The sequence below is a fragment of the Eumetopias jubatus genome, unplaced genomic scaffold (genome assembly GCF_037043125.1).
Source record: "Eumetopias jubatus isolate StellerSeaLion01/CBP00866 unplaced genomic scaffold, mEumJub1_p1.0 scaffold_3, whole genome shotgun sequence".
NCBI lineage: Eukaryota > Metazoa > Chordata > Mammalia > Carnivora > Otariidae > Eumetopias > Eumetopias jubatus.
This window is the reverse complement of record NW_028274809.1, coordinates 21,481,223-21,624,570: the sequence shown is the minus strand read 5'-3', so window position 1 is coordinate 21,624,570 and position 143,348 is coordinate 21,481,223. Positions and strand designations below refer to the sequence as shown.

Sequence of the window (143,348 nt, the reverse complement as noted above, 5' to 3'; positions counted from 1 at the left end):
ATGTCTCTGGTTTCCCTCTCACCACATGCCATGGTCACTTGATACCAGCTCAGCACTTCCTTTTCCTCTCTAAGCCTCCTGACTGGTGCCTGAAACCACCTGCACAACCTCCTTTCCCTGCCACATTCTTAGCTCAGAGCCATCTGTTGGGGTTTTCAATTTGAGGATACTCCTGGAGGGGAGTGATTGGCCAGCCTGCTCCATGTCATCACAGCCCTCCTGCTCACCTACTATACCAATGTCTGCATGGAGAGGACAAAAGCTCCTCCAAACTCTGTTTCTGGGAAGGCAAATTGTATTATTAAATATTCAAAAAGCCTGCAGTGAGGCAGTAGATATGAAAGACAGAATCAGCCTCTCAGTTGTGCTGAGAGGGCAGTTGCCTGCTCAGAGTCATCCTTGGACAAAGAAAGAAGTAGTCTCAGCTGAAGATTCCCCAAGCTCCACTGGATGTGCCTTTGATGTGTCCACCCAACACCTGGTCCCAGAACATGAGGGTTTTTGTCCTTTGTGGGGACAAAGCCCTTCACCAACCGACCCTCTTTGGGAACATATTGTCTTATTCCAGTGACATGTGACTATGCATGGAATTATAGGCACTTGAGATCTACACGTACATATGTAATCCTAAACAGAAATATAATCTGTATTTATACGATGAATTCCCCCTGCCCAGTTCACACATGTACAATAATACCCATACCCTGCAAACTTTAGCCATGTGCTATATATAACCCATTTTAACAGAGAACTCACTTAATGCAACATGGCTTTAAAAAGAGCCTGTTTTAAATGGCTGTCTGATGTGCACATGTAGATCGATAGCCAGACAGATAGAAATATTGATTTTTAGATACATACATGCAATAATAAAATCTTGAATTTATATACCCTCTTTGTCCTGGGGAATTCACAGGATATGTCGTCTCCCCTATGTGGAGAGCACAAAAGTTTATCTGTGCATGAGATGGGAAAAGGAGTTAATAAAAGCCAAAGAAAGCCCCTTAGTATCCAGATTTATGCTAACTCGCACCTCGTACATCCTGAGTGTCTGGATTCATATATCCTCCAAAATAGGAAAAACCTGAGCTCTATAAACTATACCAAGAAGATGTATGTAATGCCATTTATGTGCATGCTATATCGCTATATTCTAAACAATATTAACTGGAAATTTTAAAATTGTACCTTCACTTCCTGCAGTATTTATCATCTCTACCTTTTTAGATTAAATATAACTATGAATAAAGAGAGCTGTTACATGAGTATTTAATTGTGTAAAAATCCATTAAGCTATCCACTTAAGATCTGTGCACTTTACTGTGTATAAGTAAATACCTCAATATAAGAAAGTAAGAAAACACAAATTTGTCTCTTGAAGTCCAGGATGCATTCTCATACACTGGAGTCAGGTTAATAATGAGTATAGTGTATAGGTATGTCTCAGAATTCTGTTAGTGCAGATAAGGTGGGACACTGTGTCTTGAATCTGATAGTTCCTGGTTGTGTGACCTTGGCCACCTTACTCAACCCTTCTGTGCCCGTTTCCTCATCTTCACACAAAATAGAAACAACCTTGCAACATGATACAAAGATTAAATGAGAAAATTAATGTAAAACACTTACCATGGTGTCTGGCACATAGTGAACTCTCAGTAACAGTTGGCTATTCTCCTTATGGTTGTAGTGACCCCTAACTCCTTGTGCTGACACAGCCAGAGGCCACTCAATGCATGGCACCCTCTATATGCTGCAACTTCTGCCCCTCCCACCACCAAAAGCATCTGCAAAAACAAAAAGGTTTAAATATAATCAGAAACCTAACTAATGACTTTTAATGTCCTGATTGTCCCACCCCATCCATAACAGCCAAATGAATAAATTTTGGTCTTCCAATTTTCCAGCTGGGCATCATGTTTTCTAACATCCTCAGCAAAACAACGCAACCTCCTCCCATCACCAGCTCCCCTACACTAACACGCTGTAACACCTCAGCTCTGCTTTTCTAATCTTGAGACTCTATCTCACGGGCCTGTCACCCAGCAACTCCCCTTTATATACACCCCTGCAGTTATGTGCCCCAGAAAAACTACCTTGGCTAACATTCTCTTCCAGTTCACTTATATGGGGAACATGCGTGTGAGCAGCACGTGTGTATAGAACGAACAAGACATGGGCTTTGTAGTAAGAAAGGCCTGGATACCGCTCCTAGGCATGTCTTTCAGGGCAAGTCATGTCACCTCTCTGAGCCTTAGTTTCCTTATCTAGAAAATGGAACCACAGATCCCTCCCTTGGAGGGTGTGATGAGAATGGATAATAACACACATATCAAGTAAGTGCCAAGCACAGTGCCTAGCATTAACACAACTGACCAGAAATATAGATTACTGCTAAGTAGGAGGGAGCTTGCTGCAAATTCCTTGCTTAGGAGACAATTTGCAGTTCTGTTGGACAGGATAACTTTTTATTAGCTGAAATAAAATTGGGTGCCTCCTTGAGAATTACCTTCTCTGAGCATTTTCATTGAGAGTTGGTCCTAGCTAGGACTGGCAAGATTTGTGCAATTCATACATACTTGTGAAATTCAAGCACATTATCTCTTACTGACAAACCATAATAACTGTAATAAACAGGGAAGCCTCTGCTCTAATAAACAAGTAATTATAGTTGACAATAAATGTGTAAACATGATGCTAATTAGCAAATCCTCTCATAGCTGTTCCCAGTTTGGGGACCCATATACACATGCTTGGGAATATGGGTAAGACTAGGTGGTGCATGTTCTCATCCATAGGTATATGAATATGTGGGCAATTGGTGCCACCTTCCTTGTCAGTCCTTTTCCCCCACAATAGAATTATCTTCTTCAGTGGAGAAAACAAGGTCATTTTAACATCTTGGTTTCCAAAGTAATCCCTTTAAACTCAGGTTTTCTAGTAACCTTGGGGGACTGTTATTTTTTTACACAAAGCGCCTTTAGATATGGGGACACTGGCCTCATTACCTGGATTCTTTCCAAAACAAAGACATGGCTTGTCAATCTTGGGATTCGGGGATGGCAGGTAAAAGAAGGCTGAAAGGAGAAGGTGGTTGACATTAATAAATAGTCTTAAACCAACAAACTGTCTTTATTGAACTAAGAAGGAGAAAAGCCACACAGGGAGACAGTGACCAGAATGGAGGTTCTATCTCACTTGCAGGCAGAAGGGCTACAGCTTGGAGCTTCTCTTCCAAAGCAGAGAGCATTCCCATTTATGCTTCCCTAGAGACGGGCTGCAAAATTATTTCCAATAAGAAGGAGCTACAGTTAATTCCCTGACCATAATGCAAAAATGCCAGAGGCCCTACTTATAAAAATTTTTCCAAAGAATCTTTTTTTTTTACTGTTTTTTTTTTAATATATAATGACCAAAGGAAAGACAAGCATGATTTTCTCCTTATCTCTTTCCTAACTCTTTTATTCTTCTAGTAAGAGGTTTCATGAGTATCACATTCCTTTCTCATGTCCCCTTTCTCTCATCTTTCCAGGGTGACAACTTCTAAGAAGTCTTCTGGGATAAAGAGGCAGAGAGAAGCAATTTGCTCAGTGGTTAAGGACACTGCCTTTTGGCTCAGAAAGACTTGTATTTGAACCCAGCTCCTCCACTGTTTCAGTCAGCACAGGTTAGGTTATGCTGCAGTAACAAACAGCACCACATTTCCAGTTTCTTAACACAGTAAAAGTTTATTTTGCCTTTCCACCAAGTCAGTGCAGGTCTGAGTGCCTCTGCAGGGCAGCTCCCTTCATGTAGTGCTCAGCAGTGCAGGCTGATTTAATCTTATGGCATCCCTTCTCAACACATGCTACCATGACTGCAGAGGCAGAGGAATGATGATTGAAGATCACATGCCAGCTCTGAAATATGTCAGCCCAGAAGTACCTTGTCACTTGCAGTCACAACCCATTGAGAACACTAGTCACAAGACCTTCCCCACTTGCAAAGAGAGGTGGGAAATAAAGTTTTCCATGTATCCAGGGAAGGGAAGAGAATCAGAAATATTGATGACTATTGGTATTAATGACCATAGTTATCAGCTGTTTCATCTTGTTACTTAACTGTCTGAGCCTCAGTTCTCTCAGCTATAAAACAGGAAAAATAATAGTATCTAACCCATAAGTTTGTTGTGCAAATTAAATGAGGTAAAACATATAAGGTGCTTGGCACAGCATCTGGCATCTTATAAGTGTTCAAGAAATGGTAGGTAACATTATCAAATATAGCATTGTCAGCACACTTTCTACTTAGACAATAGGGTACAAATGTTGGCAGAGACTAAAAGCAGAGAGGGATAATAACCCTCAAATCCATAATTTTAACTATTAGGTTTCCCAAGAAGTCTAGGTCCTAAAGAACAAATGTGAGTGACTATCCTTTAGACTTATAGAACACTGGGTGTGATCAAGTCATGTGATACCTGATATGACAGTGTGGCTCAGTGGATCCTGGACCTGCCACCTGCCTATATTTTTTATTAGTTTCACAGGTAGAATTTAGTGATTCATCAGTTGCATATAACACCCAGTGCTCATTACATCAAGTGCCCTCCTTAATGCCACACCCCCAGTTATCCCATCCCCCCTGCCACCTCCCCTCCACTGACCCTCAGTTTGTTTCCTAGAGTTCAGCATCTCTTATGGTTTGCCTCCCTCTCAATTTTTATCTTATTTGATTTTTCCCTCCCTTCCCCTATGTTCATCTGTTTTGTTTCTTAAATTCCACATGAGTGAAATCATATGGTATCTGTCTTCCTCTGACTGACTTATTTCACTTAGCATAATACCCTCTAGTTACATCCACGTCATTGCAAGTGGCAAGATTTCATTCTTTTTGATGGCTGAGTAATATTCCAGTGTGTGTGTGTGTGTGTGTGTGTGTGTGTGTGTGTGTGTGTGTGTGTACCATATCTTCTTTATCCATTCTTCTGTTGATAGACATCTGGGCTCTTTCTATATTTTCTGCCATCTGCCTATTGTCTGAGTCAGGATTCTTAGAGGAACCAGACAACACACTCAGAGACTTTCTATCGAAGGTACTATATACAGACGTGTAGTTAAGAATAAGGGAACCAGTAGGGAGTGTTGAGTCACTCAAGAAGGTAACCTCCAGGAGTTAATGCCACCTTTAGGCCTGAAGGAGCAAAGGGAGGAAATGGTATGATGGAGTCTAGATGAACGAAGCATCATGAAAGAAGAATGACTCAACAGAAGCACTGGTCATAATGGAATGTAGCCACTGACCATGACAGCAAGGAAGAATCAGGAGGAATAAATGAATCTCTCCTCCCTCCCTTTCATCTCCTGGTGATGCCAACTATTGACCAAACCCAACTATAAACCAGAGGACAAAGTGGCCTGGGTGATGCAGTCCATAGAGCTCAGTTCCAGGGCAGAGAAATCATCTGAGGTTGGGGACACACAGCACACCTGTGCCCCAACTCTCCCTCTCTATGAACACTTCTTAGCTACCACCTCCTCCACTCCCTCCCCCTTCTCTGCCTCTCCTGCTTACACTTTGCCAGGCTGACTGAGCAACTCCTTAGGTGAAAAGTGCTGCCTGGACGGAGGTGATTAAAGCCATAGGACGTCTACCTACCGTGTGCAATGAAGGATTCACTGGCGCCAGTCCAGAGTCTTCCTAGACAGTCCCACTGACCTCCCACTGCTGCTGCTGCTATTTTGAGTCCAAGTACAAACATAGTTCTTGCCTCTGTAGTCTCTTGATGGGAGGAGGTGGGTGGTGGGCATCTGTTGTTTTTGCTGCCCAGCATCTATTCACCTCATCTTGATTACCATCCCCAGCTCTGTCTGCAGTATCACCCTTTCTTCCCCCACTCTCAGCTTCAGGTAGGGTTGACTCATCCTGGCTCAGAGGTGGAAAACCTGACCTAGGCTTAAACCAATCATTGCACCTCATCCTCCTGTACACAGTAATTGGTTCAGGGATGGACATGATAGTGAGATTTTCTTAGAAATGTTGGGACAAAAACTGTTGTTTTCCAGATAGAACACTGTAGAAGACATTGCAGTTGACTCTTCACTGACCATTCCACTCTAGGTAATTGTCTAAGCAAGGTTTTTCAATCTCAGCAATACTGACATGTTGAACCAGATAGTTCTTTGTTATGAGGGCTGTGTCCTGTGCACTGTAGGGATGTAGCATCATCCCTATCCTCTACCTACTAGACGCCCACTACATGCCCAAAAGTGTCTTTGGATATTGTCTCTGTGAGACAACATCTTCCCTGGTTGAAAACCATTGGTCTAAACTAACATGATAATTATATCCCACTTGTCAGTGGTTGGTTGAAAAACGGGCAAGTAGAATAATTCTGTCCCATAAGATATGAGAAGTCTTCTAGGAGATTCTGGGAACATTTCCTTTTTCTGAAGAAAAAGCTGGAGGAAGAGGTAGTTTTACTTCTTTTGCTGTGCATTGCAATGTCTGGATATGACACTTGGAATTCCAACAGCCATTGTGTGACCATGTGGGGGGCCATTCTGAGAGAAAAATTGATACTGCAAATAAAGGAGTAGACAAACTTGGCTCCTCAATGACATTATCAAGGCACTTAATTAAACAATCTGGATCTCGCCACATCTTTGGATTTCTTGTTGTGTAAGGGGAAGATTTTCCTCATTGATTAAGCTAACTTGAATCATATTTTCTGTTGTTTGCAGCTCAAATTATCCCAGCCAACAAAGCCAACATTCATATGGATGTATGTGACCCTGAGAGTTTCTAGATGTTCTCTTGTGATCACAAAGGGAGATCCTACCTAAGACATGAGAAAATACAGACGATGCAGAGCTGAGAGGAGAGAAGAAATGTATTTTAGTGACAATGGGGTTCAGACATGTGAGACAACACATTTTCCTTGCTTGGTTTAGTCCATTTGAGTTGGGTTTTCTGTCCCTTACAATAAAAAAATGATCTAACTGATACAGATGGAAGAAGAATAGAGCCTCTAACATCAGAAAGTCACCTCAGAGTAAACAAGAGACATGGGTACTTAAGATATCAGTCCACCCAAATTAATCTGAACCTTTCGGCTATGTATATACCAGGAAGTAAAGTGGAATAAGGTACTTCCCAACCTCCCTAGCCCACCTTCCCAAGTCTAAAAAATACTCCTGCCCAAAATATTAATAAAATTAAGCAAAGTATGGCCCTCAAATATGGACAACTTCTCCCAATTTCAAATTCCACTGACTCATTCTAGATTTTGCCTAGATGCTCCGTGTAGCTATTTGATCAAATTGAGTGATGCTGGATCCATAAAAGGAAAGAGTTAAAAGTAAACTTAGATACATCCTGACTTTTTCACTTTTGCACAGGAGGAAACTGAGGGTCAGGGAGGGGAAATGATGACCAAGGTCACACAGTTCCCGAGTGGCAGAGCCAGGACCAGAAGCCACATGTCCTGACTCTTCCTACCCCTATTCATTCTCCCTCACTTCACCTACCAGATATTGGGTCTCATTTTCTGGAACAGTCCCTGCAGAGACTGGGGACCTGGCTGGGCTTTCCTGAAGTGCTAGAAGCCACTCTCCCAGCATCCAAATATTCTCAGTCAGCGGCACCTGTGAGAACACGTGCTCTAGTATCTGGAGCAGCTGTGTCAGCAGCCCTGGGAAGCCCTAGGACGGCCGGGATGCTCATCCTCAGCTGGGATAGAAGGCCCGTCTGGTGAAGCTGGTCCAACTGCCTGCCCTCCTTCAGGCTGAGCCAGAGCCAGATGGATGCTGGAGGGGGGGGAATAACTAGAGAGAGCAGAGTGGGAGAATGGGCCCTCCCAGTGGCAGGAGGCACAGCATCTTTTGTGCCACCAAAAATTCAATCCAAGTTTAAAGCTGACACAGGTGGAGTGGGCGGGCCTCTGTGATTTGATGGGTTCTCCGAGGTTCTGGCTGCCTAAAAATATCTCCTCTACCCACCTGCCTATGACACCCTCCCTTCTTATCGGGCCCGCAATTCCTGCCATTAGAGTCTCGAAGGTTGTAGATGACAAAGGATGGAGCATGTTTCCCAGCAGGTCGCCGTTAAAGCAGGTTTCCTGGGAGTGGAAGGGAGGTCCTTGTGTCTGCTCCTTTTAGCACAAAGAGCTAATACTGCCAGGAGCTCAGAGAAGACGAGACTGGCCTACTTTACAATTTTGGCTCTTACTGAGACACCAGTCACTCAATTCATTCATGCCATATGACCGGGGCTTTGAAGAAATTAGGCAGCAGGCTTTAACAAAAATAAGGTAAAGATGCTGACAAGCAAAGTATCATATTCTGCCTCTCCTTTGCATTCCTATTTAGGTTTCTTCCCCCATGGGAACCTGGGTCCAAGTTGGAGAACTTTCCCATGGGCCTGCGGCAGCCGGCTATCAGAATCCTTCCAGAGCTCGGCAGGGTGCTCCAGTTATTGCTGTTCTTGTTTTCCCCTAAATCCTTTCCCATTTTCTCTTGTCATCACATCCCTTGGGCCAATCCCAGAAGGAAATTTAAAATCCTGGCATGCTCCTGAGACACAGAGGGATGAAATGATGGAGGGCAGGGAGGGGCAGTGGGAGAGATTCATAACCCTGTTGATTGATTTTGTCCACTCCATTCCGACAGGTGTGAGCCTCTACTCTGCTCTATCAGAGGCTGGGGTGAGGGAAGAGAGATGGACATGGAGGGTCAGAGGGAACGGTTGCTGACAGAAAGGGCCTGGCAGGCAGCAGAGTGATTAATTGTCTTGGGCTTGGGGAACAGACAATGGCCAGAGGAGCGGAGGGTAGTGTTGACAGGGTTGGGAGTTGTGCAAAGAATTTATAAGCTCTGGTGTGAAGGGGAAGCTCTCTGAATACTTACAAAGATGCTTGGTGTAGGGCTAATGGGCTGGAATCAGGGTGGATACCTTGGGTTTGGTCAGATAATTCATGCATTCATTTGCAAGGTGCACATGGATAAGACTAGAGAACCCAGTTGAAGGAATGGATCAATGTCAGACCGTCTGTGATTGTCTTATCTGGGCCAGACACACCCTGGTAGCAGGGGGTGGGGGAGATGGGGGTGGGTGGGGGATGGCTTGCCCTTGAGGTGGGGGATCCTCCCCGTTGTCAGTCATCCTGGCAAGACTTTAATCAGTTGTTTGCTCTAAGAATATAAGGAGGAGGGACTTCCATTGGGAAGAAAAAAAGCGTATCTGTTCTCCTCAGGGTACCCCTTCAGCTGGTGCCTCAAGGCCAAGAACGGCCCCAGGATATTCCTGGTGTGAGTACATGTTCAGGCATGTTCAGGCCCCACAAGGGGCCAAGCAAGGAAACAGATTTAAAGGATGAGCCTGATACGGGGCAAGGGTTTTTGACCATTCTCAGTTTTTACAATTTCCTTTCCTTAATCCTGGACTTAGAGAAAGTTCTTAAGATACATAATGTGGTTTCAGTGATGCTGTTGAAGCTGAGGGAAGCAGCTAGCACCTGTCTGGGACCCAGCAGCGGAGCAGTGGCTGGAGAAGTAGAAACAGTGGCAGCCACAGGGCCCCTGTACCCAGTAGGAATGTCATGGAAGTCAGTGGCTGAAGCAGTGGCTCATGGACTTGTTCCTGAGCAATGGGTAAGGCAGGATTCTGGGAAGCCCTCAGAATGGTCTGAGAAGGCTAGGGTCTCAGCTCAGGCCACTGTAATTTGAGGCACTTTCTTTTGTAGTCTCAAACACATCCTGAGGGACCCGGCATTTTGTTAGGCTCTAGGGATATAGGGATGAATTGGACATGATCCCTCCCCTGAGGGCCCGTCCTGCCTAAGTGACTTTACCACATCCCTCCAGGTGTCTGGAAACAGAGGTCCCTGGGTAGGAAAAGGCACTCTGAATCCTGGGCACAGAGGGAGCGCACCACTCGATTCCCTTTGCATTGTCCACGTTGCCAGGCCCGTGGCTTGATTTTAGGAACCACCGGTTTGTAAGATCTGGAAAAAAGGTTGGGGAATATCTGATTCAACCCTCTGATTTTGCAGACTTAGGAACATCTATATGGTAGGATCCGGTGGGGAGGAGGATCTGATAGGATCTGGTGTCCAGATCTGTCCCTTAGCAAAGGGGCATTTTCTGTAAGTTGATATCAGAGCCTCACCCTGGAAATGAGGTTAGCCCTGTGGCCAAGTGTGCAGGTTCACACAGAAGGATTCAAATCCTAGTTGCAGCTCTGTGACCATAGGCACATTACTGAAACTATCGAAGGCTCATTTCCTCGTCTATAAAATGGGGACAATAACGGCAGCTACTCACAGGGTGAGTCCACCGGGGAGTAAATGAAAAAAAATCTGTGTCAAGAACTTAGCACTGTGTATGATACATTAAAAATGCTCCATGGATTTTAATTATTTAAGAAAAACTTTTTTCTCAAAATATGCTCGAGTTGGGATTGATTTGCCTTTTTTTTTGTGCCTCAAAGTACGTGTCAGCTATAAACCTTGCTACTTTTGATATCATCAGTCATTACCAATGGATGAAAATACCCTTGCTGAAGCTCTTGATTCTCATTTCCCTGCAACTCTAGTGCTTTTTCCTGCATCTCACAGCCTCTGTAACACTACTGCTGGTTAAGAGGTAATGTTCCAGTTACCTACTCTTGCGTAACAAACTACCCTACAATGCAGTGGCTTAAAACAGAAACTGTCTGTGTTCTATCTCATGGGTTTATGGGTCCAGAACTTGGGCAGGGCTTGGCTGGGTGGTTCTTTTGCTCCATTTAGTGTTGACAGAGGTTATGCGGTGATAATGAGTTTGTCCTGGTGCAAATGGCTAGAATTCTGGGCTCAGCTGGGATGGTCAAGTGCTTACACATAACCTCTCCAGCAAGGTGGCTTTTAAGGTAGTCAGACTTCTTACATGGAGACTGGGGATTTTATAAGCCAGTGCAACAAGGGTATAACCTTGCTTCAGAATTTCCAGGACATTAGTTCTACCATATTCTGTTGGTCAGTCAAGTCACTAAAGCCAGATTCAAGAGAAGAAGAGTTAGACTCCACTTCTCAGCGATAAGAGTAATGAAGGATTTGCAGCCATATTCAATCTACCAGAGGTAATGAGAGCATACAGATCAACACTGTTAATGTAAAAATAGAAACCACTGGGGGGGAAAAAATAAAAGGAAATATACATGATTGTCGGTTCCCCACCCCCACGACCATGGATAGGGAAATTCTAAGCATGAGGATTGAAAGAAACCAGTGACACAAATTTTGATAGAGTTCAACCTTTTGTATTTCAAAAGCATTATAAACAAGACCAAAAATAAAACGCAAGCCATTAAAAAAAAAATTGCTACAACATAGAATAGGCTAATGTTTCTAAGGTAGAAAATTAATACAAATAAATAAGAATAAATAAAGTCAATAGAAAAGTAGGGAAAGTAAATGAACAGACAATTTCCCCAAACAAGAAATGCACATGATCAATAAATACATGGAAACACTTCAATCTCAGTCCAAAAAATAGAAATTAAAACCATTATAAGATATTTTATAATCTCGACTTTGGCTGACCAAAAATACTCATCTGGATACTGGCTAAGATGATGGGGAGACAGACATTCTCAACAAACTTCCTGGAAACCAACTTGATAAAAATATATCAAAAGCTTTTAAAATGTCATATTCTTTGAACCACTAATTCTGTTTCCAGCAATTTATCCAAAGGAAATAATTGTCGGTGTGCACAAAGACTTAGAGACAAAGATATTCACTGCAGTATTGTACAGACTAAGAAAAATGGGAAGAAATCTAACAATAAGAGTTTGCTTAAATAAATTATGATATGTTTGTATGGTGTAATCCAATGCCACCACCGAAAACAAGGTAAAATATGCTACTGACACGAGGACATTTTCAAAATCCATTGTTAAAGGAAAAACATGCAGTATCATTCCATTTTTGCAAGATATATTTACATAGAAAACAACTTTGGTACCAGACAAATGTCATTGCTTCCGCTACAGCCACTTGAAGGTACAAATCTACTCTTTCAATATGACGGTCATGGGTTGAGCTGTGTTTCCTCAAAAGATATTGAAATCCTAGCCTCCAGTATCTGTGAATGTGACCTTATTTGGAAATAGAAACTTTGTAGATGACCAAGTTAAGTTGAGGTCATTAAGGTAGATCCTAATCCAATATGACTGTGTCCTTACGGAAAGGGGAAAGTTGGGTACAAACATATACCCACAAGGGGAGCACCATGAGAGAAGGAAGTGGAGATTGTGGTGATACAGCAGAAGCCAAGGAATGCCAAAGATCCCAGCAAACCATGAGACGTTAGGGAAGAGGCATGGTACACATCCTCCATCCAAGCCCCCAGAAGGAACCAACCCTACTGTCATCTTGATCTTGGACTTCGGACCTGCAGAACTATGAGACTAGGAATTTCTGTTGATTACGCCCCTAGTGTAGTGGTACTTTGTTATGACTGCCTTCACAAACGAATACAGATTTATGACCTGGTTTACTGGATGAAGCTTCCTGGCCTAAGCTGGCGGTCTTCCTGGACTTGGAATTAGGACAATGAAAGATGGAGCCAGTGAGACTGAAAAATCATAGAAGCCCCAGAGCAGGCATGAGGACCACATGTGAACTAATGAGTGAGCAAAGAAGAGTGATCTTCGGAGACAGAAGACTGAAGCAGGTGGACCAATGAAGCAGAGATGCCCTGGGAGGGAGGTCGTCAGGCCCCTCGGAGACAGAGAGGGCAACTTTGGTGTCTGTTGGAGTTTAGTTCCCTTGAGGCCCAGGGACACTTTGTGCCCTGTAGATTTCTCTGGAGTCCATGGCCGCCTTTGATCAATAGTCCTATGTTGGGGCCAGCTGAAGTGGATTTCCACTGCTTACAACTCAAAGAGCATGGAAGACAACAGTCAGCATGGATCCATAATGTCAGAAATGTCAGCACTGGGTTATTTCCAGATGATGGTTCTTATTTCATTCTGAAGGCTTATCATAGTTTCTGATTTTTCTATGAGGAACCCATATAATGTGTTTCGTTTTTAAATTAACTAGATTAATTCATTTATTCATTCACTTAATATAGTTACTGAAAAGCTTCTAGACCCTAAGGATGCAATGAACAAACCCACAAAAATCCTTATCCTTATGGAGCTAAAGATAAGGAAGATGGAGAAGTAAAATATAAATGGTGATAAGGGTTATGGAAAAAATAACGCAGGGGAGAAGGAGGGCATTGCCAGATGAGGGAAAAACTTTTAATTTTAAATAGAGTGATCAGGGAAGGTTTCACTGAGAAGGTGAGTTTTTTTTTGAACCAAACCTTGAAAGAGGTGAGAGAAGAGGTCACGGCGTGTCTGCGAAGTGCCTGAGGCAGCCACCTGCCAGGAGGCTGCTCAGCACAGAGACCTCTTCAGACTGGCCTCCCACCTCCGCAACCCCAGGGAATGACCCAAGACAGACAAGGTGACAGCCTCAGTGTCTTCTGTGACCTGGCCTAAGAAGTCCCATTCCACACCCAGTATTTGCAATACAGTACTGGTGACACAGATCGGCCCTGTTTAATAAGGGAGGAGACTCAAACAAGAATGTGAATACCAAGCAGCCCTTTTGGAGGCTGGCTACCACAGCTATTCTCTTTAAATGATCATTTCAAACATATGCAAAGATAGACGATTTGCCAAGTTCAACCCAATACCCTTTACAGGGGTTATCTAAACATAACTAAATTGAAGACGCTAGTAATTCTCCAAGTTGTAACTTCCAAGGGACCTAATCTACGGTAGTTGATCTTCAATCTGCTGATCTCCTCCTGATGGTCATTGTCCCCAGAATGAAAGAATCTTCAACAGACATCAACATTAGCTGACTTGAGCACAAAGAAGTGGAATTTGGGGGAAGGATATGGCTTTTCACGAGGAGTCGCTTTTAATGTAATTCATCTCCCACAGCCAAGACTCCCCATCTCTCAGTTCAAAATGCCAAGTTCCTGGGAAAGGGGATCTGATGGGCTTGAACTGGGTCAGGTGGGCCCCACCCTCACCTAGACCAATCACCTGTTGGGGTGGAGGGGTGGAGGCAAATGATACAAGGTCCACAACTGAGGGCTTAGCTTTGTGTTGTATGGAGGAAGTTCCCAGAGAAACGTGACACCCCAAGAAATTTCTATAAGGCTCATAGACATACTGTACACCAGTGGTCACTATTGAGATTTTAACCTGGGAATGGTTTGCTTTTTTGTATTATTGCAGGCACATTTGTCTGTATTCTGACATGAAATTATTTCATTTTTCAATATTTCAATATTCAATTTCATATTTCATTATTCAATAATGAGTAATTATTTCATTATTATACTGAGCAAAATGAACAGCAATTCTTTCATATCATCCTAGTATCCAGTTCAAAATTTCTTGATTGTCTCAAGGTGTTCTTTTTACATTTAAAACGTCTCTGTCTTCGTTCCATTTTTTTTTACCTTTTATTTACCTTGATTCACATTTTGCATTTAATTAATTTGACTCACACTCTAATTTTTAGTCTAGCTCACTTGGAAGAGTGTGGCATGTTTGGGGCTGGCCCAGTGCTGGGTAGGGGTCTCACTCCTGGCACGGAGGGGACGGGTGTAGATAGGTGGGTGCAGCCTGAACTTTTGCAATCTGTGAGACAATCCTGCACATGCCGGACCCCATGCTCCACACCACTTCCCCATGTCCCACCAACACATTTTTAGAGCTGGAAATTTATAATCATCTGATCTTCATTTTTTAAAAAGATTTTATTTATCTATTTGACAGAAAAAGAGTCAGCGAGAGAGGGAACACAAGCAGGGGGAGTGGGAGAAGGAGAAGCAGGCTTCCCGCGGAGCAGGGAGCCCGATGTGGGGCTCGATCCCAGGACCCTGGGACCATGACCTGAGCCGATTAACCCACTGAGCCACCCAGGTGCCCCTCATCTGAGCTTTTCAAATGTGATGTTTTACATGTGAACGGAAGGACTTTTTAAAATGGTTTTTCATATATGCTCGGTATACAGTAAGAATGGGGCTGCTAGGCAAATTACAGAAGGATTGGACTTCCCTGTGCTCAGTGCTTTCCCAGGAGTTGTCCAGCGTTTTGCAAAGTCATATCACTGACGGCCATGCTGCTTGTGGCAACTGAGTCTCCAAACATGCCCACCTGCGTCAGCCTCCCTTCATAGCTGTCCCGCTGCGGTGATTTTACCTTTCGTGTCTGTTTCATCGTCTTCCGGGGCTGGCCTCTCTGTCAGTGTCTGTCAGCTCCTCGTTACGCCCAAACCAGACACAGAAGCGTCCAGCTTCATTCCCCTTAGGGTGACGTCCTGACATCCGGGTTTGGAAGGGGTCAGGACAAGAGGTGAGCATGCATTTCCCGAGCTCCCTGACGTCCCCTGAGGGGGGCAAGGAATGCCCCTGTGGGTCACACCAGAAGGGGCTTACGTGGGAAGAAACACTCTGTTGTCGCCCTCTTGCCCCCCCTGCCACCACCACAGCTGCCCCCCCATCATCACTGCCCACCTTCAGAACAAAACTCCTACCGCACTCGCTCTACAGTCAACTTACGCCTCCCTAGGCGCCTCCACCCTGCCGGTCATTGGGCCAGGCATCTCACGAGCATCGACACAGGCATTACTGTCCCCATTTTACGGGTGAGGAAACTGACCCGGTTTCCACAGTGCGGGAGAAGACCTCGAGAAATCCTCCAAGAACCCTCACCTGCTTTCAGGAAGGGCTGGGTGGTCCTTTCCAAATTCAGGCAGAGATGGGCCTTCTCTCTGTTCATTCCCGCTGTCTCTTCTTATGCCTGTGCAGGCTTGGAGGAAAAGAGGGGCTGGGAGGAGTTCTGGCCAGATGGCAGGGTAAAAAATGTCTGATTTAATAATCTGCTGCTCTCCTCTTAATTAAAAGGCTTTCCCCTAAATGACTTGCTGATCACCCGAGAGCATACAGAGCTTGGGTGAGGTCTGGGGGCCAGAGGAAATTTAGACCGAGGAGGACCTGGAGAAAGAGGTGCCAAATGGGCCGAAGAAACCCACCCTACACATGCGGGGGGGCCAGCTTCGGGGCCTCCCCGCCTCGTCAGGTCTCAAACATATTCCATCTAATCACAGAGCCGTGAGGAATGGATTCTTCTTTGGGGTCTGGACTGTCCTGGAAGCTGACTTAGCCATAGGGTTTTTGAATTTCTAGGGTCAAGAATTCTATCTAACACACACCTCGGCACTCAGGTTCCCCAAAGCCCTATCTGGCCTTGGGGGGTGGTGGGATGACCCACGGACCATATTGCGTACGTAGTGTTACTTACGCCCTTGCTATCCAGGGGCAGCAGCAGGAGGAGTGTTGGGGGTGCCCATCGTTCCAGGCACTGTCAAGATCTGCAGTTGCAATCAGATGACACTGTTTAATAAGCCCCCTATTTCATCTGTGCAATTATTCTGTACAAGTCCCAGTGACTAAAATCTGCTTTACAGCAATTATCATTCAGCAGCATGCTTTCAAAGCCTCATATGGAATTAGAACATGGTATTGATAAAGTGTTAGCTAAAGATTTAGACTTTGAGTTTGTTCATGAGGGATCGGATTAGTTAATATTGATACTAACTTCCCCGAACTTAAATTGTAGTGGAGAGACTGATATGTCAAATTAAATCAAAGCCCACTGGGCGCCTGGGTGGCTCAGTTGGTTAAGCGACTGCCTTCGGCTCAGGTCATGATCCTGGAGTCCTGGGATCAAGTCCCACATCGGGCTCCCTGCTCAGCGGGGAGTCTGCTTCTCCGACCCTCCCCCCTCTGACGCTCTCTCTCTCTCTCTCTCATTCTCTCTCTCAAATAAATAAATAAATAAAATCTTAAAAAAAAAAAAAAAGCCCACATAACACCCCCAACCAAGGGACTCCTGGCCCTCCCTTACTGCTTCAGATTTGTTCAAAGGACCCCCAAAGATTATGTCTGTCATTTCAGAAACTAGCCTGTCACACTGGGGCTCTTTTAAACATATTTCATTTAATTAACCACATTTTCCTCAGCATTTGTGATTTTGTCAGATTGGATCATCCTTGTAGCTAGCATCTTTTCCCCTTTATCTTTGGAGGTCAAACCCCTACTTATTCTTCGAAGGCCAGTTCAGATAGCACTGCACCTGCTTCACCTTGTTGGTCCTGCCCTGGCTCTGTGGCCCCCAGATGCTCTGTATTTTAATTAGTAACAGTGGAATAATAACTTAGCTCCATTGATCATTTACTATGTTCCAGGCGATGGGCTATGGGCTTTACATTATCTCATTTAACAGGGACAGGAAGTCTCCGGGATAAGTACAGTGATTTCACAGAGGAGGAAATGGAACTACAAAGAAATTAACTCACTTCAAAGCAATGCAACAAGCAAATGCACACCCAGGTGTAGAGCCTGTTACCACTTAGATAAAAGGAAGGAGGGATAAATATGTTTTTACTTAAATGTGCACAAAATATACTAGAAAAATATGAAAGAAACTGCTGACATTGGTTGCTGGTTGGGAAGGGAATGGGGTGGTTAAGAGACAGGGATGGGGGCAGAGGCAGAGTCAAGTTTTGGAGGCACCGAAGTGCATACAATTTGGGGGGCAAGGGAAGATTTTAAAGAAAAAATAATGCAAGATCATGAATACAGAATTAGGTGCAGCCCTCAGAAGGGGCCTATGCTAACAAGGGTCCCTGAAGCCAAAGCTTCTATAGCTTCACGTTAAATCTGCCTCCAGCCAGAAGAAAACATTCCCTGTATGGCCTTTTGCATGTGTCTGGAGTTTGAATCCTGTGACTGTATTGCCTATCCAAAAAGTATATAGTTATTTTAATTAATATTTAAAAATGCCATCTCTCCAACTGACAGCGTGAAACGGGCCTTTTAAAAATTTTTCAAAAAGCAAATAACTGCTTTGTTTATTTCCAAGCAGAGAAGGATGTACTTGCAGCAAGCTGGAGGGGGCGCTGAGAAGGAGTTCTGGAGCTGTCTGTGGACTGCAAGCCAGGTAGCAGAAGACAGGGATTTACTTTAAGGGTTAGAAGTAGAAGCTTGTGCCGGAAGTCTAAAAGCCTTGAGTGTGTAACACACTTGCTGTACAAGTCGGGTTAAGGAGAGAGTCCCTGATCTTTCAGAAGCTGACAAGGGAAAAATAAAATAAAAACTAGAATAATATTGAACTGATGGCTAAGAGAGAACTGATTTCCCGAAAACCAGTGCTGGAGGACCAGCGTGAGTGGACTAGATGCTAATGCTCTTTCCCAAATGGATCTGATGGCCCCGTGGTTTTCTATTACTGCATCCAGGAGTAGGAGGTCCTTACCGTAAACTACCTAGAAAGCACTCATCTTCTTGACCACTCAATTAGGATAATTCACCTTCATGATGAATGGCACTGCTCCTTCTCTCTGATTTAGTCTGTGCGGGTCCCCATCGAGAGCAAATATAGATGGTTCTGTCTGCAGCAGAGAGCCAACCCTGCGTCCTCACCACCCTGATGCCCAAACTTGCAGCACTGCACTTTCCATCCATGTGGAAGGAAAAGGGTAGCAAGCCCCTCAGGTCAACAGAACATAACATAGCTAGCAGTTCCTTCCATTTATCTTTCTCCTGTAGGCAGAACAAATCTGAACTCGCAGAGAATTTGGAGTGGATACACAGGAGAGTCTTCTGACTGTAAGAACTGAAATACTGGGATAAAGGAAGGCTTTCCCCCCAGTCCACAGGAACTCCATACTTTGGGTGGTTATTTAGATGCCTTCTTGTTTACTGTGGAGACAGGTTGCAGCCACCAAGGCCTCTCAAATTTTCCCCTGCTCTTGAACTTCCTCAACGGTCACATGACCTTTTATTTTGTGATGTTTTATTTGGGTCAGGAGTGGGTCTCCTTTCTTTTTCTATCGAAACAGAGGAGAATAGATATGACCATATAAGTAAAACAAACAAATGAGAGCGGGGGAAAGCTAGGGGAAAGGAGTATAAAGTGTTTTACTTATACTCTCTGAGAACTGAAAACCGGGAAGCAATTCAACACATACACCAAACTACTGAAAATAAGCTTTTCCTCCACGCTGTGGGCAGACTGGATACGCAGTGAGAGGAGCAGAAATAAAAAGAGAAGAATAAGAAGTAAATAAATATAACATAAAATGAAAAAGAAAGACATAGGAAGAGACAAACATACACCAGGAGAAGCAAGATATAAAAAGGGACCCAGACAGAGGGACTGGTGCCCAGAGGGACAGGTAACCATGACCGGGCTGACCAGCTTTCATGGACTCTTACTCGCCCCCTTGTGGCCATCAGGGATATTGCACCAAGCCAATGACAATCCAACCTTAAATTTCCACCTCCGTAGAAACAAATGGGGTGTCATCACAGGAACATTTTCCCATGGGAATGGGAAATTGAGTAGAAACTGAGCAAAGTCTGGTGGCTATCCCCTCCTTGTAGGACCCATGGAGGAGCATAGTGAATGAGGAGTAGGAAGGAGCACATTTCAGAGGGTGCTTGCCTCAGTGTTACTTGTATCCTTGAAGAAGCCACTTAGCTTCTCTTTGCCCCCATTTTCCATGAATAATAATGAAAAAATGTAACTGTTCCAATTCCCGCAAGGAAGCTGCAGAAAAAAACAACAGTCCCTAAGAGAGTTCCATGTATCACCCTGATTTTCTAAGCCAATTTCACGTCTGCCAGTGGGAGGTGAGCCATGGAGCCCTGAGTGTGGGTGAGTGTGTGCTAGCCTCAGACATTCAGGCTCCTCAAGGAGAGATGGTGCTGGAGTCTCCCTCCAGGCAGCTTTCCAAAATGAGCATCCAGCCAGGCCAGCCTCATCTCTCCCCTGGACCCCTGCCATGCCTTCCTCCAGGGCACGCTCCGCTTAGAGGCAGCAGCAATCTTCTCAAGACACACATCGGATCACACCATTGCAGCGTGAATCCTTCAGTGGCTTCCTACTGTTATCAGAACAAAATCAAAACTTCTCAGCCTGGCCTGCAGGACCCTGAAGTTATCTGTCCTGCTTGCTTCTCCAGCCGTCTACACTCACACTGTCCTGCAGCCACACTGGCCTTCATTCTGCTCTGCAAACATACCCAGCTCTCTCTTGTCTGGGTGCAGTGGCACTGCCTTTGCCTCTGGTTCAGAGCCCTCCTTGCTCCAATGTCTGCAGAGCTGTTCCTCTCCTCCTTCAGGTCTCAAGGTTAATGCCTGCCCCCCAACCCCCAGGAGGCCTTTTCGAACCACTCTGAAATGGTTCCCTCTTTAGTCTCTACTTACACCCTCTGTTTAGGTCCTTCAGGCCCTTATCATTTTATCTCTTTTCTTTTTCTTTTCTTTCTTTCTTTCTCTTTCTTTTATTTTCTTTTCTCTTTCTCTCTCTCTCTTCTTTCTTCCTTCTTCTTTCTCTTTCTTTCTTTCTTTCTCTCTCTCTCTCTTCCTTCCTTCCTTCCTTCCTTCCTTCCTTTCTTCCTTCCTTCCTTCCTTCCTCCCTCCCTCCCTCCCTCCTTCCCTCCCTCCCTCCCTCCCCAAATAGACTGTAAGCTTTATGGAGAAAGAGTGACATATTCTGGTTCTTATTTACTGTTGGCAACGCCAGTGCCTTTGCACTGTATGTGGCCCCTAGTATGTCCTTGAATTGTTGTTAAATTAATATATGAATGGATGGATAAAGTGGAATTTGGGATTTTGAAGGAACGGAAAAAGTGAAATTTTACAGGTCTAAGAAAACTGGATGAGGGTTTTGAGGGGGATGCTTTTGGCAAAGGATATACAAAGCCATCCTGGGCAGAAAATGTGCCAGATTTGAGAGAGAAGCTGGTGAAGTAATCACAGACACCAAGACCAGTTAGAGAAATTAAGATGCTTGGAGAATACTCACACCAAAATACGGAATGCACAGCCTAGAAATCATCCCGGAGTTTCTGTCTTTATCATAATTTAAAGTTTTGGGGGAGAGGAGAGCTAGGGAAAGGCAGACCCACGAGGGAGAAAAACTGAACTGTCAGACTCAGAGCAATTAAGTCCATCAGAACGTAACAACCGCTAAGGAAGGTGAATTTCTTGGCTTATAAACCTTCACATTGCTCCTCTGTGCTTTGGATATGTAAATGTCTTTGCCGACTGGCAGCACAGGAGGAGGGAACAGCCTCCTTATCCACCCAAAGTCTTGCATCTGCTCCAGAATCTTATCACAGCACTCTAGGTGTAATTAACTTGAGCGATGACATGCCCTTGAGGAGGTTGTCAAAAGCTCTCTCCCCCAAGAGCTGTCAAGCCCTCTCTGGGGGATCAGAAACAGAGGGAAGTGGGAAGCCCATCACCTATATCACTAGCATGTAAGCTCCAGGGAAAGGGACTTTAATCTGTTGTAGGTTCCCACACATACTATCAGGTAAGGGCAAGCATGCAACAGCTATGTAATTAGTGTCTAGAAAGAGCTCCACACTGGTACTGAGGTTCCCCTTTCTATCCTGGTCTCTGCCTGGTCTGTGACATCATGCAAGCTAACTTCTCTGGGTGCATTTTTACAACACACAAAGGCTGACCTGACCTCTATTTCCTCCCCTAGGAAACTCTATAGGCTCTGAAGTCCCTTCTAGCTTTAAAATTTGACATATCAATATATCTGTAAGTCATCTATGCATCAATGTATATTTGCAGCTCAGCGAAGCCTAACTGATAACACGAGTGGACTATTTTTATGGTTGTCAGATAAAATATAAGACACCCAGTTAAATCTGAATTTCAGATAAACAATAAATACTTTTTTAGTATAAGGAGTCCCATGCAATATTTGAGACAAACATTTAGGACCTTGGCTAAATCTGACAATTTTAACTATTTGTCTTCTATCCTCCAGACTTTGTAAACTTTTGGAGACAGTAATAGATCTTACTCATCTTTGGAATCCCTTACAATTGTGTTTGCCAGATTTTTGGATTTCACAGATGAAACATGATTGGATTTTCTTTCAGGGGTAAACAGTTTTTTTATTTTGGTAAATAAAAGTATTTATAACCATCATCGCTTTACTAAAGAAAACCAGGTAAACATGAAAAACTCTGACACGAACTCTCAAATCATTTTATATAATTATGTACAATCATGTAATTATATTAATCATTAAAAAAAATTTTACCTTTACAAAATACTCATTACATTGTCCTTGTGTGTGCGTGTGCGCGTGTGTGCGTTTCTAAGGCAACCAGGCAACGCTTCCAAGCAGTGTGGCACTGCCCAGCTGCCCCGTGTTTGGGAGCTTCAGCGGTGTGGTGTTTGCTCGAAGGCCTGGCACAGCTTTTTGACTTTTTTGTTTTAGTTGCCCGGCAGGGTGAATTCAATTAGAGCTCAACTGCCTCATCTATCCTCTCTTCTCCCTCCATCCCTTGGCTCATGTGCTCTCCTCCAGGCTTTTAAAACCTTCTAAGGGGTGAATTTTCACTCTAAGTTGCCTCAAGAACCTCAGAAGTATAGGGAAAAACAAAAACAAAAACAAAAGCCTTGCCTATCTCAAGGCCTCAACAGATGATGCTGTTGGCAAAGCAGATGTGAATATTAAGTGGGACCTGATTATATTTCTTTCTGAAGACAATTTTTCTTTTTCTTTCTTTTTCTTTTTACTGAATTCTTATTTTAAGTTCCCCTTCCTAGAATTTTAGAAAGTTAGAGCTAGAAAGGTAATCGCAACTTCTAGTGCCAATGCCAGACCTACCGAATTGGGACTTTGAGGGGTAAGATCCATAAACTCTAGGATCCGAGTTCCATTGGTCCACATGCCCTCTTAGTAGGTATCAAAGGGCAATCTGTCGTTTTCCAGGAGAGGTGATGGAGCACCACAGAGTGAAGTCACTATTATATAAATAGGTGGCAGACACAGGTGAAGAGCACAGCACTCAACTTTCTTAGCAAATTAATGGACTCTGTTGGGGAACAGGAAGGGCAGGGAAAGGTGTTCATTAATTTCTGTTCATCTGTATAGTAGAAAGTTCATGCTGGGTGTAGAGAAATGAAAGACCAAGATTTACCTCGAGCAATAGCAACATCCATCTGGCATCTGTTCTGGGATTTCACGGTTCACTAAACAGTTCTCTTGTCTTGCTTTGATCCCCAGCACAACAAGATTTAGCAAGGTGGTGGTGTTTTCTACCTTAACTTTGCAGAGGAGAAAATGGAGACACGTCACCGTGCTTACTTGGCCATAAAAGAGGTGGAGTGAGATTGGCCCACTTTCTAGTACTTAATGTCACTCAGATGTGCTAAGACAGGCCAAAGTCTTTGTAGTTAAAAATTTACATGTTTCAGGGCACCTGGGTGGCTCAGTTGGTTGGGCATCTGTCTTTGGCTTGGGTCCTGATCTCAGGGTCCTGGGATCGAGCCCCACATCGGGCTCCCTGTTCGGAGGGGAGCCTGCTTCTCCCTCTCCCTCTGCAGCTCCCCCTGCTTGTGCTCTCTCTCTCTGTGAAATAAACAATTAAAATCTTAAAAAAAATTTACATGCTTCAAAAATGATTTTGTGTTTCAAAAGTCACACAAGTTCTATATAAGTATTATAAGAAAATCCAAATCATTCAGAAAAATATAGATTAAAAAGAAGAGTGAGTTTTGATGTTTCCTTTCCAGACCTTTTTCTATGAGGTTACATGCATTTATAGTTAAGCCTGCCTTCTTTCCTTCCCTCGTTCCTTCCTTTCCTTCCTTCCTTCCTTCCTTCCTTCCTTCCTTCCTTCCTTCCTTCCTTCCTTCCATCCATCCATCCTTTTTAATGGCTCAATCTATACACATTGCTGTGCTTTGTTTTTCTCAACATTATGTCTTGGCCATTTTTCCAAATTCTTAAACAGAGATCTACCTTTGTTTTTAAGTGAACCATGTTTGAAAACTGAATAGCAACATTTGTGTACACTGATGATAAAGAAATATTATATCTAACACCAATATGTAATAACTGACTTGATGGTGTGAGGAAAGGGGTACTGATGCTCAGAAATGGGGTAAGCTGACTCTGATAATGTCAGTTTAGTAATTTTCCCTAAAGAGCAGGGACTTCAGAATCAGAATCACAAATAGCCTAACAAAGCCTTGAAAAAAGTTAGCAAAGAGCTGTCTTAGTTTTCCCATCTATAAAATGGGGATACGAATAACACATGTCCATAAAGTTATCGTGAGGATTAAAAAAGAAAATTTACATGAAATGGTCAGCACAACAACCGAGGAAGACAATGATGATGGGGCCAAACCTCCTGGTCCGGAAAGGTCAGGTCGGAGTTGGGACAGCGGGTGGGGCTTAAATTGCGAGGTAATCAATACCTAGAACTGATGCTCCAGGAGATATTTTTTATTAAGAGCTACGAAATCAATGTCTGGGGTGTCCCCTGGAGACCGTTGAGACCATGAGACTCCAGCTTTGGAAACCTCAACGTTCCGGGCTTTCGAGCTGTGGTGTTTGGCTAAACCTGTGTGGGAACAAAGACTACAATTCCCAGGCTGCATCACTCCAGCCCCGCCCCGCCCCGCCCCGCTCACGTTGTTGCGTATCGCCTAATTCTCGCCAGGCTCCCGGCCGGAACTACGAATCCCGGAAGACCTTGCAGCACTGGTCCGTCTCCCGGCTCATCACTCCCACTTTGTCAAGCGTATCTGTGGCCGCGTTGCCCTTTGGGAGGCGTAGTTCTGCGGTGACCAGGCCCCTCCCCTTCCAGGCCCAGGCGCGGCAGTAAGGCGGGCGAACTGACGGCGGTGGAATACTCGTTCCTGATCGCCCACCCGGAAGGGTAACTTGGCTGGGCAGGACTTTGGAGACGCTCTTGGGGTCGGGGTGGCCGCGAACGTGGCTCGAGTTCCACGCCTGTACGGGTGAGAAGGCGGACGAGACCAAATGCCAGCTTGAAAGAGGGAGTGGGCCAAGGGGACGGGTGAATCCAAGTGGAGATAATAGGGGTGGGAGTGGGGCGTGGCGTTTAGTGCCTGGACGGCTGGAGGCGCCGGCGCGAATCCGGTGGAGCAGGGCTCCCGGCAAAGAGAGGCAGCGGGGAGTCTGGGTGGTGGGATGTCTTTAGGGTTTGGGGCTGATCAGTGAGACTTCTTCATTCCCTGGCCTCTCCTCCGCTGGCTCGTGGAGGCGGCGGACCCGGCCGTGGGCCTGGAGAGTTTGGGGGCGTAGGGGAGCCCTGGTTGGAAAGTTAGGAGTGTGTTACCCAGGGAGCCTGAGGGCTTCAGCTCTGCTCCGGGAACAAAGCCTTTCCCAAATCCTTCCTAACTGGTGGTTGGAGGAGGTGAGAAGTCTCTGGGGATTACCATGGAAACCCTTATGTTTTGGAGCTCTGCCCAAAGGGAGTCTTCAGCAGCAAGGAAAGCTTTGAACCCTTTCCGTGTCAGCAGTGCTGCTGTAGTCATCCCCATTGTCATTGTTGTAAACATTACATGTCAGTGGGTTGGATGGAGGCTTAGTCTGAACCAAGCCAGAGAAATTGGGGTCCAGCTCCTTGGTTCTAGAATATTGTAAAAGATTGTATTGTTCATAGAGAAATGTCCTGAGTAAATTAATTGAAAAAAATCAGGATACAAAACAATGTATATAAAGATCCTTTTTTGTAATAAATACACGTATCTCCTAAATATGTGGCATGTAACTATGGATATGAGTAGAAAAAAAAAAACTAAACTACATTAAACCACCAACAGTGCTTATTGATGGGTGGTGAGATTACAGATTAATTTTACTCTTTTATGTACATCTTTTTGTAGCATCTGAGTTTGTACAATGAGCATGCATTACTTTTTTTTTTTTTTTGCTTATTTTTCCAAAAAGTCACAGTTGCTCCACGGTGGTGCATTTTGGAAGGCAGGCATTAGGGTTCACCGCTTTGTGGCTTGCACCTGGCCACCTGCAGCTTGGTTTGCCAGGAATGATAACAGGATTGAATTAAAGGGGTGAATTTAGCATGCAGTCTATGTGAAGCTAATGTTTCTTCCCTTCTTCCAGTTTGGCAGGAGTCTGTTAGCAAGTGTCACACCATGGTATGTGGCTGTTTTGATCTATGTCAGTTTAATCCGTTATTCTGGTTTGAAATGTCATCTTATTATCTGATAGATTGGGATGCACTGCATAACTTCCTTGGGATCTGCTAACTCACATTGGCTGGGGATGAGAGGGAGAATAATACTGCTGCTAACATGCCTTTTTAGTTTTGGATTCCATCTCACCTTGCTCTTTGCTTTTTTGTCAGGGTCTTTGTTTTCGTATATGCTACCTACTATCCCTGTGTGTGTGTTTAATAATAAAAGAAACCTTTAACATATCCCTTGATTGTGCAAATTGTGCATTTCCTGGAGGAAAGCTTGTTACAATCAAGGTAGGAGTATGAAAAATAAATATATTTAATGTTTATTTCAATATTTTTTCTTCCTCAGCTTCTGCCAAGTTTCTGATTAAAGATTGACATCCCTGCATAAGCATTTCCCTGTTAAAATGCCCTTGCGTCTTACAGAGGAGCAGAGGAAAAAAATTGAAGAGAACCGGCAAAAGGCTCTGGCCCGTAGAGCTGAGAAATTATTAGCAGAACAGCATCAGAGCACAGGCTCTAGCTCCTCCATTATTGCCACCAACTCTTCCCAGTCCAAGCAGGGCCCTCCCCCAAACCTCCCCAGGGATCCTTCTAAGCCAGTGAACCATGGTGTTGTTTTTATGCAACAGAATCTCAACAGTTCATCTAGTGATGACCAAAGACCTCATTCCCACAGTTTTCATCTAAGCACTCCAGAGCAGGCAAAGGGGATCTGGAAGAGGCAAGGAGATGTGCCCACAGCCTGCTGGGACCAGAGCCCATTAAGTCAAATGACTCTCACTGGCATCTCTCCTCTCTTGGCACAAAGTCCTCCAGAGGTCCCCAGCCAACAGCTGTTGGGTGGTACGTTAGGTCAGGGTCATCCTCAGGCTTCACACGAAATCAGATCCACATCCTTCGCTAACAGAACTCATGAGCCTTTGGCCAAAGCCAAGAGTCTCCAGAAGGCACCAGCTTCTTTCTTTGGACAGCCACCCAGGGATCCTGGAGTAGGGGCCAAGGCAGTGAGGCCCTCCACCTTGGGGCAGGACATTTCTGACACAAACTGTGGCTCAGGGAGCGTGGCACCTGGGACAGAAGGAAGATGCCCACAGAAATTGGGGGCCTCACTCCACAAAGCAGGAAGCTCCCAGAAGGGAACGTGCATAAGGAGTGGGGATCGTTTCCAGGTGAAGATCGGGTACAATGCAGAGCTCATTGCGGTTTTTAAGCATCTACCCAGCAGAAGTTACGGTAATGAGGCTTCGGTCTTGTTCTTCACGTGTTTTGTTTTGTTTTGTTTTTCTATTGTTAAAGTCTCTTTTAATCTAACAGTTTCTCATAAATATGGAGAGAGTGCATTGGCACATTCTGTCCGTCCAGTTGTTGAAATTTTCTGTTTTAGCTCATGTTTCCTTTTGTAATAGACGTTCCTTCCAACAGCGGCCAAACTTGGGGGCTGCCACGGGGCCAAATGGAGAATGGATGAATATTTACTGAGAGGCCAGTTCCCCTGCAGGGTGCTTTGTTTGTGTTGTAACACTAAAGCGTAACAACAGTTTTTTGAGCTAAGTAAATGTTATTTCCATTTTAAAGGCAATAGGACTGGCTCAGTAAGGTGAAGTAAGACGCTCTTGTTGGTTCCTCTTGAAGGGCAGAGCCAGGATGTGCTAGCTCAGCGTCAGCCCAGAGGGCCTGCTCCTTATTCTGTTTGCCTCACTAGTCCCATCTCTGTCCTCAGCCCTCTTAGGCGAGGCCATAACGTTCCAGGGCCTGATGAGTTCCACCATATGGAGTAAAAGCACTCTCCTCATTTGTATTTGCTGTTTGTCCCCCACAGGGATTTTGTACATCCATAGGGGCTCTCAGTCAGCTGTTTTTCGAACTGAGCACTCATTCATTCATTAAACAAGCTTTTACTGAATGACTCAGTACGACTCAGAACGATAGTCATCACTCTCGTTATGGCAAAGCAAGTACTTCTGTTTCATTTCAGATCCTGCCACCAAGACGTGGAACTTCAGCATGACCGACTACAGTGCCCTAAGTAAGTAGGCATGGCATTGCCCTGCATGCAGGGAAGTCCTGGTATTGAGAAGCTCCTAGAGCAGCAGATGGGGTCTAGCTTATGGTTTAGATGGCATTTAGGGCGCTACCCCAGTGTCCTTCTTCCTTCTCACTCATGGCCAGCCTATTGAGGCAACTCCTTGGATGAAGGTCACTATATTAACAAAAGCTAGCACTTACTGGATCTGCTCTGCCGGGTTGTTCTAAGCCCCTTTGTACAGGCATACCTCGGAAATATTGCGGGTTTAGTTCCAGACCCCGGCAACAAAGCAGATAGCACAATAAAGTGACTCAGATGACTTTTTTGGTTACCCAGTGCATATAAAAGTTATGTTTACACTATGTTGGAGTCTTTTAAGTGTGCAATAGCATTATGCCTGAAAAAAGAATGTACAGGCCTTAATTTAGAAATACTTGATTGCTGAAACATTACAACCATCACCTGAGCTTTTGGCAAGTTGTAATCACTGATCACAGATCACCAAAACAAACGTAATAATAATGAAAGAGTTTGAAATATCGCAAGAATTAACAAAATGTGACACAGAGACAAGAAGTGAGCAAGTGCTTTTAGGCAAATGGCACCAATAGACTTGGTCCATGCAGGGTTGCCACAGACCTTCACCTTGTAAAAACAACTCCATATCTGCGAAGTGCAGTACAGTGAAGAGCAGTAAAATGAGGTATGCCTGCAGACGCTAACTCTTCTACTTCTCACAACAACCGTTTTTACAGATGGGAAAACTGAGGCCCAGGGAGGATAAGTAACTAAAATTGGGTCGCACAGCCAATGAGTTGTACGCCTGGGATTCAGACTCAGACAGCCTGACTTCAGAGCCCATGTTCCCACGGGGCAGCTGGCTCCAGCCATGACAGGCAGCCGGGCTGCCCTGACAGGAACGGCTCAGCCGACAGTCCTGTCCTTACAGCTCTCCATGTGTTCAGTTCCCTTGAGGGTGCAGGGAAAAGGCGTTGCCCCATCAGGCTCCAGTGGACCCCATTAACCCAGTGTGGTCTGTTGTCAGAGCCCTCGAGGGCACCCCTCTGTCTTCTCAGATTTTGTTGACTCTTATATGAAGGTTTTCGTCACCTCTTGGTGCCCGGAGCCTCTACCTCTGCCAGCACATCAACCCTGGATGTTCTGGCCTCCCATTTTCCTCCTCTCTTCCCGAGGCCATTTCGAATGCTCTCTCTTTCCCCACCCAGTTCAAAAAGGGGAAAGGCGGCGGGCACTTGGGTGGCTCAGTTGGTTGAGCGACTGCCTTCGGCTCAGGTCATGATCCTGGAGTCCCGGGATCGAGTCCCGTATCGGGCTCCCTGCTCAGCGGGGAGTCTGCTTCTCCCTCTGACCCTCCTCCCTCTCATGCTCTCTGTCTCTCATTATCTCTCTCTCAAATAAATAAATAAAAAATCTTTAAAACAAAGGGGGAAAGGCAAAGATGCATGACGAGGAGGTCACTTTGCAGGTGTGGGGCCTGGGGTAGAATTCTCTGGAGTCACCAGCACAGTTTTGGGGGAGGGGGATGGGACAGCCCGCTGCACAATCTTCCGTGTCTTTCCTTGGCGTCCACCTCTTTAAATGTGTGGCATTGGGTGGTTCTTTGGTAGTTGCTGGTGACCTTTTGTGGGGGCTGGCGGGAGGGGGGGCGGCGCTCACTTTTACTATTATTTTAATCTCTGTGTTAGGTGTTGGGAGGGGGAGAGCCCATACTCTGGATTAAGACTGCAGGTTTCAACACCTGGGTTTCTCATATTTGCTCATTTTAAACTAGTGATTTCCACGACCATAGTTTTGTTTGTATTACCGTTTTCTTCCTCCCGCGCTCATAATGCATGGTGACTTGGGTAACTTCTGCTTTTGCAGAATGATTTTGATTTTCTGTGTGGTATGGTTGCTTTTGGTAATGCCTCACATCTTTTTTAAAAACTGGTTATTGGGCACAAAATTCTCTATATAACTTTTGGATGAATTTTACTGATTATGAATTTTTTAAAGATTTTTTTTTTTTAATTTATTTGACAGAGAGAGTGAGAGACACAGCGAGAGAGGGAACACAAGCGGGGGGAGTGGGAGAGGGAGAAGCAGGCTTCCCTCCGGGCAGGGAGCCCGATGCGGGGCTCGATCCCAGGACCCTGGGATCGTGACCTGAGCCGACGGCAGCCGCTTAACCGACTGAGCCACCCAGGTGCCCCCTGATTATGAATTATTTAGCTCATCTTTGGCCTTACCAGCATTTCATACACGTGACTTGCTGTTTACTGCGATGTCCCTTGAACACTTGTTCTTTTCCCCTCTGTGGCAGTACAGTTGACACACAGTGTTACATTTGTTGCAGGTGTACCACGTGGGGATGGGACGACACAATGTTAGGTTGTGCTCTTAGTTTTCAGATAGTTTTTATGATGTGCCTTCCTAGTAGGTTACCCTTTTCATCAATGTAACGTGTAAAGACTGTCAGTCTCATTTTGCTTTAGGCAGACCTGTGGATTTTGCCATTTTAACCCTCCCACGCATACATTGTAGAACATTAGTTAACCACTGTTGGCATTTGGTTTTGCTCCTTCCAGCCTTTTTTCTGTGCTTTAAAATACACACATTTTATCTACATAATATAATTTTTATCTTGCTTTTTTTACTTAGTGTTCCAGCAGAAGTATTTTTATTTTAATGGTGAATGTTAGCCACTAATTCTGAGCAATGACAATACAGGTATCCCTTATTGTACACTTTGAGCCCTAAGAAAATGACTTCATACTGTCGAACTTAATATTGGTTTTTGTATTTTTGTCTTTTCCAAAACTTCTCCCTAAAAAAAAAATTAATGGCTGTATAACATTCCATGGTATAATTGTGTCATAAATGGCTTAAATCATCTCCTTTTTGTTTCACTTGTCTGCTCCCAGTTTGCCCAGGATTAAAGCTGTAGGAATACCTTTCTCCATAACTCTGTATTTTCGATTGTTAGTTTGGGCAGATTTCCTGGAAGTGGTATCATGATCACTGTTTAGGACTCTTGTTCTAGATTGCCAAATTGTTCTTCAAAAGGTTTATTCCCAGCTAGCAATGCAGACACCTGGTTGGTTTTTTTTTTTTTTTTTTTTAATCTTACAAATTTGATGAGTAAAAATGGCTTTTAATTTCTCTGATTACTTGTGAAGTTGAACATTTTTCCAGAAGTTTGTTACATTCTGCCCCGCCCCCCAAGTTCATGATATCTCTGTCTTCTTACATTTTGTGGTCTTAGTATTTTCTCAAGTGCCAGCTCTACTCCGATTTCTTGCAAAAATCTTTATTTGGTAGTTTTGCCTTTCAATTCCGTTTGGTTTTTTTTTTTTTTTGACAGTTTATAGTTTTATGTAGTCAAATCTGCTAATCTCTACAGTGCATCCATAACAGATAAAATCAGGCTCAAAACTGCATTTGTGGGCTGACGGTTCTGTCTCTTTCCCTGGCTCTCCAAGTAGGAGCAGCGGGGGCCTGGGGATCGGGTTAGGGGGGCGATTCCTGGGCTGTTGGCTTCAGTGGCTGACACAGCAGCAGCAGTTATCCATTAAGTTCGCACATCTTGGTGAGATCCCTCCTTCCCCTGTTCATTTCTGAGTTGCAGGTTTTGTAGCTTGAATGCTTAAGGAGCAGAAGTTACATTCAGTGAAGACCGGACTTCCCCATGCCCCAGTGAAAGCACACTTGCGAGCCGTCCTGATCGAACCATGCTTCTTTCCTCCCTGTGTGGAAGTCAGCCACCTTACCACATCTCTCCTTTTCTTCCATAGTGAAAGCAGCCCAGAGCCTCCCCACGGTAACCCTGCAGCCTTTGGAAGGGGCGGAGGACAGCAGGGAGTCACCCTCCACTGCTGGCGTGGCCCAGACCTGCCTGCCTGCAGCTCCCTCCCTGGCCTTTGTCAAAGGGCAATGTGTGCTCATCTCCCGGGTCCGCTTCGAGGCAGACATTGGCTACTCCGAAGACCTGATTGCACTGTTCAAGCAGATGGAGTCCAGAAATTATGGCAAGTAATTGGCTCTTGCCTGATTCCTGGGATGCAGAGTGGTCTGTGATCTCCGAGCAGGGTTATTTTCCTCTCCGTTTGAATGTTCAGAAATGACTTGTGTCCTTAGGAGAGCTTGAAACACAGACATACGCCGTAAAAGTAAATGCCCTTGGGTAGACTGAGTCCGTGGTTGTCAGACAGGAGCACACATCCAAACTGCCTGGAGGACTTGTTAAAGCAGATTGCCAAGCCCCACTTCCAGAGCTATCCCTGATGCCTAGTGCCCACCCAGAGATGCTGATTTAATTCGTTGTAGGTGGCCAGAATTGGAAACCACTGGCCCGAGCAGAGCAGTTCTGCTTTACTTTTTGTGAGGCTCTTCAGAATCAGGCGCAGAAGTTGTATTAGAATTTGGAACTGCTGGGTTTCATTCTCAGCCTGGGCCATGTTGCTTTACAAAACCACGTGGCTTTTATGGATCCCTTTTCTTCTACCCTTGAAATGGTTTTAGTCTTTTCCTTAGGTAAGTAGGAAGCAGACCCGTAGCACCTCATGTTTCTGAAACCTCGTGCTCGGGCGATGTCATGGAGGTAGCCTCTCCAGAAATACTTGCTCCATGAGCTTTCCTCGGGGTTTGGGGCTCCTTCAGGAGGAGGGTGATGCCGGCTATTACATTTGTATTCCTTGGATAGAGTTTTAACTCACAAGGGCAGCCTGCTGATAGGACTTAAGGGAGACTGGCCGGGCCTGGCCTGAGTCATGAGATGGGCCAGATGCATGAGAGCCAGCGTTCTTGGCCTCCTCTGCTCCCTTGGATTTTCAGCTTCAGTTGTGGGGTCACCCTTACAGGCCAGTGCACATGGCCTGTGTGCATTCCGCCAAGTGGGAGAATACCCCACCCCTGACGTGATCTGTCAGGTTATACCTGGGCTCCTTTGCTTTTCCCCGGACACCGACTCACTGTGTTTATGCTGCTCATTCCCTCAACACCTGGCTTTCTCAGTGATGATGCAGAGAAGACTTAACGTCTGCTGTCCAGAAGGCATTTATCTAGCAGAAGCTGTCGTGATTTTCTCAGAAGTAGATCGATAGGGAAACTCTAAGAACTTAGCTGGTGTTGGGTACTGAGATGCTCGCCCTTCTTCGTTGGTATTGTATGTGGTGTGGGCTGCACCGTACTAATCAGCAGATGGTGTCATACTACTAACAACAATAATAATTTATAATTGCCAGCTTGCTTTTGAGCGCTCATTGTTTGCCAGACGCATGTTCATAAGCATTTTATTTTTTATTTATTTATTTGGGGGAGGACGAGGTGAGGGAGAGAGAGAATCTTAACTGACTGAGCCACCCAGGTGCCCCACTGTAAACATTTTGCGGCAGGGGCTGCAGTGTCCTAATTTTTCAGGTGTGGGCACTGAGGCACAGAGAAGTTACATAATTTGCCCAAGGTCACATAGGAAGTGCCAGAACCGGGATTTGAACGTAGGCTGTTTGACCACTGACCACATGCAGCTTGTTTCCCGTGTATGAAAGAGAGCTAATAACAGTGCCCGGCTCTTAGGAGTCGTGAGGAGCAGAGGAATGGCGCATGTGAGTCTCTTGGCACCATGCCTGGCTTCAAGTAAGTACTGATTAAATGTGAGCTACTATTGTTACCACTGTCTTGGAAATGGAGGGCATTTCTGACCTTGCGGGGCATCCCTGGTCACGGATGCCCGTAGGTCCCCGTAGGACCCTTCGTCACCCCCTTAACGGCGTAGTATCATTGCTGTGTCTGCTTGTCGTTTCTCCCTGAATTCTGGGACAGCCTCGAGGGCAGGTACCCTCCGTTTCTGTATCCCCAGTGCCAGGCCCAGGCCTAGCCACAGTGTCCTAGCTTACTGGAGATTTCTGGAACCAGGGAATGAATGAGTAATGTAGTGACCCAGCAGGAGGGCGCAGGGTGTCACGCTTGCTTGTTTGTTTCTTGTCATTGCAGATGTCAAGACCAGGAAGTGGAACTTTCTCTTGGAAGAACACAGTAAACTAAGTGAGATGCCTACCTTGCTTGTTTTATATCATGCTAGTGTTAAGCTTTCATTGTTTGTCTTAAATTTAACATATTTTAAAGGAAGACGACTTCCCCACCGCCCCCGACTCCCCGCGTGTGGTAATTTTACGTGCTCGTGCACAGGACAAGTGAGGGCGAAGATGTTCCCAGGCAGCTGAGATGGTGGCTTTCCAGCCACCCAGCAGACGCAGGGCGTCTTCCATCAGAGTATGGCGGTGCTTGTCAAATTCCTAAGGCCTGTGAGAGAAGTGTTAGATGGGGACTTTGGGCATCGGACGTGAACTAGGTCAGCTTAGCATAGATGGGAGCCACTGTAGATTCCCTCTAGGAACAGGCTCTCGGTTTACTTCTAGAACCAGATGATCAGTGAGAGTCAGAGGGTCTGAGTGGTTATGGGCTTCGTAATAGGCCTGGATGCACACTCATTTAATAAGCACTTTGGAGACTGACCAAGGGAAGGGATGTGTGTACGGGTGTAAGAATAGGAAGGAGAAGCCTGTTTGGGCTCACCATTCGTCTCTGTGCTCTGCATGGACAGGGCAGTAAATTCTAGTGTGCCTGAGAAAGGGGGACGTGGGCATGGCTCAGCCTGCCCTGGTACACCCGTCTGTCACCCATCTACCGAGCTGTCACACACCCGCAGTGGGTCTGCAGCTGGTACAACTTAGGTTCCTCCAGCTTGGCCCTCTGAGGATGCATTGGGCCTCGAAGCCAGTCTGGTCCCAGTCAGGCCAGGAGAGACAAGCTCCAGCCGAGGAGCTCCGAGTCGTTGCCCATCTTGCCGAGCAGGCCAGGGCTGTCAGCAAGAGGGAAGAGCTGGGTTTCTTCCCTCAGTCTCCTCCTTGTGTGACTTAGGAGGTGACATCGGGCAGGGGCTATCTAACATTTGGGTCCCCCGGTCCTTTCAGTGAAAGAAGGGGTCTTCAATCCGTATCTGCCCTACTGCCAGAAATTCAGTATAAGGGAAGTGCCTTTGATTCCTTGCAGAGAGACTTGCTGCAAACTCAACGTTAGGTTTGAATGTGATGAGGTCCTTATTTAGTATCAGCAAATGCCTGACGAGCCGAGACCCCGTGGTCACTGCTGTTGGGAACTTGTGATTCACAGCGAACTATTTGGCGAGAGCTGAATTATTGATGAGCAGTGGGAGTGTTTCCTTCTCGCCCCCTTGTTTTTCAACCACAGAAAGATACATAAAAATGTTAGCCATAAAGACTGACTTTTGTGGACCAACGTGTGAAAGCAGGATCCGGACAGAGTTAGCAGAGGAATGTAACAAAAAACCATGACTTGCGACTCATGTGACATTATATAATGGGTTCAAATCTTGTGTAGGCCATAGACTTTGAGATGTCTGAGGAAAACGACGGATTCTTCACCCAGAAAAAATGCACAGAAATGGCCACATGTAAAATTTTGCATTTGATATTAAGAACTCCATGGATCTGGAGTTAAGAATTCTAGAGTTAGGGATCAGATTGCTGTTTTAAGTGCTGGCTTGTCAATACGTTGTCTTTATGGAGGAGAAGACGGATTCTCCCCACTTCGTAGATAGTGAAAAGCTTGAACCCAGAGAAAGGAACCCGTTGTTTTCCCTTCCTGGAGCATTACAGGGTCACAATAAAGACCGTGATGGAGATCAGGCCACACAGGTGATCTTGACTTTGTAACGTGACCCATTTGGAAACGTAGAAGCCAGACTCATGAACAAGAAGCTGAGGAGACGAGGCTCTGCCCAGTGACCCAGCTTAGTCCTGATTCCACTGTTGACCGACTGTAAGCCCAGCGACCCTGCACCTCTCCCCACACCCCAGGTCTTGTTCCTCATGGGCGAAGCTAGCTTACTGACCCTGAGCTAGTGAACGTGTGCATACGAGACTCATTAAGAAATGACAATAAGACCACCCGAGTATATGAATGCTCACTGATGACGTGGTGACGATTATTTGCTCCAAAGAAGAGGGATCTGAGAGCTTCCCTCTCCCTCTTTTCTCAGTGACTTGAGGCCTTTTGCCCACAGTGAAATTGGCAAAAGGCCTTTTGTTTTCCCCGGGATGTCACAGTCCAGAAGGGTTCTGCATCCCCCTCACTGATCTTGTCTTGTCAGCTGCTATTTGAAAACATTAACATCTCTCTGCTGTGTGGCTCGCTAGCATTCTGCCAAAGAGCTATTTTACAGAAATGATTTCTAGATGACTCATGAAGCCAGACAGCACACTCCTGTCATCTTCCAGCCCCTGGAAAAGACATCTGCAAACTGGGGGGCTTTCTCAGAAACACAGCCACTTGGCTGAACTAGCAGCACAGGATTATGGAGGCAGTAGTTTGGTGGGGGACAGGGTGGAGGTTGCTTTTTCTTCTTGAACGGCTGGAGGAACATAATGCTTAGAAAGCACCACATTTCACACCAGCCGGATCATCGGGCCTTTTCTTAGCTTCCATCAGGTATTCGAGTGCTAGCGATCACCAGGATTAAAATGAAAATGGTTTCTGAAAGCACATGGGGTGCTCAGTCTCCTGAAGTGTGCAGAAATCATGTTCAGATTTAATTTGGAGGCATAAAATGTATTTCTCCATCAATATGGGAAGTCTCTTTTATATTATAGCTGCCAACCTTACCTAATTTCTTACTGTGGTGATTCTGTTCACACAAGGCATTTCCAGAAATAACTGGTATATACATTTAGCGAAAAATGGAAATGGATTTAAATATATTGAGAACACAAAGCGACTTAAGGTAGCAGTAGATGGCTCAGCCCTCCATATTCAGATCAGTATTTGCAATGGTAGCCAATTGATGGTGTGGCAATGAACTTGGAATGCCTTGTGAGGATATTAGGAAAACATACAACTGTATGGAATACAGATCCAACAACCTTAGAATTTCAAATAATATTGGGGAGAAATGAAATATACCCAGTTTTTTATTTGGGTCCTTCTACCAGGTTCCTGTAAACAGCCCCTTGGAAGGTTACAGTGACACCTGGGGTGTCCATGCAAGGTAAGGGATAAAGAGCAGTCGAAGATCTGCAAACAGTAGTACTCTTCAGTTAGGTTTTTCAAAGGACATCTCAAAAGCTACAACGCATAGGACAGTGGGCTGTGATTAATAGGTAGATGATCATTCTCCCACCAGGGATGTCTAGGCCTATCATCTTTAATTTTTAACTTGTCTTTCTCCTACCCCCAGAATTATCTGTTTTATTTGTATCTCTGGTTTATTCTTTTTCTGTTTCTCTACTAAATAAAGGGGCTTTTTTAACCCCCTTCTTAATTTTAAAGTCAGGTGAGGCTAAATTCCTTCAAAAAGCAAAAATCATTGAAATTAATTTGCTTTCATTTCATGTAGATCCCAAGTAATTTTTCCCACTTGAGGTAATGGGTCTGACTGGAAGGGGAGATTTCCCCATCCATTATATAAGGGGATCTGGAACCTGGAAGGCAAGTAAAGACCCCTAAAGACAAGCTTTAATTGAAGGAGTCAGAGCAGTGGTCATTCTTGGTAATAGTTTAGACTCTGAGCATAGCAGAAGTGGGTAAATTATTTTTGTAAAGGGCCAGATAATAGAGACTTTAGGCTTTGTGGGTTGTGTGGTCTCCCGTCTGCTCCATTCTGCTGTTGTGGCAAGCCCACAGCCATGGGTAGTCCATAAGCAAGTGGTCATGGCTGTGTTCCATCACATTTTCTTTACAAAAGCAGGCAGCAGGCCGGTTTAGCTTGCCAACACCTGCTTTCGAGGCTAGGTGGGGTGCTGTCCAGTCGCTTACAGACCAAGGGACTTGCCACCCACTTCACCGCTGACGTCACGCTCGGACTCCCCTCTTGCACGGGGAGATCAGTGTTCTCTTAGCGGAAGGCAACAAGGGTGCAGGACCGCTTGTATCTTTATCACTTGGTGGCCTTAGCATGGACCCTGCCCTTTGTCATTGCTGTTGTAGTTTGTAAATAGCCCTCCTGTCCTCCTGATCTTCCTTGGAAACACCTAACCGCTGCTCTGAACAGAGCACAGCGCTTCCTTGCCTATCGGCAGCAGATAATGTCAAGTTCTCGACTTCTCGAACATCAAAACCCAAAGAAAAAGAGAATGAAAGCACAACAAGATTTATTCATTCTGCATCTTGCTTTTTTTATGAGTCTTTCGGGACTGGTTTTTAAGAATATGGGTCCTTATTTGAATGGGAATAGTAAGATAATTTCTTTTAAGTTACTTTGGGGTAAAAAAGAATCACAGAAACATCTGCAATTCTTCCCAGGGTCCGTGTAGTGTAGAAAATAAATTTGGCATTCGTGATTGCCCTCTTATTTGCAGAAACCAGGAGTAGAGGGGGAGCGTTAGCTCTCTAGGTTTATGTACTTGCTCAAGATACGATTGTCAGCCCTTGTTTTCTCTCCAGTTACGTTTTTGAGAAGGTGGCACACAGCAGAATTCCAGTCACTGAGCTCTGTATTTCAAAGCCCCTTCACTGTCCTTAGCTCTCATGGGCATTTCCCTCCAAGTCATACACCTCTGTCCTTTCTAGTCCAGAGCGTGCGCTGCCTTCCGCAAGTTCAGCTGGATCCTCTGCCCAAGACACTCACCCTGGCATTCGCGTCACAGCTAGAGAAGACGTCTCCCTGTCTCACAGAACCCATCCCCGAGGCAGATCTTTCTGGAGTGGACCCCAAGCTTGTGTCCAATCTGCTGCCCTTCCAGAGAGCCGGAGTCAAGTAGGTTCTTGGGTCTTCCTCTCACCTGGGCTTCATGACTCATACAAACTGGGTTCAGATGCTCTCTTTTAAGAAAACTCATCTTTCATGGACGTCTACAAGCATCTAGGCATTACACAGCCAGGTGTGCTGTAAGCAAAGCCTGATTATAACCATTGCTTTCAAATTCCATGAGTTAATCAGGGCTCTGGATCGCAGGTGTGCAGAAACCCAGCTCAGACTGGTTCAAGAAAAGAGATTTCTCAGTGTAGGTAGTAGAAAACCAAGGTCTCCAAAGATCTCATCAGAACTCTCTGTCCCACCCTCAGTTTGCTTTGTTCTCAGCCAGGTGCTCCTCAGGTGTGGTGGCTAGAGCTCAGCAACCCAGCTTAAGCACCTCTTTCCTGGTGGGCCCGACACTGACGGGCATGAAATCAGGCCTGGTGGGCCTGAAATCTGGTGCCGATGCCAGGACCAGTCGCTGTGGCCTGGGGGCTGGGGAGTCTTACTGGTGAGACTGGATGACAGGCCCATCCCTGGAGCCAGCTGGTAGCTCCCCCTGTCCCCGAGTTACTGGGACTGAGAGTGGAAGGTGGTGGTTTTCCAAAAGAAAGTCAGGGTATTCTTATTACAGACAGAGAAGAAGATAAGCCCACATCATGACCTGTCCTGTTTTCCAGAGCTTCTTGGGAGAAGCGAAATGACAGGTTTGAACTTGCCTTCTAGTGAGAATACTAGGGGTCAGGGAGAGGAAAGAGATGGTAGGAGCTTCATCTGTCATTCAGTGGTGTGGCTGGGGATATAGCCCTGGATAAGGGAAGAAAGTAAATCACCATGGACCTGGTGAATGAAGACAGCCTGCCCACAGGCAGCCTGCTCGTGAGGTTTTGGTAAAAGCTTGGCCACTGTCTTGGACAGGATTTTGTTCTTCGATTTGGGCACAGTCACCCTCCCTGCATTGCCGTGGTCCCAGCTCTGCTCACACCCTTCCCCTTGTTTTCTCTCCCAGCTCCATCTGTCTCAGATAACACTCTTTGCACAACTTCATCTTGCTTGAGAGGTTACCCACCCCCGCCCCCGGACAGCCTCTGTCTTCGGTGCCCAAGCTCCCCTGGGCTCCATTAGAGATCCTGGGCCCGTGTGATACGTGCTGCCTTGCCAGTCAGGCCGTCCTGTCGAATGGCTCTGTGTGGAGGCCCCCCAGGCCTGATGCGAGCCAGAACCAGAGCCTGGCCAGCAGCTTCCATCTTTTTCCCTGTGGTTCTGAAACCACTAATGGTACTTACAGCCTTTTTTCAAAACTGTATAGTTAAATCCAGGTTTTAACTTTCATTCTCTGAAGAGGATTTTGGTGTTGAGGCAAAAGGGCTGGCAGTTCCATGTTGGTTTTGTAAGACCTACAAGGAAAACACCCTTAAATTTATGGAGCAAAGTCTCTTAGATATATATCAGGTTTTCCAACATCTAAAAGGTTCCTTTTAACGGATGAGTGAGGTGAGACCCAGCATGACAGTCATCTGCCCAAAGTCACTCAGCTTCCAAGAGTGGAAATTGGAGCTGAAATCCACGTTTTGTGTTGATGAGCGCAGTACTTGTGTTCTATCAACTGCCCTGTCGAAAATGGCGTTCAGCTGTGTGCTTGTTTCTCTGTTAGGCAGGCATTTCCTTTGTTCTCATTTTTGGCCACTTTGTTCCTTAGTTGGGCTACTTCAAGGCAGGGGAAAAAGGAAAGACCACCACTTTCAAGGGTCTCTTCTGCTTTGAGAATGACCAGATGGACAAACCATAGGGACGTTGCAAATGGCCGAAGCAGAGGGTCCTTCATGGTGTGTTGCTTAGGTGCCCCCATCCGCCCTGGCCGTCAGTTTTGTAAACTAAAAAGTGAGGTAGAAAATGAATCTTTTTCACACCTGCCTCCCCCATCCATCTGTGTGGAGGGTTGATCCTGGAAATAGTCTAGAAGATTTAACTGGGGCAGATGTGCCGAGAAGAGGCTGGGCCTGTCGGAGAGGTGAGGTGGCACCGTGCCGGGCTCCCTTCCTTGCCATGGAAGGCATATGGTGGTCACGGCCCCGGGGTTGCAGAGGGGGTGCTGCCTCCCCTGGTGGGCCGCCGTGGCCGCTGAGGGGACAGAGCAGTGCTGTGACGTGATGTGTGTCGTCCACCGAGCCCGGGCGAGCCGGCTCCTACCACCCACAGACGCACTGCTCACTTTGCCGCCTTTGCTGAGTGCTAGCTTTCGAAGGGCAGGCAATTCAGAGCGGCCCCCCGCAGCCTGCAACTCCTGTCAGCCGTACCCCCTGCTGATCAGAAAGGGCTACACTCGCTGCGTTGGCTGTGTGAGAAGGGAAGAAAAAGAGCTCGTCAACAGGCTTATTCTCAGGCTTCCGAGCGAATGATCAGTTTTTCAGGAATTGAGATGAAAGAGGGCCAGTGTTTGGAGCAGGAGACCAGACATCTGGCACTTGGGATCCTTTTTGCTTTTCACTGATTCATTTGTGAGTCAAGCAAGTCCTTCTTAGCGTTCATCTTGATTATTTTTCTCTTTTTTGTGGAATAGTGGTTAGAAGAGAAACACTTGGCCAGCACGTATGTGGTGCCAGGCACTGCAGTCAGTACCCTAGACATTAGCTCTGTTAAACCCTGATGAGGGTCTCTGGGGCTGAGGCACGAGGAGGTGAGTTACTTGTGGGAAGGTACCCCGCTGCGAAGCGGTGGAACTGGGATGGCCTGTAGGCCAGTCGGGCTCCCGGAGAGTGGAAGAGCATGCCCTTCTTCACAAAATGTCAGCAGGAGTTGTAGCGCTGGAGGGCTGCGGGGTCCCAGCGGCTACTGGTGGAGGAGACGCTGCTGAGGCTGGTGCTCCCGGTAGACAGACACCCTGGCGCTGTCCTCCCTCGGCCTGTGCTCTTCTGCAGCGTCCTCTGTCTTTGCCGCTCCTTCCCTTTGCCCCTGTGCGTAAATGTCCTCCCTGACCTTGAGAAAGCCTGATGTTGATGCCACCATCTCTTCCTTCTTCCCTTCCCTTCTAGGCAGACTTCTCACGTGAGCAAGGCCGCCCCTCCTGGCCCCTATTTAGGGGCTGTTTCCCAGTCTCCCCCCCTCACTCCCCCAGGTCTCTCCTGCACTGGGCTGAGGGGGCTGCCTCTCTTGGAAGCTTCCTCCCTTGGCTTCCGTGACCCAGTTGTCTTCTAGAGCCTCTCTCTACCTTTTGACCACCATTCCACGTTGTCCCTATTTTGACTCTTTAGTATTATTATTGCTATCATGCTGTCCCATATTGGCTCCTGTCTTCCCTCTCTGGGGGAGCAGGGCCCATGCTGCGTACTGCGGTGGCCCACACTGAGTGGCCCATACTGAGTATTGCTTTACCTGGTGGCATGATGGTGGATTAACCCCTGACAGACCTGCCACGCCCCTGTCCTTCCCTCGTCTGCTTTCAGTTTTGCCATAGCGAAGAGAGGCCGCCTGCTGCTGGCTGATGACATGGGCCTGGGGAAGACCATCCAAGCCATCTGTATCGCGGCCTTTTACCGGAAGGAGTGGCCGCTCCTGGTGGTGGTCCCGTCATCTGTGCGCTTCACCTGGGAGCAGGTCAGTTCTCCCTGTGTTGTGATTTTTACCAGGAAGTGTCCTCATTGTTGAAGCAATCAAATAACAATTTGGGGACAGGGCCTGGGGAGCTTTAGAAGATCCTGTGTCAGCTGAAGGAGGAAGGGAGAGGAGGTGGTGGCCTTCGGAGGCCAGGCTCATGGTTTTCTGAACTAGAATCAGGTTATACCTTTAGGGAAGAAAGCCGAGGGGTTACGGGCTCAGACTTGCCGCTCTCTGGCAGCAGACACTTCCTGAGCACCTCCTGTGCCCCTGCTGCTCACCCCGCCCGCCTGTACCACACGGAAGTTTCAAAATGGCTACCTCCTCTATTTCCCTGAATCCCATAGCAGCTGTGTGTGAGTGGACGCAGTTGGTATTAACCCCGTTTACAGATGACAAAACTGAATCTCAGCGAGGTGAAGCAGCAGGCTCACTGGTAGTTGGAAGCATTGTTGGACCTCGAAGGGGCATCTCCTGAGTTGTAGGATCAGGGTTTGTGCACCCTGCAGAAGGTGGTGTGGGCAGGATGTTCACTGTCAGCCGGGTGCCATTATAGCTGAAGAACCTGACCTGGACATTGCCTTAGCGCTCGGCTGTGAGCTTTGTCTGCCATATATCCAGGGATCAGAGTGCTTCCGTGAAATGAATAAACACCCATAGGAGCAAACTTGCTGGAGAAAGGAGACCTAATTCATCATCTGTAGCTTTTCCCAGCTCTCTGCTACTCATGGCAGCTGCTTCCTCACACGTTGGCTTCTTACTAAGCACCCCCCCCCCCCCCCCCGCCGTGAGCCACTTGTGGAGAAGAGGCAGCTCTGCCTGTCACTGGTCAGCCTGAGGCCCAGACATGCCGTTCCAACTGAACGTGCATCACAACAATACTTCATGTTTCCCCCCGTCCTTGTGACCTGAATTCCACCACTGCCTCTAGAAACGAATAATTCAACATATATTTATTTGCTGTGGTTAGGTTCCCACAGCACCCTCAAAAATTCCCCAAAGAAAAAGAATCAGGCGGTCACTTAGTTATGAGCAGGGCCAAAATTGGAGAAAGAACCAGCCATCGACATCACTGTAGTGTCAGCTCAGGGACCCAGCCCCTGACCTAGAGGTACCTGGTGGCCTTCCGTTGGCTCCAGGCACTGGCTTGGGCTAGGGATGGCAAGATTTCTGGAGAGAGCAGGTGGTATTTTTGTCATTATCAGTGTCTTTGGTATATACTAGTATCTGCTAAAAATTCCTTTATAAAATTCCTCCTAAAAAGAGTCACATTCTTGCCCTGCAGAAACTTGCCATCTAGTTAGAGATTCGAGGCCTGAAATCTGCAGACACCGCAGTGCTTGCTAACAAGCGCTTGCTTACGAAGGTGGGCAGTGTTGTGTCAGTGGAAAGAGAAGGAGCAGATGGGTAGGAAGGAGGGCAGTGAAGGCAATTGCTGTTCATGGGCCCAAGGGCACCAGCAAATACAGGGGGGTATGGAGAGAAAGGCGCTGAGGCCGTTTTTCGGGGAGCATTAACATTGTCCACTGAGAGAGTGCCATTGATGGGTGGGCTGGGGTCTCAGTGGGCGGCTGCCGGCTGGATCCCCAGGTGTCCTTCTCTGCTGTCATCCCCAGGCCTTCCTTCGGTGGCTGCCGTCTCTGAGCCCGGACCGCATCAATGTCGTGGTGACCAGCAGGGACCGCCTGATGGCTGGCTTGGTCAACATTGTCAGTTTTGACCTCCTGAGCAAGTTAGAAAAACAGCTAAAAACACCCTTTAAAGTTGTTATCATCGTAAGTGCCTCGGCAGAGTCTTCAAGTACTTCACCTCTGGGGAAACTTTCTTCTTGAAAGCTCCGAGAACTTTCATGTCTCTGCTCTCCTGGAGCCTCCCTCTGTTTCTGGGAGAATAGAAATTACTGTCTTTAGTTTGTGGGAAACTGACATTTTACTCATCTCAAATTGCAGTTCTCAGCCCTGGCTACATGTTAGAATCTCCTGGGGAGTGCTTTGAAAAGTGTCATTTACTAGGCCTGAGCTGAGGGTTTGCAGCCCATCTCCCCAACGTGAGGTCATGGATGGAGGCTGGCTTGCGGGCCCTGGGCCCCCGGGGGGACAGCAAGGGCGTATGCCTTCATCTGATGGCCTCTCTTGTCCAAATGGCTCAGATCAAACAGTAAGGTTTTCCCAGCCAATGTAAAGGCCCCCCCCCCCCCCCGACCACGCAAGAAGAAGTATAGCTGACCCTGGAACAAGATGGGTTTGAACTGCATGGGTCCACTCATAGGCAAATGTTTTTCAACAGATACAGCAAAGTACGGTAAATGTGTTTTTTCTTCTTTTTGGTTTTCTTAATATTTTTTTCTCTAGCTTACTTTATGGGAAGAATACAGTAAATAACCATATACCATACAAAATACGTACTGAATGTACGTGTTATCAGTAAGCCTTCTGGATGAGTAGTTAAATTTTGGGAGAGTCAAAAGTACATGCTGACTTTTGACTGCAGGAGGCCGGGGGGGTAGCACCCCTAACCTCTGCGCTATTCAAGGGCTAGCTGTACCTTTCACCGGTTTTTGGTTTGTTTTTTTCTTAAGTAGGCTTTACTCAAGTTCTGCTCCTAGATGGGACCATGCATCTTTCAATTAACTGGCTTTTCTTCTTTTCGTTCCTCAAGTCCTCCATAAGGAAAGTCTAGAGAGGCCCTGTGCCAACCATCTGGCAGAACTCAGTGTATTCATGTGGCTCACAAATAAAGATTAGGAAAAGGCATGCAGCTCCCACCCCCCAGTGCAGGTACCCACTAACAGGCATTCAGGGCCACAGAGCACAGTGGATGATTTTCAGCAGAAGTTTACCCTTGTTTCTCCTCTTGGCAAAGAAGGGGAAGCCAGTGCCTCCGGACTGATATGAAAGGTTCTTCTTTATTCAAACGTGTGAATTTTAAAAGCCCGTGGTGTTTTCCTTCTCTTAAAAATAGAATTCTCTGCTGACGGTGGCTTCCCAAATCCTGATGCTCAGAATGTATACTGCATATCTTATCTAGGGGGAAGGAAAGGAATGAGTTTTTAGGGGGCCCAGAAAAGTCAACAAGATTGCAGTAGAGCCTGTGGGTTTCTCAGCACGGGTCTGGCTGTCAGGGGAGACTCGTTCATCCGTGTGTTCAGCCAACATTGAGCACCAGCACCACACCCTGCACAGTGCTACGCACTGAAGGTGTGGAGGGAGGAAGGTCAGCCCCATTCTCCAAAATACCACAGTCCAGTAGGACAGACACACACACACACACAGATCATTAGAATACATTTTAGTGCCCAAGTATCGTACACACACACAGATCATTAGAATACATTTTAGTGCCCAAGTGTCGTGGGAGCTCAGAGAAGGGAAGAAGGCATAGTTCCTGGTCTCAGGGATCTATTATGATTTGGACGTGAGAACCATACTATATTCCTAGCTTAAGCAAACTTAAATGTTTATATGTTTTCACAGCTGTAAGGGTAATGAGTCTTTGGGGAAGTCATTTCTGGTTTGGCACAAATTCAGGTGTGGCTTTGAAAAAATGTTAGCATACACGTGAAATGCAAACATTAAAAGAAGTATCCCAGGATGATGGTGATGGTTCTTTAGTAAGTAGGAAGAATAATGCCTCCATTTCTTGGGTGTTCTCCTGTGTCAGGTACTTTACACATAATTGCCAATCTTCCCCGTGGCCCCTGACGCAGACATTATGTCCATTTCACCACTGATGGAACTGACAGTGAGAGCAATTTGCCCACAGGCATGAAGCCAGAAAGATGGGACATCATTGATCAAAGCTGGACTGCATCATGTGTCTCTGTTTCTGACTCAACACTTCAACCTGCCATATGATTTTTGACAAGCCACTTACCACCTGCTTCAGTTATTTAAGAGCCCTGTCTTCTGATTTCAGAGAATTGTTACAGGAAGGAATAAAGTGTCAGCTCTAAGATGTCACGCTTCTTAGAAGAGAATTCAGGTGTAAGCCATTCCTTGTGGTTAGTTATAATAGTGGAACATTTTAGCCCATTGGTTAAAAGGGTCCATTCCCTTCCCCATCCTCTGTACTTCCTGCTGTTTCTCACTATAGACCCCTTCCTTCTTGGCTGTCATATGGGCTCATCATCAGACAGGAGTACGAATGTCTCTACGACAGGTTTCTAGGAACAGATGCTCGGACATTTGCGGTTCATCTTGCACTCCTCTCTGTTGCGCTTTTGAGGACCACTTTGGTTCATCATAGCTGAAACGGAACAGGATTTTTCTTACAGCTCACCTCTTGAGATAGAGTCGGGATCCCCTTGGTGTCCCTATCACAGGGTGGCTGATACCACTGAGTGCTTACTGAGTTCAGTGGCAGGACTGTTCTAAGGGCTTTATGTGTGTTAGTCCATTAATTAAAGTAACTTGGTAAGTTAGGTAGCGGTGTCTTACCCATCTTACCCATGGAGAAACTGGCACCATAGAGAGGTACATATGTACCTGTATGTATGCTGTGTATGCCCAGGTCCAAGGCACGTAATTTGTGTACCAAAATAGAAATTTCTTCTCCAAATGGTAAGAATATGTTAGTTACTCATTTGGCTTTAGAAAAATATGACAAGGGTGCCTGATTGGCTCAGTCGGTAGAGCATGTGACTCTTACCTCAGGATTGTGAGTTCGTGCCCCAGGTTGGGTGTAGAGATGACTTAAAAGTAAAATCTTTGGGGAATCTGGGTGACGCAGTTGGTTAAAGCACCTGACTCTTGGTTTTGGCTCAGGTCTGCTCCAAGGCTTGCAAGATTGCGCCCCATATCGGGCTCCACACTCAGCGTGGAGTCTGCTTGAGATTCTCTGTCTCTCTCCCTCTCCCTCTGCCCCCCTCCACTTGTGCACTCTCTCTTTCCCAAATAAATAAATTAATTAAAAAAATAAAATCTTTAAAAAAGAAAGAAAAGAGAATATGCCATATTCTAGTTTGCTCATGCATAGAATGTAGAGCTATATGATCAGACTCCATGTTGTAAACCTGACAGTGTCTTGAGGACGGGAATTGGGTCTTCTTCCCCTCCTCGAGTTCCCACGGTACTCTGTCACACTTCGTCAGTGACAGCACTTATAACGTTGTCTGCCCAGTTGTGGTGTGGCTGACATCCTTCCTGTCTGGTGAGCTCCAGGGGGCAGGAGCTGGGCACCATGCTGCACACCAGGGCAAGGCACACAGTGGACCCGCGCTGGCGTCATGCTGTGCAGACGTGAGGCACGTCGTACTAAGCAGCAAACCACCTCGCAGCAGGTTGTTCAGCGCCGCCTGGGAGGTGGGATGGCCAGAGAGTCACTAACCCCACTTCACAGTTGGCAAACTGTCCCGGAGAATTGAAGCGACTTGCCCAGAATAAAGTGGGAAAGCGGCAGCAGAACCTGGGTCCTTCCCTAGGCGCACAACTGTTTCCTTGAACAGAAACTAAGGGAGGTGTCCCCAATGTGACGCCGTGCCAGGGTCAAGCTTAACGTGGGCTCTGGCTCCATCCACTCAGGATTTGGCCTTGTTCACCTATGTGACCCTTTCTTTTCAGGATGAATCTCACTTCCTCAAGAACATTAAGACTGCCCGCTGTCGTGCAGCTATGCCCCTCCTCAAGGTGAGTCCTTCTGTGTCTTGCTCAGGCTGGCAGGGGGGCCAGGGAGAACAAGGGCTTCTGTCCAGGGCAAGGGGCTGCGGGCCATGGACGTGACTTAGCCTTGACTCCGGCCATCAGCGCCAGACTCATTTTTCTTCCTAACTTCCTGCTAAGGAACTGGCAGTCGGTGCAGTCGTTTCTTTCTCTCAAAGATGAAGGCCTCGAAGGTCGCAGGCTCGATGGGGACTGCACTGTAGGTCCTCCTTGGGCTCCCAGACAAGGCAGAGGGGGGCCACCAGCAGCATGCCCTCTGAACAGCTCAGGAGAAACTTCTAAGTCACTTTGGGGACAGAGCTGTCGTGGTGCTGAGAACCAAGGGAAGAGGAGTCATGCAGACTCGGAACCGGGCCATCGGGTATCAGCAAGAAGCCCTGCAAAGCTGAGGTGTGCCTCATAAGCCGACTCCCTTTCCCGAGGCCCCCCTAAGCCTGTGTGGTTATCGAGAGGATCAGCCATCCACAGCCCTCACTGTGGTGGTCTAAACTGAGCCCTGAGTGCTTCGGTGGGACGAGTCTGCAGGGCAGGCGTCGGTGTGGATCTAGCACAGCTTTACATCTGTATCTAAAAGTGTGCTATTCTGACATCCCACCCCAGACGGTGGGAAGGCCCCCAAACTTCCTTCCATCTTTTTGTGGTGAGCTTTTTCTTAATATTGGGGAACAGTAGTACAATTAGGAAAGTTGCTTTTTCTCTTAGAACCAGATAGAAACCTCTCGCAGATGACTTTGGGAGACTCTACTTTGGTTTATGTACACTGAGCAAACTAAAGTCTGTGTTTATCTTGTGCTTCCTTAAAGCAGCCTTTGTGTTGTGCCAGCAGTCTCAACTGCAGTTTTCATTGCTTAAGTGAAGCTCGACGTTGTACATAAACTAGGGAAGACAAATACGCTAAATGTTGGTGAAGCTTATTAACATTGGGAAATTAACTTAATTTTTCCAACTCCCCGTAAAGCACAACTGTCTACTCGTTTCAAGTTTTGTTTTGTTTTCTTTTGTTTTAGGAATAACTAGTAACATGATACGTCTTCCAAAGCAGCATTACATCCTGTGCTCTAGACTCCTTTACTTAAAAACCCTGATTCTCTGCTCGCATTACCTATAAATATTTACGGACACACTTAAATGAAATGTTTTTCCCAAAGTGGTGACCCTTCTTTTGGGGGGAGGCTTCAGTAGGTTTTCTTTTGAGAAATGTTACCAGATCTTCACACCGTGGTTCCAGTATTGCAGCCGCTCCTGGAATTAAATCTGTGCCCTGATTGCTTAGAAGCTGTGCAGTAGGTAGGTATCACTGCAGGTGCAGAAGGAAGCTCCTTTTTCTTTTTTAGATGATGTCATCTATTTGAGAGAGAGAGCAAGCAAGAGAGAGCATGAGCAGGGGGCAGAGGGAGAAGCAGAATCCCCGCTGAGCAGGGAGCCTGATACGGGGCTCGCTCCCAGGACCCTGGGATCATGGCCTGAGCCGAAGGCAGACGCTTAACCGACTGAGCCACCCAGGCGCCCCAGTAGGAAAGCTGAGCAACCATCTTGTTCATGCGGTCATCGCCTGGCCAGGCAAACTGGACTACATACTTGTTTCTGAAACATATGCTTCTGGGTCAGACCTTTTAAAGCAGCATTTACATCTTTAATGTTGTGGGTATATTTCAGATTGATGCATTTAGGACAAATCTTTTAGCTGTTAACTAGTATAGATTACTCTGCATTTGCTATAGAACTTGGATGAGTTAAACTTTAAGATAGGACCCATGAACGCAGCCTGCTGTTTATGGAGGTGTCTTGAAGCCCCTCTTGTTTGTAAGGTTGACTTCACAGGAATCCAGGCTGCTGATGGGATTGAATGGAAGTGCAGCTGAGGCATTATGTGCTGTTCTGCTAACCAGACCTTTCATCTCTCTGCTGTATTTTCATCTAGGTCAGAGTTTCTCAGTCTTGGCACTGTGGACACTTTGGGTTGGATCGTTCTTTCCTGTGCAGAGCTGTCCTGCGCACCGTAGGATGTTTATTGGCATCACTGGCCTCTGTGCACTAATTGTCAGTAGTTCCCCCACCCCCCCACACACACACCAGTGGTGACAACCAAAATTGTCTCCAGATATTGCCAAACATGCCCTGGGAGAGACAGATCACTCCTCTCCATCTCTGTTGAGAATTACTGATCTAAATACTCTAAGAAAATGGATCTAAATATTTTGGGAACAAGAGGAGAATTCGGAGAAGTAAAATATGCCTTTATAGAGGCACAAAAGGGCCTAATTTAGTACCACTTGATTGTTCCTCTAACTTGTGCATCTCCTAGAACTGTATTCTCATAATTAATATTTCAAGACATGTTCAGCAAATGTGCACAATGAGGTAATTAGGTGATATCCTGCAGTCTGTGAGATAGCCAGGCCGGATCATGTCCTGGAAATGTGGGTCTTGTAAATGGTGACAGCAGGTGCACGCAGGGCACACGTGGCTTAGGTTGTAGAAAATTGGAGTTGTAGTCCCCTGGGAAATGTGACATCTTTCTTCCCCCACAGCACTATTTGCTTGGGTTACCAAGCAAGGTAGTTCTATTTTTTTTTCTTTAAATTTTTTTATTGTTATGTTAATCACCATACATTACATCATTAGTTTTTGATGTAGTGTTCCATGATTCATTGTTTGTGCATAACACCCAGTGGTCCATGCAGAACATGCCCTCTAATACCCATCACCAGGCTAACCCATCCCCCCACCCCCCCGAACCCTCAGTTTGTTTTTCAGAGTCCATCGTCTCTCGTGGTTCATCTCCCCCTCCAGTTTCCCCCTTCATTCTTCCCCTCCTGGTATCTTCTTCTTTTTTTTTTTTCTTAACATATATTGCATTATTTGTTTCAGAGGTACAGATCTGTGATTCAACAGTCTTGCACAATTCACAGCATTCGCCATAGCACATACCCTCCCCAGTAGTTCTATTTTTTATGTACATGTGTGTAAAAGTAGGCAAGACAGAAAGCTATGAAGAACAAAATTCCAATTACCTTAATTCCCTCCAACAGAGAAAAACCACCATTAACACGTCCGTTGTAGGGCAAGGTTATCATTTTTAATGGCTCTAGAGCCTTCTGTTGGATGGATGCATCCCATAATTTAGCCCTTAGTTGGACATTGTTTTGCTGTTATCAATAATTCTGCAAGTGAACGTCATCGATGTACTGGTAGCTTGCAAACTTTGACCTATTAGGACAAATTCCTATGCACAGAATTGCTGGGTCAAAATTTCACTTTTTGATAGATGCCTCTGAAGTCTAGTGCGGCCAGGCATAACCATCTTTACTCCCACTCAACCCAGATCACACAGTCTTCTCCATATGACTCCAACCTGAAAGTTGTCAGTCGCTTGCTTTTGTGCAGTGAGGTATGTGTTTGAGTTTTTCTTTGATTTATAGCCCTTTTTATTGTCAGACTAGTGTTCGATTATTTCTCTAGAGGTAAAAAGCCCTCAAAATCCCACCATCCTTTCCTACTAAATAGCTATTTCTCTTTTTGTGAGTGAAGTCCTTTTTACATCTCTAGTGACTGGTTAGATGAAACAAGAGTAGAGACCTAAAATGTATGAGGTTTTTCTTTTTTCCTTTCTCATTAAAGGAGTTTAAGTAGATGATATATTCAGAAGGGTGTACAGTGAAAAATAACTCTTTCTTCCTCTTCTGGGGCCCTCATCCCTTGATTTCTGTCTCCAAAGGCAGCCAGAGTTACCAGATTCTCACATTTACTTCTAAAACTTAGTCTGTTCCCAGCTAAGTGTGTGTGTGTGTTCCCTTCCTCCTTAGAGTGTTCCTCAACCGCTGTTTTGCTCCTGCCTTTTTTCTCTGAGTAGTGTATCTTGGGAATCATCCTACCCCATTTCAGATGACTGGGCCTCATTCTTACAGATAGTATTGTATTGTATAAATCTATCGTAATACATATCATCTGCTCCCTTTTGATGGATTTATAGCCAGGCTTTGGCCATTACATACAGTATTACGGTGACTGTCTTTTCATATGCTATACAAGAAGCAGGTGGTAGAAAACCCAGTCCCTCCTTGTCCGGAAGAGATGGCTCTTTGCCCCTCTCAGCCCAAAGGGAGAGTGGTATCATTTGGAAGGTCTGTTCTCCCAGTGTGATTCCTGCGGGAGGAGTCCCTTGTGGTCCTGCTGTTCTGGCAAATTTCCTCCACTTTATCACAGAATCAGGAAATTGTTGGAGTCTAACACTTAAGGTAAAATAGACTATTTTTTTCTAGAGGAAAATAACATACTTATTGTTTAATTTGAGCCTGTGTGTTATATTAATAACATCTATGCCCATGCATGCCTTGAAGGTCAAAACAGTGTAACTTTAATTAGCTGTTATTATGCCATTCGATGTATTCTCATACATTTTGGTGTTTGTGAACCAGAACACGTGTAGACCCATCCTTCCTTCTTTCTTTCTTTTTTTTTTTTAAAGATTTATTTATTTATTTATTTATTTGACAGAGAGAGACACAGCGAGAGAGGGAACACAAGCAGGGGGAATGGGAGAGGGAGAAGCAGTCTTCCTGCGGAGCAGGGAGCCCGATGTGGGGCTCGGTCCCAGGACCCTGGGATCATGACCTGAGCTGAAAGCGGACGCGTAACGACTGAGCCACCAGGCGCCCCCTTCCTTCTTCTGTTCTTCCCACAGAACTAGTAGTCACCTTTTACATGGCATCAGTATTTTATTAATACCAGGGCAGTGATGCTTGCTTAGCTCTGGTTCTCATGCAAATCAGTTTGGTGTTGGCAGGAGCTCTCAGACTTGTGACTGGAACTTTCTCTCTTTTGGGAAAAGGCTAGATCCTAGAAGGAACTGTTTTGTATGAGATATGCTGACCCAGCCAGAGACTCAGAAAGGCCATCTGACGTATCACTGGGTGGTAGGTGGCCCTCTGCTGATCCCTGGGGTGGCCTCTGGTCAACAGGGGTCATAATGATGCCGTTTGTCTTGGTTTGGTCTTGCATATCATGGAGAGCAGAGGGAAGAACAGAGCCTCGATCTTTTTCCCGATTCCGGTCACTGGGTTTCTCCTGAAGAGTGGATTTCCCCTCTTGTTCTCAGGGTTTAGACTTAACCACAGGTGTTGACTCTTCTGTTGCTTCTTGGCTCATGACGGTGATCCTGCCTTTGTTCTTGATCTCTGTACTTTTGGTCACATGCCCCCAGACTGTGTTTGCCACTCTCCTTGTTTTTGAAGATTCTGTAATGACTTCTGAACTCATGACAGTGTAGCTCCGGTGTCCCTGCCTCGTGGGGCCAGTGTGTATCAGGACACTTGGGTGGCATGGGCGTGACCTTCTCTTTGATGTCACCAACTTTCTCAAGTAGTACTTCTAAATCACAGGGGACTCAGCCTATAGACTGAACTTTATTTAGAATACCGTTAGGAATAACATGGGACAAGAATGGGGCTCAGCTTTGGGGAGCATGACTTTTTCCCCAGTCCAGAGTCTTGGTGAAGTGTGTTATAACCAGTCAGAATTATTCGGTAAAGCAAGTTATTGGCTCAGTTGGAAAAAAGGAGGTAACAACAGAAAGTGATGAAGAATTCCCAGGCTGCTGCTTGTATGAACTTACAACAGTTTCGGCTCTTCCCTGCAACAGAGCCTTCTCTTGGCTCATATTTAAAAATCTATGTGTAGTTTATTTACTCTGAGTTGGATTCGATTCTCCTTGGCAAATTATATATACTAACTTGTCCTGCTAGCATCCTGTTCCCCAGGGCTGAACTGATGACCTTAATCCCTTAGGAAACTGAACCTGTCTTTGAAGGTCACCTGCCCCCAACAGTGTCTGCTCCTGTGAATCACGTCATTTCTCTCGGACATCACACAGAAATGATTTTTTTCCATTGCTCCATAATGGATTTCCTGGGGGCCGCTCTCTTTTGTTAGCCAGAGGAGCTGACTATAAACCGTTCTGTTTAGTGTTGATTTACGTAGTTTTATGCATTTCTATTTTCCGAAATTGGAGGTTCTCCGAGGTGGAGGGTGACCCATAAATCATGGGCAGCTGGGCAGGTGGGCAGGATTAAAGGCCGTTTGGGTGACAGTGATGACAGTACCAGCATGTTGGGGCTGAGCAGGGAGCAGGCTAAATCATTCCAGAACAGAAAAGACGCTGTTCTGGTTTCTTTTCAAAGCTGGCCTTTTTCTTTTTCCATAATGCTGCCTCTGCTTTTTAAACACCCACAAACACCCATTTTCAATGGTCTCATCACCCCTGGTCCAGGCAGTGTATGGGAGAACGGGCTCAGAATTGACTCTGACCCTTATCCTGAGAATCAGGGAGACACTCCTCACTGTATTAGAGGACATGGAATGGCCAAAAATTCCTGGAGGTAAAATCCATTTCAGCCCTAGAAGGAAGCCTACCACGGAGCTCATTGTCTAGAAACACCTTATTAACCACTGTAACCTTGAGTTAACGAGGGAAGTATAATACCCACCTGAGAACCTGGGAGTTATTTTCCATCACCTGATCTGTGAGCTGTCTCCGCCCAGGCTCCATCCCCAGGCAGCAGCAGAACAGCGACGTGGGGAATCGGTTTGGGATGACACGCCGATTTTCTCTCATTGATAAGACTTCTCATTGTCCCCGTTTCATTGAAGTGGTCTTGAGCCAAGGCAAGCGATGCTACAGACGTCATTCAAGAAGCTCATTGTTATTTTAATGAGTCTGCATTAAACTGTGCAGGAAATTAGAAGCCTGGGTAATTGAACTGTAGAAAATTATAGCTGGAGAAATTCATACCTCTCCTGTCATAATGGAATTGGGTATTGGCAGTCTCGGAGAGGGCAAAAGTGCCTCTTGAGAGTTATATATATTGTATATGTATAAAGAGTCCTTTTTCTTCCCTCTGTTGCACCTTTATTTATTTATTTTTATGAGGCAGCATATCCATTTGAAAACCTAATTTCCTCCCCTAGGTGATTTACTGCATGCCATTGCCTTACACTTCCCTCGTTAACTCAAGGTTACAGTGGTTAACAAGGTGTTTCTAGACAATGAGCTCCCTGGTAAGGCTTCCTTCTAGGGCCGAAATGGATTTTACCTCCAGGAATTTTTGGCCATTCCATGTCCTCTAATACAGTGAAGAGTGTCTCCCTTATTCTTATCCTCTTTCCCATCTTAGTAAGAGGTGGGATATTTCTGTCTGATCTCCTCAGGTTCAGGTTGGGGTCAGGCTAGTGAGCAACCTGGAGTTCATCACTGGAATCGACCATTTATTTCTGTTCTACCTACTGCTGAGCAGGCTGCTGCAGACCTGGGCTGAGTTTAGGGTAAATGGATCTGGGTCCCACTTTTTAAAGTCCTTATTAACTGCAAAATGAGCTAAGTCAGGGAGCTCCTGGGGCTCAAAGCGTTGTGCAGCTGAGTTAGCGACAGCCTCTTTGTCCTCAGAAGAAAATCAGGTAGAGGCTTGTGCACAGGCCACCCCTGACTTTTCCTCCTGGCAGTGAGAAAGGGCTGGTCCTCAGTGTCATTTTCTGACCAGAAGTTCAGCTCAGATGTCAGAGATCCCCTCTGGAAGCAGGTCAGACCTGTTGCTCTCTGTCCCCCACTTCCACTTCCTCTTCCAATGCTGGATTCGTTGAGTTTTTCCCATCTTCCCGGGGACACTGGTTAGCTGAATATTTCTCAGCATACAGCGAACATTTGTTGGTTGCTTACTTTGTGCCAGGCTCTGTGCTACAGAAGATAAAGGTGAACACAGCCCTGATCTCAAGACGCTCACAGTCTAGTGAGGGAGACAGAGAAGGTGGAATTCAGTATCATGTGCTGAGTCCTGATGTAGGGACTTATGACAAAGGCAGCCTAGGAGGTGGCATCCCGCTGCTTACGTGGGTCACACCATGAGGCTCTCGGAACGTGTGTGCTCCTCTACCTTTGCTTAGAGTTCCCAGGTATGGGCCACACCAGGATCTGGAGTGAGGCCAGCCTCTGGTGTCATTGGGATCTAGATCTCCCTGGGTCAAGAGGAGTAAACTGGCGAACTGCCAGCAGTCAGGGCGCCCAGGAAGGGAGAGGTGCTCTGGCTGCCTTTCAAGGCATTTTGCTCTTCCTGGGGCATCCAGCTCCAATCCCATTGGGGCATTTGGGATAGTCCCTAGGTCCTCCTCTGTGCGCTCTCAGCACCTTTGGCTGTTTGTCTTCTAGGTTGCAAAGAGGGTGATCCTGTTGTCCGGCACGCCAGCCATGTCCCGGCCCGCAGAGCTCTACACCCAGATCATCGGGGTCAGGCCAACTTTCTTCCCTCAGTTTCATGCTTTTGGACTTCGCTACTGTGATGCCAAGCGGGTATTTATTCTTTCCTCCCCTCCCCCTCCCCCCAACCCACCGCCCGATCCCTCTCCCCGATTTTGATACTTACCTTTTGTTCCTTCTCTTTGGCCATGGTATGATCAGAAGCACACTGGCCAGGGAACCAGACCCAGATTTTCATCCTGCTTTGCCCCTAACTCTGACCTTCAAGTGTCCTCAAGAAGAAGAACAGTCCCTCCTAGTTTTAATGCTTGTGATTCTAGGGTGGGGTTTCCCAATAAGGCGACCAGTGGCTGATGTGTAGGTGCCCGGAGCTCTGAGAAGGGCACGGAGGCAAGCTGGGGTGCGGCTGGGGCCTGTATCCTCTGCATGGAAGAAACAGCAGAGGCCTCGAAGCAGGAAGAGGGGGAGTGTGATCTGGAGCTGCCTCGGTGCGCTCTCATCAGCCAAAACGTCGACTCATTACAGTGAAGTGTGCCTGCTCAATAGGCCAGAAGCCTCTGACCTACAGATTATCTGTAGGTGCCAGCAGGGCAGGTGCCTCTGGGACTCGAGTCTGTGCAGCTTCAGTCTCCAAGGATGGCAGAGGGAGCTTGTAACTGCAAATGCCATTGCAATCAAAATCTTGATTTCTAAAACCTTGATTTCTTTTAACTGAAAAAAGTATTTATTTAATGACTTGGGGAAATAAAAGAGTAGGAAAAAAGTAGGATGCGAAATTTTCCCCATCATTCAGTCATTCATTCCTTCTCTCTTCCTCTCCCTTCCCCATCCCCTCCCCTTCTCCCCCCCCACCTCTCTTCCATTTATGATTGGAAGATAATGTACACCAAAATGGATTACTTTGGTAAGCCAGAAAATCAACATTTTTTTAAGTGTTTAAATGACATTATTCACCGATCCTCCATTCCTCCTGATGGGCCATTGAATCCATCAGTGTTCATCAATCGGATCCAGCCCGCTGAGCGTGGGACACTGTCCTCCTCAGTAGAGGAGGCTCCTCACCAGAGCCTCCAGGATTTCCTCTCTCTCCTTGTCTACGGCCATGCCTCCCTCCACGTCAGCAGCATGTTTGTGGCGGACTCAGCATGTTTCCTGAGCTAGGGGTGCCTCTCAGTGTCAGGCAGCCATAACCAGCTTGGCCAAAGCCTGTGCACGTTTCCAGTATTCTTCCCCAAAAATAACTCGAGAAAGGATGACATGGAGAATCAGCTCCTTGTTTGCTGAGGTGTTCGTTTTTTTCCTTACTCAGCTGAGCTGTCTTCTTCTGGGATTGAGCTGCTTTCTCTTCGGAAAGGGACTCCTCCTTCTTGGCCTCTAGTGCCTTCTGCACTCTCTCCAGACCCGCCAGTGGGATACAACTCATCTGTTTGCTGGGGTGCCAGGCTCTGGATTGGCCATGGGGGATGGAAGCATAGGTCCTGGTTGGCGACCTTGCAGATGCTCACGGGATATGGACGGGGCTGGCTGGCATCTTCTTCCTGTGTCCCTGGTAGCTCTCTCTGACCCAGGCTCTGGAACTTCCACAATCAGAAAACCAGAGGGAAGATTCGCTAATTTTTCTTTCTCACTTCCATTTTTGAAAGTGGCCAGGGCAGTGAATTGATCCTTCAGCGACAGATCTTCGTCTTGCAAGGTCAGACTTCTCAAACTCCCAAACGCTGTTCCCATGGGGGTCCACATGGCCCTGAATTAGAGAACGGCAGACTCTGGTCCCTCTCAAGTGTAGATCACTTCTCCTTTTCCCCAGTTGTTCTGCTGTAACTTCGTAAACCTCGATGCCACAACCCGCACTATGCCTGACTTCTTTCTTGTGGATGGCGCCCTGGCTGCAGAGGCTCCAACCCAACTCTAAGACCCCATTAGTTCAGACCTTCAGGGTTCCTGTTTTGTGATCAAATGACAAATATACTGCGCTGCTATTTGCATCGAAGATGCTGACACTTTGGAGAAATGGCTGTTTGCTTACCCATGACACATGCCATCTTGAGGAAAAAGCCTTGCTATGCAAGTTTGTGATGTAAATAAGATTGTCTGCCTTATTTTTTAAATACTTTTTTCGAAAAACTTTTCAAGTACTTTAAAAATATCCACTTAACATTCAAACAAAGTACTTATAATGTAAATTGTAGTGCTTTGCAAAGTTAATTGCAAACCATTTTTAGCTGCTTATTGAGGCAGGAAATTTCTGTTATTAAATGTATTTAAAGCTATACACTTCTTTAACAAAATCTGTAATGACTTTCCCCGTGGATCAATCCAGATTAGATTCTACCTGGTTGTCATGGTCCCTCAAAACTCTTCATGAGTGATTTGTACCTCTGTCCTATTTGTAAATGACTCACTTTCTGAAAAGGATCGTCTTTTCCTCGACTATCTGGGCTCACAGTATGGTGCTTAGCTAGTGATGGTAGGGGCTGAAGACAGAATTCGTTGCCTTTACCCCCAGACTGCCCCTTCCCATGTCCCCAGTCTCTGTCCACCATCTCCCCAGTCTTCATGCCATCCTTATTAAATTCATCCTTCCTCTCCTCACTGTGTCCCCTCCCCCCCGAACAACCAAGAAAACGAACATAGACAGTGCCTTACCCCTTCCCCTCCTTCCACCTAGCCCAGTGCCTGCTACATGGTAAATTTTCAATAAAAGCTTGTTGGATTGTGAATATTCCAAATTTTAAATCTTTGGTATTACTGGGTTTTAACCTACAAGATTAAAAGCTGACATAGGAGCATGCTACCAAATTAATTATGGTATCCACTCGTTCCCAGCATGATTTTTATTTAATACAGCCCGTAGGGCAGGGCTGCCTTTTTTTTTTTTTTTTTTTTTTTTTACTGTGGCCAACTTCTTGCATTGAGAAAAGCCACTGAAGAGACTGCCCCTTGCTGAGCTCATTTTTGACCCCATTGCATGAAGGCATTTGCTGAGAACTTCCAGGTGATTTCAGAGCATTTTTTTAAAGAAGAAGCAGTTTTTGATCATTTTACTTCTCCACCTTTGACCATCTCTTTCTATCCTCTATTTAGCAAAGGATACCCGCCATGTCTTCACAATTAGAGGCTAGGTTCACTGGCCCTCGGAAATGAACAAGCCTAGCTTCTGCCTACGGTGGTTTATGGTCCAGGGGAGGTTAAGACAGAAAGAGAAACAAGCAGCTGGAAACATAAGGCAGCAGACACCTTGGTTCCCTCATTTCTACGGGACTGGAGATGTCAGTTCTATTTCGAGTAAGATTGGCAGTGAAAGATACTGGTTTTCATTTTAACATCTTCTCTAGCTATGTCACCGGGAATAGATATTCTTGCTCATTGCCTCCCATGAGCTACTAAGTGAAGAAACCATTTTTATGAAGGACTGCCTGCGTACCCTAAAACCCACCTCTGGTCTCAGCCAGACTGGCAAAAGCCTGTGTTCTTGGTTCCTCCCTCCAATCCCCGCCAACAGCAGCAACACACTGTGTGCATGTCATTGCACTTGGTTGTGCTGGGATAGCCTGTACTAAGGAACAACAGCATCTTAAATCTCAATACATCTCATTAAATAAAGATATTACTGAAGAAACGTGATTTGTTTCATCGTGCAGTGGACTTTAGGATAAGCCCTGGGGAAGATGATTCTTTATTGAGAATACAGGAATAGTCTGACAAGCCAAACGTCTTATTTGTTTTCAATGTAATGGACACCAGACCTCTCAGCGTCTTGCATTTCCTGCTAGGAAGTTCAGTGTGTAGAACACCAAGGTAGATGTTTTTAGTTCGCTTTATTCCTGACTTTCTTTTTCTCTTTTCCTTCCTTGCTCCCACCTGTATTATATGAGGTTACATTCATCCTTTAGAGCCCCTTGAAGTTGTCTGAACAAAGCCACAGGAAGAGAAGGTCGTGAGCCAGTTGAGGTCGCAGCCCGGTTAACTTGGCCCTAGGAGAAGCTAACTGGCTGCGTGTCTTGGTTCTTCCTCCACAGCAGCCCTGGGGATGGGATTATTCGGGCTCCTCCAACCTCGGCGAGCTGAAGCTCCTGCTGGAGGAAGCGGTCATGCTGCGACGCCTCAAGTGTGACGTCCTGGCGCAGCTCCCGCCCAAGCAGCGCAAGATAGTAGCCCTTGTCCCTGGCCAGATCAGCACCAAGGCCAGAGCCGCCCTGGACGCCGCGGCCAAGGAAATGACCACCATGAACAAAACTGTGAGTCCGGGGCTTGAGATGGGGACTTGGAAGTCGATGTGTCTACAGCTGGTCCTTCCCGGGAGGGGGTCCACCAGGGTCACCAGAGTTCTCGGAGCTTGCCATTCCAGGACCTCTTCCCACGCCCCTGGGCAAGGACCGTGAGCCCATGTCCTCTCTCAACCTACCTAGTCTCCTTCCAAAATCTCTTCCTAGTTTGCGGTTTTGTACATGTGTAGATCACTGTTGACAGATGGTAGTAAAGATAAATGCCGTGGCAACAGCAGAATGGTGACGTACATTCAGAATCTCTCAGAATCGGAATTTCTGTTTAGTGTATTTTGAGAATGCCTTAAAGTCTAGTAACTGTTACTCAGTCTAGTAACAGTTAGAAGTTAGTTCTAGGTTTATTTGTTATATATGTTAACCCTCTTTTAGTCAAAATAATATAGAACAAAAGTAGGGTCTTCAAACCCTCTTAGCACTTAATACTTAATTCAGTCATTTATGGTTGGTAAGAAGTTGGCATCCCCATTTTATAGAAAGGGAAACTAAGGCCCACAGAGAATGTGATTTACTCAGTCTTACGGCTGCTCCAAGGCAGAGCTGAGGCTGTAACCAAGCCTGTTACCCCTATATTTTAAGGTCTTAACACTATGGTGGTTTTATCTTTTCAAAACACTTTTATATCTGTCTTTAGTGTCACACTGTGCCAAGTGTGGTAAAGTAATTTACACCAGCTCCATTTCTGTCCTTCTGGGATAAAACCTTGCCGTTTTCATCGTCAAGAAAATAACAGTCATTGACATTTTTTTGACATTATCATAAAGCATTTTCTGGGCTTGTTTTTACCCTGTGTAAAGAAAGTTAGATCAAGATGAGATCCCAGCCTTGTGGGAGAGCACAAAATAAATAAGAATGACAAGAGCAGAATGCATAGGGTTTTTATGTTATTTTACCATGTTATGAGCAAGACCAATGGGTAACTTTTAAGAAACAAGAGTATAGGGTAAAAGATGCGCTGGTAAGTTGTCAAGCTGTATGTAATTTATGCTGTATTACATAAAATAATCTGGATAGTCTGGAGGAAGTGAGCAGGTGTAATCTCTTCACTGTGGGGTTTTCCAGCAAAATTCCCCAACACCGGTGTGGAGATACAGACCAGTGGTTCTCAAACTGTATTTCATGGACCATGAGCAGAAGCAGGTATTCTGTTGCTAAAATCACTGATGGTGGTCTTTTTCTGATTTCTAGAGATAAAAATTCAATGAATGGAAATTCTTTTTTTTTTTTTTTTTAGATTTATTTATTTTTCAGAGAGAGAGAGAGAGAGCGAAGGCTGTGGGGAGGGACAGAGGGAGCCAGAGAATGAGAATCCCAAACAGATGCTCTGCTGAGGGCAGAGCCCAACGTGGGACTCGATCTCATGACTCTGAGATCAGGACCTGAGCCGAAATCAGGGGTCATCCGCTCAACCAGCTGAGCCACCTAGCCACCCCTGAATGGAAATTCTTTTTCTCAGTTTTAAGCTTTTTCTTATAATTCTCTTAAATCTTTTATGTCTCCTAACTGTTGCCCATGAGTGACCTCTGCCATCAAGAAAACCAATGAACAAGTATAGCAAATACAATATTAATGGGAAAAATTCAGATGTGGGGTATTTTTAGGTGCAAAGATCTGAATGTTTATAAATATTCTACATTTTAGTTCCTTGTGTGTGTGGTGGAAGTAAGCCTATCGGTATTTTGTGGAATTCCCCAGAGAATCCCCTCACCGGTCCCTGGTACCCCTCCCAAACCAGGCAGAGACCAGCAATGTAGACAACAGAAAAAGCAGGCAGTGGGCATTAGAACTGAAGAGGAACAGCATATCGAGTGGCCAAGAGGCAGCTGTAAATTGTGCAATATGGCTCAAAAGAAGTATGGGAATTTTTAACTTAGTGCAACAAGGTTTGAAAGCATTTTTAAAATTTTTTGCCAATTAATATAGTTCCTCGCCTTAGGTTATGGGGCTCTTTCTAAAGATTATTTCAGATGCGACCTGGAGGTTTGACTTCTGAGTTTACAGGCAATAATGGGCGCTAGGGGCGCCTGGGTGGCTGATTGGTTAAGCGTCTGCCTTCGGCTCAGGTCATGATCCCAGGGTCCTGGGATCGAGCCCCGCATAGGGTTCCCTGCTCAGCGGGGAGCCTGCTTCTCCCTCTCTCTCTTCCGCTCCCCCTGCTTGTGGTCTCTCTCTCTTTCTTTGTCAAATAAATAAATAGAATCTTAAAAAAAAAAAAAAGAAAGAAATTTACTAGGCTAAACCATGGAAATCAGGAATGTTTGGTATTTTTATAACTTCCAGTAGCTGTGTAAATCCCCCGAATTCTTTGGGATATTTTGATATTTTCTTTCAAACCTAAAAAGGGGAGCCATGACGTGCCTTGTAGGCCTAGTGCTGGAAAAGTCCCTAAGGACAGTGTCAGTCGCTCTGAGCCCCTCCTGTTGGGTGACTGTTCTCTCTGCTTCTTCATCCCAGAGTCGTAACACTGTTGTGCAGATTATGAAAAACCTTGATTGCAGTGGAATTCGAGGATTCAGCAGAGAAAGAGCCTAGAGCTCTTCTCAGTCCAGTGCTTGGGACTTGCTGTTTTGTTGGCATCTTAGGAAAATTAGGAGCTTGTTCCTAAAAGAGAGAAATTGAGTTGGTACAGATGACCTGCAGGATGATGCTGAAGCCGGATACTAGATTCTTTCTGATAACAAGATAAATCCTTGATAAATTGGTTCCCTTTTGTGGTCTTTAATGTAAATTCATTTTTATGATGGAACGTCCAAGTAGAAAATGAATTTAGGAGCTTTGCCCTTGAGACTGCCAGAACCTTTCTTACTCCAAAGCCACTGATGTGGTGCATCTGTCAACTGTGGATCCGATCGGAGGCAACACCCTCCCTTAGCTCAGGAAGGGGAACCCGTGTCAGCCAGGGGTTGGACCAGCTGGCCCTTGACATCCCGTGCAATCCCTGACTGGCTGTGAAATCCTGAGTTGAAAAAGTTAAAATGGGGTTTAGTGGTTTTATGGTTTGGGGCAAGTAAGGAAGGCCTGTGAATCTATAGAAAGTTGCCCCTACCACTTTTAAGTTACTTAGTAGCCCCAAGTTTCCCGGTGGGTTTCCATCAAAGGGCTCCTGCCCTGTCAAGAAGCAATTCTTTGCTCCCTCACACCTTCCTATCTGAAGGAAGACTTTTTTGTTAAAAAAAAAAGCTTTAAATCACAGAAGCCAAGGTGAAGTGGCCCTATTATAAAACATAATGTACAATGAAAGCTCTTTCTTATTTTTGGCTGAAATAATAGCTGTCTCTTCACAGGCTAAGAAAAGCTGACTCTAATCCTCCTTTGTCTATAGTAATTTTTTGATCAGCAAGACCAGGAACAGAAAAATAGAACAAGTCTGCACAGACTTCCTGGTGACAGCATCAGTTCACCCTTCTGCCGTTTGACAATACATTCAAATTCCAACAGAAAAAATAAAATCAAAACCCCAGTGGATCGAAGAACAAAGAACGTAGGTTATTTAAAATTTCCTGGCCTGTGGCTGGCAAAAGAAGTGAGATCATTAATGCACTAGTATTGTGTCTACTCAGTTTGGGGGAGGTTTGGGTTTTTTTTTTTTTTTTTTAAGATAATACTATTGATCTCTCCTACATTAAAATAGCTGTCTATTGCATAAAATCTGAAAGATAAAGAAAAGGACTTGAAAGTAACATCAATCGAGTGTTTCTTATTACTGTACTATGAACAAGAGTCACCCATCTTTTTTATCATACAATTTTGGCATATATCATTTGGGTAGTTTTTCTATAAAATTATGTATATTTGGCTTTCAAATACGCATTATTTACACATACACTTATACATAGATATAGATATAATTTATGTATATAATAAGTAACATATTTTTTTAAAAGCAGACTTGGTACCCTATAAACATCTATCAGGTGGAGGAAAACAGGTTACAAAACTTCATCCTGAACACTTCTCTGTGTTGTTAAATGTTCTTTTAAAGCACAATACGTGTTTTCTCCCGTGGCCATATTAGAATTTTGCCAGGAATTGTGAGTTGACATTTGGGTTATTTCAGTTCCCTATTCTAAGTAACCAGACACCAAGAAAGCAGCTTCCATAGGAATTTATGAACGTGGACTATATGGTGAAGGTAGGCATGAAGGAGTGAGTCGCTGCAACATGGGGCTGGGTGCACTTGGAAGTCATTCCCGCCGGTGCCCTGTGGGCTGACCCCACAACTGAGTGTGATGAAGGGATTTGCTCCCCACACCTCCTCAGTGCTTGGTGGTAAATCTCAGACAGGCGAGGTTTTTCAGAGTGCTTTCTGCCACTTGCCTATCTGTTTGTTCTGCCCTCCCCCTCTCTGCTTAGCCGGTGTGCAGGGAGCAAGCGTGGGTGAGAGGGAAGGACCTGACAGGAGCAGGGGTGGCCTCTGAAGGGCACGGCAGTCAATGTGAAGACGGGACGACTGGGGTGTGCTCTGCTTGAGGCATGCCCACTGCGGGTGAGGTCAGCACTTGGAAGCCTGGCTCTGTCCCTTTGCTGTATCCTACCAGGGACCGCATTATGTTAGAGGGCCTCGCCTGCTGCAAGGGACCCTTTGGGGGACATGAATGCACCTCAGGACGTCTGTGAGCTCCTTGTCCAGAAGGGAAAAGTGTGTGTCCAGAGCTTCATCAGAGTCTACATTGGATCTATAGCTGAGAAAGAGTTTAAGACACACTGTCACAGAGTTGTATCTCCAACAAGAGTTCTCAGAAAGTTTGTTCAGTTGTACCTCTGTCACAAGACAGGAGGGACGGTGGCCACCACTGCCACAAGAATGACTTGGCCCCATTAACCCGTCAGTGGCCCCCGGGCTTCCTGTGGTTCCGGGTTATCTTCCTTCTTTCTCATCAAGTCCTCGAGGAAAGACACCGTTGGGAGGCAGTGAGCTGTTTGGACCAGGCAGCTTGTCCCACCACCTGTGGTGTCCGTTGTTTAAGGTACAGCCTGGCTTCAGGGCCATGGATGTTATTACTGTGGGCTCACTTCTTTGTTACATGAAGAAGATGTTGTGTCAGTCACTGGCCTCACAGGCCTCCAGGGGCGTCTGTAATCCACGCTTGCTAGTGGAAGGAGAGGGCCACCCTAGCAGTGATGGTAAGGGTGTCTGTCATCTCTGGGGAACCCAGAGTGATGATAAATGCTTTCTCATAATATTGTGAAACTGTCTGTGCACCTCCTGTGCTAGCATCCTTGATGAGTATTTATTTAGATGCCAACTATAAAGAAAACCAGGTTTCTTCTCCTGGGAGGTCAATGACCTTATGTGGGAGCCAGGCCAGAAGACAACGTGAATAATGGTTTTGAGATGATTCTACAAGATACTAGTTGGCGTCCACTGGAATTGATTCAGTAAGTCTTGGACAGAAGAAAGCTTTATCAGTTTGGTGCGGACACAACATGGCAGAAGAAAAAGGGGAGGCAAAAAGCAGCTTGGGCCAATGTCATGTGTAAGTCGTCAGCAGGCTATAGGAAGTGGTTCACATAGCTTAACAAGGGCTGCATTTCAGCTGATCACGTGAGCCTGTGTGGATGGTGGAGCGTGGCCGAGACGCCTTTCCTGAGGGCTCTCGTGTTCCTGGTCTCACCACTGGCTGTTCACAACAGTTCCTGGGATATGACAGAGTACCTGTAATGGCACATCTCCGATGACAAACTAGAATCTCTACGGTTCCCATGGCTTGACTAAATTGAGTGGATGAGTCAGGGTCTCCCAGCTCCGATAACTGGCATTAGGACCTGTAAAGCTCAGAGCGGTGATAATTATGTTAGCTCATCCCAGGGTTCGCAGAATGGGAGACTTTCAACCCTAGACTTCTCTTTCCACAGAGACGGCAGCAGAAAGAAGCCCTCCTTCTCTTCTTCAACAGAACAGCTGAAGCTAAAATCCCATCTGTCATGTAAGTGGCCACCAAGTGTCTACTTCTCTCTCCCACTTCTCCCACTCCCTTCTCTCTCTCATCTTGAAAAAGAAATACCTATTACCTTAACCTCCCTGAATGGTTTTACTGCTCTGCAAGAAATGATCAGAGCCTAGAATTATAGCTGCCTTCAATACAGAGTTCAGGGCAGCGTAGCCTCATCACCCGCAGAGCATAAGCGGGCCTGTCACAGGAGCGCTGCCGGTCGAGTTTGGGGTCCTTGACAGCTCCTGTCTTAACCAAGCTGGAGCTGAGCTGCTGCCACTTACAAGGAGGGCAGGGTTGACCAAACACTAAAGTGAGCTTTTCCCCGTAGTAGGAAACTGTGGTCATTTGCCTGTAGACACAAGTAAGGGGTTTCATGGAAGACCAAGAAGGCTGCCTTATGGGGATTCTCTCGTGGCAACTGTCAAAGTTTGTTCAAAAGATATGGGCAAGGGGCCATTGTCACACTTAAGTTTTCCTTCCGCCTTCTATACTAAGGCTGAAGTCATAATTCCTATTCTTAAATGTATTCACTGACTTGAAAAATTGTCTGCCTTTCTTAAAGAAAGGAAAAACCCACTCATGTTCAAATATTCACTGTGGTAGAAACTTGAGGCAATTCTCATGACGTGCATTTGCCTGATTTTTTATTGTTTAACATTCATGTGAGACTCTGGCAGGATAATGGTCCAAGTGATTTAATTACAATGAAAATGAATTTAGCGTGGGTTGAGCGGTGCCAGCTTGGCTGTGGGGACCAAGATCTGTGGATAAATTGAGATACACGCAGCCTACCCCGCCCTCTCACTAAGCCTCCAGATCCCCCAGCCTCTCGGCCTCTCCCTCTGCACCCCTAAATGCAGCAAGAGAGTGCATTCACCACATGATTCAAATCTAAGATCCCCCCCTCCAAAAAGACTGCTGAATGTTGGCCAGCCCTCCTTCACCCTCGGGGCGCTGCCCTTTTCATTTATGAGACTGTTAGGAGACTAATGAACTCCAGCTGTGGTTTTACAACCTGGAAACTTCTCTCTCAGAAACTCATCAGAATTGCCCCCACCAACCCATTTCTCACGAGCTGCTGAATAACAGATGGCAAGGCTGTGATCCTTTTCCCTCACTCTCCGCTCGTGACCTACAAAATTCAGGGCCTACTGAGTGCTGGGCCCAGAACCACCCATTTCTCTAAGAAATGTTAAATCTGGCCATTCTGCCACCTCGTAAATAAACTTTGGTACTACCTTGTTTTAGTGTGTTTAGGCTGCTGTAACAAAAATACAGTAGATTGGGTGGCTTGAACAACAGGAATTTTTTTTCTCATGCTTCTAGAGGCTGAGAAGTCCAAGATCGAGGCAACAGAAGATGTAGTGTCTGGTGAGGGCCCTCTTCCTGGCTTGCAGATGGCTGTTTTCTCCCTGGGTCCTCCCGTGACAGAAGGGGGGGGGTCTCTGATAAGGACATTGATTTCATTCATGAGGGCTCTGCCTGTGTGACCTTATCCCTTCCCAAAGGTCTCATCTCACAATAACCTCACCTTGGGGGTTACTGTTTCAACAGGATTTGGTGGGCGGGGTGGGGGAGGGGGTGCAAACATTCCATCCATAACATGCCTTATACATACTTTTTCAAAATTCCGTGATAAATTGCATAGTGCTTTCTAATTTCCAACCAGTTTTGACATCTGCTAACTCATTTCACACTTACAGCCTCGTTGTGAGATCAGTCAAGTTAAGTCAAACCGGCCCCATTTTTAAAATGCAGAGACGGAGTACATCTCATGTCTGTCTCTGGGCCTCAGAGTCACACAACTAGTGAGTGGAAATTAGATTATAAATCTTAAAACCCCAATTTCCGCTGCTATTTGTTTTTCTTCCCCTTTTTGCTGTTGTTTGTTTTCATTTTAATGGGCATCTTTTGATATAAAAGCCAAAGGTACTGTCGTAGGCACATATTTCCAGCCCAGTAACTTAGGGATTTGGGAAGGATAGAAATAAAAACCACATCTGAGGTGTAGAGGGGAGAGAGGAATGAGGAAAACTGGGACCTGTAGTTGTTAATGAGCTGTCCAACTTGATTTTACGGCCTGTGACTTTTTGATGCTGTAGCAATAAACTTTCTTGCTTATATCATGGCAAATTTTATGTCTTTCAAACTAATTAGATTCTATTAGTACCAACTCTTCACAAATTGAACTCAAATCCATTCCCTGGTTGGCCATAGTGTTGCTTGAAAATAATTCTTAGATGCTTAGAGGACAGGTCACCACCTGCCTGACAGGAAACCTTTGAGATTTGTCCTTCTCCAAGGAGGGCAGTGTCTGTTCTATGTCCAGAGACACACCCGCGTGTAAGGATGGCCTCAGGCCGAGTGAGTCCTTTTCGTCAAATGCAGTGAATATATCCTGGACGTACTGTTTGTGTCCAAGGAGGCTCACCTTCCCGTTGCCCATGTGGAACAGTGACGTGTCCTGGGATTGTGAACCCCCTGCAGGGCATTAATCCCAGGGAAGCCATAAGAGTCTGCTGACTGGGTCACCCCCACCCCCACCCCCAATAGCTCCCAGTGTAGCTGCCTTCCTTCGGGGTCACAGCTAAAGAGGGGGTAGGAAGTCAAGAAAAAACAGTGATGGAGGAGAGAAGTAAATCAAGGGGAGAAAAGAGCAAGCAAACAAGGTTCTTCACTCCATCTTCCTTTGCCTTAGAAAAAATTCCCTTACCACTGACTTAGCTGTTGGCCCTGTAGCTTGCCGCCTGCTGTGTGAGGGAGCTGGGGAACTTTCCCTGACCGTCTCTTCAGTACTATTACTTAAGTTTCAATATCACACTTCCAGAAATTTGATTACTGTCAAGAATCCTGTAATCCCCTGCGTAGGCATTTTCAGATCTTGGAGGACATTTCAGTTTGTATTGAAAACACATTACAATGATAGTAGCAGCAAAAGTGAAAACTGTTAATTATCTTCTGTGATCCCAGATAGTAAGAAAGTTTCAGTAACATATCAGACACATAAAACGTAACAATACTTTGTGTATGGAAGATGACTTACAAGCATAGAAGAACTCTTTCTGCACATGGCAGAAGGTGGCTTCCCCACAGCTTCCAATTTTGCTTCTTCTACTTAGGTGACCTGGCCTGAGGGGTAGGGCAAGAGGTCAGCTGTCAGAGAAAGGGAGGGAAAGGGCAGGGGAGGGCAGCTACCTCAAAGGTGTCTGCTAAAGATGCAGTGGAGTAATTTCAACTGGTTAAGTATATGTTGAATTTATTGTGCTCTCCTTGTCAAATGCAGTGAATATATCCTGGACCTCCTGGAAAGTGGAAGAGAGAAGTTTCTAGTATTCGCACACCATAAGGTAGTCCTGAGTGCAATTACAAGAGAGCTTGAGAAAAAGGTAAGCTCCCTTCAAAATTCAGCACAGGGTGCTGCTTTCGTGTGTTGGCTGCTGAGTGGTTCTGAGCAGGTTGAGGGCAGATCCGAACCAAAGAAGTGAGTTGGTGTTTCCAGAAACATTGCTGAAGACTTTCTGAAGAATCCTTCTTGCTTGTAGAACCACAGTGGGGTCAAAATACTTCCCAGCAGTGTCCTTTAACTTCCTCCCTGCTGCCTGCAGCTACCCCTGGAGCTTTGCTTTGAGAACAAGCATCCACTGTGAAGAGTGGATCTTTCATGACTCTGTGTAAATAACTACAAGATTGTCAAGGAAGGAGGTAGCAGAAGTTCTCTTGTGTGGAAACAAGTATTTCTATGAACACCCTCTTCCTTTTGTTCTTCCTTATTACCGTCAAAGTGGCTTTATTAACCGTCCATGGCAGTGTGCGGACTTCAGTAGGGCTTGTGGCCCTTACCACATTGAATGAAAAATACCCAGAAAGATTTCCAAGGACGTTCATTAAAACTAAACACATCAAATTAAGAAACAAAACTTGTGAAGTTCTAACATTTCACATGGAAATGCTGCCCAATCTTCACCAGCCTCTGCATGTAGAATTAGAGCAGCTAAACACATTGTATTTTCACCTCCCTTTTCATTTTTGGTTAAATTTAGGACCATAAATTGCTTTTTGACTTCCTTCATCTTTATTACATTTTATGTAATGTTTCTTTTCTTTTTTTTCTTTTCTTTTTTTTAAGAGAGTGTGTGTACTGTGTGCAGTAGGGGAGGGGCAGAGGGAGAGAGAGAATCTGAGCGCAGAGCCCAAGACGGGGCTCGATCCCATGACCTGGAGGTCATGACCCAAGCCAGAGTCAAGAACTGGCGGCTCAACCGGCTGAGCTACCCAGGTGCCCTTGGAACGTTTCAAACATGGGGAGGAGTACAGAGAAACATAAAGCAGCCACTTGTGTGTCCTCCACCCAGATTTAATAAATTGTTTTGCTATATTTATTTCAAAGTGTGTATTTTAAGTAATAACATACTTAGGCCCCTCAGCAGCCCTCTGATTCATTCTCTGTCCTCCTCCCTGGACGTAAGCACTGTCCCCAATCCTTCCCTCCATGTTGTCATGCTTTACTCCAAAGTATATATAGTCTCCTCTGTATGTATTTTTTAACATACATAAATGGCAGCATAGTGTGAGTATCCTGAAATTTGCCTTTTCGCTCAGTGTTATTTTTGAAATTTTTCCATGTAGTATTATAGCTGTAGCTCATTCACCATAAATGTGACTGTAGCACAGTTTATCCATTCTCCTGCTGAGGGACATGGAATTTTATTTACAGTTTTTGCTATTATATGACTACTTTCATACACATGTGTGTACATGCATGTGCATGTACGTGTGGGCATGTCCATGCATGATCTTGTATAACCATTGGATAGGCTCATCCTCAACTCTACTAGGTATTGTCAGATTTCTCCCCAAGGTGGTAATTCACATTTATAATCGCACCAACAGCATTTGGAAATTCCTACTGTTCTGAGTGCTCACTAACACTTCGTATTATCAGACTTTTTACTTTTGCCACTCCAGTGAAATGAAATTTCGGCTCTTTCTTATGTTAATTTGCATTTCCCTCACTACCACTAACAGTTGAATCCTTTTATGTATTTATTGGTGATTTCCCCAGGCTCTCTTCTGTAAATATTCTGCCTGTTTTCCTGTTAGATGGTTTGTCTTTCTCTTACTGATTTGGAAATATTCTTTATCAGTTCTGGATATTTATCACATAACGTTTTTTTCTTTTCATTTTGTTGAAGTTTTATTGAGCAGCATGTTTAATTTTTACTTTAGTTGTTATAACTGAAATACATTTCAAGTTTATTAGTTTTTCCTATATGGTTTTTAATTTTTATGAATGATTTAAGAAATCTTTCCCTACTTAAGGTCATAAAGATTTTCTCCAGTGATTTTTTTTTTCCTGAGAATTTTAGAGGTGGTTCATTAATCCACCTGGGCTTGAATTTTGTATATGATGTGATGCCGGAAGCCAGCCAAAGGAATTAAAAGCTATGATCCCTGGATAGGAAAAATCAGAGCTGTCACCATATTCAAGCAACTCAAGACAGTTAATTGGAAAACTATCAGAATGCATAAGAGCTTAACAGGGTACCTAGATTCCAAATAAATATACTAAAATAAATTGCTTTTTTTATGTACCAGCTATAACTAATTAGTAAATACAATGGAAAAACGATCAAATTCGGAGCAACAAAAATGTATAAAGTACCTAATAGTCACCTCACCAAGAAGACTGTAGAAACCAATGAAGAACTGGAGAGACTTGGGCCATGCTTCAGTGTAAACACTGTAAAAATACTGGTCCTTCCCAGATGAATTCATAGGCTTGACTCAATCCAAATAAAAATTCCAATTGGTTATTTTAAGGGAACCTTATAGTATTATGCTAAAGGAGTCTCAAAAAATAAGCAGGAGAGATATCTAGGACAACTTTGAAAAAGAAGAACAGTGTTGATAGGCTTGTGCCTCCAGATATTAAAATCTGTTATAAAACTCAGCCGTGCCAGTCGGAGAACCGGTGGTCAGATGGGTGGAATAGAATGGATAGCCCCCTTCGGTATTAATAACTCCTTAGTTGAATGGCCCTTTAGTATAGAAAGACAATGTATAATCAAGGAGTCATCAAAAATTAGGCTTAATTTATTCAACAAATAAAGTTTGGGTAATTGACTAAGTAATTGGGTGGAATACTTAAATGAAACTCAGCTTCACTGTTTATTAAATTTCAGACAAATCAAAGCTCATTAAAACCATAAAGCATTAGAAGAAACTATAGATGAATGTATAGCTGATCACTGGGTAGGGAATGACTTTCTAAACATAAAAACAATGAGGGGCGCCTTGGTGGCTCAGACGGTTAAGTGTCTGCCTTCGGCTCAGGTCATGATCCCAGGGTCCTGGGATTGAGCCCCACGTTCGGTGTCTCTGCTGAGCAGGGAGCCTGCTTCTCCCTCTCCCTGTGCCTAATACTCCCCCTGCTTGTGCGCTCTCTCTTTCTCTCTCTCTCTCTGTCAAATAAGTAAAATCTTTAAGAAAAAATAGATTGATAATAGTCTTGATATTTGTATTTCCTTTGTAATGTTTGTCTTTATCATTAGAAAAAAAAATGGATAAATGCCTCCTAAAAGAAAATAAAACTCAACTGGACATGCAAGGGGCATGTGGCCCAGCAGCCGACTCCTGGGCATTCCTCTCAGATTAGTGAAAACTTGTGTTTACATGGAAACTTATATACAGATGTTCATGGCAGCTTGATTTGTAGTAGCCCCAAACTGGAGCCGGCCCACATATCCGTCCAGAGGTGAAGGGCCACACTGTGGTACGGCCACACCACAGAATACTACTTAGCAGTAAGAAAGGAAGGAGCTACCACCGCATGCAGCGCCCTGGTTAGATCTCCAGGGAATGATGCCGAGTGAAAAAAAGCCCGTCCCAAAAGGTTGCCCACCATATGACTCCATTGATACAACATTCCTGCAGTGAAAGGCACCTGGGAATGGGGCAGGGAGCAGGAGGGAGGTGGGTGTGGTTGTAAAAGGGCCATGGAAGGATCCTTGTGGTGTTAGAACTGTTCAGTGTCTCTTTTTTTCTTTGTTTTCTTTTTTTTTTTAAGTAAGCTCTATGCCCACATGGGGCTTGAACTCACAACCCTGAGATCAGGAGTCTCATGTTCTACCCACTGAGCCAGCCAGGTGCCCCATAACTGTTCCGTGTCTTGACTGTGAAGGCAGATACACGAAAAGCCACAGGAGTGATACCATTGTGTAGGATACACACGTACGAATTTTAAGTAAAACAGGACATCTGAGTAAGATGAGTACATCGTATCAAAGTCAATATCCTGGTGATGATATGCTATAACAAAATATTACCCCTGGGAGAAAGTGGGCCAGATGTGCAAGAAATCCCTGTATATTTGCTTAAGCTAAAGGGAACCTACAATTCTCTCAACACCAATGTCAATTTGAAATGAAAAGACAGGCAGCTCCGAAAGCAGTGTCAAGTGAAGACTCGATGCACTGGCGGGTCTAAGCCAGCATGGCAGCATGGCTGTGTCCTTGGGGCCACGGCCGCCGAGCCCCGGGCCCCCATGCAGCCCGCCTCGCCTCCCCCCTTGTCCCCGCAGCACGTGCCGCACATCCGCATTGACGGCTCCACCTCGTCGGCCGACCGAGAGGACCTGTGCCAGCAGTTCCATCTGTTCGAGAAGCACGCCGTGGCCGTGCTGTCCATCACCGCTGCCAACATGGGCCTCACCTTCTCCTCGGCTGACCTGGTGGTGTTTGCCGAGCTGTTCTGGAATCCAGGGGTAAGGGACACAGGAGACAGGAGTGAGGGTCAGTCTGGGCAGACAGGGTTGCCGGGAGCTGTCCCTAGCACCAATTTTTGTTTTTGTTTTTTAAATTTTATTTTATTATGTTAGTCACTATACAATACATCATTAGTTTTTGATGTGGTGTTCCACGATTCATTGTTTGTGCATAACACCCAGTGCTCCACGCAGAACGTGCCGTCTTTAATACCCATCACCAGGCTAACCCATCCCCCACCCCCCTCCCCTGTAGAACCCTCAGTTTGTTTCTCAGAGTCCATCGTCTCTCATGGTTCGTCTCCCCCTCCAGTTTCCCCCCCTTCATTCTTCCCCTCCTGCTATCTTCTTTTTTTTTTTCTTAACATATATTGCATTATTTGTTTCGGAGGTACAGATCTGTGATTCAACAGTCTTGCACAATTCACAGCGCTCACCATAGCACATACCCTCCCCAGTGTCTATCACCCAGCCACCCCATCCCTCCCACCCCCCACCACTCCAGCAACCCTCAGTTTGTTCCCTGAGATTAAGAATTCCTCCTATCAGTGAGGTCATATGATACATGTTTTTATCTGATTGACTTATTTCACTGCTTGACTTATTTCACTTGGCATAATCGCCTCGAGTCCCATCCATGTTGATGTAAAAGTTGGGTATTCATCCTTTTTGATGGCTGAGTAGTATTCCATTGTATATATGGACCACATCTTCTTTATCCATTTGTCTGTTGAAGAGCATCTCAGCTCCTTTCCACAGTTTGGCTATTGCGGACATTGTTGCTATGAACGTTGGGGTGCATATGGCCCTTCTTTTCACTACATCTGTGTCTTTGGGGTAAATACCCAGGAATGCAATTGCTGGGTCATAGGGTAGCTCTATTTTTTTTTTTTTAGCAAAATCGGGATGACCATCAGCATTACTTTTATTGCAAATCAGTTAACAAAAAAAGATGAAAAAAATACAGCATTTTCATCACCTACAGTTTTGCACGTAGATAACTTTTTTAAAAAGTTTCCTTTTTCTGTAAACTACACTCTATTTTTACAAAACACAGTAAGAATCAATATCTTAGGGCATGTCTGGTCATGCCCACTAGGGATGGCACAACACTGCCCCCTGCAAGGCCGGGGAAGAGGGTAGCTCTATTTTTAATTTTTTGAGGAACCTCCACCCTGTTTTCCAAAGTGGCTGTACCAACTTGCATTCCCACCAACAGTGCCAGAGGGTTCCCCTTTCTCCACGACCTCTCCAACATTTGTTGTTTCTTGCCCTGTCAATTTTTGCCATTCTAACTGGTATAAAGTGGTATCTCATTGTGGCTGGTATCCAAGATCTATAAAGAACCTCTCAAACTCAACACCCAAAAAATAAATAAGTCAAAAAATGGGCAGAAGACATGAACAGACACTTCTCTGAAGAAGACATACAAGTGGCTCACAGACACATGAAAAAATGTTCATCATCATTAGCCATCAGGGAAATTCAAATTAAAACCACATTGAGATACCACCTAGCACCTGTTTTGTCTTCTATCCATTTCTGTTAGGCCTTAAGAAACATGTTTGTACTTCCCCCGTGTCAGTCTTCAAAGAAGTGAAGGCTCGCACATCCGTCGGCTAGTTATTAGACCTCAGCAGTCTCCTAAGTAGGAGGATTATCGCCGCCATCTCACCGAGGGGAGTGCTGAAGTGTGGGAAGGCCAGGAGGAATCTCAGGAGTCCTCCCTCTGTGAGGAGATGGGGGCACAGATAGCTCAGGGGCCCAGCTGTCCCCGGAGGGGAGTGTGTGGCCCCAGCAGCCGTGGCCCAGGCCTCTGGCCTTCCAGTCTGTGCCCCTAGTATTGACCATCGCTGCGAGCTCTTTACCGACGCGGCCACAACAGGCTACCGTTGTGGGTGCCCCACTGGCCTCATCTCGTGAGCAGAGAGCTGTGACAGTAGATATGTATCATTGGGCACTGGTTCGTGATGGGTGGACTTCGAGGCTGAAGGCATAGATAATAGGAACAATGCTCTTGGGCTCTGTTATTTATTACAGGGCTTACCACCATATTAAAGAATCACCCGGCCCCTGATCATATCTCCCTCAGTGGTGATATGTTTATTTAGAAGCTCACAGTTTCTCTCCCGGTGAGAAGAATGGCGGCGTGCCGGGCTTCCTTCGCCTGCCCTTAGCACAGCCTCCTAGCAGAGTCGGTGCTTGCTGTTTGTTCCTCCTGGCACCTAGTGCTGTGCCCACAACTGGCCGGCTGCAGAGTCTAGCTCCACCAGAACTTTGGTTTGGTTTGGTTTGGTTTGGTTCTCTCTTGTGTTAGATGGCAGCTCGCTTGAAGGTAGAGGCTGCAGAGCCTGCAGACTTGGGTCATGGAGTGAAGTCCTTTGAGGAGAGAGGGTGTGGTGGGCTCAGGGGCAGGGGGCTGCATGCTGTGGTGGACGGAGCCCCCCTCAGGCCTCGGCCTTCATACATCCTGATCCCCGGACCTCACAGGTGCTGCTCCAGGCTGAGGACCGGGTGCACCGAATTGGACAGTCGAGCTCCGTGAGCATCCACTACCTCGTGGCAAGAGGCACAGCTGACGACTACCTCTGGTATGGCTGGCCATGGGGTTTGAGTGAGGGTTGATGCCAGTGATGTAGTTCCTTCGCTCCCTAACCACTTCTGCTCTTGCTGATGTCTTCAGGGACCTATGCAGAAGACCCAGGTGTCATGCCCTCCCACTTCCACCATGAGCATGCTGGGCCTCCTTCACAGCATTCACTCACAGCTTGCTGGGTGCATGAGGACTAAGGGGATGTGGCCTGAGACAAGGGAGGGGGGAGCTGGTCGTGAGGAAGTGTAGGTGTGGGTTTGCTCATAAGACACTCTGTCCCGGCTGTGAAGGCACTGCTGAGACACAGTGATGTCCCCCTCTGCCCCTTTATGGCATGTATTGGTACAGTAAGGCCTCCGTACAGTACTGCTGCTGACCTTTGGGAGAAAGTGGGTTCACTGTAGGCCATGTAGTGCTTCCTTAGCAGAGCTGGGGTAAAATGTTCAACCCTGGGTTCATGTCTGGTGAACATGAACAAAAAAAATCTCCAAATGCTCCTTCTCAATCCCATTTACCCTTTCCTGATACTAAGTTTCTTGATTATCTCAGTTTCCACTACTCGTCTCTGTTCCCAGCTTTATGACTAAGGGGTCTTACCTTTGACATGTGCGTCGGTTATCCCTCCTCCTGCATCTTTGGATTTGTGGGTTTGTTCACTGGGCAGCTCATCACAGCACCAGGTTCAGAATTTTGTCGTAATGAGACATTTATTTCCTCTATATCTTCCAGTAGAAAGGATTTTGAACCTGATTAACTCGAACCCTAAATTGGTTTGCAGCTGAGAGGAGGCAAATATTTGAGGTTGGGCGTTGGCGCCTTGAGAGCTGCAAAGAAGTGAAACAGCATACTTTAGTCACATAAAAACAAGGAGGGTGATCTCCTTTTAATCAGCTCAGTGGTTCTGCTCAGCTTGTATTCACCGCAGCTCATTTCTTCCCAACAGGCCCCTAATTCAAGAGAAGATTAAAGTTCTGGGTGAGGCCGGACTTTCTCAGACCAATTTTTCAGAAATGACAGAAGCTACTAATTACTTCTACAAGGTAACACCAGCAAATGTCTCCTTGCTACTGGGGTGGGGGTAGGCATTAAGTTGCTCAGCCCTTGGGTCCTGAGAGAGGTGTGGATCACTCCTGCGGATTTCACCCAGCCTCATGCAGAAATGTGGCTTTACCGTAGCTCATCTGGAAACCAAAGTGTCTTTTCCTTATGGAACTGCCCAGAATCAGAGTCTGAGTGAGGTCAGCAAAAATCTTTGAGTGACAAGAAGACTAGAAAGTCTGAGGGTTTGATCTTTCATTTACTTTGAGGTAGCAACTAAATGCTTCCTTCCAAATGTAATTATTGAGATAAATAAGACTCAGAAGTCATATTTTTATTTTTCTTTAAGTTCTTATTTAAGTAACCTGTACACCCAATGTGGGGCTTGAACTCATGACCCCCAGATCAAAAGTTGCATGCTCCTCCAGCTGAGCCAGCACCCCCAGAAATCATATTTTTTAATGTAGAGTATAAATTATCCTCATAGATGTAAACAGTTAATAAGCTAATTTTGAAACAACCTTATTTTTAAGCTTTTCAAAGAACTCTAATTCAGTTGAATGGTAAATATTTTCACAGAGCCTTGGTTATTATATGCCCTCTGAAAAGAAGGAACCTTAATTTTAAAGGATTCTCAACCTTCTCAAACTCAACAATGAGTTCATTTAGAACTCATTTATTTATACTGCCTTTACGCTCACCCTGAATTAGTTAAGAATTTCTGCCTAAAGTATAAGATAATATAAATGCCGTTTATCAATACTTATTTTGATTAATAATTATCTCTATTTTTTTTATTAAAATGGGGCTGAAAATTTCATCAACTACTAGAAAAAGAAAATGTTGCCTCTAAGAGGAGATTAAAGCAAAAGCAGTTACGTCTCGCTAAGACGGCCTGCTTTCCCAGAGGTGAAGTGAAATACTGATCAGATCTTGGACCTTGCTTCCGTTAGTCAGGCATGCTCTGAGTTAGAGCATAGTATTGCCACGACCATAATCAAATGCAGGTTAACAGTTATTTTACCTGGAACAGGCTGCCTTTTGGGGCGGCATTTCTTAACCTTGCAGGTGTTCAGACAGAGGCTGATGAGGGTATTTCTAGAGGAGGATGTGTGGATCACGTGAGGCTGACCTTACTGACCCTTTAATATCACTACTCCTGGTTGAGAAGGCTGGGATCCTGAAAGGCCAGGGAATGTCGGGTGCAAACACATTAGGCAATCTGGAGTTCCCACATGACTGCTCCCATGGTCAGTTTTCAGGGGCCTCCCATCACCAATGCGGAGGGCTTCTGTTAAGGAGCAGTGAGGAAATAAGAGACCAGCTGGGTTGAGAACTGATCATAAAGGGGCTGAAAAGCCAGGGAAGCTACTTCAGTACTGATGAGGTAGACACAATTGGGGGAGCCCCAGGACATGATGAGAAAATCCTGTTAAAGAACAACGGGGGGCAGAAATCGGCCCAGCAGAGACCTGCCAGGGATTGAAACCAGGAGAAGCCTGTGGTGGGAAGCACAGGTGCACCACTGCAGATCTGTGCAGGTATGGAGTGCTGTGGCCTGGGTGAGAGTGTGCTGGTGGAACTTCGCGGGGGAAACAGCCCAGAGAGGCAAACTTACTGCCAGTCTGTGTGAGATAGGCAGTCAGGACGCCCTGGTGATCGCAAGCCAGGGAGACCGGAAGAATGTTGGTAGGCTTTTTGGAGAGAGTTGCTGGTTTGAGGATGTAGGGTTGAGAGGAGAGATGGCTTGGGTTTTTAAACAGCGTTAGTTTAACGGAACCAGATGTCAGTGGAGATGTTGAAAGCGCACCGGGATTGAAAGACGCTCAGGGTTGGGAATTCACACTTGGGAGAGATCAGCAAAGGGGTGCTAGCGAGCCCATTGTGTGCTATGGTTGTAACTGCTGGGCATGATTTTAACACTGCGCCAGGGCTATCAATGCACAGAGGCAGCTGGTGGGCCTTTTGATCCTTCGCAGATTTGATAGTGAGAAACAAGTATGGGAATCTACTTCTCCGTATGTCAAGTATGGGTATGTTTGTATCAACCACTCCGAAAATTAGGTGTAAGCAGTGGCTGAGTACACGGGTTTGGCAGTTGAATTGCAACTTAACTAAGCCCTCGGTGGAGAAGGGCTTTGCAGGAAGTGAGAGCTTAGGAGCTATTTGAATACCAATTTGGAAAGCTAGAAGGAAGAAGACATTTCCAACATAAGTTATAGTTTGAGAGCATGTTCTTTATGGCTCTCACACCATTTCTAACTTCCCTTCCCCTTTTCCTTTACTCCACGAGCAGCAGAAAAGAAACAGTGTCAGGCAGTAAGGCGCCCTGGTCTACAGTGGCCGTCATGCGGCACCTGACGCCGTAAAATGTGCAGCCCCCACCTCCGTGCCTCCTCCCCAGCCTCAGTGGCCCAAGGAGAGTCGGTGCTGGAGCCTGCCTTCTAACTTTTTTGTTTTCTCTCTCTGATAAAGGACCCAAAGCAGCAGAAGATCTATGACCTCTTCCAGAAGTCCTTTGAGGAGGATGGAAGTGACATGGAGCTCCTGGAGGCAGCGGAATCCTTTGACCCCGGAAGTGCTTCTGGCGCACCTGGAAGTGATTCCCAGGACCTGGAAGACACAGTGGACGAAATAACGTTGATGGGCAGCCCCGTGAAGAAAAGGAGATACGAATTTTTTGATAATTTTGACAGCTTTACCTTTCCCCTATAAGCGGGGCAAAAAAAAAAAGCATTTAAAAATCATGGAAATAAAATAAGCTGTTTTGTTTTTAAAGCTTGCGCTCCTCTTGACGTTACAGCAGTGCTGGCGTCTGTCTCTGGCCCAGCGAGTTAGCAGGCCTCCGCACAGCATTTCCTTTCTGGCCTTTCTGTGCGGGTCGCCTGGGGTCTTAACCTTAGCTTTTCTGGCTGAGAAATAGAGACAGCAGATTGTAGTAGTGATAATTCATGTTGTTTAAGTAACGAGGTGCTTCCTATGCAACCCCTGAAATCTGGGTTTTTAAAATGTATTGATTCAACAAGTATTTATAGAGCACCTGATACGTGCCAGGCAGTGTTCTAGGTGCTGGCAGTAATTCAACAAAAGCGAGAAAGCTGGTACCTTTGTAGAAGTTACATCACAGGAGAGATAATAGTTATATATCCTACGAAGAAAAGTAAAACTAAGGAGGTAAGGGTTTAGAGAAGGAGGTGATAAGCTTTTTCTGTCAATAGTCAGACAGTAAATATATTTGGCTTTATGGGCCAGGTTTTCTCTGTTGGAATGACTCAACTCTGCTGCTATAGGACAAAAACTACCCTGGGTAATCCAGAAACAAATGATTATGGCTCTTTTCCAATAAAACTCTGTTATGGACACTGAAATTTGAATTTATACAATTTTCATGGTCACGAATTTTTCTTTTGATTTTTTTTCAATCATTAAAAAATGTAAAAACTGTGCTTAGTCCACGGGCCATACAAAGCCCAAAGCAGGCAGTGGGCAGGATTTGGCCCACAAAGCATAATTTGCTAACTCCTAGTTTAGAGCTGCCCCATCCAACAGAAATATAACATAAGCCACAGATGGGAATTTAATTTTCTAAAAGAGTGTTTTAAAAAAATAAAGACGGATCAAATTAGTAATATTGTCTTTAACTCTATCTTCAAAATGTCAGCTCAACATACAATCACTATTAAAAACTTACTGAAACACTTTCTACTATTACATTCTTTTTTTCATGCTATATACCCAGTGTGTGTTTGATGGTAACAGCACCTCCCAGAGTGGACTAGCCAATGTCAAGTGCTTGTTTCAAGTGCACTTGTGGCTGGTGGCTCCTGTGTTGGCCAACACAGGTTTAGAGAGTGGTGAGGGGTGTGGGGTATCGTGTGGCAGGATTAGAGGTGATGTCACCGAAGAGAAAGTGGCCAGATGACGTGGAGCCCCTAGGTTGTGTAAAGAATCAGATTTAATTTTGAACATGAAGCCACTGACTGGTTTTTGAACAGGGATATGAGGCAATCTGATTATATTTTTAAAAGATCCCTCCAAGGGTCCCTGGACGGCTCAGTTGGTTAAGCGGCTGACTCTTTTTTTTTTTTTTTTAAGATTTATTTATTTATTTGAGAGAATGAGAGAGAGAGCCCATGAGAGGGGGGAGGGTCAGAGGGAGAAGAAGACTCCCTGCTGAGCAGGGAGCCCAATGCAGGACTCAATCCTGGAACTCCAGGATCATGACCTGAGCCGAAGGCAGTCACTTAACCAACTGAGCCACCCAGGCGCCCAAGCGGCTGACTCTTGATTTCGGCTCAGGTCATGATCTCAGGGTCGTGAGATCAAGCCTGTCGTCGGGCCCACACTGGGCATGGAGTCTGCTTGAGATTCTCCCTCTCCCTCTGCCCCTCCCACCACTCACACTCTCTCTCTAAAATTAAAAAAAAAAAAATCTTTAAAGAATAAGTTAATTAAAAAATGAAAGATCCCTCCAATTTGTGTGTAGAAAATAGATCGGGAAGTATGGTCAGGGGAGCAGTTTCGAGAGGAGACTAGTGAACTATTGCAGCTGACCACGGGGCGACGCTGAGGTGTGGCCCAGCTGAGCGGCAGTGTGAAGGAGGTAAGAAGTGCTTGGATTGGGTATGTTGTGATTGTAGAGCTGAACGAATTTGAGATGCATTGACCGAGAGGCATTTGAGAAGGACAAGTCAATAATTAGGCCTAGGATCTGGCCTGAGCAAAGCTGTAGTGCCCTTGACTCAGATTAAAGGAAAAAAAAAAAAGATGAGGAAGTGTGGGTAGTGTGGGCAAAACCAAGGTTTTGGTTATGGACTTGTTGAGTTTGAGACGGAGACACCCCACCCAACTACCCCTTAAGGAGGGAAGCTTCCTGCCTAGCTTCAGGGAGCTCACCTAGCATATAGCCTCCACCTGGCCACAACTTCCAGTTGGTCTCAGTCCATGGAAAGCCACTTTGTCCGAGGTTACACCCTTCCTGGAGCAGCCTGCGTCAGTGACTGAACAAGGGGGCCACAAAGGCCAGGCCACTTAGGCCTCATGTGGGACACCCCTGCCTGCCAGGCGGGTGGTATTCACTGCAGAGCTGCCCACTTCCCGCGGGGCCATCTGAGGCTCTAGTTCACCTCCCTCTGCCTGCCCTGCTTCCTTTCCTTCCTTCACAGACATTGATCTCTAATAAACACCTGTACCACACACTCCGTGTGGTTCTGGGAAACCCAACCTGTGGCATGATCCAAGTGCTAGGTTATGTAGGCTGTAGGATTTGGGTCTCCGGCAGGAGAAGGTCACACCTAGAGCTGTGACTTCTGCCCTCACCAGATATAAATGGTATTTATAGTCATGGGGCTGGATGAGATTGAGCAGGTAAGGTGGCTTTGGGGAAAAAAAGCAGATCTAACTAACCCCAGAGCACGCCAACAGTTAGGGTTGGGAAGAGAAAAAGGAGACCAAACAGCAAAGAAAAAGAGGAAGAAAACCAAAATGGGTGTCCGGGAGGGGGATATTTAAAAAGTGTTTCAAAAAGGAAGGAGTTGGCTGCTTTAGTTGGTATTGTCGAAAGACAGTGGACCAGGTTAAGTAAAGGTTTAGAGTTAGTCCAATTATCTTGGCAGCAGTGCAAGATGTCTAAGTTGCTCCAGCACGACTGTGTGTGCATTTGTTTGTTAGACTTGGATGGTTTTCACTCTCGTACTGTTTACTAGGTGCCAGGCACCGGGCCAGACACTTCACATGTATTGACGCGGTGAGCCCCACCTTAGAAGAAGGTAGTTCGATTTTCATTGTGTAGATGCAGAAACCGAGCCAAGACAGTCTTCAGCTAGGAAGTGGCAGAGCAGGACTTACAGCTAGGCCACCCCCTCTAGAGCCGCCCACTCTAGGGTAGGTGCACATGTCTTACACCTGCTGGTGTAAGGGGGTGTTTTGGCGGGTCTATGAGCAGCTGATTGCGCGGCTGCCTTCCCAAGGGGCTCAGCCTCCCTGCAGGCTCCCAGCTAACTGTTCTAACTAGAACAAGACCCTGGAATGCACCATTTTCTTGTGCCTTTCAGCCCCCTTTCCAGGGCTTCTAGACAGCTCCAACAGAGAGAGAGAGATCTTTGAGAGCCACCCAACCCCCTTCACTGCTGCTCAGGGGTGGTCAGACATACTGACATGTCAGTACAATCCGATCCAGACTGCAGGGCCATGTCCTGTGGGAGGCTTTGGCCTTGGGAAATAACTGGCTAACTTTCTGCCTTCCTCAGTCAAACCTGGCATTTAGTTACTGAGCTTCCTATTAATCACTGTACTGATCTACTGCTATGAGCTTCTCTGTAGGGTCAGAGCTCTTCAGGAAATCCAGCCCAAACACCTACATCTGAGGGGCATGAGTTGCTTCTCCTGTCTTTCTGCAAAGGACTGTGGAGATTAACAGCTGAGCCTGCATCCTGCCGGTGTATCCTACCATGTTGTGGTGCCAGATCTCCATAGATAATTAGGCCTTTGGTTTCCTCTGTCACCTCCTGAAATGAGAATGACCCAGTGTTACCAAAAAAAAAAAAAAATCCAGAGTCAAAGCCTGAGAGAGAACGCTTATCTGGGCTCTCCTCTAGGCCACTGGAAGTGGTCTTATACTATTTTTCCTCCAGCAATTTTGTTTTTAAATTTTGTCAGCTGTACCAGTTTGTTTATAATACTATGACTTGTTGGAAGCTTCCAGAGGACAAGTAATGGGTCTATCTAAAGTTTACTCTAATTTTGTCCCAAATGGCCACTTAAAATAAATATTTGTCTAAGAGTAATTAAGAGCAACGGCTGCTGTGTCATCAAATAAATTGTCCTTAGTTCCCTCAGGAGTGGTGCTCTGGAAAGCCAACTACATCACTTCATGGTTGCTGCCCTCGGAGTCCATAATCAATCTGCCACGGACACAGCCACCAGTGTAGTTCTGGAAAAGGATACAGTCGATCGTGCACAGGGTGGCCTGCTGAGTGATGGCCCAATGAGGATAGAATTTGTATGAAAAGAAATGCTAAAATCCTACCTCAACATTGCTCACGAGGTTTTTGCAGTGGTTTTTGCAGTCTTGGTGGCTCATTGATGGAAACAACCAGTCACTTCAGAAAAGTCTGTGGAATGAATTAAGGCCCAGGAAGCAGAAAGATTCTGGATCACAGTTAGATGCTGAGAGAGTTTCAGAAAGGAGCATTTCTTCCTCGCCTGCCCCAGAACCTAGCCACAGCCTCTGCTGTCTCTCCTGACATCTCACGGCTTGAGGAGCATTACGAAGCCCTCTTCTGTGAGTCTGTGGACGTCTCCGGAGACTCGCCTGCTGCTCACTCAAAGACTGGGTGCAGCTTTCTCAGGAGCCCTGCTCGAGTTTGGTCAAGTTCTTGAATGTCTCAGAGAATGAGACCATAGCATCTCATTCCTTACTTTTTTAAGAGCTCCTCCTTACTCTAGGAATGTGGTTAGTCTACAATGGGTATGCTTCAGAAATACAGTGAAAGGTGCAGGTGATTTTGAGACATGTATATCCAGTGTTGCTTGGGAGAATCAGTGACCATTGTTAAATGAATAAATCTCTGCTTTATTCACCTGGGGGCCTGACACAAGGTGTCAGATCAATGCCTACCCTTGGGAGGGTTTGCCCTTGGTCCTTGCAACTTGGTGTGCACGTTTATTTTTTTTTTAAGATTTATTTATTTATTTGAGAGAGCGAGAGAGTACATGAGAGGGGGGGAGGGCCAGAGGGAGAAGCAGGCCCCCTGCCAAGCAGGGAGCCCGACGCGGGACTCGACCCCGGAACTCCGGGATCATGACCCGAGCCGAAGGCAGTTGCTTAACCAACTGAGCCACCCAGGCGCCCTTGGTGTGCATGTTTAAAACTGCTATTCTTCTGGAGTCTTAGTAAATATGGCCTGTTGAGCCTCCGTCTGAAGCCTCCAGTTAAACCTCAGTTTCAGCCGCTCTAGAGAAAGACTCACCATCTCCGAGATGTCCTTGAGGTCCTCCAAAGCAAATTTTACTTGTACTACGAAGCCTGTATATTCTAAGTTATACCATCCCAAATGTACCTCTAGAATTTGTTGAGAGCCATCCAGCCATTTCTGTGTGATTCAGAAAAGACACTTGGATTTATTTATAGAGAGTAAATGGTTTGGGTTTAAGGAAGGATTTCTGCACTTTTTCCATCTTTACTTCACAGTCAGTCCAGACACATACCTGCCACCATCCACTGTGTTTTCTGGAAATGTCAGTTCTAATGAAAAAAATCTGGGCCTGTCTCATTCCACTTCCTATCCCTGCCATCAGTTGGCCCCTTACAGGGTTTTACGAAAGGCCCCGTATGCCCACCAGAGCTGTCTCTGCCTACCCTCACCGGGGTCATTATTCCCTGAATGACCCTGGTTAATTTCTGCCTTTAGGACTGGGATCAGGAAGACTCCTGGAGGGAGCAAGTGATCCTGTAAGCCTTGATCCATCTGTACTAGAATTAATCGTGTCTTTTCCTTCTTGGCTTCCCACAAAACTTTTTCTAGGTCAGAGGGAGAGCTAAGAGGTGCCATCCCCTCACTGCTGGCTCTTGGGTGTTGCCTTGTCTATGCATTCTTATCTATTGGAATCTTAATACTTTTTTTTTTTTAAGATTTTATTTATTTGAGAGAGAGAGAAAGAGCGCAAGAGCGTGAGCAGGGGAGAGGGGCAGAGGGAGAAGCCAACTCCCCACTGAGCACGGAAACTCGAGCACAGAAAACCCAGGATCCTGAGCCTCAGAAGGCAGACGCTTAACCAACTGAGCCAACCCAGAACCTTGGTGCTTTCTGAAGCTCTTTGTAGGTGAAATTTAAACTGCAAAAGGTATGAAAAGAAGTCCAACCTTATCTCCTGCCCTATCCTCTCACTTCTTACCACGTGCAGGATTACAAGGTTAAAAAAAAATGGCATGGAAACTTCAAGAGAATTTGTTGGAGTACTCTCTCATACCTGTGATTTTGGTTTTGTCTTTTCCTGCGAGGTCCCAGCTAAGGAAATGGGTTCCTAATCATAGCAGAAAACATCGAGAAGCCTGTGAGTCACAGTGTTTGGGATATTAGGACAGCCAACAGCTCTTTGGTTTTGCAACATCCTCTGTCTACATCCCCCTACCAACCCATTCATAGGACTTTTTGAGTGCCAGGCACTTTTCCTCTTTCTTATTAACTCCCCTTTTCTAGGGTGAAATATCATACATAAAAGAGTTCATAAGACAAATTTACAGCTTAACAAAACATTACAAAACACTCATGTAAACCATAATCCCAAGGTTGCGAATGTATGTTCTAGAAGTTTATTGTTTTGCTCTTAATGTTTAGATCTACAATCCAATTGCAGTTTATTTTTGCACATGGAGTGAGGTAAAGTCAAGGTTAATTTTTTCCATATGAATATGCAGTTTCTCAGCATCACTTATTGAAAAGACTCTTTTCACTATTATAAATTTGAGGTAAAAATTAACTAATCGGGGCGCCTGGGTGGCACAGTCAGTTAAGCGGTTAAGCGTCCAACTCTTGATTTTGGCTCAGGTTGTGGTCTCAGGGTTGTGGGTTGGAGCCCTGCATCAGGCTCTGTGCTCAGGGCAGAGTCCCTTGTCCTTATCGCTCTCCCTTTGCCCCTCCTCCCGCTCATACTTTCTCTCTCAAATAAATAAAATCTTAAAAATAATAATAAAACAAAATAAATTAAAAATTAAAATGTATAAGTAAAAAATGAAAGCCCTGCCTTCTCATCCCTCCTATTCCTAGCCCTACTTCCTACAGGTAATAACTAATATAAACAATTTGGGATGGAGCCATTGGCAATTTATTCCCAACGCATATAAATATATAAATATACATAGAATTGTTTTTACAAAAATTGAATCAAACTCTTCATATTAGAAATGGCTCATTTCACATAATATATTTGGCTATTGTTTCATATTGATTGACCTTCTCTTTTAAGAGTTACCAAGTAACTCCCATCCTGATGGATGCATTACCTGGGTCAACGCTCTGTGAAATGTCCATTAAAACAAAAAGCAAACTGGAATGATGAATTTAAAGTAAATTTCTGGAGAGAAGAGAAGAAGGAATGAATCCACATACTGAATTCTTTTCAGATACCTGATTCTAGGAGTTTAAGACTTGGCCTTGTCAGGGCCCGCCTTCCCCTTGCTGAGTCTACTGCCCCTTGTGGAGGCTGGCCCACAGGGTTCTTAAAATTGTGTGCAGACTTCACTCTTGTTTGTGGCCACCAGGCACTTCAGTGAAGGGCAAGCAAGAGCTCTTTGGGCACAAAGTGAAGGAACAACATGGAGCCTAGGACTCCAGGATAAACCTTTTGGTCTCCAGCATGAGATAAATTGGGGATGATGTTTGCACCTCAGATTTCCTTCAAGAATAAAATGTTCCATATGCCCCAAAGAGAACTGGTTGGCTCAACAGCTAAAAGACCTCTCCTCTAGAGGCAACTTTTAACTTATTTTTTTTAAGGGCAAAGTGAATTTTGCTTGCTCCTGATGAGCAGGTGTGACTCAGCAAGAGGTTTTTACTAAGACTTTTATAGGTACATATTACAGTTCATCTCTACCCCTGATGGTCTTCTAACGGGGATGGAGATTTATTAGCCGACAGATAAGACAAATTGAGACTTTGTACACAGTTCTCTGAAGCCACTTAGAGCTGATTTCATGAGAGTGCTATTTGTACATCCTCAAGCTTGCTATTTAAAGAGAATTGTTCAGTTTTGAGAAAATTGCTCTGAGCATGAACAATTTCCTCCTATTATGGTGTGTCTCATTTTCAGCCATTCTACTGCATTCTTACTCACGCATTCTATCTTCTCTTGCTCTCTCTCAGACCCCCTGAAGGACAGAGAGGCAGGAGGCTACACAGGGGATGGGGGGGGGGAGGTGGTAAATTTGCTAAATGATGATCTGAACTAGGCTCTTGAGCCAGCCCAGGAGGGCTCACCTCAGAGAGTGCAAGCTGGCCATGCTTATACCCTCACCCAGGGCAAGTGAACCCCACTCCTGCTCAACCTGCAGGCACAGACCAGAACAGGAGGACAGTTGGAGTGCTTGTTTCTCAACTCTTCTTCCATCAATCCCATTTGTTTGCACCAATAGGAATGTATTTTGCTTTAATTTATAGTTTTCTAGAAGCAGGGCGTAGTTTTGGTGGTGAAGTGTCCAGAAATCATCCCCAACATGCAGTGTATTTCTCTCCTGAGGGAGGAGAGACTTTCTCCCTCTGCCCCTTGCCGTTCTTCACCCTAAAGGGGCAGAGGGTACTTGGAGGCTGTGGTGGAACTGGGAAATTTTGAGCACATCCTATTCCCCCAGCCGGGAGATGGGTTTGCACAGTTGCATTGGTGTGTAAAACAAGGTACTTGCTGTGTGTGTCTCTAGGCATCATTCTTCTTGATGTAGTTTTTACTGAGAGGTTAATGTTTTCAATATGTAAAGGCAAGAATGTAATGTCAAGGAATACAATATATAATTTAATTGGTGAAAATGTGTATTTATTTAATTAGAACATAAAAATAATCTCCCCAAGTCACAGTATGAAGCATTTTTTAAAGAAGGCATGTAGTTATTATGTTTTAAAAGCTGTGCCTTTGTATATCACACTATTTCTTCTACTTTTGTTTATATTTGAAATTTTCTGAAATGTTTTTAAAATGTACTGTGGGGGTCAGGATCAACAGCTTCATCAATGGACATTTTTTGTTTGCGTTATTTATGTGTTGATTTTAATGCGTACTAGGAAAAATACCCACATAGCACATTCTCCCTGGATTCCTTAGATAGTTTTGGCTTAGGACGAAGCTTCATTTTGTTAAGTTTTTCAAAAGTGACTCAGCTTTAAAATAAATGGTAAAACAGTCAATAGCAGTATGGCAAAAACTGGAGATGGCAGCTTTCGAGTTAAGTTTTTCAAAAGTGACTCAGCTTTAAAATAAATGGTAAAACAGTCAATAGCAGTATGGCAAAAACTGGAGATGGCAGCTTTCAAGAAACACTTGTCTAATATTTCCTGCTGTTACCATTCATACAAGAAGCCAGTTAATTAAGTAACAAACTGACCTGCTTCCATCCCTAGCAATAAGGCTGTGATAAATAATTCTCTCTCTTTATAGCCTGCTTAAACAATAAAAATTTTAATACAGAAAACAAAAAAACCACATTCCCCAGAAGGCCCCGGGGGCGAAGAAACCTCCGGAGCATAGAGTTTAATTCCTAGCTGGGCCTCCCATGCGCCACTTCCGCCCGTTCGCCTAAAACTGCGCTTGCGCACTGAGTCTCTTCCTCTCTGGGCTCGGACCTAGTTTGCGGCGATATGGTGAGTGTTGCTGCCGGTGAGGCCTAGAGGTCTATCCGCCCGCATCTGATCTTCTCTTGATATCTTCGCCCTCACCCGGCGTCTGCTCGCCCGCCCTCCGCCCTGCCTCGCGCTGTCCTCGGCCTTCGTGCCGTGGCCGCCCCTTTCGGACGCAGACTGGGGCGGAGCGGCGGGGGCGCCTCGGTGGCGCCTGGCCCATCCCGGCCGGGTTAACAGGGTGGCCTCGGAGCCCGGGGACCGCTCTGGCCTCAGATTTTGCCAGGACGGAATGAGGGGGACCTAGGTCATTGGCAGGGACTGGGTGACTGGAGGAATGGTGTTTGGCGCGGGGAGTGGGGGCGGGGGGAAGACTCGGTTCCCCGGTCCTAATATCGCCGGTTTCTCTCTTTGCTCTTAACAGGCTAAACGCACCAAGAAGGTCGGGATCGTGGGTAAATACGGGACCCGTTATGGTGCCTCCCTCAGGAAAATGGTGAAGAAGATTGAAATAAGCCAGCACGCCAAGTACACTTGCTCCTTCTGTGGCAAAGTAAGATGGTCTCCGGGGCGGGGGCCGGGGGGGGGGGGGCGGAGGCTTTCCTGCTAAGTGACCCTGCTCTTGAAGGAAGTTTGTGAATGGTGTGCTGGGTTGTTGATAACTGTGGATTTCGTAGAATGCTTTCCCTTTACACTTGGGAACTAAAGGGTCAAACATTTGACAAGGAGCCCCAGCCTAAGCCAAGCCTGCTTCGTGGGAAATGACTCTTGCCAGTTCTGTCTACTGGTGTTGCTGGAGAGTTTCGTGTAACCTTGTATGTTGATGGGGTGCAGGAGTACTGTTTGGGAAGGGAGGGGGACGTGATCCCAGGTCCCTGGGATCCCAACCTGAGCCACCCAGGTGCCCCAAAATGCACCCATTTTCTAGTGTAATTTAGACCCCTGGATGATGGTGAGGTAAAAGGCTTTTATTGGTTTATAGGGAAAACTGATTGTCTTTTACAGACAAAGATGAAAAGACGAGCTGTGGGGATCTGGCATTGTGGCTCCTGCATGAAAACCGTCGCTGGTGGCGCTTGGACCTACAAGTGAGTCCCTTTTCTTTGTGGTATTTGGAAGGGTGTGGATCACATCAAAATTCCAGGTTTGACGCTGAACGGGCTAGTTTTAATTAACTCTTTTTACAAGACTGAGAAAACAGGAATGCTTTTGTTTTTTTCATGACTCATGGAGAGTTACGGTTTATGTTGTTGTTCAAAGACTAGAAACAAAACTATAATAGAAAAGTCTGACATGACTTTAGAATTTCATAGAATTCTAAGGGTCATCAGTGTGAGCATAATGATACTGTACAGGCAGGTCCTTTAGTGGGACTGAATCTATACTGAACTTTGACTTGTACTGCAAGCTGTTTTTATAAAAATGAGGTCAGTTAGCTTGTTACTGTGGATGGAAACTTGAGGCCACCTGGACGACGACACCTTTGCCATTCTAAACAATACTGGCTGGACCTCGACAGCTTTGTGACCCTGACAAGTGCCGCGTGATGCTGCTGAGATAAATCTACCTGTGCTGGTTATTGATTGAGTGGACTTTTGAGTTAATCCATTTCTGGAAATTAAAGCCTCCCTTGAAGATCTCTAATTTTGGAATTCGTTGCTGACCTTAAAGGTTCATATGTGATTCAGTATCTAGATGTGTGCTGTCCAATACACTAGCCTCCCACGTATAAAATGATAAGGCTAGTGTGGTTGAAGAGTTGAAATTTTAATTTTAGCTGATTTAAAACCGCAGCAGTGTAAAATATTGGAAAGTGTTGAAATGATCATTTTTATGTATGTTTGGGTCTTGTGGGCGTTTATGAGGTCAAAAAGGCAAACGGAGCCTAGCATGCTCTTGGTTGTGATGATAAAATGAACTAGCATTCCTGTACCGACCATATGTAATGGTTATGGGTGTTCCAGGTAGAGTTGCAGAATCTTTTGGTATAACTTTTTGTAGTCATTTTAATAGCTGTCTTCCCAAGACATACTTGAGTCTGTTCTACCTATTTTGACACTTTTGGATAGCTCTCATTTATGATAACCATCTTACAATTTATTTCTTCTGAGATTGTGTTCATTCCCTTTCAGTGAGTTCAGGTCAGCCTCCTGCAACCATTCATTCATCCCTGTTATTTTTTTTAATGCTGCTTGAGAGTTGCAGCATCAGTTGCATGAGATTGCCTATTTAATTCTGCAAAAGCCTGAAGACACAGCTCTTAATTGTTAAAAGTTGTCATCATTGTTAAGATTGTAACGTAAAAATGAGGCAGGATTTACTCATTTGCCATTTCACATGTTAGTGTAGCGAATTATATTGGAACCAACTTTGTTTTTCTTTCCAGCACCACTTCTGCTGTCACAGTAAAGTCTGCTATCAGAAGACTGAAGGAGTTGAAAGACCAGTAGAAGCTTCACCATTTGAAACATTACTAGCCTATAATAAATGGGTTAATTTATGTAACAAAATTACTTTGGCTTGTTGTTAAATTTATTAATTAGATCTTTCAATTTGTGTTGCATTAGTTTTGCTTTCTCAAAGGCCTTGGAAATTAAAGAGTCCTAATTTTTATTGGAAAAGCGTGCTGAGATTGGGTTTTCCTAATACAGCTTTTTTTTTCCTGTAGTCAAATGATAGATAAAAGAATATAAGTCTTAGAGGTTGGATATGTGTCTTTGCTTTCTGTAGGTGTATCCTTGGCCAATTCAACTTTTTTGAGCTGCATTAATTCAAATTGTGAGGACTTTTGTTTTTAGATCACGGTTAATTTTTTTGTTTCTAAAGGTAGGATGACATATACTGCCTTCTAACTTAATGGGTGTTTTGTCTCACCACACGTTTTATCAGCATCTTCAGGAAACAATATGAAACAATTAGAATTTTAGGACAGATTTTGCAGATGTCTACACCATTCTCCATTTTTCAGTTTGCAAAGAAGGATGGACAGGATTGAATTACACAAGTTGGTGTAGATGGTTGTTACACTAATAAACGTGAAGATCCGTGGAGGAATTTGAGTTGTGTGAATAGTTAATGGTGATGATTAACCTTTTTTCACCTTTATTCAGTCCATCACTTAATTCTCTGCCAGTTTTCGTGGTTCTCCTTTTCTCAATCTTGTCTAAGCTACCATCTGTGGTAAGCAGTCCTCAGGAAGCTCCCTAACAGGTATGTCTGTCTATACTCCAAAGACAGTAATTCTTTGGGAATACAAATCTGATAGGATGAAAACATGGATTTCCTGTGCCCTTAGGATAGAGTAAAAACCTTTCTTCATGGGCTGCCCTTCTCTTTCATAACTCTCTGGCCCATTACTAGTTTTCTTAAGTTCTCTATAACATCTGTTCACAGATTTTTTTACCTTTACTTCCACATTGGCTCTGGCACAGACATTGCCTCGGGGTAATGCTCTGTGTCAAGCCCTTATTAGTCTAAGCAGTAACTCTAGGTTTGTGTTTAATTGTTGCCCCCAACAGTTTTGTTCATTAACGTATCCCCAGTATCTAATATAATTCCTTGCACATAGTAGCCTTAAGTATTTGATGAGTAAATGTGTGGCTATTATTTTTGTAGCAAAATGGTACGTAAACAATGTGATTTTTGTACTGTGAAACGTCAGTTCTGTGAGTCAGTAGGAATAAGACCAGGATTGACAAATCAGGATTTTCAGACTTCATGGAAATGTTTGACACAGGTTTTCCAAAACCCCAGGTTTTGCGTTAGCACAGGGAGTTAAACATTAGGTACCTGGGGTTAACAGGTACCAACTCAGCCAAACTGCCTCCATAGTTACATGGTCCAGGTTACTTAACTTGTGCTAAAGTTTCCAGAAAAATGCCTAGTAGTAAAATAGAGTATATGATGGGAGCTAGGGTTTATGAGAATCTTATTTAAAGGCCTCCTGTGTTACTTTGTTAGGAATTTGGATGTGATTGTGTAGGTAATAGAGAACCATTAGAATTTTGTAAGCAGTGATATAATATTTAACATATCTTGAGCGTGAATAGTCTAAGCACTGAATATCATTTAATCCCAAAACAGCTTTATGAAATGTAGATAATATCCCCATTTACACACATGAGAAAGCTGCATAACTTGTAAATGATGGAGCTGGGATTTGAACCTGTGTGTGTTGGCTGCAGGATTGATAATACTAGAAATTTTTTTACTTTTAGTGTGTTTTTTAAGATAAAGAATAGATGGGGAACATAGAGGCTAGTTAGAAGGGTGTTGAAATAGTAAATATTCTGTGGATAGAAAATAGTGACTTTCTCAAGGTTATGGTAGGCGGTGAGGGTAGGGCTTAAAATTAGGTTTCTGACTCCATAGTCCATGATTTTCCCACTTTGCTAAGCTGCCTTATGAGCTCAAGAGTATGTTTCTTCTCAATTTGCCTCTTCACAGATTAAAGATCCCCACCTTCATTTTACTCCTACGGTAGAAGCAACCCTGGCTTGTTTTCAGAGCCTTTGGTTTTTAAGCCATTTAACTGACTGCATCAGGATACAAAGGTGAATAAGGCAAGTGTTTCTCACTAGACAGGCTATCTCATTCTATTCTAAATATTTTTGTCTGTGCTGTGATAAATGCACAGGTTGCCCGAAAGCCCAAACACATCTAAATGCAAGTTTGTTTTGGGCTTGGAGCTGAGGGATGGGGACTACTTAGAGATAGGACTAGAGTTCAAGTCCTGCAACCAAGATCTGGGGCTGAGAAGGGGTTTTACAAGGGCCCAACTAAGAATGGAAATAATACATCTGCAGCAGCAGTTTTGAAATGTAGCCGCCAGAACCAGGCAGTCTATATGAAGTTAAACGTTTCCTTACACTTACTGTCCTCAGGAAAACCAAAAGCCATTTTGTTGTTGCTAGCACTTTGGGCCAAAATTGAACAACAGGGCAGGGAAATGGATTATGTGTTTTGGGATAAATTAGTCAAAATGAGTCAAGGGTCAAGTGTATGTGATGCCATGGTCAACCCTGTAGGCCAGAGCCTTTGAGAGTCAGGACAGTGAGTGGTATGGCTGACAGCAAAGACCCACAGGGATTTTTGTGGTTCAGCTAAAGAAGAAGGAGGTTAGAGGGTAGAGACCTCATTTGATCAGAATACATTGACCACTCCCTGAACTAGGGACAAGATATGATTGTAAATCTTAGCTCACTAGCGGGGTGAGATATGCTTCATTACCCTTACAAATTCCTGGTTTGGAAAACTATATGATAAAAGTGTTTCAAAGTAACATGTTGGGCGCCTGAGTGGCTCAGTCATTAAGTGTCTGCCTTCGGCTCAGGTCATGATCCCAGGGTCCTGGGATCGAGCCCCTCATCAGGCTCCTTGCTCAGCGGGAAGCCTGCTTCTCCCTCTCCCACTCCCCCTGCTTGTATTCCCTCTCATTTTGTCTCTGTCAAATAAAATCTTAAAAAAAAAAAATCCTTATAAAGAACATACAATGTGTACATGTGGGTGCCTTATGTGTGTGGCAATTCCAGTCGATACGCTAATTTTCAGAGCTCAGCAAAATGTTTCTAAAATTTATTTGGAAACAAGTAGAAAGGATAAGCAGAAAGTGTAGCTTAGTGATTAAGAACATGGACTAGGGTCAGAAGTAGTTTAGATTTCTTACTAACTAATGAGTGACGTTGGACAAGTTTACCCCTTTTTTCCAAGTTAAGTTTCCTCATCTGTAAAATGGATGTAATAGTGTTTCTTTCGAGCAACAGATTAGGTAATTTTGGTTCCAGAACACTCATTAATGGTAAGGTCCAGGAACCCAGGATACGTGGAATCCTGGATCATGGAGAGGGGAGGAGTACCAGAGGTACAGGTGCTTTTTGAGTAAGGGTGTTACGTCAGAGGAGACAGGAGGGAAACTGCCTGTGGTAGAAGGAGGAGTTGAGGAAGGAGGAAATAAAGTGACTTGGACCTCCGTTGAGGAAGGAGGAAAAGATGTCAGGTTCAGGCAGAAGAATTGCATAAGGCACGGTTTTTGGTCCAAAAGGAAAGAAGGCTAAAAGCAAGACCTTACTTGAAAATAGGAAGCCAATGTCACACTGTGTGTGTGCATGCACGCACGTGTGCCCATATGTGTATATGGCCACATGATGTGCCAGCAACGTGGAACCCTCTTAGGACTTCATTTTTGGAGGCTCTTGTGATACTCCTTTTAGGGGTAGGGTAAATTTTGCTCCTTTGTCTTCCGTCTGCTTGTGCTGTTCTGTCTGTGCAAACTTGTCACGTGGACCTGTACATCATGGGTCAGGTTGTAGCACATTTGTGCTGTTTCAAGCAGTAACTTTTCCAGGTGCTTTTACATAGGTATTTTAGTCTAATTGTAGATTATTTAATCCCTCTTCAGTTTACTCCAGGCTGTGGGGAAAAGAAGGTCAGGGTTGACTGCATTTTGCACAGGAACCATAAAAAGATTGCCCCAGGCACTACGGAAAAAGGGATGGACATCTGACAAGAGTAAATGGAACCAGTCAACTCTCTGCAGAGAATTTAAATCAAATGATAGAGGGGCAGAGTTAAACAAAGGTGGAGCACTAAGCTTCAGGAAGAGCTCATGGACTCCCTGCTGCCAGGATCACAGGGCTGCCCCAATTCCTAACTTGTTTCAGCTAGAGTTCTTTGGTTGTGTGCAGTCCAGACCGACTCAGGCTAATTAAAGTGGAAGAGATCTTACTGGAAGGTAATAGAGTGCTTCACAGGATAGAAGAAAAAGACCAAGTTTGTAAAGGGAAGAAAACCAGGGCATCTTTTCTAGTTATCACTGACAGATGCTGAGAGAGAGTCCTCTTAAGGAATCCCCAGTGGGGGCGTCAGATCTGTGTTTTGTCTTTTTGACACTGTTTAGGAGTAAAAAACCTGAAGAAATAATCTCATTGGCCTAATTGGGGTTACATACCCATCCCCGGGTACCTGCATAGACAGTCTCACCAAGACTACACACAACAGGAAAAATCTCCAAAAGGAAATCAGACTGACTATAATTTGAGGAGGGAAAGTGACTTCAATACTTGAATTATCAACTTGAATTGTCATTTAGATTGTGTTCTCACTAAACCATCTAATTTAAAAGTAACATTGGAATTTTGTCTCTCACCACCTTGCAAATTGCAGCTCATGGAAGAACACTACAACACGGCCACAGTATATCCTGTAAGTTGTTCTCCAGTTGTTCCCGATGGAAACCTGAGGCCACTGGCCATGGCCGGACTAGGAGTGTATGGAGGTCAGATGACACATGCTGTATTGAGTCTTCTGTGGGTTATGGAATGATGACTCCCATCCTGTGGTTTTTACCCCCTCCTCAGGATATAGAATGGGGATAGATCGGCTTAGGAACTTGTGAAGTACCTTCAGTTGTCCTTTGGCCAGTGGAGGGAGGACTGTTAGATTGGAAATGTCAAATGCTGCAAACCTGTAGAAATTGTACTCTTCTCTGCCCCTCAACACATACACCAACATAGTAGGACAGAAGGAATCTCTGGGAAATCACGGATTGATGGTACCACCAAATAACTGAAATTGTCGCGAGCAATGGTCTCACAATAATAACCAATCTCAGTTATGATTTTTTTTTTAAAGATTTTATTTATTTGAGTGAGAGAGCATGAGTGGGGTGAGGGGCAGAGGGAGAAGCAGACTCCCCTCTGAGCAGGGAGCCCGATCCTGGGCTCGCTCCCTGGACTCTGGGATCATGACCTGAGCCGAAGACACTTACGTAGACACTTAGCTGGCTGAGCCACCCAGGTGCTCCTGTTATGATTCTGAATATAGTTCTATATTAGAGGAAGATAACATCTGGCCCTGACATACTGCTGTTAACTAGCTGATGTCTCCCCATCATCCCTGTTTGCAATATAATCAAAATTAGCTTACCTTTGCATTACAGGGATAGCAGTATATTTTTTTAAAAATCTTTTTTTTTAAAAGATTTTATTTATTTGAGAGAGTGAGACAGCGCACAAGTGGGGGGGGGTGCAGAGGCAGAGGGAGAAGCAGGCTCCGCACTGAGCAGGGAGCCTGACACGGGGCTCCATCCCAGGACCCTGGGATCAGGACCTGAGCCGAAGGCAGCCGCTTAACCAACTGAGCCACCCCGGCGCCCCAGGACAGCAGTATACTTTAAGTGTTTTGCTTCAGGGCTGTCAGGTCACATATTCTCTGTCATTACACTAAGGACAAAATCACACTGAGAGGTCAGGATGTTTTGTGGCCCTTATATGCCTTAGTAGACATGCATACGGTAGTTTAGGTCATCCTTGGGGTATCCTTTCTGAAGTGATAGACAAGTTTCATCACCTTAGACACCCCCAATTAAGAAAGGGCATAATGTTGGATCTGTTTGGATTTTGGAGGCAAAATAGCACATTTAGATGTCCTTCTCTGTCCCATTTACTGAGTAACCTGTAAGGCTATCAGTTTTGAGGGGAGACTGGAGAAATTAAGGACTTTGGAGCAGGTCCAAGTCACTTTGTTATTTAGTTTACGACTTAATCAAATTCGAACGTACTGGAAGGGTTAATGGCAGACGAGCTGTTCTATGATGCTCCAAAAGAAGAATCAGTACACTAGAGGTTCGGGGTTAATGACTTCTGTTAACATCTATTATTCCATTTGAAAAGTACCTCTTGTTTGCTCCTGGACCCTGTAGGATGCCTGAACATAGGTCATAGATCTTTGGTGCAACTGAAACTACCCATTATAAACTTGATGTCACCTGATCTATAAAATGATACAATCAGATGCATGCAGCAGCATTCTATTCTAAGATGGAATTTTTGGATTTGCTAGATCATAGAGACTAAGTAGCAGAACAACTTGAACCACAACTTAAACCTGTTCCAGAGTCTTTTCTTTCTTTAGGCAATGGGCTTGGACAATGGCCAGCTAGACAGAGAGTTGGGGAGAACAAGAATCAAGGATTGGTGACAAGGATGTTAAAAGAAAAGATACGTGGATAGAATTCTTAGAACAAGTAGAGTTGATATTTGTATCCCATGTAAATGCCCACCAGGAAATATCCACTATAAAATATTATTCTCACTAGGCCAGATAAGTAAGATAACCCATTCTGTGGAGGTCTGTCATTTATTTTCCCAGCCACTACCTTGGTGCTTGTTCATTAGGCACAGAAACAAAATCATGACAACAGAGATTGATCCAGTGTATGAGCTCAAAAAGCTGGACCTCTGCTTACCAAGGGTGACCTGGCTATTGCCTCGGCTGGAGTGGCATGTTGCAACGAGGGAAGCTAGTGCTGAGCCCTAATATGGCCCCATTCCTTAGGGGTACCATTTAGCCAAGTGATTACATTAGATACCTTCCATTATGCAGAAGTCAGCAGTTTGTCTTCTTAGGGATAGATATGTATTATGGGTGTGGATTTGTCTTTCTTGCCTGCGGTATGTTTGCCAGCATCACCATTATGGACTTGGCAGAATGCCTTATCCATCACTGTATCCCATACAGTATAGTCTCTTGACAGTGAAGGAAGTGAAGAAAGTACATCAACTGGCTCACACTTATGGAAATAATTTTTACCATGTGCCCCATTATCCAGAGAGAGCTTGCTTAATAGACTTATGTTTGCCAAAGTCTTAGCTATAGAACCGTCTGGGAGTTAACTCATTATGAAGCTAGATACTGTCCTAAAGGACAAGGTAAAGGGTGCTTTTTTCCCCTAGTCAGGATGCATGGATCAAGAAATGAAGGGATGGGAGTGGGACTCACACCACTGAGAATTATGCCAGTTGACCCATTGAAGGCATTTTTTTTAAAAGATTTTATTTATTTATTTGAGAGAGAGAATGAAATAGAGCATGAGAGGGGGGAGGGTCCAAGGGAGAAGCAGACTCACTGCTGAGCAGGGACCCCAATGCGGGACTCGATCCCGGGACTCCAGGATCATGACCTGAGCCGAAGGCAGTCGCTTAACCAACTGAGCCACCCAGGCGCCCCCCTTGAAGGCATTTTTGCTTCCCTTGCTTGTGACCTTGAGTTTGGAGGTCTTAGTGCCTAAGGAAGTAATGTTTCTTCCAGGGAACACAACCTTAATTCTATTTAAATCGAAATCTTGAGACCGATCTCTGATCATTTTGGGCTCTTTATGCCACTGAACCAATAAACTAGAAAGGAGTTTCTCCTCTTGTATCACCCTTACCACCCAGCTCTGTGCTCCAGGAGATTCCCGGCTGTATATGGGCTGCAGCAATGGGTTCCCTTGTTCTCCGGCTTCTGGTTAGGTTCAGTAAATGGGAGGCACCAGCAGAAGACTTGGCAGATGAGAAGAAAGTGGAATCATATTTATTTCCCCTGCTCCTTGCAAAATTGCTTCAAATATAATGGCCTAAAGAGTACAGCTTGGGGCGCCTGGGTAGTTCAGTCGGTTAAGTGTCTGCCTTCAGCTCAGGTTGTGCTCCCAGGGTCCTGGGATCGGGTCCTGGGATTGAGTCCCGTCTCGGGCTCCCTGTTCAGTGGGGGTGTGCTTCTCCCTCTCCCTCTGCCCACCCCCCCTGCTTGTGCTCTCTCTCTTTCTCTCTCAAATAAATAAATAAAATCTTAAAAAAAAAAAAGTACAGCTCGGTTAGGTGGCACTTTCCTCTCTACAGCTACTCTTTCTGAGATTTAGTACCCACTTTTCTCCCCTTACTCCTGCAGGCCTAAGGTGGTAATGCGCCCCCATTGTTATTGGTCCTGGAGGGCTTCATCCATTGATTTCTCTTAACCCTGACCACATTGTTGACCTTAGTTCCTTTATTCAGCTCCCCTCAGTTACCCCATTTAAGTGTCCCATCTGTTTTGTGCCGGGACCCTGACCAAATCGGATGTTTCACAATAACCTGTTTGGACATTTCTGGAGCTGAAATCATATTCTCCTCCAAATTTGTTCCTTATCCTGTGTCGTCTATTATTCCTTCCCCTATACGTTCTGTAATAAGACACGTTCTTGTTTCCCCAAGTCTCTTTTTTTGAGCAACTCACCTCCTCCGTTCCAGTTGGTTAGAGTGGAGTTACCAAGGACAGGATCCTTTCCTCTGGCCACAAAAGGGTGGTTGCGTGACACAAACCGGTATAACTGATCAAATTATTTCTTCTGGGAATTTACAGATTGTGCAGCATAACACACAGAGAGGTGCCTGGTTGGAATTGAGTCTTTTAGACGTATCCAAAGAAACAGACCATGAATTGCTACCTCTAAGATTTCCTGAGGTTGCCCTGGTTCTTGCCTTGGTATTAGCGCTAGCTTCCTTTGATTTGGTGAGATCCCACTGTGGAGTAAGACTCCAGCAGCCTATGCTCTGAGACAAGTGAACAAGAAATAAACAATCCCTCACGGGGATTGAAGATGAGTTCCAAATCATCTTAATGATTGGATTTTGTTAATTAGAATTACTAGTGCCCTAGCTGCCTACAAGAAGCAAATGTAAATCCTCTCTGGGAGAAGAAAAGATACCCTAAACTTCAAGTTATCACTATACTTTTTTGTACATGATGTCTGACACCTGAGTAAAAATAACCAAGGAGACAAGACCGTTTCATTTAAAAAAACCAAAAGAGACGTCTGTGCTCGGGAGAGATGTAGCTCTTGATCTCAGTTGGGAGTTCAAGCCCCACGTTGGATGTAGAGATTACTAAAAAAAAAAAAAAAGAAAAGAAAATAAACCAAGAGAAACAGTAGAAAACTGAGAAAGATACACAGGGTATCCAAATAATGGAGTTGTTAGACACTGACTTAAAAATAACTGCTTAATAATAGACAAGGAAGTAAAAGACAAGACAGATTTTCATCACAAAACAAGTCTATTCCTGTACTGAAAGATTTAATAATTAAAAGTAGAACTCCCTGGATGGATTTAACAGCAAATGAGATGCAGGTTAAGAGATAATCAGTGACTAGAAAGATAAATCAAAAGAAAATATCCAGAAAGGAGCACAAAAAACAAAGGAAAGGAACAAGTATGTATAAGAGACATAGGAGATACAATGCAGAGTTCTAATACATGTGTAATTAGAGTCCCAGATGGAGAAAGAGGGGAGGGATGATAATGGCTGAGAATTTTCCAAAACCAATAAAAAAAATTAGAAAGTCACAGATTTAAGAATTCCTGTAAGCCTTAGGCAAAATAAATACAAAGAAAATAATATATAAGGATATCACAATATTATGAATGCCAAGAACAAAAGAAATATCTTAAGCTAGGAGAGAAAAAGCACTAAGGCAGTCAACTTTTTTTTTTTTTTTTTAGGAAATCTCTACACCCAACATAGGGCTTGAACCCATAACCCTGAGATCAAGAGTTGCACACTTCACCAACTCAGCCAGCCAGGTGCCCCTAAGGCAGTCGACTTCTTAACAATAGACTCTACAAGACAATTTATATCTTCAAAGTCCGTCAAATTCTGTATCCAGCAACCATATCCTTAAAATATGAAGATAAAATACAATTTCAAACAAAAAACCCACAGAGCTTTTATTACTGCAGACCCACGCATTGGACAGAAAGTAAAAAATCTAAGGAGGAGACTCGAAGATGCAGGAAGGAATGAAAGTGAACAAAAAGGAACACCACAAGTAATTACAAGTGACTTTAGACTGTATATATAATAATAATTAGGGGGTAATAGTATTAAAGTATAATGTTATTAAAGCCACAGCATGTATGTCAAGTAAGTGGGTAACTGGTGTTAAAACGTTATAAGGCTCTCGCATTGTTCAGGAAGGGTCAAACTACAAATCAAATGCATGTTGTAATCTCTGGTAATCATTAAAAGAATAGAAAATAATGTATAACTAACAGTACTGTGGAAACAAAATTAAAAAGCATTCAGGGGATAGGGAAGAACTGGTAGGACAAATAGTGCACAGGAAGGCAGCAGATGAAGTGTATACGTATATACAACATACATGTACATTGTGTGTACATTGTATATGTATCAGTAATAACATTACATACCAATAGACTAAATGCTCCACTTGAAAGATAAAGTTAGTCGAGTTGGATTACATACACAAAGTATCAAGATTAAGGAAAGACATCTAAAGAGTCAGAAAGCATAATACAAGGATACAGACACAAAAACTAAAGATACAGAAGGGTTTAAAGTAAAAGGACGAAAAAAGATATACCCTGCAAACACTAATCCATGAAATGAAAGCTATATATTAATATTTGACAAAGTGGACCTTAAGGCAGGAAAGCATTGTTAGGGACAAAGAGGGATATGTATACATGGTTCCCCCTTACCCGTGGGGGATACTTTCTATGACCCCCCCAGTGGGTGCCTGAAACCGTGGATAGTACTGAATCCTATATAAACTTTCCCTACACATATGCACCTGTGATTCAGTTTAATTTCTAAATTATACACAGTAAGAGATTAACATCAATAATAAAATAGAACAATTATAACAATATACTGTAATGAAAATGAGATGAATGTGGTCACTGTTCTCACACTTCTTGTGATGATGTGAGATGCTAAAATGTCTACATGATGAGAGGAAGTGAGGGGAAGGACGGAGGCATTGTGATGTTGCATTAGGCTACTTCTGACCTTCTGACCCTATGTCAGTAGGAGACTCATCTGCTTCCAGACCGCAGCTGACAGTGGGTAACTGGGAAGCCAAACTTCGGGTAAGGGGAGACTACTGTATCATTACATGTATAGAAAAAAATGTGTGCATTTTTCAGCACTTCTGGGCCACTGAGGAAGATACAAAACACTACATAATTAGGTGATGATGCTCTGAATTTCTTGAGGAATAAATTGAAGAATTAATTGAGAACTTAGAGAAACACTGACTAGAGAAAATTAAGAACTGATAAATTCTACCAAGTCAATGCCAATTGACCAAGAAGACCCCTCAAGTTGGAATCAATATAAGCTAGAAAGCATATGAATTAGTTAATTTCTAAGTAATAGATATTTCTATGAAGCAAAAACTTAAAACAACAAATGTTTCAGCAGCTCTAAGTATAATAGATGCTAATCATTAAAAAAAATCTTTAAGTCTGAACTAGAGCCACCCACTTGGTCTGTGGTTTGTTCTCTGTTACTAAAATCCTGGCGCTCCACTTGTTTGGCATGAAACATTGATGTAGCCCTACAAATGTCAACAGAGGGGGAAAACTAATCATTTGGCGTGTGTATCACTATATTCACATTTGTGTCTTGCCTGGAAAACAACCTTCCTAAGGTGTCAGGTATAGTTCTTTAGATCTTTTTGAAGGTTTATATAGTGCCCTTTGGCATTAGAACCCAAGGGATTTACATATATTCTTTGGGAACCTACTCTGTAAGTCAGAAAAGTACTCATCACCAGATCATATATATTCCCTCAAAGAAGCAGAGAAATTGGTCAGCTTGTGTTGGCTGCAAAGCATCAAATATAACGCTAGGGGGCGATGCAATGTAGAGAAGAAAGAACATACCCTGACAAGTAAGCAAAGGTTGGAAGATTCATCTTGAGGGCATATATAAAATGGTTCAGAGCTTGTGTAAAATTACAGTTTAGCAAGTACCAATTTATTTTTAAATTTCCAGGGTGCCATAATGTGACCAAGCCGACTAAGGTAAAAAAAAAAAAAAAAAAAAGACAAAAAGTAGTTAATAATTATAGGTCTTTGGGGACAAACAATCCATTAATATATAATTAAGATGGACTTGGGTGTATTTTCTAGGATCTGCTAGTTTGAAGAGAAAATTTCAGTATTTTTATTTTGCTAATATTAAAAATTATTTTTTACTAGTTGTAAAAACAAAATTTCATTGGTAATGCGTCATTGAAATATATTTAATTGAATAAGATTTTATTCATCAAGCACTTCTCAATCTGGGGTGTGCGGGTCTCTAACTACATTTTCAGAGTCTTCAAGATTTTTTTTTCCTTTAAAAAATTTAGTACTTTTTAAAGGAAGAAAGTATTAAATACACTCACAAAACACTGGGCTTTGTAACTGAGTAACTAGAGCAATGAAGACATGAACCAATGGGGGAAGCTAAGTGAGAGCGCGGCCCCCCAAAAAAGTGGGTCAAAAGGTTACACTGATGCAGGGAGACACCCTAATGGTGCCACCACTGGGCAGAGCCAATGGGATACTCGGTAGGAGTATGACTTGGAAGGGAGCCAGTAGGAGAGGGACCTCCCCCTGGAGAGGGAGCTGTGTGTGTTTGTGTGTGTGCGTGCACATGTGCATGTGTGCACATACACACAAGAAATGGTGTAATTTGCTAAGATACAGAGGCCAGTATTATATAGGTGACGTGAGGATCTTCTCTCTCCTGATGTTCCTTTTCCCCAAGCACCTGTTTTGTTTTGTTTTTTAAGATTTTATTTATTTATTTGACACAGAGAGAGATCACAAGTGGGGGGGGCAGGGCAGAGGGAGAGGGAGAAGCAGGCTCCCCGCTGAGCAGGGAGCCCTATGCGGGGCTCGATCCCAGGGCCCTGGGACCATGACCTGAGCCCGAAGGCAGATGCTTAACCAACTGAACCACCCACGCGCCCCTCCCAAGCACCTGTTTTTTGACTCATCAACTCAAGGCTGTTGTGCTCATAAATTTCCCTGCTTTAGTTTCTAAGTCATAGACTAACAGTGGTTTTATTCATTTATTCATTAACATTTAGGTTTTATTAGGAATACCTAATCATACACCTTGCTGTGAGCCTGGCTGTGTTCTAAGGGCTTGACCCATATAGCTCGGCTAGTCCTCACAACAGCCCTGCACTGGGGAACTGTGGGACCGTATTTTACGAGGCTCTTCATGACATGACTCCTGATTTCCCTTCCAACCTTATGGATTGTGAGGTCCTGTTTCCTCTCTAAGCACCAGCCGTGCTGAACTTCTTCCAGTTACTTGAATACATTGTGCTTTAAGACCGTAGCTAGTGTTGACAGTGCTCTTTCTATGGCCGATTCTCCTTTCCTCCTGCCTTGTCTCCCCTTCTCACACCAAACTCATGGGATCAATACGATTGTTTCTGCCATCTTACGGATGGGGAAAAAGAAGCTTAGGGAAGTTAAGTGTTATGTCTAAGGTCACACACTTCAGAGAGGGATGATAGTGTGGAAGAAGGATGAGCTTTGGACCAGAAGTTATGTTAGCCAACTTTCCCTCTGTTGTTCACTGGCTTGAACTTCAGAGAATGTTTATTTATTTATTTGTTTATTTATTTATTCAGATAAAGAGACAAGTTCTCTGAGAGTAGCATACTGTGAAGGATTTTGGTGATGAGAAGTCCAACCTAGGCATGAGACAAAGGCATACAATTTGGGGAAGTATAACAGAAAGGAGAGGAAAGAATGTTTTCGAGAGAGAATGTTAATGAACAGCACTGCAGTGATGAAGTTAGGGCACGTGCACATTCTGCGCCCCAGCCAGAGGCATCTGGGCATGTCCTATTTTCTATAGGATGGTAGGATGGTGAGTGTAGAGAACAGACAGCAGAGGGAGCCCTGATAGGTTTTGCTCCAGTCTGGTGGCAGAAGAATGAGAAAATGACATTGTCCCTGGTGCTGTCCCACCGGGAGCTTATTTCTTCCCTTTCTAGTCTCCACTCAGTGCCCACCCAGCGTTTCCCGAGCAGAAGTGCACGTGAGGTGCTAGCAAGGCCTGGGGAGGGGCTGCCTTATCCCTCTTGGCTAGACGAGGAGACCAGGCCTCAGAGGGATTGAATCACTGCCCCCAGTTCAGTTCCACAACTGGTAAGTTGTTGAGGCAGGGTTCCAGGTCGTAGGGCTCTGGGGCTCTAAAGTGAGCGTCCTCCTCCACAGTCATTCTGCCCTGCCCCTTGGTCCCTCATGGGCCTGTGTTCCCCTCTGAAAATGCCATCCTGGGTACAAATGGAGTTCAAGAGTCACTCTTAGAGTAGCAGAGTCAGTTCAGTTTAGCAGGGACATTTTCACAAACAATGTTTTAACTCAAAGGAGATGCCCCACACCCAGCAAGAGAGAAATGTGGGCTGGTGGCGACGGCAGTACCAAGAGTGTGGGTTTGGGGGCTTTAAAATCCCCCCATAATCTCTATTTGCTTTCTCTCTCTTCGGAACAACCGACATTATCTTAATCTTACATCCAAAGCTTTGCAAACACAGCTTCAAAGCCCTACCCTGGCTGCCCCCCTTCCAACCTTCCCCGACACTCCACTGTGGTAGCTTCTGCTGGCTGTCCTCAAGCCCTGCTCCTGGGAGCCATGGTGGGTTGTATACTTGGGTACCCCCAAAAGGAAAGAGGTCCAACTTCTCATCTTTAGTTGCAACAGAATAAAGACTCCTGTCTTCTCCCCTTCCTCTTCTGGGACCCCAGAATGCAGGTCGGCGTGGGACCAAGTCCTGACGTGGGTTGGGGGGGCTCGGCAAAGACTTGGTGACAGGCTGATTGATGGGTTTCCCGCCTCTGCTTGCCCTCCCGCCCACTCCTGCAGGCTCTGGCCCAGGTCCACTATCCGGCTGCCTGAGGGGTCTGCTTTTCTTTGTTGAGTCAGCACCAATGAGTCAGGGCCAAGATCAGCTGGGCGTACTGGGGAGAACTGCAGGACCCTGGGAAGGGAATACGAATTTAGTGGTCCAAAGGAAGGCATCACAAGGAGCATTTGAATGGAGGGCACTGGGGTTGTGGTCCGAGGAGTCCGAGCAGGGAGCTGACCTGTTGATGTCACTGACCATCAGCTGTCAGTGGGTTGCTTTCTCGTAGAAAAACACAGGTTACTCAAATCATAGTGCTTAGGGCCCTAAAAATTCCCCGTCTTGTCCCTCTTGCATTTTTACTCTTTTAGAGATGTCAAAATGGAACCAAATCTTCATGAACTCAGCTAATGGAAGATGAGGAGAAAGCAGAAGAGTGAAATTCTCAGATACACTCCAATGGCAATTCAGCCATGTCTTTTTGCCAGGGCTGCTGAGGGTCAAAACAAAGTGGCTGATGACATTTGGTGGCATCCTTGCATACTTCCTCATCCATACATAGATTGCATACACTGGTAGTGGGGGCAGGAGGAGAGTTGGATGTGGCTAAGTAGAGGGACAGAAATTAGAGAGACATCAGCCTTCCAATAACACTTAGGGAGGAGGGGATGGAGGGGGAGAGGTAAACCAATGATGCTATTCTTGCTTATACAGGCATGACAGTTATGCCAATGTCCCCAGAACCACAGATATCATGGCAGCCTGGAATCATAGTGTTGGAGGTGAACTTAGAGGCTGTCTCCTCTAACTCCATCATTTTAAAGAGTAGGAGATGCAGATCCAGAGAAGGGAAGTGACCTGTCACAGTCATATAGCCGGACAACTAAGACAGAGCCCAAAACCTAATTCCGGGCTCTTTCCATGACAAGAACCCAGGATTGGATCTGCAATAGGCCTTGGTAGAGTTCAGCATTGCTTTGGACACAGATTTGTGGATGAGAAATTCATTACTGCCCAGGGGCTGAGAGACTCTAGAGGCCCTTGGTTTGACATCTCTCTTCCTCTGAAGGAACTAGTCTTTATTCAGATCAGTTGAACTCTTGAAATTTTTTCATTCTCAAAAGCCAGATCATCAGGAGAAAGGGCCATGGAGAGTAAAAAGTGTCTTTTCAAGAAAGTCTTTTTGTCTAACAGAAGAAAGGAGATGATGCAGGAGTGTCTGGGCACAAGATATGGGAAGTCTGTGTGTGTTCTGCCAGTGCCATTCTATGAAAATAGTAGGGTTTCCATTTTTGGGAAAATTCTTCTTTTTTAAAGATTTTATTTATTTATTTATTTATTTATTTATTTATTTATTTGACACAGAGAGAGAGAGAGAGAGAGAGAGAGGAAATGCAAGCCGGGGGAGTGGGAGAGGGAGAAGCAGGCTTCCTGCGATCAGGGAGCCCAATGTGGGGCTCATCCCAGGACCCTGGGATCATGACCTGAGGCGAAGACAGATGCTTAACCAACTGAGCCACCCAGGCGCCCTGATTTTTGGGAAAATTCTTACTTCTTGCACCCTTCCTAGGGGGCTGAGAAGTGCCTGTGAGGATTGGTAGGGTAGAATGAACAAAATTCCCTGGGACAAGAGGCTGCAAACCTGAGTCCAGAGCCACATGATGAAGCCACCTGACCCCACCCCAGCCTCCCCAAGAGAGACCCCCCACCCCGGCCACCACTTCTCTGGTGATTTTCATCTCTTTATAAAAATCTAGCAAGAGCAGAAAGACTTTCTGCTTTGGTGGCACACTTCTCCCACAGCAAGGCAGCAGCTTTGGACAGGAAGGTGTCTGGAATGGACCTTCTGCTCCTAGGGGGAGGCTCAGCCTCCTCTGTGGACAGGGGCACCTGCTCCGTTTTTCCAGTGCTTTCCTTGAAGATGTTCAGAGCACAGCACAAATGATTTTCCTAACCCTCCAAGATTCGGGCAGTGGTGAAAATGGGTCTTGGTTTCAAAATCGAAGACCTAGGGGGCAGTTGTTACCATATAGCGATGTCAAAGACTCTTAGCAGGTCCAGATGGACAGGATCTTAGAAATGACCCCACAGATGTGGCACAGAGGTCAAGAGACGGGGCTGTCATGTTAGACCATTTGCATTACATCACTAATTATCCTTAGTATCCTTACTACCCTGGGCAGCTTCCTAACCTCTCCAGAGCTCTGTTCCCTTGCCTATAAATGAGGACAATGGTAATACCAATACCCACCTCTTAGGTTTGCTGTAAAGGATAAAATGAGATACTTTTCCTAAAGTGCTCAGCCTGACACAGGATAAGCATTCAATTAGCAATTTATATTGTTTTTTGTTATTTTTCCCCCTTACTTTACAGAAACTGAGGTCCACAGAGGCATATTTTAAGAAATAGATTTTCTTTTTTTTTTTTTTTTGAAGATTATTTATTTATTTATTTGACACAGAGAGAACGAGAGAGATAGAGACAGAGAGCAAGCACAAGCAGGGGGAACGGCAGGCAGGGGAGAAGCAGGCTCCCCGCTTAGCAAGGAGCCTGATGTGGGGCTCGATCCCAGGACCCTGGGATCATGACCTGAGCCGAAGACAGCAGCTTAACTGACTGAGCCACCCAGGTTTCCCAAGAAATAGATTTTCTTCTCTTAAAAATCGCAAAACCAGCTTAGTTGTGTGTGCACATTTTCATTGATTAAAAAAAGGGGAACATGTGGGCATCTGGACATTAGCCAGGCAAGGCCAGGTTATGCGGCAGTAACAACTCCCAAATTACAGGCCTTACGGCAGAAATGTTCATTTCCTGCTCATACCCTTTGTCCATTGTGGGTTGACTGGGGGCTCTGCTCCTATCATCATCCTTGTTCTGGACCTGGGCATTTGGAGCACGAGCCTACTCTTACGGCATCCATCTGGAAGTGACTCTGATCACTTCTGCCCATATTTCTGTTTCTGGCCAATGCAAGCCACATGGCCATATGGCAGTTCAGCAATGTGGGTAAGCATGATCCTCTTACAGGAGGTAACCAGATATCGGTGGAGTAATACAATTTATGATGATCTGCTACATAAACAAATATAATCTTAGTGTGAGTGATCCTCTGACATGAGCCCATTGAAACACCTGCCCTAAGATGTCAAAATTGTTATGAAAAATGAAAAGACCCTTCACATATCATTAAAAGGAGCATCTATTGATGCCCACTCCTTGAAATAATTTCTCAAAACCCCCAAACCATGTTTTAACCCCCAAACCATGGCCAAGATAAAAATCTCCATTCCTTGGGATGCCTGGGTAGCTCAGTTGGTTAAGCGTCCAACTCTTGGCTTTGGCTCAGGTCATGATCTCAGGGTCGTGAGATCGAGCCCCGCGTGGGGCTCTGTGCTCAGGAGGGAGTCTGCTTGAGATTCTCTCTCTCCCTCTTCCTTTGTCCCTCCCCCTCCCTCTCTCTCTCTCTCTCTCTAAAATAAATAAATAAGACCTTTTTTAAAAAAAATCTCCATTCTTTGAAAACCAACCACACACAGTCATGTGGCTCATCCGAGAATGAGAGGGTGCTTGTAATAGGACATCACAGAGTCTCCCATCCTCTCCCATCCCAAAGTGTTTACCACCCACCCCATCCCACTGCATACCCCTTGTGGTTCATTCATTAACCACCACCGATTTAGTGCTGATCACTGGTCCAGACGGTAGAAACACAAAAGAGGGGGGACACAGCCCTTGTCCTTAGGGAAAGGGGCAAACTTCAGTCAGGGAAGACTAGCAGTAAAGTCAACAAATAGAATATAAGATAAGGGCTGGTATGGTCTGCAAGCTGTAGAACCACAAAGAGGGGTCACTTACTGTAGCCGGGGGTGTCAGAAAAACTCAATATGGGAAGGCTGATATTGCGCGAGTTTTATTCTTAAGCAGGGGCGGGGATATTGCAACAGGTTGAAGTTGTGCAATGATACTGGGGACAAAGTATTCTGTCCTTCAAGAAGCAATTGTTCAGCCTTACTGGTATTTCTCATTTATTAGCAAGTATCCTCTGAGTGTTGGGCACTCTGGGTACAGCGGGCAGTTAAGTGACACAAGCTGTACTCTTGGGGACTCAATGAACCTGAAGCTGGGGTTCTGAAGGAATGGGTCTTGGGTCACCCACAGGTGCAGACTAGGTGTAAAACCCAGAAACTGGCATTTTAAACAAATGTCTATGATATTTTTATCACACCCCAAATTTGAGGGCTACTGCTGAAAAGGCAGCCATAAAATTGATAAATATGGCAAGGACCCAGGGAAAACGGGACGAGTGTATTGAACTAAGAAATACATTGGAGTAAAAAATATTTGTGTTACCCGTGGGTCAGGGGCCAATGCCCTTTGAAGTCGGGTGCAAAGGTTAAAGACCTTGGCATTTCTTTGTCAAGACTGCTGTTGGCTTCAGCGAACTATTGGCTCTCCAAGGCAGCTCTCCTATGCCAATGTTTTGTTTTGTTTTTTAAGTTTGTGTTGCCTTTTTATCTCTCCCAATAAAACAATTTAGTGGCAGAATTTGATATTCATTTTGTGCATAACAGCCAATTAGGGGTGCAGGCGATTAGTGACTGAGGAATAATGACATCTCTCTGTTGGCTTGGAGTTCACAAAGACCTTAGATTGTCTCATTGGCTCTCACCCAATACTGTGGAGGCAGGTCTCTTGCTAGCCTCACTTTGCAGTTGAAGATCCTGAATTTGGAGAGGACAGACAATTTGCCTGAGGTCACATCAGGGAGCTGGTAAGCTAGCTGTGCCAAAAATTGATGGACTTCTTTGAGATTTTAGCCTTGGGGATTATTCTTTTGACCCTAAGGATCTGGGTGAAGAGTTTGCCTCATTTGCAGCCAGACCGCCTCTAACAGAGAGCTCGCTCCTTCAAGAAAGCCCCCTGCAGCCCTCCCTGATCATGTGGTACCCCTTCTTGAATCCTGGCATCCTCCCGCACTGCTAGATCAACAAGAATGAGGTGGTCCAGATGAGTGTGAGGGACAGAAAGCAGAAGAGAAGATCAAAGAAAATGTCAGAAAACGGAGACCTCCTCCTCGCACTTCCTGAATTCAGCACGCTGTCTGTAGCATGCTGGACCAACCTTTGCGAAACTATGAAGAAGTTTTCTATGGGCCTGCAGTCCCCCTCCCCTTCCCTCAGCTGTCTCCCTCACCCCTGTCAGTGGTCTCCTTTCTGTCCCAAAGAGACTGTGAACTTTCTCCAGATGGAAGAATTAGGGGGCTGATATGTGACTCTCCCTGGGGGCATATTTGTGCTTTGAGCTTCAGGCCAACAGTGGGAACTGCAAGACCGGAAGGAATAGATGATTAATGAGAGAGTCTCAGCTGGGAAGGAATGGTTGCCCTCGGTCATTATGGAGAATCCAAGAGAACTCTTTTCTGACCTCTGGTGAGAGGACCAGCCATAGAACCAAGGATCCTGGAGGGTCTCCTTCCCTCCTCGTTATGACCTTGACATACCAGCAAAAGCAGATGGCTTTGGCTTTAGAAAACTGGGCTAGAATTCCAACTCCACCAAATGCTTGCCGTGACCTTTGACGAGTCTCTGCCGCCCCTGTTATGCTCAACTCCCCCATGTGTTGAGTGAGGATGGAAAGGCCTGCCCTGCCCTCCTCATAGGGTGGCCACGAGACTCGAGGGAGAGGATGTAGAAAGGCAGTTCATGCCAGCTACATGGGGGAGAGGTAGCAAGTGAGAATGGAGATGGGGCCTCCCTGAGGACAGGCGCTTTATGAACGACCACTCTGAGTCCAGTGGAGGATTCTTCTCTCATCCTATGATGGGCATGAACGCAGATCACCAGCTAACCTGTGACAGCAATCAGAAGGCAGTTAAAAGGCAGTAGAGGGGACTGGTTCAGAGGGTGGGCTTCAGCCCCACTACCTGGCTCTCCCAGCTATGTGATGCTGGGGAGATATTCAACTTCTCTGGCCTCAGTTTCCCCATGTGTGTAATGGGGATAATTATGATCCCCATCTCAGTGAGTTGCTCAGAGATTTAAATGAGACAAGAGTGGAATGCTTAGCAAAATACGCGGCACGAGAGAGAAGCCGCAAGGGTTAGCTGGTAACATTATTGTTATATTTGACCAGAGGGTGAAGCTAAGACCAGGGCTTTCTGCTTGCTCACCCGGCCTGTGCCGGGCAGGTCCAGGAGACGTGGGCTAAGCATTGAGCAAGTGCAGGAATTAATTAAGTGGCTACTGGCTGCAGTCAATGAATAATGCATCGACACTTGTATGTACCAGGGACTGGTAAGTGCACCTCTGCTTGGGTGCTTCGGTCTCCTGTGTGCTCGCGGAGGAAGAGTGGCCACACGGCGGTCCCTGTCCGGCCACATCCTGTAAAACAGACAGAATCCCACCCTTGGTCTTGCCTTGCAGTCTTCCCTTGCGTCCCTAAAGGGAAAAAGAAGCTGTGGCTCTATGTCTGGGAGGCTTTTCCTCCTGGCCCTCTGGCTGCCGCCAGCCATGCCTCACCTTCATCTGCAAGTATACTGCAGCGCTGAACCCCCACTGCAAAGCTCTCCCCCTGCTCCAACCCCCAACCTCAAGTCGAGATGAAAATGAGGCTACAGGAGAGCTGGTTGCGCTGTTATTGAAAACAAAGGCCTGGCTGGCATCTGTTCTCTGTTTCTAGCTTACACTCTCAATTTCCTTCTACTCCTGCCTAGGTCAGCCCCTCAGGAGCACCACCCTTGCCCATTGGTTTCACTTACCAGTGAGTCTTTCCGGGAAACCTCGGAAGGGGGCTTTGTGCGGTCTTCGGTGATTTATGGAGTCAGTGGGAGGCGCTGAAAGAGGCACGTTATTTCAGGGATGGAAGGGTGGGGCTGGGTGGGGGGCTGGACCCCCTGGGCTCCCGTCACCTCCACCAATGAGCAGCATCTGTGTGGGGGAAAGCAGGCGGGAGACCACCTCTCTGTCTGACAGTGCTACTGCTTGGGGTAGTTGGAGTACAGGAGACCCGTGTTGTGGGGTGCATTGGTTTGGGTGGAGGAGAGTGTGGGTTCCTACCTCCTATGCCACTAGCTCGCAGTGTCTGGTGCTTTGCAGTAATTAGGAAACTTCTAAGTCTTGAAAAAAAAAATAGCAAAAGGAAGATGCAAGACCAAAATTAATACATGTTCAATAAAAACTTCTCCTTATATCACCTTCATTAGCTATTCAATATAGCATTTACAGATTTCCTGTGAAAACCATTTTTAGTTGAGGTGTTCAGACTTTGCAGGAATCCCAGGGAACACAACTATTAAAATACCCTGGAATCATAAGCAACCATCAGTTTCGTAAGTTACTGGTAGTCAAACCACTTTAAAAGCAAAATTAGAAATATGCTTTAGAGATTGTGTGGACAAAGTTTCCTAAGTGTGCGTGCATTTGGACACAACGGATGTGATGGACAGCCTCCAAAAACACAGGGGCCCAGGGCCCCGGAGCTCTCAGGCCGTCCCTCCAACAAGCCTGGACAAGTCGCTTCCCTTCCCTCTTTCTGCTTGGTGAGGTCCCTCTGTTGGAAGCTCCCTCAGTGTCTTCTCCATCTATTTTTTTTAAAGATTTTATTTATTTATTTGACAGAGAGAGAGACAGGAGAGAGGGAACACAAGCAGGAGGAGTGGGAGAGGGAGAAGCAGGCTTCCCGCGGAGCAGGGAGCCCGATGCGGGGCTCAATCCCAGGACCCTGGGATCGTGACCTGAGCCGAAGGCAGACGCTTAACAACTGAGCCACCCAGGCGCCCCAGTGTCTTCTCCATCTAAAAATCTGTGAATAGTTCTGTTTTTTTCCTCTCTTATCAGTTTATTTTTCAGCCCATAAGATTTAAAGGGTGATGAATAAGCAATCAATCAATAGGAACCCAACTGGGGGACCACTGCCCAGAGGCAGCTGAATGAGGTTGGTGATGTTTTTCTACACTAATTATTTGCCTAGGACCTTTGTGACTTATCTTATTCACATAGCACTTCGCTATTATTCAAGTTAATAATTTTCTGTAAATCATCTCATTTTTTTTCAATTTATTTTTTGAATAAGTACAACATTCACATGATTCAAAAGTAAAGCACAGAAGACAGAATTCCTCCCCATGCCCTGCCCCCCCATCACCCCATTTCCACTCTCTTCTTGTTGCCCACAACCGGTCGGTTTCTCTCATAACCTTCCCAAGATTTTTTGTGCACATATGACAACATGCAAATATACTTACTCCCCCCCCACCATGTTTTTTTACACAAAAGTTTTGCAAGTTAAATAGATAAACACCTACTTGTTTTACTTCACTGTATTCTGTGGCGGTGTTTCCCCAGCAATACACAGAGAGCGTCCTCATTCCTGCTTTGTAACAGCTGCCTAGTATTTTCACTGTAGGCATCCTCCAGAATTTATTTAAACCAGACATCCTATTGATGAATCTTTGGCTTTATTCCAGTCCTTTGCTATTACAATAGTGTCCTCATGAATATATCTCTAACTAAAAAATCTGTGAGTATCTTGCCGTTTTTTCTTCCGGGATCACTTTATTTTCCAGCCCACAAGATTTAACATACGTTGTTGGGGGTTTGTCCGGGAGTGTTATGGACTGGATGCTTGTGTCGGCCCAGAATTCAAAGGTAGGAGACAGGGCCTGGGAGGAGGTGACAAAGGTCAACTGAGATGGTACCCTGATCCCACAGAGCAAGTGCCCTTAAGAGAAGAGGAAGAGACATGCGAGGACATGGTGACGGGGCACTCATCTTTAAGTTTCTTCACTGTCAAGTTACTCTTTTCCCCCATTTGTGTGGCTGTGCTCTTTGGAAGGAAGTCACCACACACAGCCCATACTTACAGAGTGGGGGGTCATGATCCCCTCTTCTTGAGAGGGGATTATCTATATAAATCATTTGGAATTCTTCTTTAAGAGAGATTTTTCTCTTCTTACCCATTTATGTATTCATATATTTATATCACATATATTTATATCTGTGTGGATTCAGGGTGATTTTATACTTTGGGGTAGAAATCATTACTGCTCTACTTCGTGGCTCAGATTTCTCCAGCTTTGTCCATTGGGAGCTCTTTTAGTTGGTTCCTGTGCCCCTTTGACATGCCCCTATTAATGCAGGTTTTAAAATTTTTTAGAAATATATTTTTAGTACTTCCTTATTTTTTGGCCTTATAAGATGTTCCAGGTTCATAATGTATATTCTTTTTTTTTTTTTTTTTTTTTTTGCTGCAATCCTAGAATCAGCCAGTTTTCCAAGGAGCCCTGGTTCCTTGTGTTGGAGAATGATATTAGAAATCAAGATCTGGGTGTTAGGTATGCTTGTGGCCACTGGAGTGTCAAGTTGTAGTTTTAATTCACTGAAAGCATTTAGGACACCTATATTTTCGGTCTCTTCCTCAACCCCCGATAATGCCCATTAAAGTCAACTGGTTACCTCACTGTTGCCTCAAAAGGTCTTGTCCCCCCTGCCGCTTTTCCTTCCTCCTTTCCTCCCCTTCTGTCTTCATTTATTTATTTTTTTAAGATTTTATTTATTTATTTTTAAAAGATTTTATTTATTTTTGACAGAAAGGGAGAGTGTACAAGCAGGGGGAGCGGCAGGCAGAGGGAGAGGGAGAAGCAGGCTGCCTGCTCAGCAGGGAGCCCGATGCGGGTCTCGATCCCAGGACCCCGGGATCATGACCTGAGCCGAAGGCAGACGCTTAACCGTCTGAGCCACCCAGGCGCCCTTAAGATTTTAGTTTTAAGCAATCTCTACACCCAACGTGTGGCTCAAGCTCACCAGCCCGAGATCAAGAATCGCATGCTCTGGGGGCGCCTGGGCGGCTCAGATGGTTAAGCGTCTGCCTTCGGCTCAGGTCATGATCCCAGGGTCCTGGGATCGAGTCCCGCATCAGGCGCCCAAGGAGCCTGCTTCTCCCTCTGCCTGCCACCCCCCCTGCTTGTACTCTCCTTTTCTTTCGCTCTGGCAAATAAATAAATAAAATCTTTAAAAAAAAGAAAGAAAGAAAGAATTGCGCGCTCTGCTGACTGAGCCAGCCAGGAGGCCCTCTTTCTTCGTTTGATGTGGCCCACGCTCTTCCTAAATCCTTCCCATCCCTCGGGCATCAGTCCTCCCTCAGCCACCCGCCCCAGCTTCCTTGCCGACACGCCTGTCTTGTTTCCTGCTGCAGGAGGCTCGGAAAACTCAAATCCAACAGAAGCCCAAATCACTCTTGGAAAGCAAACTCCGCGAAACCCAAGCAGGATGGAATTAGGAGGGGAGGACGCCATCTAAGCAACATGCTCAGGCTCCATTCTTTTCTTAAACTTAGTTTTGTGGTTTGAACCCATATAGCTCAACTATCTGAGCTTTATTAGGGTTTCTCTGCCTTTGTCAGGTTCTGATATAGGCAGCAGGGTTGAGTTTTGCGAGTCCAGAGCCAGAGCTGAGCAGTGACTCGTGCACCTGGTGCAGCATTGGTACAGAAGTGAAGGTGAGCGGTGCTCTGAGATTACTTCATCCAGCTTCTCTACCGTAGTTTTACAGGTGGGGAAACTGAGACTCAGAGAGGAAAAAGGTCTCACCCAGGGCTATAGAGCTCGTTCAAAGGCAGAGCTTGATCTTGAAGAATTTTTGATTGCTGGTCCAATGACCTTCCTGTAGTCGTATAAGGGCTCACTCAGTCAAGACTTTTCTTCTTGGGGCGCCTGGGTGGCTCAGTCGGTTAAGCTTCTGACTCTTGATTTCGGCTCACGTCATGATCTCAGGGTCATGAGATACAGTCCCATGTCAGGCTCCGTGCTGGGTGTGGAGCCTGCTTAAGATTCTGTCTCCCTCTCCCTCTCCCCCTACCCCTGAAAAAAAGATTTTTCTTCTCTAAGACATTTGTCTTAACATCTGAATCCTGCATCCACTGAGGCACCCCCAGCTGTACTCTGGTGGAGGGGGGCAGCCCTGTTCTTTGAAGCTATACAGGTTTTGGAACCAGTAAGACCTGCACTGAAAGCCTAGCCTCACCTCTTATCAGCCACTTAATCTCAAGCAAACTCTCGGAGTCTCAGTTTCCTTATCAGGAAAATGGGTCTAACGATGCTTGGGCCACAGGAGCCTGTTTCAGCTTAAGTAAAAGCGTGGATACGAAAGCACCTGGAATGCGCCAAAGAGATAACTGGCGCTCAGCATTTGTCCAAGGAATCTGAATTTGCTGGATTGTTCTGTAGCTTCCCATCTGGTACATTCTCTACCCTGAAACAAATGTAAAGCTTCTCTGTTACTTTTACTTCCTCTATGCCCCATAGAACTGGACACACAGTGCTCAAAAATTCTTGCTGAATGAAGGAATGTCATAGCAAAATCTGCTCTTTGGAACTCACTCCCTGGGGGGAAATGGAAGAGCAAAGCGTGTTACAGAATTTCCTGGAGTGTTTATGCAATCTGAAGGGGAGGGCCTGCTTTCTGTAGGTGTGTGGGGCAGGTGGGAAAGAGGGCAGCCCAGCTACCCTCTCATTTTACAGATGAGGAGATTGAGGTTCGGGGCAGGAGGGAATTGCCTGAGGCCCCGCGGGGAGGGCTCTGCCGTTGGACCTCTGTCGGCTGGCTAGGCGGGAAGCCTGATAAATCATCGTGGGGCACAGGGCCTTTGTGCTTTCATGTGTTCTGGCCTGCCTGTCCCTGCTTGGGGCCCGGGCATGTTCATCGCTGAACAAGATGTGGCAGGAAACCATGAATCAAGGGGAGGGGGGTGAAGGCATTAATGACGTCGAGCTGACTTCTGGGTCTAAATCCCTTTCCCTCTCCTTCAAGCTTGCTCTGACCTGTCCCTGCTTGGCGGGGTCTGGAGGCTGCCCTCAGCTCTGCCTTGTGAATCGCACCCTGAGCCAGGTGATGGCTGTGAGAACCTACGGCTGGCTCAGCATGCACAGGGGAAGTGAGAATCCGAGACCAAGCTGGATTGTTGCAGAGATGGGTGCCTTGCTGGAGCATGACTCTTATGGAAGGGAAATTTCCTTTGCAAGAAGTTTATCTGTAAGAGGCAGCATGGCATTGAGCAGGGGTCGGCAAACTTTTTCTGTAAAGAGCCAGGTAGTAAATATTTTAGGCTTTAAGGGCCACACAATCCCTCCTGCAAATTTTCCAACTCTTCCATTACAGTACAAACGCAGCCAGACCATACACACATGAACAGATGTAGCTGTGTTCCAATAAAGCTTTATTTATAGACACCGAAATTTGAATTTCGTATCTTTGCATGTCACAAAATATTAGTTTCCCTTTGATGTTTTCCCCCCAACTATTTAATAGTGTAAAAACCCTTCTTAGCTTGACGACCATTACAGAAACAGGCACCAGGGCAAACGGTGAGTTTTCAGAGTCCTGGCATGGAGAGTGTGGACTTGGGAGTCCGACAGCCTGAGTTCCCAGCTCAGCGGCACACTTGACATCTGACCTTTGCCAGGTGACAGGCTCTCTGAGCCTCAATGTCCTTATCTGTAAATAGGGATAAGAGTGTCTACCTCATAGGGTTTTCGTAAGCATCGAAGGAGATTGCAAGTGTCAAGGACCTGACAAGCACAATGTGAAGCCTTTGATAGATGGAGGTGGTTAGTGCCACTTTCATCATCCATGAGAGAACTCATAATGGAGCTGATAGTGTTCCCCGCTCTCCATTCCTACTCTGAACCTCGGAGGCCTGTTTGGAAAGGCAGTCACCACAGGCCTTTTACAAAAGCTGTAACCCTCTGCCCCTGGCAGAAATGCCGTTTGTGTCCAGTTTACTTCAACTGAACAGGTGCTCACCAGGTGCCTACTTTGTGCAGGGCTTGGGGTGCAGCAGATGTGGAAAGATGAACTTGGCCCAGTTCCCGCCGACAAGATAGGTATCTCCTTCGGAGGGGAGATAAGATAGATGCAAACCCAAATAACCAGAAATCAAAACAGTATGCGGAAGAAGACCTTCCAGGGAAGCCATCATGCCTCCCATTTATTGAGTGCCAGGCGCTGTGCTAAATTCGTAATGTACATATGTTAATCTCATTTGTGTAGCCCCACAAGGAGAGGGTGAGGGTGAACCTCATCTAGTAAGTGGGAAAATGGCGACGGGGAAACCATCAAGGTACTTGTATGGAGATTCATAGCCAGGCCTGGCTGGTGTGGGAGCCGGGGCTTTATCCACTGGAGCCCAGACAGCTGTGTTGGATCAGAGGGAAGCTGGAAGGGTTTCTCCAAGTGTTGATGGGGGAGCAAGGATGGGGGTGGGGGAGGGTTTAGGCAGAGGGAACACTGAGCAAATGTCTGTTGGCGGGAACGTGGAATGCTCTAGGCATGTTTGGGGAACAGCAAGTGTCCTGTGGGACCTGAGGAGAGTGCGTTCTGTACCAGGATCCTGTTCCCTGAGGGATCTCTCTGTGCCTTCAAGCGGGGTGGGGGCGGGGCAAGGCCGGGTGACTGCCCTGGGCTCAGGGAAATAGGAACTTCCGTGGGACAAAGGAAGACCTTCTCATGGTAAAGCATCTGCCGTGCAATGTATTCACTTCACACTTGCTTTTTCAGCCGTCATTCCTCTCTCCGCCTCCAGACATGACTTTCCTGGAGTGAAGAAGAGGCCACAGGGTAGAGGGACTCTAGAGCTGGCCTGGACGCAGGTATCTCCGCGGACAGCACGTGACCCTGGGCTGGTCACATCCCTGCTCTTGTCTCAATTCCCTCAAACGTGAAATTAGGGGTTGGGTGATCTCTAGGTCCTTTCCAGTTCTAACTTTCCAAATAAGGGCAGACTATCCCTGCGTCAGTAAGGGAGGAGGCCTTGGTGGTGTAGGTGGGGCTTCGGGGGGCAACAGGGGATGCCTGACAGCAGCTGCTTCCTGGGCAGTGTGGAGAGTGGTGGGGTGGGGGACCTCCCAGCCTTCAGGTTGTCTGTATGCTGCTTACTTAACCTACCCCTCCTGAGTTCATGTCACTCCTTCTGCACTTCTGGGGATTTCCATGTCCGTGTCCTTCATCCATCCTTCCACCAGTACAGCAACTTTTTAATTAGTTCATTTATTCACACCCAGCCTCTGGAGCCAGAGTTGGAATCCCAGATCTGCCAGCCCCCAGACCATGGGCGCGTTACAAAACCTCCCTGTGCCTTAATGTCCTCCTCTGTGAGGATAATCGTGGAATTTGCCCTATGGGGTGGTGAAGGATTCAATTAGTCATCCATATGAAGCACTGAAAATCATCCTGGCATGCTTTACATGTGCACGATCATCCTTATTATTATTTTAACTAAGCTCTACGCCCAACATGGGGCTTGAACTCACAACCCTAAGATTGAGAGTTGTGCACTCCACGGACGGAGCCTGCCAGGCACCCCTAGTCTTAGTATTATTATTTAAAGCATCTCTTGAGTGGATACCATGTGCCAGGCACTGTGTTAGGAGCTTTTCCTCTGTGACGTGTTCACCTACAGCCCCACAAGGGAGGCATTACTGAGCCTGCTTTCCCGAGGAAGGAACTAAGGTCTGAAGAGTACGTGACTTGCCCGAGATGGGCTTCTGCCCCCCAGGGCTGTGGAGGACACGTCAGCGGAGCCAAGAAGGAGCCGGCGGGGAAGGGCGGGCAGGTCACCTCCTGCCCCTGTCACTGAACACCCATCTCAGGGTGCCTCCCCGCTGCACCACGTGGTTCTTGCTCAGACCCAGACTCCTGCTGCTGTCTTGTCTTGAACTGCATAACCTGTCAACACACAAGAATCATTTGCAGTGACTGGGGCAGGGAGGGGGGAGATCTGATTTAGGAGCGGGGGCAGGGGGTGGGTGGGAGAGAAGCTCCGGGAGACCGGTTCATGTTGGAGTTGCCTCTCAGCCAGACCAAACGGGAAACGTCCTGCCTCGGACAGAGCGGGGGATGTTAATACTTAGGTAAGTGAAGACACACATGTTTCAGCTCCTATCCCAGGCATATCGGACCCATCAGGCTGCGCCGCAGTGCAATTTCCTCTCCGGTCTTCTTTTTTTGGCCCAATGCTGGGCAGATGGTGCGCTCCGCTTACTGGAACCAAGTGTGGAAATGATAAAATAGAAACACGAGACATTTGGATATCGCTGGAGCTGAAACTTGACACTATAGGTCTGATCGAAAATCCAGCAGGCCTCTCTCCTGACCCTTTATCCTTGCTCCCCCTTCCCCACAGCAGGTGCCTGCCAGGGGTGGGGAACACCCCCCTACTCCCAGCTCTCTCCAAATCCCGCTGTTATTAGCTCTGGCTCCATTAGCCCTACTCCTCAAAGGAGATGCCCGATCAGGTAACCCCCTCATGCAAATCCCCTGACTCCCACATGTGTGCATACGAACACACACCCCACTCCCGTGCCGCCCAGGGCTCCCCTCCCAGCCTATTGTCCACCGAAACTTGTTGAGTTTCTCTCTCACACTTTTCATGGGAAAAAGCACCTTTCTTTGTCCTTTGGGGTCCATCTCCTTCCTCCTTCAAAAGCCCAGCTCACAGAGCACTTCCTCCAGAGTGTCTCAGATCCCCGTCTTTGGCTAGCCTTCTCTTTGTTCTAGTAGTCTAAACCTATTTCAAAGTCTGCTCTCCACACAGAAATCCAACTTTCTTAAAGTTTCAGGATGCCTTCCCTCTGTCCCCCCCATCTCCAGGCCCCACTGTTCTGCAACCTGAAGCCCTCACTCCTCTGTACTTCTGGTGATTTCCATGTCGATTGCAGATTCTACGGTGACTTGGGTCTCCACAGCGCCTACATCAGGGGCTGACTGGAACTCTCAAAACCCTTTTTCCCATCCAATCTCTGACTAGACCAATTTTGATTACCCAAAGCTTCAGACTGTATTTTTGTCTTTTCCTTTAAATATTTTTTTAAAAGGAATTTCTACCCCCAATGTGGGGCTTGAACCCACAACCCTGAGATCAAGAGTCACACACTCCACCCAGGTGCCCCACTGCTTTTCCTTTAATGATGAACTTGCTTTGAGGAATCCAGGAGCTTAGATACAGTGACGCCTGACCTAGTTACTGACCCATCCTAAAGATGTCTCTCATGAGGTCCATCCTCCGGGCTCCAGTGCATTTCATATGAGAACGGGAACTCGTTTTGGGCACCCGTTTTTCTTCTCAATCCAGGTAGAAATATTGATCTGACCCCTTGACCCTGAGTCTCTCAGAGGTTTGCTGTAAAAAGGCCTCGAGAGTGGAAAGATTATGATGGCTTCACTTTGTTTTAGGTTTCGTGTTTTAATCTCTTTAAACCCCCGTTTTTGATCCTATTGACTTCAAGCCCTCATCTTGGGAAGGAAGAAACCATCAACTGTGCTGCTCTATACAGCTCCAAACCGTCTGGGGCTTGTCACTCTCAGAGCTGGGGAGGCTGAAGGGTCCTCAGGTTCCCCACAGCCAAGGACAAGGCAAAGGTCGTGAGCTCCTCTGTGTGGGCACCACATGCCTGTCCCAGACTTGCTTCTCCTAGCTTCTCTGAGGCACTCCTGGGCCCTGCTCTGGGTCGTCATAACAGTACCATAGTCCCAGGGGCTTAAGCAACAGAAATCACTGGCTCTCAGTTCTAGAGGCTGGAAGCCCAAGATCAAAGTGTTGGCTTCTTTTGAAGACTCTTTCCTGGGCTTCTCCCTAAGTCTTCATATGGTCCTCCCTCTGCACCTGTCTGCATCCAATTTTTCTCTTATTAGGACCCAGGAATGTTGGATTAGGCCCACCCTAATGACCTCATTGTAACTTAATTACCTTTTTACAGAATCTGTCTCCAAATATGGTCCGCATTCCGAGGTACCAGGGGTTAGAACTTCAGCTTAAGAATCTGGGGTGACATAATTCAGCCCCTAACACTTTCCACTTTTAAATATCCACTGCCTGGTTTTAGGGCCTCTTGGACCTTCATTTAGGTTCCTGAAAAGACATCTCCTCCTCTGTAAAATGGGATCAGTAAGGATACTGATATCTTAAAGTTCTTGTGAAGATTAGGTGCCTAGGAGGCTTATCGGAGGCTGGCATACAGTAGGTGCTTAGTAATTCTGGAACCATTTAAATAAATAACGGTGATGACGATGCCAATAACGCCACTGTTATTAGTGGATGTCTTGGTTGTAACAGATTTCCTTTTTTATTGCACCTGACAATCATTTTGTTTGGGTCACTGTCATTTTGCTCATTTCTTTTTTCTTTCTTCTTCTTTTTTTTAAAGATTTATTTATTTGTTTTAGAGAGAGAGAGAGAGAGAGAGAGAGAGCACGCGCACACGCGCACTCAAGTGGGGGAGGGGCAGAGAGAGAGAGAGAGAGAGAGAGAGAGAGAGAGAAGCAGACTCCCCGCTGAACACTGAACCCTACCTGGGGCTCAATCTCATGACCCTGAGATCCCAACCTGAGCCAAACTAAGAGTCAGATGCTTAACCGACTGAGCCACCCAGGGCCCCCCATTTTCCTCATTTCTTTCCAAAAAAGACTGCCCTGTGGCTGCCCAGCTCCCCAAAATTCAGGTTCAAGGCACTCCTACTTTGAGGACATTGAAGTGTTCTAGCAGGAGGAACCACCAGGCCTGCCCCAGGTCTCCCATCTCCTCCTGGTAACCAGGAGACCCTGGGGCTCCCTTCATCACTCACTCCAGCATCTGCTTTTGACCTTGGCACCTTCCCCTGAGCTGTGCCAGGTGCCTGGGGGACTGCCAGCTCTCCCGGCCTGCCAAGCTGATTCTCTTCCATCACTCCAGGGACCTGGGAAGCCCCACCTCCCCTCCAGCAGTCCAGCGAGATCGACCACAGGAAAGGTGCTCCCGTGGGAGCGCTCGGCCCCACCACCCTCCCCTCCACACGCCAGGCTTGGCGCGCACTCAAAGCCCCTACTCAGAAAGACTTTCTGCTCAAGACTTTCTGTTTATGTGCATCCAGGTGTCCGTCTCTGTCCGCATTTTTTATAGCCTTAAACTGTAGGGCTGGGTCTCATTCCATTCTCTGTCCGATGTATTACATGTGCATCAACACGCCCGGTAGAGGGGCGGGGTCTCCGCAGTTTACAAAGGGGTTGCGCATGAGCACTTCATTCCTCTCACCACCCTGCTTCTTGCTCCTGTGCTTTTGTATCTGCTGGTTCCCCTTTGCCTGGAAACGTGTCCTCTGCCTCGTACCCTGGTGGAGGCCTGTCTTAAGTCAGGCCTGGGCCAAGGCTTTGGAGAGGCACTGCTGACCTTCCCCAGTTGAGCTGATGCCCCCTCCTTGGTGGCCCCACTGGATCGCTGGTGGCATCTTGGCCATACTTGCCATCCTGTACCCTGATGGGCTGTTTGTGCAGCCTCCCTGGCTGGACAGGCGGCTCCTCGAGGGCAGGCACGACAATTCATTTAACTCTGCATCCCCAGTGCCCAGCACAGTGCCTGGCTGCAGATGAATGGAGCCTGTGAGGAGGGTTCTGGGCCCTGGCCGTGCTGGGCAGGGCCTTTCATGGCATTTTCCATTTGGCCTCACCTCTTCCTTTGTCCTGTTTTTAGCCTAATTCCTTTCAAGGAGCTGGCATGGGACTCTGAGCTCATTTTCATGATTGCTTTAAATATTTGGGGCTGTTGGCATGCCAACACGAGGACCCACGCTAAGGAGGGAGAGGAATTCTCTAGCTCTCTGGGTCCTGCCCAAACACAAGGAATGTGCCAGAGACAGGGGAGGTTCTAAGAAAATGCCAGATCGGGTCGGACTAAACTGCTTTTCTACCTGGCTGGGGAGCCAGGAATTTTGGCAGCAGACAAAAAGTGAGAGGACACAGAGATCTGGGGGGGTGGGGGGTAGGGGAGGGATGGCATTCTGGGAAACCCAGGAAGAGCCCCAGATGGCACTGAAGGAAGGGGTGGTAGCAGCACCCCTCTGGAGATGTAGTGTCCATGCCCCGAAACGGTGAGGAGCCCCCTGGAGCAAATGCCAGGACACCCGGACTGTCCCAGGAGCCAGTTTTGAAAATCAGATAGATAGGAGGAGGCTCTGAAAGTCTTGTCATGGAAGAACTTGGGAGTCACAAAAAGAAGCTCATGCGCATCTGCATAAGGAGGGGCCTCGGAGGGCAACCCCATCACCTTATAGATCAGGACATGGAAGCTCAGAAAGGGATGGGAGGACCACGAGCACACAGTTTATGGTGGAAGCGCTGGGAATGGAGCTCAGCTCTCCTTCTTCTCTTTCCAAGACTCCCAGCTGCTCAAGGGCTGGAGAGGAGCTTGAATTAGGTTCTTCAAGTTTTCCCCAATAACTGTTACACATAGCATAGAAAGCCTCACTTCTGCCTGGTAAGCTCTTGTTACCTGCCATGCATCGTGCTAAGTGGGTCCGCTGTTTGATCAGAGCAGCCTGACAGACATTCATAGCTCTACTTTAAAGATGGGGAAACTAGGTTTAGAGGCTAAAGGATTTGCCTAGATTAACCAGCTACTGAGCATTAAAGTCCAGGTTCTAACCCAGAGACTGCCTGATTCTGGAGGTTGTGGTTTTAACAGCTACTCTCTAAAACCTTGCCTGCCCAACCTTGACAGATCTCAAGAGACTGGGTCAAAGGAGAGATAGCTTGGAACTTCTAGATGAAAATACAACATCACAGCCCTCCTGACAGTGAGACTTGAGGCAGATAGGTGTGGGCATCCAAAGGAGTCTTTCCTAAAGACTCCCCAGTCCAGATGGAATATTATGCAGCCATAAAAAAGGGGACGAGACCTTGCCATTTGCGACAACATGGACGGACCTAGAGGGTATTATGCTAAGTGAAATAAGTCAGACAGAAAAGACAAATAACGTATGAGTTCACTTGCAGGTGGAATTTAAAAAACGAAACAAATGAATAAACAAACAGATGAAGAGCAGCATCAGACCTATAATAGAGAGGACAGACTGATGGTTGCCAGAGGGAAGGGAGCGGGGGATGGGCAAAATGGGTGCAGAGGAGTGGGAGATCCAGGCTTCCAGTTATGGAATGAGTAAGTCATGGGAATCCAAAGTACAGCCTAGGGAATATAGTCAATGGTATTATAAGAGTGTTGTGTGGTGCCAGATGGCAGCTGTTGAATCACTCTGTTGTACCCCTAAAACTAATGTAACACCATGTGTCAACTATACTCAAATAAAAATGTTCTTAAAAAAGAAAGAAAACTAAAACAAAGATTCCTTAGTCCAAAAGAGCCCTGTCACCAGGGGTAGAGATGGACAGAGGATCATCCAAGAGCAAGAGTGGGCAATGAGATGAGGGAGCCCAACAGAGCGGCTGCGCGATGGAGACAGAGATTCCTGACTCACTTCCCGAGCTGGTTGCTGACTTTAGAGTTCTCTTACCTCAGAGCGTGGATTCGTCAAAGAGGACAACAGCCCTTTGGAATTCACACACTTCACATTTAGAGAGCAACTTCAAGCTCACGAAGTGCTCTCTCTCACACAGATTCTCTCTCATTGGATCCTCAGAAGGCAGGGTAACTAGTCCCACTTTAAAGACGAGCACACTGACCCAGAGAAGTTCAGTGACTTGCTTAGCATCACCACCTAGCTAACAGCAGGGTGCAAACCAGAACCTGGGTCTTTTGAACCCTATGTGGATATCCTTTATTTTGATAGCACTTCCAGTGGACAAAGGAGCCAGTAGAGATGCTGCTGGAAGCTGCATTGTTGTCTCGGGGGATGACGACCCCACTCCCAGCTCTACTCTCGCCCTGATCAGGCTACAGAAAACCCTCTTTCCTTTGCTATTAGTTGCTTTAAGGAAGGCCACGTGACACAATTCTAGCTCATGAGGCAGGAATGGGGGTCTGCTGGGCAGCCTATGGGAAAACTTCTCTTGCTCTAGAGAACCACAGGAAGGGACAGCCTCTCTAGTCCTCTGGTTGCTCTTATGCCTTGTAACATGATGGCTGGGACTGCTGCAGCTGACTTGCTGCCTGGAAGAAGCCAGCACGTGCAAGAGGAATGAGCAAAGAGACAAGAGAGTCTGGGTCCCTGATGACATCATTCAATCAACACTGAGGCTCATTGGCCTTGGGCTGCACATCCCAGACATCAGACTTTGGACATGGCACACTGGAGAAAATCAGAGTCCGGAAACTTTGTGTCTCCTCCTTAAGAGTTCACATAATCTCCCCAGAAGGGTCCCTAGCAGACTGCCCTCATGGCTTTTTGACAAGTGCCCTGGGAATGCCACAATCTTCTTATTAGTTGGGGTAAAAATAGCAAGCCCTCCATAATACAACTTTTATTATGTACCAGGCACTCTCCTAAGTGCTGTATCATAATGCTGTAGAAGAGATACTATTAATATTCTCGTTTTACACAGGAAGAAATGGAAATAAAGAGTTTAGATAATTTACCCAGGGACCACATAGCTAGGAAGTAGCAGAGCTAAGTTTGTGAACTCAGGCTGCAGCACCTGTGTCGTTAATTACTACTTACTCAAGTTAAGAATGAGGTCGGCCTCCCTGGGGCACATGGCTGTGTGAAGGAGAGGTGGGGATTTGAACAAAATTTAAGTTCTGTTAGGAAAGAGGGAGAGACAAATAGATGTTGGTTAGCAAGAGTGTTTGCTACCGTTGACCCCACTGGGTACTCTCCCTGCAGATTTCCTTTGACGCGAGCCAGCAGATATCCTTGTGGTTGAAACCAGTTTGAGTGTTTCTCAAACCATTACCTGTAGCACAACTGTCCTAACAAACGAGTTACTGTTGCAGGCTAGATTGGAAAGGACTTCAGGGAAGAGAATGATTTGAGGATGGGTAGGATTTAAAGCAAATGGACATTCCAGGCAAAGAGAATTGCAGAAGAAAATGTGCAGAGGACACAGCTGGAGATGTAGAGTAGGGTCAGGTCTTTGAAGTCCTTGAACGCCAAGTGGAGGAGTGGTGGGCTTTATTCAGGCAGCGAGGACTGCCGAGGATCCTTGAGCAGGGGCGTGGCTGGGCGTCCAGAGAGATCCGTTCTAAGGTTGAGCAAAGGAAGGACTGTGCAGAAGGAGGGAGCTGATTGACAAGAGGACCTGCCTTATAATAAAAGTTTGAATGAGGGAGAAAGTGTTGGAAATGGCAAGGGAGAGACACTCTAGGAGCTACTAAGAAAAAATGATGGACTGGTCCGATGACTGCTTAAGATGTTTGAGGAGGAGGAATCCAAGGTATCTTTGGAGTTTCAAGCTTTGGTGACAGGAAGAAGGAAACCAAGAGCTTGCCTGGTAGAGGTGGACGAGAGAGAACAGGCTATGGCGGATTTGGCGTCGGGCTTGAAGCTTTGAGACGATGGACACCCACATGGGGATGTGGGATTGGGACATTAATGAGGAGTGAGAACCCAAGATGTGTCAATTAGCAAGCTGAGGGCATGGATGGAGGCATGAGACCTCCAAGAAAGAGCACGTGGAGAGTGGATTGGGAGCCTCGGAGGCCCGGACCTGAGGAAAACCCCCAGCACTGCCTGGTCCCGGGGAAGTGCGTACAACAACAGACATGGAGGCAGATCAGAGGCCTTGAAAGAGGACCCAGCAAGCCTGGGGACAGAACCAGGGACTAGAGGGCTCCAGGAAAGAGGGGTCAGTAGTGCTCAATCCTACAGCTACAGAGAAGTCCGGGTTGGTGAGAGGCAAACATCTTGGGTATTTTAAAAGAAGAGATTTGGGGGCACCTGAGTGGCTCAGATGGTTAAGCGTCTGCCTTTGGCTCAGGTCATGATCCCAGGGTCCTGGGATCAAGTCCTGCATCAGGCTCCCTGCTTCTTGGGAGCCTGCTTCTCCCTCTGCTTCTCTCTCTCTCTCTCTGTCTCTCATGAATACATAAATAAAATCTTTAAGAAAAAAAAAGAAAGAAGAGATTTGGAAGACAACCCAATATCTTTACCAGCTGCTGGTGGGGATAAAAACTGGTAGAATCCTTCAGAAGGCCCACTGGGCAAGATGTTTCTGAGGCCTTAAAAATGCATAAAATTGCTGATCCAGAAATTCTTCCTCAAGGAATATAAACTCAAGGGCATAACAATTAAAGCTTGAGTACTTTCTCAACCCATGACACGGTGTCAAGGATGGCATTGTTTTCAGACTTTATATTTAATAACTAATTTAATAATCAGGACAACCCTTAAGGTAAGTCGTATTCATACTTTTCACGGGCAAATTGAATATTTTACGAACAAAGAAAAGGAGGCCAAGAGAGGTTATGTCATTTGAGCTAAGGGATCAAGATCTGGGGAGAACAGCTGCAAGTCCCTTGATCTTAACCACCAGGCCATCCTGCTCCTTGAAAAGATTAGGAATGAACACAGCATTGCACCCCTGAGGGTGTTCATCTTAGCGTTATAATAACAGGAAACAATCTAAATGCTTAACAGCTGGAGGTTGGCTAAATAAAGTCTGATTTCCAAACGAGAGCATGATGCTATATAGATGTTAAAAATCATATTATAAAAGAACACTCAGTGACATGGGAAAAAGGTTGATGATATATTTTTAAGTGAGAAAAGCTGTTTTCAAAATCGTATGATCTCAAATATGAAGAAAGGAAGATGTTTGTTATTACTCACATGTGTGTACACTGGCAGGCAGATCTGGCTTCTGTACTGGACGGCCTGTGCCCCCACCAGGTGCCCTCCTTCACCCCACCCCGCCCGGCCCGAGAGCCAGGCCCCATGCCCCAGTCACTTTGCGGTGGTCATCCTCATGCTTCTGGACTAAAGCGTTGTGTATTTTAAACAAAGATAAGAGGGATGCGTGGCAGAGTTCAATGCCCCCAAATGTCATTGTTTCCCCTCAGGTCACTCTTGGAATACTTTCTCGATGAGGCTCCCAGGGAGTGTTGACCATTGGAAATGGTTGGGTGGAGCTCATTGGAAGAATATTGCAGATATATGGGACCTCTTCTGAAGAGGTATAGAGGAGAGGATGTGTTCCTCCAACGTAGGGGATGCTGGAAAGTACCTGTAAGTAGGGTGTCCTGATCCTTAGACTGGGGAAGTTAGGCCAGTCCCCTACCCCTGGAGTCACCAGCTTTATGTTGCAGGCAACTGAGCTCCAAGATGATTCAGAGGCCCTACTCAGAGTCCTCTTGGCTTGCTGTCCTATGCTTCACCCCAGCTCCACAGCCATGCTTAGGCAAAGCCCAGAACTGACGACTTAGAAAAATATTTAATTGAGATTCCTCCTACAGTGCTTATTTCTGTCTCAATAAGGCCTTGGCATGCCATGGGTAGCTAAATATATTGGCTGTTTCTTCTCCAATGCCAGCCTAGTTTTTTAAATATTCCCAAGTACATCTGCCCAGTTTTCTCTTAGAGAGAATTTACAGCATTAGCCCTCTGTAACCCAGAAGAGGAGGAAAAAAAACATGGAGGAGGTTAACTTACTTAGAGAAGAGAAACCAGGGGATTTATGTCTGTGCAGGATAAGTATTCATTCATTCGTTCCTCATTCATTCATTCATTCATTAGCCATCTATTGAGCTTCTCCTGAGTTACTGGCACTGTGCTTAATGTGGAGACTGAACAGATTTATGGAATTAGACCTGGTTCCTGCCCTCAAGGTGTTCATAGTCTAGATCAACGAATGATACAGAGTGTTAATGATAGAGGATGAACGAAACAGCTGAAGGGAGGGTCTACGGTGCCTCAGAGCCTCAGAGTGAGGGTACACAGAGGGCGTTTCCTAAATAGCACCTCTACCTGTCCCAGCAGTACTTAGGAGTTGGAAAGGGGAAGAGCTCAGCAAAAATATAAGGATACAGAGGATTTATGTGCATGTCACATTAGTTTGGGGTCAACAGCATGGGCACTTTTCTCAGTAGAATTCCTCTGTTGGGCTTGGTATTTGATTCTAAAGAAGTCTTGAGTACAATTAATTTTTCCTCTCTAAACTTTGGTTTCTTTATCTATAAAATATATTATTGCAGGCAGATGTTTTATAAACATTTTTAGAAGCACAGGATCCCTTTTGTAAACAACAGCATATATGGAACCCTGTATATAAGATGGGTAACATCAGAACTGCTGTGGTTGAGGCAGGGGGAGGGGACCCAAAACTAATCCTGATCTACCCCTGTTCCAGCATCAAAATACCTTATCGGGACTCCAGAGTTCCCTAGACTGCAGTCCAAACACACAGGTTAAGATGATGTTTCAGGTTTTTCTGGCTCTAAGCCAGTCCTCCATGCTCTCGCTTCGCCTCAGTTTGGGCATGGGGCTGGTCACCTCCTGGAGGAGTCTGCACCTGCTACCTGGGAGCTCTGATGGAGGCTGGTGGGAAGTGGTCTTGGAGCGCTTGGGATCACCAAGTTCTGGGAGTGGTCAAGTCACGGTTCCTTTGGTGAAGGAAGTAAGCTATCATCTGAAAGCAGGAAGGGCGTTGGCAGCCGGAAAGATAAGCACAGTCTGGGAGCATGTTTTATAGATGGCGCTGGCCCCATTTACTCGTCTAGGGCTTCTGGAAGATGATCTAGGAGTGGAGGGTCCTTTCGACATGTCAAGGTCTTTAGCATCTAAAGTAGGCTTTATTCTCTGTGATATCAATAACGCAAGGTAGAGAATGGTTTCCCCCATATTACAGATGAGGAGGAGGTTAGTGTCGTTGTCTTCTCCATGAAAGAACGTTGAGACTCACTTTGGAGGGTGTGGGCTATACTTCACATCTCAGACTCCTGAGAAGTGCTTTCTGTTCTCTAACGTGTTCATTTCATCGATGTGCATTACTTCCCCTGCATTTACCTGTTTCCTTCTAGTTCAGAAAAGCCTGAAGTTTGATTTTTTTGTTCTTCTTGACATTGCATAGAAAGCAATGGAAGTATTAGGGGGTCTTGAATGAATGACCTGTAAGAGTTGTGGCAGATTTCCATCTCTGTTAACGAAACACTGCTTTGGTGATCTTGGCAGGAGTCTGGAGTGTGGACATGAGAATTTTAGGGTGAGGGTGATTTCCGTCCTGGGGAGCCTGTAATTCCTCAGATCTTATTAACAGAGGGGCCGAATACCAGACGTTCCTTTGGGTCTGCGTGCCCATGCTCTCAGCCGTTCCTAGCAGCCTTTCTCCACTGGTCTGGAACCTTTTAGGGCATTCCAAGCCCCCGCCCCGCTCCCCTCCCCTCCCCCACCCCCCCCCCCGCCCCGCCCCGGGGCTGGCCTGCAGTCAAGCATCTTCACACTCTGCTGCTTCCATCTGGAACTCTCTTCCTCGATTCCTGATGCTGGCTGCCTCCAGGCCTGCTCGCTGTTCCGGTGCCCAGAATCCCACACAGCAATGCTAGCCGAGTCCTGGTAAACTGCAGCAGCAGATAAGGGTGGGCTTCTCCGGAGGCAGAAGGCATGGGCAAGAGGATGCCTCCCAGGGACCTCTGACCACTCATCAAAGGGTATCTTACAAAAAGAGAAATGACAGATTCCCAGCTTTGAGGAGGAATCTGGAATACACAAAATTGATGAAGGATATCATCAAGAGCACATCTCCAAGTTACCTTCGGTTTCTAAGATTCTCTATAGCATTTGACTCTCTGTAAGACATGAGACTTGCCCTGATGTGGAGTCACATCCTCTCCAGAAACTCTTATTTTTCTGCTGCAAAAAGGTGAGGGAGTCTGAGCCCTTTTAGGGGCCCACTAGCTGACTATTTCAGGGACTCAACTAAGACTTGGGAAACACAGGTGTGAAACATGCTCCAGCGTCCTCTGGACACTTGCATAACGTCCTGCGTCCAGGCAGACCCAGTTAGGAATTCCGTTGAGGTTTTAGGAAACAAGATGCTGGAATAAAGCGAGAGGAGGGGGTAGAGTGAAGAGATGCTGGAAGGAAGCAGGCCCTCCCGCAGTGTGCACTCCCTGGGGACCCGCACGCCTGCCTCACGGCAAACCCACCCCACACTGGTGGTCCACTTATCCAGGAACCTCTCCATCTCTGGCATCAGCAGCAAACTTCCCTTGCTATCCTGACTCAAACCAGGGCTCATCTGAGAGTCCTCTCCCCTGTGTCTCCCACATCCGGGCCCCTGGGGAAGCTCACCCTTCCCTCCCTTGTACGTGGTTCTCCACTCGCTCCTTCTGCGGGGCCTCGTGTCTGGGGAGGGAGGAGGCCTGTAGCATGCCATTCCATAAAACTCTGATCTCATGATAGCAGACTCTGCAATTAAGCTCCTTTCTGATGAACTCATGCCCACCTGCCTCTGCCTGGCTTCTCAGTGTCTCCACACCGCGCCCTGCCCCTTCCTGCAGGAGCATCTTATGTGGCTCCTCTTTGGGGCTTCTCCTCCCTGGTCATTCTCGTCCCGTCTTCCTGCCCTCTTCTTCGTTCCACAGCTGGGCCTGAGCTGCCAGACTCAGTTCTGCTGCCGACTGCCGATCCTTTGAGGATCGGGAGGCAGTCCCGATCGGGCCATCCGCTTTATGACCTGACATTTTACCTGTTGATTATCTCCAGTCTCCCACCAGTTTGGCAGTTTATTATACATTACTAAGTGCTGTCTTCTCAACAAGGTTGTAATCTTGATGGTAAGGATGTGGCGATCCCTGTTTGAATGATCTCTCTGCTGTACCCAAAGCGAGGATGTGGGAATGAGGGAAATTAACATTTAGCAAAGGCTTTAAAACATTATCTCACTGAATCCTTTCAACCCTAAGAGCTGGATATTTTTTTTGTCTGTGTTCTGTACATGAAACCAAAGCTCAAAGTATTTTTACATCTACAGCTGGTGAGTGGCTGAGTCAGGATGTGAAACCAGGGTTGCTCGATAACAAAGCATTTTTCACTACTCCCTGTCTTGATTTTAAGGTGGGGCAGAGAGCATTCATCAATGCACTGAATCAGAAAAACAGCTGGACACATGAAGCTGATGTGCGATTATAAGCATTGCCAGCGTCGAACATTCTACATGTGTTTCTTCTATTCCCAACCTGAAAACTTGAGCCCCTGATCAGTCTACTCCGGTGCTTATTTTTTTCAAAGACGCTAAGAGCACGTTTTATGATTGATGTCTTTCAAAGTGTCCTCTTTATTTTTCTGGAAGCATAGTTCTTCTAAAATTTTTGCTTGGCAAGAAATGGCCTGGGGATGTGTGATGTGGCCTCTGAACTGAACAACCAGGGATGGGGGCTCTGATGGCTGCTAGCTGTCTCTCTCAAGGCTAGTGTCCCAGCAGAAGGTGCTCCCGTACTTGCATGGGGTTAGATTATCATCAGAAGAACAGGGCTGTGAAGCATTCTTAAGATGGAGCTCAGATAATGACATACACCTTGGCCACATTCCTGGATGTCAGAAACTGCCCCCTGAGCCCCAAAGAAAAGTATTCCATTGAATTATTTGGATTGTGAAGAAAAGAGAGAAGGAGAGAGCTAGAGATGGGAGGGGGTGCGGGGGGAGACGGAGAGAGGGAGAGAGAAGGAGGGGGAGAAACAGGGAGAAAGAGAGGGGGGGAGAGAGAGAGTGTGAGCACTCAAACACCGATGAGGACAATGATGAAAACAAGCAAAGGAAGAACAGGTGGGGTGGAGGAAGGCTGGAAGGAAGCTTGGTGAAAGGTTTTCCCTATGGAGGGAATAGGAAAACCTGTCTTGAATCTTTAGAATTGGAAGGGAAAGCCATTTTTGTATTAAGTGGCAGCCCACCTCAAATCCTTTTCCACACCCCAACAGGATGAAGACAAAGCCTGGTGCTTTGGGATTTTGGCCGAGTTAAAGCAACCTGGCTTCAGCCTGGGCTTTCTGCTCGTGATGCTGGAACTTTCTGACTAGGTAGGTCAAGGCCTGGGCTCTGCCTGACCGTCCTCTGAGCTTCCCTGGGGGGACGAGAAAGGGTGTGGTTGACTAATCCCACCCCAGGTACTCTGTGGTTCCCTGACCTTGATCCTCAAGCACCTTCACTACAGAAAACAAAGGTTTCCGGAGCATTACCCCGGAACGGGCACAGAGCTCTCGGCACTTCTAAGCCTGGCAGCGGGCTCTCAGCTTCGCTGACGCTGCCCCCGTGACGCTCTTCATTTGCCTTCTCAGTCCTCCTTTGGTTCAAAAAGAGGGGATTCGAAGGCTCAGGAACCTGGAGGAGGGGAGGGTTCGGGCCCGTCGAGGAGTCCTATTTCTCTCTGTTCTGGCCTCTGGGTACCTCAGGGCTACACAAACCACCACCCTTCTGGAGCCGGGGGGAGAAGGCAGAGGCGAGGGATCAGCGCTTAGGTAGGAGCGAGTCTCTGCTGTCTGCATTGGTCAAGGCTGATCGCAAAGGGCAGGCGTTTGCCATGGTTTGTCCAATGCCCAGACCACGGGTCAAGGAGTCCCATTCAGTCACTGCTTAGATGAAAGTGCCTCCGTTCTTGAAAAGGAAAAAGCCTGTTTCATAGAAGGCGACATGCCATAGTGGAGACAGAATGGGCTGTGGAGTCATAGGGTCCTGGGTTCAAATCCCAATTTCACCGCTAACGACGATGTGGTCTGGTGACTTCTGTGAGTGTCTGGAGGATGGTTCGAGGTCTCCCCAGGTTCATCTGCTACTCCCCCTCCCTATCCCTATGCCACTGTGCTTTGTCTAGTCAGTGTGCCACCCTGTGGGACTGCCCTTCTCACGGGACTGTGACTCCCTAAGCCACTGAGCGAGAACCTCATGGATGGGGCACAGCCCCTCAGACTCAGAGCAGGACACCGAGGCTCAGGGCAGGAAGGAGGCTGGCCTGGAAAAACGGGGCCCAGCACCCAGTTCTCCTGATCCCAAGCCCAGTGGCCCATCCACCAGCCCATCTCTTAGGGCACATCTGCTTGTTCCCTGCTACCTCTGGAGCTTCCAATGTGATGAGGAGCTCATCTTTGATGAGACCATGTTTCTAGCCCAGAACCCCCCTCCCCGCTCCCCCACCAGGGCTTCTACATATTTCCTCTAAGAAGCCAGCAGCTGAGAGATTTGCAGAGCCAGGTTTACCGGGCCCCCATTCCCCCAATCAGCAGCCAACTCAGCCCCACCCCAAGGGAGGCTGCTCCAAAGTCCCTAGTGCCACCGCCTGTAAAGGCAGGGATCGTGCTTTCTATGACCCGACCTGACACCCGATTACAGTGACCTTTTGCATAAATCCCCACTGGGTGGAAAGGATGATGTGTGAAGCTGTGGCGTGTTTACAGGAGGCTCCTGGTGCCTCTCCTCTCTCACCCACAGTAGCCCGCTTGCCCCTCGCCCAGGGGACAAGCACCGCCCCAGATGGGGTTTGGCCTTCTCGCTTGTCACTGAGTATCGGGACCACAGGGGCCTGGGAAGATGGGGCACCTGAGTGCAAGGGTCCGGCTGGGGGGCCGGGAGGGTTAGAGTTCTCCCACGGCTGTCCAGCACACTCCGCTGGGTCACCCCACACTGCTGTGCAAGTCAGAACCTGCCTTGGGGCCCCCAGAGGAAGGAGCGAGGGAAGCCTGACGTTCTGCGTGGGGCTGACTTGCCCGGGCCTGCCCTGCGGGCCGCGGGGACCCCATGCCCTCCGCCCTTCCCCACCCGCACGCAGAGCCCGCCCCCCCCAATAGCTCTGGTGGGGGATCATTTAACAAATATTTATTGACTACCAGGTACGTGTCTGGAACTGTTACAGACCCTGGGAAGAGAGTGAAAAACCAGGCAAGCCAAGCCCTGCCCCTGTGAAGCTGGTGATCTCAGGGAGGAGACAACATCAGGTCAGGGGGGGACAGAAGAGCAGAGAAGGGCTGGAGCAGGCTGGACAGGCTGCTTGCGACACCCAGATCTGGGAAGACCTCTCAGAGGAGGTGATGTCTGGGGAGACTCTGGAATGGAGCAAAGGAGCCACAAGCAGAGCTGGTGGCAGCAAGACCCAAGGGGAGTAGGAAGCATGGAGTGTCACCGTCCCCAGGAGGGAGAAGGGGAGGGGCGTGGGGCGGTGGGAGGGCCATGGTCAGAGGCTGGACTGGTGCCAGGATAGGGAGGGGGAGTAGGAAATGAACCTGGAGAGACCTCGAAGGGCTCCTGCTCTCCCTGCACAGGTCGAGAGCCTAACAGCAGGAAGACTGACTGTGAGTAAGGCATCTGTCCTACTGCGCTTTCTCATCCCCTGCATTATTCGCTTGGAGAGAAGTGGCCTGATTCTCTGCTCTCTGGCTTCTAGCATATTCTGAGGAGTCACAGCACATTCCCTTTGCTCACACAGGCCCGGAGGACCATCAGGGACAGGAGGTGGATCGGCGTTGTTAGGGCAGCGGGGACAGAAGGAGAGCCCAGAGGCTGGAGGGATTCATTCTGAGGGTCCCGGGGAGGTGGGCGAAAGAGAGATACTGGGCGTTCTTTTCCCAGGCCGGAACGGGTGGCTTCTTGATGGATGTGGTGTGATGTGGCTCATTCTACAAACTTTTCATCCCACCCATCCTTCGTGAGTGCCATGATGCTGCAAACAGCTTGGCCTGAAGGCACCCCCGCCCCAAGAAGAGATCTTGTCTGTGCCCCTCTGTGGCGGTTCGAAAACATGGCCTCCAAATTCTTCGATCCAGCCTCCCCTTGACAGGTCTCCCCATCCCTTAAATCTGGCCCTGTGACGATTTGACAAATGAACAGAGTACACGAGGTACTGTGCCAATATCTGGCCCCGGCCTTCAGATGCTGGCAGCTTCCACTTCCTGTCTCTTGGGATGCTTGCTCTTGGAAGCTAGCCACCATGCCGCGAAGAAGCCAAAGCTGCCCGTGGGGAGGAGGAGCCCATGTGGAGAGGAACCGACGCTCCCAGACCTCGGCCCTGGCTGAGCGCCGGGCGCCAACATGCCAGCCGTGTGAGCGAGCCATCCTGGGGCCCCCAGTCCAGATGCCCAGCTGACAGCATGTGGGGCAGAGGCACGCTGTCTCCAGCACGCCCTGCCCACACTGCAGGTGCGCCATCACCACAGATTCGCCGTGCTCTTGGGAGCCACTAAGTCATGAGCTGTCTGCTACTGGACAAGAGGGGACTTGGCCTGGCGGGTGCTGGGGACTGAGAGCCCTTACGTCCTCCCAGGCCTATAAGTTACTTATATTTTTCTCTCTTTCTTTCTTTTTAAATAGGATTTTATTTATTTATTTGACAGAGAGAGAGAGAGAGAGCACAAACAGGGCGAGAGGCAGAGGAACAGGGAGAAGCAGGCTCCCCACAGAGCAGGGAGCCTGACAAGGGGCTCGATCCTAGGACCCTGGGATCATGACCCGAGTTGAAGGCAGATGCTTAACGACTGAGCCACCCAGGTGCCCCTACTTATAGTTTTCTTAAAACAGCACCACCCTGCCATCCCACAGACTCTAATTTCTCTGGCAAAGACTCTCAGCTCATCTCTCTGAATGAAGATGATGATTAGTAGGAATTGAATTCCCAGAAGTCCATTCCCCTCCCTCCAGCAGATACTTTCTTCCCAACCTCAGGCTCCTGCACTGCCCCCAGGGGACTTCCCCTCAGGCCTTGGTGAAATCTCAAGGTGTGCACAGGTGAATGCATGCGTGGATGTGTGTGTACACACGGACATGCATGTGTGCACACATGTATGAACACGTGTGTGCATGCATGTGCGAGGTGTATGTTGCAAACACTGGAGGTGGGTAGCAGGTAGCAGAGGAGCTGGTCATTTTGATCATTGCTGTTCTTGGTGAGGTCACTAGAAACCAGCCATTTTTCTTTTAAAATATATTTTTTAAAGATTTTATTTATTTATTCATGAGAGACAGAGAGAGAGAGAGGCAGAGGGAGAAGCAGGCTCCCAAGGAGCAGGGAGCCCGATGCGGGACTCGATCCCAGGACCCTGGGATCATGACCTGAGCCGAAGGCAGACGCTTAACCATCTGAGCCACCCAGGCGCCCTCTTTTAAAATATTTAAAAAATAAAACCAAACTTTTCTGGTTATACCATTTTGCATTTTTCAAATTTTCTACAATGGACATGGATTACTTTTGTAATGAAGAAAACAAAACTCACTTCCAATTCCAATGCTCAGAACTGAGCAGAATTCCCCCGTTCTGGTGAATTTCCTTCCCGCCTTTCCTCTGCACACAAACATCTGTGGGGTATTTGAGATGGCACTGTCAATGCGGTTCCACGTCTGGGTTTTTCACTGTACTTAATATTTTAAGACTCTCTCTCTAAATAGTTTCTTAAACCTAGTTTTTCACTATATTTAATATTTTAAGACTCTCTCTCTAAATAGTTTCTTAAACCTAATTTTTTAATGGCCTGATAGTATTCTAGCATGAATAAGCATTGATTTATTGAATTATTTGTTTAATCTGTTCAGCATTGTTTATTTGACATTCTGGTTGTGATATATTATATATTATTATAGTGTTTATATTATATATATGTAATATGTATTGTATATTATTGTATCACAACCTGTGTCAGTGTGGTATATACTATATAAATATGTTATACATAATTTTTATATATTATATATATAATATCACAACCAGAATGTCAAATAAATATGTGTGCCAAATATATGTGTGTGTGTATTTCATGTCCTTTTACCTTTAATCTTCATAGAAGTGGAAGTTTCAGGTGAAACACTGAACATTGGGGGGCTCCTAATATGAACGAAGTACAAAATGACAGAGATCCCGCCTTCTGAAATGTCTGCTTGGCTTCAGGAACCATCTCCTGACTGGGCATCTCTCACTGTTTTGGCCCCGGGGACAGGGGGGGACCAGAGACGGGGAACCCAAGGGAAGAAAAGACCAGGTGAAGACACCTGAGAAATTCTGTAGCGGGCAGGAAAGACTCCTGGACTAATTTTATGCACACTTGGATGGCTTGGGAGATGGTTTTTGTTTCCTTGTCCGACTTCCCATGATGGAGGAAGAGAAGGGTGCTGACAATAGTCCCAGGGGGGCATGCCTTCTCTCCGCTACGTCATCTGACCCCTCTAAGGCCCCGAGTTACTGTGATTCCTATCTTATAGACGAGGAAGCTGGGCTCAGAGAGGTTAGACAAGCCGCCTGGAGTCACACAGCTGGTTAAGGGGAAGAACCGAGATGCGAACCAGGGCTGCCCAGCTCCAGAGCCAGTGGGATGAGCTGCCGTTTACATTTCCACAGCAACGCAGGAGAAGGGGCATGGGCTTCGGCCCCCCCTTCCCCTCCCTCTCTCCCGGTCCCACTTCGCTCTTTTTCCCTTTGAATGGGAGGGCCCGAGGTGACGACCAGGAGCCCTTTCTCCCCGACAGAAGACACGGTACACCATCCCCAGCAAGGCATGGAGGCTCTTTCCCTGCGAAATGTCTGCCTGTTGGTGAAAAGCCTCCTACCTTGGACCCTGACTGGGTGACCTCTGGAAGACCGTGCTGGGCAGAGGATTTGGTGGGTTGCTGGGGAGCCCTCTGTGGCTGTTCTGACCTGCATTCTTCCAGCACATGTTGTCTAGGAGCATAAGCCCCAAGCGTGTGCAATGAGGGGAGGGAGGGCTCTGCTAGCAGGGAAGCCGAGGGGAGTCCGGCAGATTGAGGAGTATTAATAATGTGGCCGCTGGCTACCGGGCTGGCCCTCTGAGTCTGTCGCAGGGGAGGGGCCCAGGGAAGCAGTAGAGGGCAGAGGGATGGGGGAGGCGCCTGAACCCTGTGTTTAAACCTCAGCACGCAGCAGGAGGACAGCCCCTTAATCAGAGCTTTGGTCCAAACCCTCACTCTCCTAGCCACTAAATTGCATCTCTTACCCCTTCAGATTTCCTCTGCAGGACCTGTCCTCTGGGGAGCCACCCAGATGGACCCCATGTGGCTCTGTTTAGATGCTTCATTCCATTTGGGGAGCTTCAGCTGGAGGTGACATTCAAACGTTAAAAACAGTGAGAATGAGGGGCGCCTGGGTGGCTCAGTTGGTTAATCCTCAGACTCTTGATTTCGGCTCAGGTCATGACCTCAGGGTCCTGAGATGGAGCCATGGTGGGCTCCGTGCTCAGCGTGGAGTCTGCTTGAGATTCTCTTTCTCCCTCTGCCCCTCGTCCCCTTCCCACTCTCTCTCTCTCTCTCTCTCTCTCTCTCTCTCTCTCTCGCAGGCTGTCTCTAAAATAAATAAATAAATCTTAAAAAAAAAAACAACAGCCAGTAAGAATGAATTTAGTCCTAGACCATTTGTAACAGCCAACTCTGAAGGCGGGAGCAAGCTACCAGAGGGCCTCTGCGGGGGCAAGTGTTAACTGTTTAGTTGCTGGACTAGGGGAGGTGTAATGGTGTCAGCGGAGAGACTGGGGTGGCCAGGGGCACAACGGGGGCTTGGTGTAGTGGCTATTTACCGGGTGGTACAGATGTTTCAATATTTTAAGAACTTGTTGGCTGTATCTGTGTGTACAGGTATGGCTGGGTTCTGCCTAGATGGGGAAAAAATGGAGCCCTGCCCTTGGCTTCTTAGGATTATTGCAAATGAGTCTTTCCTGACCCCTCAGGAGACACACCACAGGTCCCCCTTCCTCTAGATCTCCACACGGAGTCCAGCGTTGGTTTCTTGCTCCGTGTTCCTGCAGCTACCTCGTTCCAGCTCATCAGAGATGAGCTTCACCTGGCCAGAAGCCCATTCCCAGGTCCACACAGGAGGGGTCCTCCATGTTCAGTCTCTTCGATGGCGAATGCACTCCCTGATGGCTCCCTCACGGCAGACACCCCATCAAAGGTTTGGTTCGTGGGCTGAATTTGAGGATTTAAGTGAAGACTTGC

The 143,348-nt window shown here is 46.1% G+C and overlaps 2 protein-coding genes across 5 annotated transcripts; both read left to right on the top strand.

Annotated features, from left to right (window-relative positions):
- Window positions 1-24,638: 24,638 nt before the first annotated feature.
- SMARCAL1 (SNF2 related chromatin remodeling annealing helicase 1) lies at window positions 24,639-81,671 on the top strand. Of its 4 annotated transcripts, none has more exons than XM_028112167.2 (18): window positions 24,639-24,796; window positions 26,008-26,042; window positions 26,436-27,322; window positions 28,065-28,115; window positions 31,910-32,143; window positions 34,107-34,157; window positions 38,700-38,886; window positions 42,309-42,459; window positions 44,076-44,234; window positions 48,018-48,083; window positions 56,314-56,454; window positions 60,381-60,599; window positions 66,501-66,571; window positions 69,864-69,966; window positions 74,160-74,342; window positions 76,833-76,933; window positions 77,879-77,975; window positions 80,449-81,671. In XM_028112167.2, the coding sequence occupies exons 3-18, from the start codon at window positions 26,494-26,496 to the stop codon at window positions 80,686-80,688; spliced, it is 2,883 nt and encodes a 960-aa protein (XP_027967968.1). In that variant the 5' UTR covers window positions 24,639-24,796; window positions 26,008-26,042; window positions 26,436-26,493; the 3' UTR covers window positions 80,689-81,671. The 4 variants fall into 4 exon arrangements, with proteins under 4 accessions (XP_027967968.1, XP_027967967.1, XP_027967969.1 ...); XM_028112166.2 differs by having other exon boundaries at window positions 24,639-24,878; XM_028112168.2 differs by lacking the exon at window positions 26,008-26,042 and having other exon boundaries at window positions 24,639-24,878.
- An 8,578-nt stretch (window positions 81,672-90,249) lies between these two features.
- Window positions 90,250-92,917, top strand: RPL37A (ribosomal protein L37a). Its single transcript, XM_028112262.2, has 4 exons — window positions 90,250-90,320; window positions 90,721-90,849; window positions 91,302-91,384; window positions 92,683-92,917. Exons 1-4 carry the CDS (start codon window positions 90,318-90,320, stop codon window positions 92,744-92,746), a joined length of 279 nt encoding a protein of 92 aa, XP_027968063.1. The 5' UTR covers window positions 90,250-90,317; the 3' UTR covers window positions 92,747-92,917.
- The last annotated feature ends 50,431 nt before the right edge of the window (window positions 92,918-143,348 follow it).

Excerpts from the sequence above, each read along its gene's own strand:
- SMARCAL1 (XM_028112167.2), top strand. The coding sequence starts at position 26,494 with ATGCCCTTGCGTCTTACAGAGGAGCAGAGGAAAAAAATTGAAGAGAAC. Across the intron at positions 32,144-34,106 it reads GATGGAGTCCAGAAATTATG|ATGTCAAGACCAGGAAGTGG; the intron begins GCAAGTAATTGG and ends TTGTCATTGCAG. Across the intron at positions 42,460-44,075 it reads TGCGCTTCACCTGGGAGCAG|GCCTTCCTTCGGTGGCTGCC; the intron begins GTCAGTTCTCCC and ends TGTCATCCCCAG.
- RPL37A (XM_028112262.2), top strand. Across the intron at positions 90,850-91,301 it reads CTTGCTCCTTCTGTGGCAAA|ACAAAGATGAAAAGACGAGC; the intron begins GTAAGATGGTCT and ends TGTCTTTTACAG. Across the intron at positions 91,385-92,682 it reads GGTGGCGCTTGGACCTACAA|CACCACTTCTGCTGTCACAG; the intron begins GTGAGTCCCTTT and ends TTTTCTTTCCAG.